Here is a 144,179-nt window from a genome sequence, read left to right as displayed (position 1 = left end):
CCAACAATGTGCACAAGCAGGGGCGGACTGGCAGTCCAGTGCCATCAGTCTGTCTCGTTCATTACCTAACAGGGCTACAACAGGGACACGGCTCATTTCAGAGCAGTCACGGAGCGAGAAGATCCATGCTGAAGTTAGCGATAAATGTGAACCCAGAATGGAACATGTAAGCTACAGCTAGTTGGAATTTATCTCAATATATATATATATATATATATATATATATATATATATATATATATATATATATATATATATATATATATATATTATTTTATATATATATATATATATATATATATGTGTGTATGTATATATATATATATACATATATATGTAGAAATGTCCTATCCTGTGGCCAATAATTAGGTTTGGGGTGAAATTACAAAGAACATTATGAGAATAATCATATATGAGATTGAAGTAACATTGTTACCCGAACAAAGTGGTAATATGAGAGTAAAGTCATACTATTGGTAACACAGTCTATGCACAATTGGAAGTCCTGATACTAATTCTAATTTGACTGATGTACAAAAAAGTTTTAGTATTTCCTTATTTGTGAGGTAAAGTTATACCAAAGTATAAATTTACAAGATGCTCAACATTCCTCATTTTAACACAGGGTAAAACGGCACATTTTTGTTGGAGTTCTCATTAAATTACTGCTTTATCCTCAAAATTGTATGACTTTATTCTTGTAATTTCCAAAAACCACCCTCACCCCTCCCAGACAAAAGGGCGTCACTAGTCTCTGGTACTGTTATTTAAGGCGTCGCAGGCTGAAAAGTTGTGGGAGCAGCTTGACCACAAGAAGAGCCCATCAAGCCAATTTAGCTTGTGGGAGGGGCTTCAGGAAGCACCGGGGGACATTTCCTCGGGTTACCTCAACAAAATGACTGCTAGAACGCCATTGGTCTGTGTGGCTGTAACTGCTGCAAGTGGAGGATTCTTTGATGAAAGCAAAGTTCGATGGACAAAATTATTATATCAATTACAAATCATTATTTCTAGCCATAAATACCTTATTAGATGTTCTATTCATTTCATATCTAATTTGATTAGTAAAATGTGAGTTTTATTGGAAAAACATGACATGTATTAGGTGACCCCAAACCTTTGGGCAGTGGTGCTTTCCTATCGTAGCTAAACATATTAAAAGGTCCTTCAGAGGACCAAATTGATGCAGCAGGTCCAATTTTACAGAATAATGTTTTGCTCTATAACATGGGAGAATATGAAGCATCTGCTGGGGCCAGTAAGACATTGTAGTGAGTTTAAAAGTAAGCCACTCTCTTCTCTTCCATGTTGTCTTTGCAGATTCTGAACATACAGCTCTGGGTTGCTAAGATGCAATATTGAAAATAAATAAATCTCAGAAATTAATCACACAGGTACTATTTATTAGTTTCCTGTTTTTTTTTCTGAACAATACATGTAAAATGTATTATTATAAACTAAACTAATTAAACAAGTATACAGTTTTGCTCAAATTAAAACATACATACCATTTTCTATATCCAATTCATAAAACTGCAATATTAACACTGACAACAGGACAAAAGATGAGACTCCAACAAAAATACAGGATTAGGCTCTATATTATATTTTAGACCAGACAAGCTAATATAGTTTTCTCTACAGAAGAAGCTTAATAGTAAAGACTGAACTATTGGCTCAGTGGAGAACAGCAGACTGTTGTAAAATGTTTTATTTATTATTTTTGGCCACACAAATGCAAATAGTTTCTTCAAAATTTGAACGAAGGGCTGAAAAGATGCAGGAAAAACAGAACAGGTTCATAAAAGAAGGAGGATGTATAGAGAATCAGTTTTGATCAAATGCCCAGAAAGCATGATTCTAAGTAATAAGAGTGTTTTTAGAATCGTGCCATTTAACTTAGATTTAAGAAAGTCAACTTTATAGCAGTTTCTGCCTTTAAAGACGAAGTGAACATAAGAAATTGCAACCAAGCAGCCCGGGGAGTGGAATGCTTCGATAGCAGAGTAATGTTTAAAAAGATTATTTATGTGTCCCATAGTCACGATAGTTACTCTGAGTTTCGGAAAAACTTTTGTCATACAGAATAAGCAGGAATTCAGATTAAGGTTGTTCTAAACTTCACAGAAGCGTTCGTTATCTCCTTCAGCAAACTGTTTTTTTCATCAGTCCTAAACTCTCTTTCCATCCTTCTCGTCAACTAATAATAAAACATTTAATCCAAGTGAAGTTATTCAAAACACAGCCAAGGTAGAGAACTGTTGCAACATGCCTTAAAGTAGTTTGAATTATTTAATTACTAATAAACTGGGCAACTCTCTTATAAATTTTTTTTTTGTTTTGGGCCTGAGCTGAAGCCCAGAAATGTTTCAAGACCCTAAAAACAGCCCTGGTCCCACCTTTTGCAGCCTTTAGCAGGTTTTCTTCCAGGATTGGGATGCATTTGGCACCATTCATCTTGCCATTAACTTTGACTGGCTTCCCTGTTGCTGCTGAAGAAAGCATTCCCGCAGTACGATGGAGCCACCAACATGGTTCACAGTCTGGATTCTCTTCTTAAGGTAAATGAGTCGTGTTTCTTTTCTGCAACGTAACGCATTTTCTTAGCCATTTAATTTAACACGTTGGCCAAAATGTCTTATCAGAGCACTTGGAAAGGCATTCACATATCTGCTGCGTGGCTTGTGGCAAACTCTAAACAACACTATTTGATTCTTTTTTTATTTCCAACAATGGCTTTCTTTTTTGCCACTCTTCCATAAAGGCCAGATTTGTGGGGTTGTCATGCCAACAGACCTTTAGCAGGGACCTATTGGCTGCTGCCAGGAATAATGCTTTCTTTGAAAGCCATGTATCCTTTTCATTCCACATCCCCAATTTTTTTCACTACTTTGTGTTGGTATTATACATGAAATCCCCTGAACTTTGAGGTTGTAATGCAACGAAATGCGGAACATTGCCGAGCACTGGTTAGCGCAGAATGACGGCAAGAAGAGCGTTTGGTTAAAGGAGGCAGTTACTGGCAGCCTATCTGGACTTTGCAGCATGTCTCTTTCCTTTGTTGTTGTTGATATTGGGATTTGTCAGTCGAGGCCTCAAGGTGATCCTATGAGGTCCTTAAGTGATCCGTCAGCGTGTAACTGGGGGGAAAAAGAGGACTATTGCCACTGCATAATTTTATTCTGCCCTCCTTTTCTCTGTTTGTTTCTTTGCATTTCTGTGCTCAGGCTCACTTGCCTAACTGTACGGTAATTTCCGCAGCACTGAAGGAACATATCAGCCCCTTGGCATAACTCTGCTGCTTTACCCCGCACGTCAGCGTTCATCTGCTGGAAATAGAATAAAGCTTAGAAGACGTTCAGAAATGACTTGTTCTCTTTGTAGCTAGGAGAAACTCGTCTCTTCTCCCCCAATAAAACACAGCAACGAGCCAATGCATGCGTGTATTTATTATTTTATTACATATACGCGTTGCATTAAGCAAGCCCATTAGTATTTGTTTTGTGACGATACAGTAGCCCCGGCCGGGATCATTTAACTTTTTTTGCTTCGCTGATTTATTGCTTTATGGGACTCAATATGGAAACGCATTATTTACACAGCACACTGTCATAACGTCAACCGCAAACGGAAGCTTTCTCCTGTGATTTATTGGGGAGGAAACAAAAATAATGTATTTCAGAGATCCGGGGACAAAACAGCCAGAGGAAACCGATGGGAGTCATTTTAACAAAGTCAATAAAGGACCATTATTCCATCTCATCTCAAGCACACATAGACAAACAGCAAGCGAGATATTAGCGCCAAGGCTCGGTGAGGCCGCCAGAGCAAAGCACTTACAGGGTTAATCACTGCATTTGTATGCAAATATGTATTTAAGTGTGTCTGCCCTTATGGGAGGGTTGTGTGAAGGAATGGGCCCAGGCAGTTGGTGACATTCAGCGGCAGTGTAACCTCTGTGGATAGGTTCTCTGACGCTATTTATGAATGTTAATTGCTTTTCGGCTGCTGCCACCTCCCCAGCCTCCACCTGTCCCCCGAATGCTGAGCAGCATGGGACTCTCTGTGGCCTTTAAGCCAAAGCTGTTGTTTAAAAGAGAGGAAACCCTTCGTAGGAAACATATTTGGTGTGGTTGAAGGTAAAGTTGTCACAGACGATAGCGTGCGTTCTTGTCTGGCAGACAGGAGCGATGTCTTCTCCTCTTTTCTTTTCCACCTGAGTGAGGGTAATACAGTGCAGGAGGTGCTGATCCAGCGTAGCAGAGCTAATCTGTATAAAATATGATGAACTATAATGCAATCCTGCCTTTAAAAGAAGAGACCTCCCCCATCGCATGCCGCTTTTCCGAAGTATTCATACCCCTGGAGCTTTTTTCCTATTTTGTCACGATATCACCAAAGCTCAGTGTGTTTCATCAGAATTCCAGATGATCGACCAACACAAAATACAGCCTAATTGTTAAGTTAGAGGAAAATTGCAGCTTTTTAAAGTCTTACAAATACAAATCTGAAAAGCAGTTTCAGTTTGCCTCCACATATGGTGTCTAAAAAGGCAAAAAAAAAGTTCACTGTGGGATTCATTTGACCAGTGGGGAGCTTTTAGCAAACAGCAAATGGCTTCCTTGCTGCTTCAGCTCTTTCACAAAGAACAGATTTTTCCAAATACACAACTAGCAACTGTATCACACTCGTTCCATCTTTAGAGGAAGGTCTGAACAGCGCTTGATAAGATGTTGAAAGGCTGGGATGATGTGTTTCTTGGTCTTCATTTTGTTCGCTTGTTTTCAGCATAGCTGGATATGGATATAATAATATTCAATTATACACAGGTGGACCCTAATAATATGTGTGTGTCTTTAAAAATAATTGTTTGCACTGCAGTTTATTTAGCAGCATTAAACTGAAAGGGCTAAGTACAAATGCACGCAGCAGTTTTGCTCATTTATTTAGAGACTGAACCACCTATGTGGAATTTTCCTTCCACTTCAAAGTGATGGCCGACTGCCGAATCCCAAGTCGATTGTTACCTGACACATTGTGAAACTGTTCAGGGGTTATAATCAGTGTGTAATAAGTCCTTTTCACAGCTTTGTGTTTATACTACAAACAGAAAAAAGGAGAGCAGAGAAATTGAGTCAATATAGAGATTTATACTTTAATCTCTGACTGGAAGCTTTGAAACAAGGTAACCATAATGAATATGGAAAATAAAAATAAAAAAATCATCTCAATAAAATGCAAAAAAAAGAGCTTTTTATTCAGTTACATGAAGAAGTTTGCCCAAATCAAAAAAATCACCAGCTTTGGTTTGTTATTCTCAGTCTCTTCACCCCACCCTGTTTCTTGTTCATATTTATTTTCATAAATGTATTATGATACTGGGGGGACAAGAGAAAGGATTCAAAGGGAGAGTATGTAACTTTGGACTAAATAATGCTACTATCAGGCAGAATCCATTATACCTTTTTAAATGCAAGAGCTAAGTTTGTTATACCAATATTAAAATGATCAATCCAGATTTAACATCTTGCTTTATTCTTGTGGGTATTTCTGTTACAATGACAGAAACAATGTGCTGATCTTGGCTTCTGATTGCTTTAAAGTGACACTAAACATTTATGAATGTCATGAATCTTTGTTAAAACACTAACCATTTAGTCCTGAGTGGTGTTTAATGGACTTTGTTAAGTGGGTGACATTGCTTTTTTTTTATTTAGCCTGTGTTGCCTTCAGGCTTTCTTTTAGCCAGTTATATTCCAGCAAAAGCCATATAAATGCTAACAACCATCCATTGATTTTTTTTCCCCCACTCTTTGTGTGCAGCTGTGTGTGTGGTCGCATCTGATACATCAATCTTGTTAACACGGGAGGCTTAGAGTGGAGGTCTCAGCTTGGAAAAATGTAAGATGTAAATTCCAGCTGTCTCCTCTGCGATATAATGCGGCGTACAGAGCAGCATTCTCCACAGTCTGCAGTTATTTGACTGCATTAAAGCGGCAAACAGTTGTAAACAGAGAACAGAGGGAACTGCAACGTTGAAGATGGAAGTCAATTCATTTCAAGAAACACATAAAAGCTAACGACGCGGAAAAGCTTAGAAGTGTCTGTTAAAAAAAAAAAAAAAAAAGCGGAATGCTTTAAGTTGTGACCGTAGCGGAATGGCATTAGTGAAGAAGAGGACACAGTCAGAGGAATAAGTGTATGTATGTGTAGTTTCATGACAACAAAGCATACACACAATATTCAGCCAATAGAGAGTGGGGTTTCTAGCTGATTGTCAGGCAAAAAAAAAAAAGGTTAGATGAAGAATCATGCTGTTGTTCATTCTAATAGTTGCAAATGTAAATCAGTAAATATAAATTATCAAAGATAAATTCACTTTTTCATAATTAACTGTTTAGCCACTAGGGGCACTAGACCTGTGACTTCCTGGTTTAGTACCCCTGAAGACCACTGGCAACACAGCACTGTTGCAACATTAAACAGTCTCCCTCCATGTTTTGGAATTTTGAGAAAGGCAGCCCGCACAGAGCATCACCACGCGCCAAGTGCTGTATATTTACCTGAATGATAATTTATTAAATCTCAAATTAAGATAATACTTGGGTCAAAACTTACATGGCGCTGCTTTAATTAAATTCAATTCAATTTTATTTATATAGCACCAAATCATGAAACATGTCATCTCAAGGCACTTTACAAAGTCAAGTTCAATCATATTATACAGATTGGGTCAGATTATACAGATTGGTCAAAAATGTCCTATATATGGAAACCAGTTGATTGCATCAAAGTCCCGACAAGCAGACAAGCAAATCTGCAAAGTCCCGACAAGCAAATCTTATACCTTTAATGAAAGGTATAAGATTTGCTGTCTGTGCAGATCTCCCTCATGGCCAGAAGAACTTGGATTAGCCGCCTGCTTTCCAAGTTTATAAAATCTGTAAATTGAATTGATTCTCCAAGGAGACGATACTACCTTCTTTTTTCAGTCAACAGAAGTGCGGTTACCCTTTTGTTTTCCCTCCCACAGTGAAGAAGAAAACCGTAACTCTGGATTGCACACACAGATGAGTCTCCCTAAAAGACAAGTCATCTCTATGTGTGTCCCTGTCGGTCCAACGTGTCAAAATGACATTGCTGCATTGATGTTCCTCATCTTGCCTCATATTATAATCTGATCCTGCTCTGTGAATATTCCTCATTGTCCAGTTTTATTAATTTCCCATTGGTTGGTTTAGCTTTCAAATTACTTTTAGTTAATTATCTTAGCCTTAATCCTGTAGTGAGTAGTTTAAGTATAGATTGATAATTTATTGGCTCATTCATGTTAACTGTAAAGTTGAATTGTAGTTAGTAAACTCACACATATAAAGAACAGTTTGGGCTTATTTTGTATAAAGTGTTTGCTGTCTGAAGGTCTCTGGTCATATCACGCCTTTTGGTTGACAGTCTTATAATAAAGTTACAAGTATTGTGATTTTTAGTCAAAAATTATTAATTAATTACAAGCCTGCAAGAAGCTCACCTATAGGTGGCGCTGTTGTGGAAATGTCATGTTTTAGTTTATACCTCCCAAACTATAACTCACTTACAAAAGTTTAATGTGCAACTATTCCTTGGAAGATTCTGCAACAGATTAGCTGGGTATGAACGATTTCTAGGTGGGATTATTTTTGCAAGAGTGTGACATAGTTGTCTGAAAGTGAGACCAATCTGCCAGTCAAAGTTCAAATGCGATTGGTCAATACATTTACACATCTGCAGTGGGGGAAAAAAACAAACATAAAATATTCTAACATATCCTTGATAACCCAAACTACAAATGTGATTGTGAGGATGCATACTGTGTTCATTATTACACAAAAACAGCTAATCATATATTCACCAAACCTTCTATATACCTTCAGGGCATAACTCTTAGATAATATATTGAATATGATAATGATTGACATAGGTGTTTTTTTTTCCCACAACATTAAAAAACATCACCAAAAATCAACCTTTGTCTCAACCTTTGTCTTTGAGCTCAGATTTTCAGGATAAATTCCTTGGATAAGTTTAAACATTTGGAAGGCGTTTAGCTCTATTTTATACACAGTCTGTTACACTACTTTTTTTCTGATAGCTATATTATTTAAAAAAAAAAATCTGTATATTTGCCACAGTCCTTTGAAAATCCTGACCAAATTGGACTCTGTGCTTCAACACATCATCCATTGTAATGTTCTTCTATTTAGTATAAATATGTGTTTTGTAATCACATCACTTGACATTACATTTTCCAACAACGTGAAAATAAAATGTCAAAGCTTATTTTTTATTAAACCTTTATGTAAGCAGGCAAAAGACCCATTAAGATCAACACCTCTATTACCAGGGGGACTTGGCACCCTATATTCAGGAATTCTTTGATAAAGCAGCATGAAATAAATCCCGCATATAAAAGATTCATAATTTGTCATTTAGAGTTATTTTGAAGATTTTAGCTTAAATCAGTGACTTTTTGATTAATGTTTTAACAAAGCATCTCAATGAAGGAATACATTGCAATGACTAGAGATTGTTTAATTAGACGTCTGTGAGCATGGAGCAAGTGTGCGTTGGTAGGTAATGGTTAAAAACTCGAACGTGATCGTTTTAAATCACTCAAGATGGCCCTAAGCATGCCAGCCAAATGTCATGAAGTTAGAAAAATGCAAAAATGCATTTTGTAACTTTTTTGCTTTTTTTGTCATTGGTTACTCAGTCTTGGGTTTTCGTATGTATTTTTATTTAGTTACACTCTGTCTGATTTTCTTGTTGCTCTCTCTCGCCCCCTGTTGCCACTGGCTCTCTCCTCAGTTTCTCTCCCAGCTCCTTCTCCACACCTGTGATTAATCAACCAATCTACCCCTGCCTTTGTTCCAGCTCATCTCCTCATAGTATTTAAGCTCCTCTCATTTCTCCACTCCCGTCTGATTACTCCTGCCTCCACTTGACTGCTTTCTTCTGTGGCAACTCGACTGCTTTCTTCTGCATCTACTGCCGCTTCAACTACAACTTCCCCCTGCTGCTGCATGTCACCTTGCCTCATCGCTTCCTCATGTCACACCCCAGGTTTACATTTTGTTTTTCTCCTGAGTTCTCCAGTGATTTGTAATTTTTGGGATTTTTTTTCATTAAACTCACCCATAACAGCTTCCTGCCTTGGTCTCTCTGCGTTTGGGTCCTACCACGACCTAACCCTAACCATGATAGAAGTAACCAGCCGGAAGATTGACCCAGCAGAGATCATCCCGGGTTTGCAGGTGGAAACCATTTTCAAGAAACTAAGAACACCTTTTGGACGTCGTCGCTATAGTGCGACAGTCGCTGGCCCTCCGGTCTTCGCTCCAGAGTCCTCCGAGGGGGAGGTCCAGCTGGATCTGCCTCCAGTCAGCGCTCCTGGGTTCTTCAAAGAGGGGATCCAAGTGAGGCCCTGACGGTGCCACCGAGGGTCCTGCTCCGCCTAGAAAGTCATCTAATTCACCTGCCAGAGACGCCGCCACACCGAGGTCTGCCACGGGGGCGCCCGCCAGAGCCCTCAGTTCAGTTGGGTTGTTTTTTTTTTTTTTTGTATTTGGACTTTCTTGACTCTAGGGGAAAGTAACACAATTTGCAGAAGTTCTCTGTTCATGGGTTACAGCAAATAAATGCAGAGTTGTTCTTTTTTTACACAGCTGACGTCTGCCTATGTGTAAAGATCAGAGCAAACAGTAATAGGATGTCTGGAAGAAAACAGACGGGTGTTAAACGTAATACACAGATGATTTTTTAAAATGCATTACAATGCCACCCATAGGCAAATAAATTGTAATGCCCAAACCTTTTAGAAATCAGCGCGTTCCTGCAAATACCCAACTCGGAAAACACGCAGAAGAGGAGGAGATGTGGGGAGGATGAGATGCAGGGAAGAGAGCGCCCTAACCACTGATTTACTGATTTAATGTAAGATGTTAGTGTTCATGAATTTGTGGAATGTTTGTGGGAGACTTGAAAACCTCCCAGTTTGTACTGTTCAAACACTGCTGTGTTCTGCAAAAGCCTCTCTGGTCAGGATCTTTAATGTTATCAACACAAGTTTGCACAGTTTTAGTTTACGCTTCTATTCAGGAATCAGATGCATCATGATGTGGTCAGATTGCACCAATGTAGTGGGCGTGGCAATGATGGATGTATAACAGTTATCCAGAACAGTCCTCTCTCTAGTCAGACATTTATTAAACAGTTTGTATTGGAGATGTATATGAAGAGATTACCTTTTAGGGTTTATTAAGTTCCCTTGGAACAATAACCAAGGCTTCCGGGTTTGACCTTTCCACACATAGTGTCTCACCAGCCGGCGCACGGTACGTCTTGTACGTTGCTTGTCTGTTTGTCACAAAGTGAATGCACTTTGGAGAAGAATATACCAGGAAGAGCCATGCGGAGATGCATCAATACACCTGAGCATTTCACTGCCCTGTGGGGCCTCAATTTGTTGCAAAACTCCTTGGTAAAAATAGCCAATAAAGCAGCAGTAGAGGCAAGAAATGAAGGAAATAAGTTGATGGGGGTAGTAGTCTTATACATCTTGAATAAAAGCCATCTTAACTGCAACGTAGAACTGAATAAAATAAAGACAAGGTTGTAGGGCACAGTGAAACACATATGCATCCATTTGTGGACCCATCATGAACTGGAAGTTCAGATGTGATACATACTGAACAATGCATACGTCTTGGGCGTGTCATAAATGGGTAATACAAAGATAAGCTCAAACTGTATAAGACCTACTTTTTATCCGGTCTCACTTACCAGCATCTTTCAGTATGACACCTACTGTTGCATTAACAATCGCACAAAAACTGACCATGCACTAAATTACGCATACAAGGATGTAAGCACAACACTGTTCTGGCAAAAACAAATGAAAAAGTCTCCATGTGAAAATAGACCGAACTAATAATTTTTAATTTCAAAGACTGTTCTCCTGAGATTGTCCATACGCAATGTTTATGACAAAGAAATTATGATAAAATGTTTTTTTAAATACTCTTTTAAGTTCATTATCTATTTTCTAGCTTAAAGTAAAAAAAAAAAAACTCATCCGACAAAATATACCCTTGTGATTTTCCCTCCAAAGACTCTGCTTCTTAAGGTGTAAACTAAAAGGTTTGAAAGAATCACAAATCTCTTTGTACCATTGGTACGACAATGTAGGCCGGATATGCAAGTACAGCATTCTGGGTATGATGAGAGAGACAGATGGACAATGAAAGATGAACCATCCAACACACAGAGCCAAGGATTTATACCCAATCAGACTAACCAAGCTTGGATAACCTGGTTAAAATGTATTGCATTGTTTTGGTTCAGGATGATAGGTTTTCAAATTTCTTACATTTCGTTCTGAATTCCTAGAAACGAAATGCCACCCATCCAACAGGGTTCCAACCAGCAGAGAACAGCTGTGTCCCAGGCTAATGAGCCAAGAGAGAAAAGGCCAAGAGAGAGCTGATCAAACCTGGACCATTAGTCCAAGCTAGACCCGAGAAAGTAAACACTACATGGAGGTGCTGCTTCCTGTCCTATCATAAGGCTATTTTCTGGTACCGTACCTACAGGCCTTCTTCTGTTAGGGCCCATTTCAGGAATTCCTCCACAATCCAGAAATGTAGTATGTAGAAATCAAAACTCTGTGAGTAAACTGTATTTTAACCATCGGAGAGAGATAAACCCTTAAGTTAAATACTTTCACCCAAGTAAAATCTGTAAGTTTTTTTCTTTCTTATTTCCTGAAGATTACCTTTTAAATAGTTATGATTAATCGGTCCTTTTAATTTGATTATTTTATCATTTTTGTAACTTAATCTATTTCCAATCGAAGTATTAATCTTGTGGTTCTGAAAATGAATGCATTTTGAAAATATATTTCATCAAATTCATGAAGTGTGGAGTTAAGACTCCCTGACAAATAGAATTTACTCTTTACACAGACACTTATAAATTTTACTTAAGGAGACTATTATGATTTTGTTTTAAATATAGTGATGTCACCCACGCACTGTGGGATTTAGTGAGACATTATTCACTATTCATTTTCTACCCTATATAGACAATTAGCATTGGACTATTACATAAACCATGGATAATCCCATCTGGGGCCCATTTCTCAGCTCTTTTCCTATCAATGCGGCCCCACATGTGAACATTGGCTGTGTGGAAAACACAAGGGACCAGTGTGACTTGGGCATTAAAACTGTTCTAAAACTCATCCAAGACATAAATCTACAAGGATAAAGAAATGAAAATCCAAACCCAACATTTACAACACACAGTGGTAAAAAAAGTAAAAACATATATTTATATTTGTGAGCGTGTATAATTTCCAAAGATGGGTAATAACTAGTTACATTTACTCAGTTAAATTTATTTTAGTAACTTTTTGAACAAAATGTACGTTTAGGAGTATTTTTACTGCACTGTACTTTTACTTTTACTTGAGTCATATTATTACTGAAGTACCATTACTCTTACTTGAGTAAAATGTATGGCTACTCCACCTACTGTGAGTAACTTCATGAATAAACAACATACAGTACTTGTTTTAACCAAAAATGGATCAGAGAGATAAAAACCTAGATCTAAGTTAAAGTGAGACTTCTTGTTTGTACACAGCCTTTATTATATTAATGCTATTTTCTATCTATTGAGCTCATTGAGCTATTTAGAGGTCAAATGAATGTACAGTAAACAGTAGATGTTGTCATTGGAGGTACTTTGCACTGTTCTAAGATACTGTATATACATTAACTGCTTTAAGTATTGCTTTCAAGTTTAATATTGAAACAATGATTTAGAAAAGTGTTTTTTGTCTTTAAAATACCAGAATTTGCACATAACCTTGTGTTTTTTGTTTGTCCAATTGTATATTTTTAAAACATTAAATCATCAGCTATTATGATCAGTTACTCAGTACTCCAGTAGCCTTCTTACTGAATACTTTTTTTACTCTTACTTGAGTAATTTCTTGGCTGATGACCTTTTACTTTTACTTGAAAAAATATGTTGAAGTAATCCTCTTCTTACTTGAGTACTATTTTTGACTACTCTACCCACCTCTAATCATTTTGGATGAAAGAGACTTTGTTCTGCATTACACGTGCATGTACTTGTGTGAGTTCCTCCTTACCTCAGGTGATAATAGGGGGTTTTCACTGACGTCACTGGCCAACTTCCGGTCCGCCATATTGGGTGGCACACTTCCTTATCTCTAGTTGTCTTACACGTATTATCGTATCGCGAATGGATAAGTACGCCAGCGGGCTAGAGCGACCAGATAAGGACGTATATCTGAGGAAATGTTCCGTGATCGACCATATGGACCGTATGCCCTCCACGGTGCCTTGTTTAGCCGTAATCCAGATGCATTACCTGGTGTTCGGTGAAAACCCTCTGCACACTCTTGAGGAAATGAGAGCTTACAAGGGTCTAGAGGCTCACAACCAGTTCACATCTGGTTATGTACATCAAGGAAATCGCCATCATACGTGGACGGGTGAGTTTTAATAAGATGGTAAAAATGTAAACAATCCGACGCAAATGTGTTGCATGCTTCTGCGGTGGCTGGCGGCCGGCGGCGGGCGGTGCGCGAAGGCGCTTGGCTGCAGGGCCGATCGATGCCGCTCGCGGCTTTAATTATTTAAGCAGAACAATGACCAGTGCAAAATTAAGTTGTATTTACCGTATTGGCGCCGGTAGGAGCTGCAGATCATAAAGCCAGCAAACAGTGGGAACACAGCAACTCGTTCAAAGGTAAGCTGCGCTCGGACGGGCTCTGGCACATGCTAGTTTAGTAGCTGCTAACCGTCAGTGCAAACAACCACTCGCGCATGTAATGTACTTTTAACTAGCTGCTATGTGTTTCAAACGTTTAGAACACACTCTCATTGACATCGGGATACTGTGGAAAGTTATGATCGGTCGACTTACAGCCGCTATCCAAGCGAGCCGACGATCTCTTTGTTATCTCTGTAACTCGTTCAAAGGTAAGCTGTGCTCAGACGGGTTAGCACATGCTAACCGTTAGCGCTAACAACCACTCGCGAATGTAATGTACTTTTAACTAGCTGCTATGTGTTTCAAACGTTTAGAACACACTCTCATTGACATCGGGATACTGTGGAAAGTTATGATCGGTCGACTTACAGCCGCTATCCAAGCGAGCCGACGATCTCTTTGTTATCTCTGTAACTCGTTCAAAGGTAAGCTGCGCTCAGACGGGTTAGCACATGCTAACCGTTAGCGCTAACAACCACTCGCGCATGTAATGTACTTTTAACTTGCTGCTATGTGTTTCAAACGTTTAGAACACACTCTCATTGACATCGGGATACTGTGGAAAGTTATGATCGGTCGACTTACAACCGCGATCCAAGCGAGCCGACGACTCTTTGTTATCACTAACAGTTGTTCTCCGTGGTTGCGCCTCCAGGCAGGAAAGCGGTGGAAAATTAACCCATTTTCTATGTTTTTCCCATGGCGATCATGTGTTGCGCTGTTACAGCCCACAATACAGCAACGGTTTACCATGGTTGAAATCAAGTTAAGGTGAAATTAATCAAATTAAAACACGGCTGAGAGAGGGAGTACAGTATGCGGTAGTAATAGGCAGTAGAGGCGGCGGAGGCAGTCAACATGACAGCCGCGGAAAGTAATAAGTCATAACGCCCAAGCCCTATTATTAATATATTCTTCTTACATGTTTTAAATACTTAACAGTTAATTACCTGTGACAAAGTGAGCACCGCAGACTCTGGCGTATTCCAGCTTAACACCGTCCAAATCGGACCTGGATATCCGTGTCAGCCATAGGTGACGGCGTTGTTCGGACAGCTGTTTTGTTTTTTCACACTGATTCACTATTACGGCTGGTAGGCGATAGAAAGAGCGTTGATCTCCACCTCCACGGGCCGTGCAACCAACCATTAGACACGTTTTCCCCATTGTTCACTTCCAATACTGCCTAAGGCGTCATACAATGCAGGTCAACGGTGCGAAACGACTGCCACCCAATATGGCGGATGCGCTGAGTAGTCACGTGAGCGTGACGTCAGCTGAAAACCCCCTATTGCATGTATTGCAATTATTAGTTGCGTTGCATTGCATTGTCATATTGTAAATTCTGTATACCAAATTCACCTACCTCTTCTACATAAGGTGCCTCACTTCCACCTCCTACCTATAATAACAATGAAAACAATATTTACTGTTGCATGCTTTGCACTCTGCGCGTTGCACAATTGCATTATTTTCTCAATTTGTCCACTTGTTTGTAATGTGTTCATATGTGTTTCTCTATCCTGCGGACTGTTTGATTTTTATTACTGCATTATTGTGTTATTATATTATTGTATAAGTAAGCACATTGTGAGCATTGCACAATTCTGTGTCAAACTTCTTGTATGTGCACACATACCTGGCAAAAATGCTGATTCTGATTCTAATATGAAAAAAATGAGGTAGGGATTATGATTCCTCCACATTTATTACTGTTCAAGGGCCAGTTCAGCATAAGAGCAGCTACCTGCTTAGAGGAGAATGTGAGCTCACACGTAAGATTTTAATTTTATAAAGCACAACAGCCTGATATCTTATGGCACTTAAAAAAAGATAAGTATATTTTAGAAAACATATTCTCTTTTGAAAGAACCATGCTTAGTGTTCACAATGTTTATAACATTTCCACGTTTGTATGAGGAATTAAAGGTAGAGTCAGCGATTTTTCAATACCTGCACATGTACAAGACTGTTTTACCTTTCTCTTCCGCTCCTCAGGGGAATCACGTGAAAAAAAATCTCCCAAATCTGGTCTTATTTCTTTCTACTAACACATTCCTCTTCTTCTCATAAACTTATACGCGGTTCGCTTTTTGCCACGTTCTGCCATGTTCAAAGTTTAAGATAAGAGCAGCGGAGCTACAATGAATGGCTAACACCGAAGCTAACCGCTAAGCTAACGGGATAGATAAACACTAGAAGTGTGCATGCTTAGCCAGCAAGCGGCAGGTAACAAAGAACAAGCACGCACACTGGCATTACACGATTGACAGAATGATTAGCATGTAGGACAATCAATAGATGATAACCCCGGAACTTGAACAGAGGAGGGTGAGAGCAGGACCAAAACTCAGAGAAATCGTTTCGGTTTTTGTCTTAAAGCAAAGCTGGACATTCTGTCTGCTTTTTATTGGTCAGCCAGGCTAAGAAGAATTATGCCTACACTGTGTTAGAAAAGTACACATTGTTCTGTTTGCCAAGTTGGGACTCAGTGACAATCTTCAACCTCCGTCATTCTTTTGGGAGTAGTTTTTCACATTCTCAAAATTCACTTCTTGAACATGTTTGCAGGAGACAAAATAAATCAAGATGTGACTAATACTTTAGTTAACTAGGTACTAGAGCTGTTTAGGCTTGGAACAACCATTCTTGCAAGATTCACATGACGTGTCATAGATCCAATTCACAAAGTAGTATTAAAGTACTGGTCAGCTCCCACGAGTCTGAGAGAAGTCATATTTGGCTTTGCTGTTTTCCTGTCAGAAGACTTTGCCTGATTCACAGGAGCTGAGCTGACCCTCTTACAAGAGAGTCAAGAAGAACAAAATGTTGTAGGGAAAATTAAAGGTGAACTCGGCTTACACTTCCAGGGAATAACCAGAGAAAAGGCGCAACTCTTCACGTTTTGATTAAAAACCCTACTTTAAATGAACAATTCATCAATAGGATCTTGTAGTTTATTAGTCCCAAAAGCATTTATAAAATGGTGCACCATAAAGACTGTGGCATGTAACATCCTAAAGCTGGAGGCATTACTTGTAATGTATTCCCATAATTTGTAGATTAATTTACAATTAAATGAAGTAACCATATTCGAGAGCAACGTTTTTAGGTTAGAACTGAGCGCACTCAGCATCTAGAACACAATTTCTCACATGAGAGAACTAAAGAGAAAGATTATTTCACACATCCTTGTGGAAGTGACCTTAACTGGTCGAATCACACCTCAGGCTGTTATTTCAGACGAGTTGTTTGTTCATAACATTTTGCATTTATATGATAAATATGCAGTATGCATTCAGAGAGATTGTGCCTATTCTACATCCATAGTTACATCATATATCTTCAGGGTAATTATTACAAACAAACAAGTTATACTGGATGCTTTTTTCACCAGACAAAATACAAAATCAGCAAGGTGACGGGTTATGTTTCTCTCCATGTGAATAAAATCTGAAGATGACAGTTGGATTTATCATGAGTCCCTGCTGGTCTTTCCTTCCCCCCTTGTTCCCAGTGAATATTGGAGGACAAACGCTTCACGGCGCCCATAAGCCTTTTTAATCAGCGTGAGAGATTGGCCCCCATATCTGTTACCTCTGTTACTAATGGCTATTCTTCCTCATTAGGGAATGTTATCGCCCCCTCCAACATGTGCAGGCATGATCAATTCTTCTATCATTTAGGGCCAGATCAATCTCACATCACCGCTTCCTTTATAAACTTCAGTTATCTCCCTCTTCTATCAGATGCATTACAGCAGCTAATTAGTTGTACCGTTGTCACATAGGCAGTGGAAGAGGAGCTTGGGGACAAGTCGGAGCTGTCAAGGTATGCTCCTATGGTACAGATAAGTCTTCATTAATTAATTAAATCCCACATACCCACACAGTAGGCTGACAGAGGGAACTCCTCTGTAGAAAGCTTCAAGTTTTCTAAAATTCAGACAAAGGTTTTTGGGTTTTTATAAAAGATTTTCAAGTTTATAGCTAATTTTGCTTGTGTGTTTAAGTCTCGTTTTTGCTGATTATGTGCTGGATCAATTTTTAATGCAGGTATTGTGATCAATTGCCATTGGCATTGTTATGCGGGGCAGGGGTGGCAATCTGTCTGCACAAAGGCTCAAAAACAACTGATTCATTCATGTTTATGGCTGCTGCAATCCAAGGGGTTAACGCGGGTCTACACCCATCAAATTCAATCAGTATAATTAAGAAAAAGGAATGCTGTTTCATTTTATCCGGAAAAATAAAACGTATAGGAGAGAAGTATAACAAAGGAGAACATCTCATCTCAGAGGACATTGCATTTGATCCTGGTTTCCTCATTCTGAGTCTGAATCTCAAAAATACTAAGTTTACCAAATGTGTACAGTTATCGATTGATATGTGTCTACTACATGTTAAAAGACTTATGTTTCTGGTTTCTTGATTGCATTGCATTCATGATGTAAAATAAAAACATTGATGGAAGTTATAAACAAAACCCAGTTTGTAAGTATTATCCTCTTTATAGTTTCCATATTGACTTCATTGCAGGTTTTATGCAGATGCTTCCCCTGAGAGTCTTAGCCTTTGGACAGAAGTGAATGGACGTATGGATGGGCAGGGTTTAAGAAGGGGCATTTGGGAGCCATTGTTTCTGCTCTGTTATAAGATCAGTACAACCATGAATGCTTTAGAGACACATAGCCTGTTTTTATAAACTGGGATCAAAGCTTTATACTCTGATGCCTTTCAGGGTAACAACAAAGCAAATTGTCAAAGCTCTGTGTGGTAAGAAAAGATGATCATCTATAGGGGTTGATTGATCCTTTGTGAACTCTGATCAGAATCCCATGTTAATTACTTCCTCAGTTACAGAAATAAGGAACTGTTCTTAAACCTTAAAGCTGGAGACTGTCAAGATTTAAGGTCTGCTGTGTAAAGGTTTGATCCACTCAACAAGATTTCTTAGAATTTTCTTTTCAAGAACCAGAAGACTCTTATTATTATCTTCTTGACAGAACAGGTAAGGTTTTCCCAAGGTTTTGCCTGTACCTGACAAAGTTGTAGTTTTACTACATTAGCAGTAAGCTTTAGCTATTTTGCAGACATTGGTTGCCAAAAGTGAAGTCTCTATTCTCTCTCTCTCTCTCTCTCTCTCTCTCTCTCTCACACACACACACTTGTGTTAGCAACTGTTCAGGGTGCAGCCCTGTCCTAATTGGAGTCAGGTGGCTGGTGAGGGAGTGTGAGGTGGGGGGGGGACAGGTCTTTGTGATGAAATTATGGTCATACTAGCAAGAAAGTAGCCCAAAGGGGCCTGAAAAGCAAAAAGAAGAAAAAAACTTCTGTTTGTCCTGTCTGCTCTCTGGGTAGGGTACAGTTTGCTTTTTATGACAAAACCATTGCAAGCCAATAGGCCACTGATTCAATTCAATTAAATTAAATTCAATTTTATTTATATAGCGCCAATTCATGAAACATGTCATCTCAAGGCACTTTTCAAAGTCAAGTTCAATCATATTATACAGATTGGGTCAGATTATACAGATTGGTTAAATAATGTCCTATATAAGGGAACCCAGTTGATTGCATCAAAGTCCCGACAAGCAGCATTCACTCCTGGGGAACCGTAGAGCCACAGGGAGGGTCATCTGCATTGTCCATGGCTTTGCAGCAATCCCTCATACTGAGCAAGCATGGAGTGACAGTGGAAAAAACCTTGCTCCATCACTTAATAAAAGTTATCTGTCCTGATAGTTAGGCAGCTCAGCTGTGCTGAAAATGTCCTTTTTAGGCTCTTTCTTATTTTCTTAATAAGAGGGGGTGACAGGCATAACCAATCCACTGACCAATCCCTGCCATTCGGACTGAACGACAGGATTGGTCAGATTTTTCACAGGCTTGCAGCCATCACAGAGATTTAATTTTTACCTTCTTTTTTCTGAGTACATAATGTACTGACTACTGTCAGGATGGAAGGACTATTTCTATGGAGAGAAAACAAATCCTGAAATACGTGTGCATGACTCACCTGTTACACACTGACAAAGCTGATATTACGCACAGATCACTTTACAAGTGCGTGAAGTGTATTGAGACACATTTAATGCTGCCGGCAGCTTCACAGATCCTGTGTATATGGCGCGTTTAATATTGATGGAGAGTTTGGTGCATCTGAATTTCTTTCAGAGTGTTATGGTATTTCCTTCTATACTTCCTTAGTGTCACAGAAGTGTTTTTTGGTGGTTAAAAGAAACAACCACTAGGTGGTGCAATGGTTCATCCGATCAATCTGATTGGATTTATCGGATTTTTTTGTTTTTATTTCTTTGTATTTGTGTGTGCATTTGAGCACAGTTACAAATACCCAAATTTACGCACAGAATGCTTAAAGCATTTTACCTTTTTTGAAGCAAGATCTGCTTTTGAAGTTTGCAAGTTTGCTGAGATATACTGGTCTGTTGTTAGCCTCAAAAACTCACATTAGCATATTTATGTTGATAAATACACAGTCTTATTTTCCAGTCTGCATCTGTAGCAACAGCCTAGCCTGATATTTAACGACAACAAACCCAATTCTGGCCAGTCAAACGATGGGAATACTTAAGGTAAATTAAAATACCTCAGTGGGACTTCTGACACTGGGAGGAAGATGCCAGGTTCTCACAGGAAGAGCAGTATGAACTGGTTGTAAGCTGTAGGCAGGTCATAAGGTGGTCATCAGTCATTGGGAATATGTACTTGGACTTAATGATTTTAATTTGAGAAATAACAGATTCCCACAAGTAGGTCGATCCCAAAAGTGCTGTCAAGTTTAAGGCACATCTTCTGAGATTGGGATACTTTTCTTCTGAGAGCAGGCTCCAGAAATCTCCTTTCATGCCAGGTGTTGCTCTTGGTTGGATTCCAATGTAATTTTGCAATGCAAGAATCTCAGTTTCAGCACCAGAGCTGTCCAGATGAAAAAGTGAGACTAATTTGACACAATGTCATCCACATCCACATGTGTACCAAAAGGGAAACACATGTATCTGGTAATAGGCTCAGTGGATAAAAAGTCTGTAAATCGCTTATCAAACGGCAAGATGCTCTGAACCTGCTGATGACATTGTTCAAGGTCAAGCTGTATGACATCTTAACCTTGACTTTGTAGTTCTGCCTGCATGGGAGGAAAGTTCCTCAGGTCCCTGCATAGCAGCCGGCTTGAAAGTAGTTTTAAACTGCTTTTGAACGTGTCCACTGAGCTGATCACATGTATGATATTTTTGTCTTTACCTTGAAGCTCCAGGTTAAGTTCACTAAGCAGGCCAGTGAGATCTGTGAGAAATGACAAATCCAAGAGCCACTCGGCATCCTCCAACTTTGGTTGTCCTCCATGGATCGACCGCTTCAGAAAGTCCCTGATTTCAGGGAACAACTCACAGAATCATTCCAAAAACTTCACCTTCCCTCTTCAATCCAAGGCTTCCACACTGAGACTGTGGCAGAGCATAGGTACCAGGATGAGCTGGACTGGTTCATATACTGCCAGAGTGCAGGGAGAAACGCTTCAAGAGATCTTTCATTCTAGCAGTGTCCTAGTGGCTTTGTTGGACTCCGCTGAAAGCACAATTCACAGACACAGCAGTAAAGTGTATAGGTTTGTTTGAATGCATTTGTAGAGGGAAATGTGGAGTTTAAAAGTGTGCTCTGGGTGGTAGACTCAGGAGGAGTCGCAGAATTTCAGACCAGGCAGGGAGACGAATTCAGAATCATTTTGGACTAGAGTGAAGTCCAGGTTCTTACTTTGAAAAATGTTGTGAAGCTCAGAGGAGATGGAGAGCATAACCACTAGGACTGAGATAGACTGCAGGCAGGGTGAGAGTGAGGGCGGACAGGCAGATCAGCAGCTGCAGGAGACGTTGAAAACAAAAATCCAGGAGCAGTTGGACCGGTAGCATTCAGTCAGCACACGAAGGTAGCTTCTGCGGAGGAGGGCAAAAAGGTCAATGCAAAAACCAGAAAGCTGTGGTTTAAACTGGACAGCAGCCAGATTACCAATTTGTAGAGCTAGACCAATCTGACAACTGCCTGGTGCCTGTGGGTCCTCTTTATGCTGCAGCTGGTTAACACAACCAGCAGCACACGGCCCAGTGGATATGACAATCAGTAATAAGACTCAACAATAAAAACCTATAAATCTACAATACATTATGTTTAACCTTATCTACAGTATACCTCTTCTTTGTATGTTATTTACTGTTCATATTTGTGTCACTTATTTTATATATAGCACTTTAATTTTTAGCGCTTTAATTAAATTATCTTCCAAGAGGTGCAATATTTACTCTGCCTTGCTGCTGTGTCAGTTCAATTTGCACTTTGGGGGGGATGACTAAAATCATACCTCACCTCATCTTATCTTACCCGAAGTTAAGTGCCACCTTCTTCATTTAGTCATCTGCTGTGATAAATTGACCTGATCAAATCAGTCAAATCAGTTCAACCTGTGATCCAGTGACAGCTTAAAGCAAGCATTTGGGCACTAAATCGCACATCAGTTTACAGAATATTGATTAAAAAAAAGGAACAATGTTAAAACAAGGTATAATTACAGTTTCAGCAATTTTAGATGCAACAGCAGATATTCAGAAAAGTATTTGAGGTCAAGGTTATACACAGGTTATTTTCAGCAGGTTTGGGGATTGTGTTCCAGGATGAAACGAGGAAGAGAGGTAAGTGGCTAATCTTTGTTGCAGATTAGTCACCATTTTAATGGCGGGCGTGGTCAGGTTTTCTATCCGCTGAACTTTCTGACCTGCTGTTTTGCATTAATCCAAAGAAACCTTTGACCACCACTACTTTCATTTATACCATCTGTGGTCAGTTTGAGATGTTCTTCCAAAAGTTAAAATGATAGAACACCGATAAACCTCAGACTGGTGGATCTCCGCTTTGCAAAGACCCGCCCTACTCTCTTTCTGATTGGCTAATGTCCTGGCTCTGCCAGGTTTCATTGGTTGAGAGCAACTTCTGTTTAAAATCTTGAATAAAAAGTCTACAGGACATTTTGATCTCATTTTCCAAATGACGGAAATCCGTCGCAGCAACGGAGAACTTTAACCCCTGATAATATTCATTATTCAGATCATAGGGGGTAGGAATGTAGCCCCCCCCCCCCATGGATAAAACATGAATGACCAGAGGGGGGCATCACAAACAGAGGGGGGATCCCCCCCCCCCAGCAAATCGCACCCAGCTTATTGGTATCATGTCGCTCTGGCTTCACGTTAATCGTCATAATTGCACGTTTTGCGTCGCTAGCATTGCCTCTGAGTCGCTCCTGTGTCGCACCTGTGCAAAGGGATATCAGGTAACTATGTCGCTCGGCTTCACACATTCTCGTTCAATGTAAACGCATCTTTAGACTGCGAAACATCATGGCTCCAGGTTTTATCCACATGTCCATGCTGCCGTGAGTTAACTGTGCCTTTGTTTATGTATGCCACACCTGTAACATCCTCGGCATCCGTGAGTTATCTGTGATTTCCCAGCAACTGTTTCCAGCATCTGTAATCTAATAATATTTAACACACATGTACATTCCATTTTCAGTTTGAGGTAATGTCACTGAAACTGTTTAAATATGTTTCCCCTTTTCATGACAATTTACTTTCATATTGTAATTGATTGACTTGAAATGTTTCACATGCTCCATTTTTAATGTTTGTTACACAAGAAGATCACTGGAGACATCTTTTTCCCATAGAAATTGTTATCTGGCTCTGGGTAAATGACCGTCCCATTCATAAATGACAAAGTTTTAAACATTTATTAAAACGTTTTCCCATTTGGTGTTTTGGAGATTGGATTTTTCTTAGGAAAGTCGAAGTCACTTTGGTACCAGACCAGCCATTACCTCAAGCCTCTGGGTCCAATTAAGTTGGATTCATACAAAGTGAAAATGTCAAGAGAGGGATTTACGCCGGAAAAGATCTTAACTATTTACACTTTTTAGGTGGACCTCACTTAACAGCTTTTCCCTTGAAACCAAAGTGCCCTAAATACCAACAAAAAAGACGGGATCATGCACATAAATACATGTATTATATGAACTGTCTTGATGGATTTTACGAACAGAGAATATTTTTTTCCTTTGTCATTATGGATGTAATACCATTATACGAGAAAGCTTTGCAAGTTAGCCAAACCTGTTAGCTTTCTGCCATTCTCCTCTCCACAGCCATGTAGAGAGTGCAGTGAAGAAGAGGACAGAAGGGATGTATTATTTATTAATAGTCAGTCTCCCCAAAGCTCTGTAAAACATCCTGTTGAGCTCCCCAAGGTGAGCACTTAGCTTCAGAGCAATTAAAACCATGGCAATGAGAGTGGAATGAAAGTGGAGGAAAAAAGACTTGAGAGGGGAAGAGAAAGTAATGCGACCTGCCCGGCCATAGGATCACTGAGCCATGGCTGACTGTGCAGCCACATATCATACATTGAATACTTATGTCCTGGAGAGCTGCACCCCAGAGTAGAGTCACTTCCCTCGGTCAGGAAACCTCAGTCAGGGTTTAACACCCCTGTGTGCCCAGGGACAAGCAAAGACTCTTTTTGAGATTTTGGAACCAAAAAAATCAGTATGGCGATGTTTGTGTTCACCTTCTTCTGTCTTGCTGGGATTTGTGTTTAACACAATTACATTTGCTGGCATGTTTTGTTGGAATAAAATAGGAAAGTATTTAATTAGCATTTAGCCTAACATCAAACAGCTCTTGATTAATGGCAACTATTTATTGCCTCTGGCTCTTATTGGCAACTGCGGGATCACAATACGTTGTGGCCTAAGGTGGTTTCCAGTGAGCGAGCTGAACTCGGAGCCAAACGCGTGGGCACTGTTTAGGTTTTCTTCGCAGCCACACACATTAACTGGCTAGACCATCAGATACAGGGCGTCTGTAAATGAAAGTAATTGCCTGCGAAACCAAAAGAGATTAGACTGATTGAGTCAAAAAATAATTACCTTGGGTGATTACCTCGTAAAGTCCGAGTTTATCAGAAACGGTGGTTCACAACAGCCTGTAGGATGCAGTGCAATGCCATCCCTTCATCTTAATTTAGCTTACAGGCCGGTCCACAGGGAGGTGGACCGGACATACCTTCAGTTAAAGGTATACTACATTTGGCATCAAGATAAGGCTTAAGAGAAAAACATGACACACCTTGGCTTCGTCAGTACCTTTTCTTTAGAGACTATATGAGCACGTCTTGTAGATTAGGATACGAAAATGCCAAGAGGATATTTGAGGCCTCACATTAGGGAGAGCCCCCAAAAAAATGACAAACACTGAGGACCTGTCTAACAGAAACAAAAGCATGGAATCTCAAGAAGGTACACTAGCAAGCGTCTACAGCCGTAAATCTCACAAACCCACACAGGGCAGGGTTTAAGAATACATCCAACACCAAAGGCTCTTCAATGTCATAAACACAGCTTAAGTGGTCTTTAATAAAGGTAGGTTTTACATGCCTCGCGGGTATTTTCACATAAACCCTGAAAGGTTTTGAAGGATAATTCTCTCCTGCAGGCTTGTAAATCTTTAGCATCCTCCTTTGACCACACAGACAAGAGCAATACCCCCTAGTAGATTTCTTGCTAGACCCGTCTGCCTTCAGAGCTTTATTGACTTTGGGGTGGGGTGGGGGCTTGTATTATAGTTCCCCTCAGATGATACTTCATCCTAATACACCCTGTTGTCACTCCGTTTTGTCTTTCTTATTAGTCTGTCCATTCCTCTCTGTCGGCAACCAGCTATGATTACATTTATCATGATTTTGATTCGATGAGAGAGGGGACAAAATGCAAAGGGAGGTTCTGTGAAAAAAAAACGTCTGAGAGAGCTCTCTGCTCGAATCGGAGAAAATATGACGGCTGCATTATGTTCTGCTGTTGTTGCTGTGTTAATCCCACTGTCAAGGTGGGCTTTGCAACTAAACAAGCTGAGACAAAGCAACTATTCTGAGCAGAGCCTCTGTTTGCTCCAGTGAAGAGGGATGCTTCCCCTCAGTTTGAACATAATGAAAGCCCGGGGTAGCAAATCACCTTTGCATATTGGTTTAGAGAATTAGAGGGGAAGACTCTTTATATATCCTTCTGTCTATTTCCCATTTTATTATGCGCAGGTCTCAATGATAGCGGAAAGGCAGTCCAGGACTACAGGGGTACCCAGGTGAATCAAGAATTGCACTACCTCCGCTGTGCTCTGGGCCTGCCCAAGGGTATTCGCCTGAATTGAGAGCATCACATGGGAAAGCATTCCAGTCTGTCGATGATTTTCCCTGAGCCCCCTGAAACAACTCTTCCTCGTAACCATAAGCCCGTTCACCCCCCGCCTGTGATTGTTTTTACTGCTTTATCCCAGTGTCTCATTCTCTCTGCCACTCACCACCTGTAACCTACAGTAGAATGCAATCTCAAAACGCCATTTAAGCCCAAACAAACGGGCAATATCCATCATCTGTAGCTGTCCCTTTGACAATGCCTCTACTGCTGTCACTACCTCCCTGACCTCTGCCACGGAGGAGGACCTCGTTGCCTGCAGCATCGTGCGTTTTGCTTCCATTACGCCCTGTGTCTGGGAGCTCTATTTGGAATCTGGCAGAATTTTCCTCCCTCTGCCTGACTATACACTCACTTGGGGTCAGCAGTTCTTGTCCCCTGCTGAGAGCAGTGTAGGCAGGGCTCTGCCTCCAATTCCTGAATCATCTAATATTTTTGCTAAGAAAAAAAAAAAAAAACAATCCTGTCTCCATGGCATCACTCTGATATTCCTTTCACTTAGATTGTAGCTATAGGTGGAACCTTTAGTGCCTCAGCTGAAAATTAGGGCCCAAAAAACAGCTTGTTTAGCATATTTCTAAGGGTTTTAATCTCACATTGAGCTACAAGAGACAGACAACCCTATGATGTGCCCAAGAGTTTTGTATCAGAAAAAGGACTCTCCTTTCCTGGTATTATTGCCAACCCTCTAAGCCAACCTGCAATTTCACATTTTCTTGAATAACCCAAGTATCTTATGCATCTTCAGACAAAAATACATTTGGGAACTTTTTATTCATTGTGTTTGGTAGGGGAAGCAAGGATAGTTAATGCCAAAAAAACAAAACAATTCATCCCTTATAGTCATAAATCAAGTGTATAACCTTCCCCTACATAAGCAACGTTGAACAAATGACTGAAAGAAGGACAAAAAGCTCTAAAGGGTGTGAAAAAGTAAGGCTGCTGAAATCTATAAACTGAAAGTAGACCATTTGATGCATTCACTGCTAAAATATAACTCTCATTTCAGAGAAATGATAGCCCGCATTTAGAAAGAGGCCTTTACTGCAGCCATTTATGCATGCGTGCTTTTATACTCAAACGTATGGCCGCTTTTCTGAATCCCTCAAAGCAGGGGTGTTGCGCGCATCAAAGTGATGGTTTTAATCTGCAAATACCTCCAGGGACTGAAAGGAAAAAGGGGTTGTTAACTACAGCTGGGAATAAGCTTGTTGGGTTTCATTTCTTTTGAATGGAGGATTTCTCGCCAGCACTGGCGGCCTTGTCCGTGCAGGTTACACGCGCAGCAGATAACTCTCGGGGAGCGGCGAGATCCGCGGTGCCAGGGTCACCAGATACAATCTACAGACCCATCAGTCAAAGCGCGGCTGCTGCTGAGGCGTACTTCCCTCCCTGCTTTGCTCCCCACGCCTTGCTGCTTCAGGAATATTAAATATGGAGCGCCGTGGCCACTGCAGATGCAACGCCATTGATTTTGCGTCAATCCTCCGAGCTGCAGTAATTTGATTTGGTATCAGCGGTGGCTAAACGAGGCTTCTCGAGGCAAGAGCAGAGCGATTCTGAAGATGAGGTGTCTCGGTGGCAGGTTTCTAATTCTAAATAGCTTCATATACCCTATCATCTCACATAGAGTATGAGATTCCTCAATGTGAGAGCAGTTGAGGATACCGTTTGCCTTGGTTTTGCGCCTACAAACGTGTTGATTCCTAACTCGTGCTAAAGGGGTCATAGTCCGAAGATAAGATGCTTTCTTTTTTGTGGTGGCTTTAACTTGTGTCACTGAAAATGTCGACTTAAACAATTTCTCTTGTTTTAAGAAAAGGTTTTAAAGTTGCATGTTAGAACTAAAAAAAAAAACTCCAGGCCAAGCCTCATTGGGTTGTTTTGGTTTTTTTCTTTCTTTCCTTTTTTGGCAGAAGTTGCATTTTTCTTAAAGCAATATTCATCACAACTGATTGTGCCCTAATGAGGATCCCAACCCCCCCTGTGGCACTCAGTGCTTCACCAGAGTCAGCAATGAGCCTAATGCAATTAGGCCGCAGCTGTCTAACAGACCCTCTTGGACTCGGCGAGAGACGGCCAAGATGCTTCTTAAATGTCGGCACAATCAGACGAGCACGGCTCGAGTGCTGCAGGCACCTCCGGAAAAGACGTTCGGGCTTGTTTTGCTTTCCGTCGAACTTGTCTGCCCCGTTCCACTGCAAACACTGGCAGCAAACTTGTGGGTTTAATACAAATACAGCCAATTTCTTTACTCACACTCACTTTCCTAGAACCGCTGTGCATGTACACATAAATATGCATACTCAAAATATTCACAAATCTATTGATTGAAATGGCATCAGGGAGTGAGATGAAACCGCTAGAATAAAGCCAAGTTTCAGCATATATCAAGTGCACATGCAGAGCTGGATTTTAATAAGGAAGGATATATAAGAGACAAACGTTGTGCTCTTATCTGCATTATGATGCTGCATTGTGATTCAAGGTACCCCCTTGACAGTGGCTCTGTTTTTTTTTTTGTTTTTTGCCACATCAGTTGAAGTATTCCCACCTCCCTGCAAGCAGTCTGTCCTCAGCCCGCTCTCACCAATGAGCAGCTCAATTCTGCCACCAAGTGGTAGACGACAGCCACCCCCCCCCCCCCCCCCCCTCCTCACCAGCAGAAGGTTAACGACTCCAGATGCTTGCAGTCAGTGCGCAGCGCTGGGGACGGAGCTGCAGCTGCAGGTGCCATGCTGGGTTCAAAAAGACGAGCAGACGTCAAATCATCACAGAGCTCCTGGCGGCGCTCCCGCTTTTTGATGAGCGGACATCGAATCAATAATCTGTTCATTAGTCTTACATGAGCAAATCTAAGAGTGATCCTCTCCTCGGAAAATCGATACTGCGTGTAGTTACTCATTGTGCCGGATCCTTTCCTCCATCCATAACAGTCTTTTATGTGTATCTACTCCCGCTGCAAAAAAAAAAAAAAAAAAGGAACACCTCCCAATTACGCAGAACAAATCCCCTTGTGTATAACCTATCAGGGTTCAGTGTATTGAATCCCTTTCAAGTTGCACTGGAACATAGATTTCTGCAATTCCTTGCAGGAGCAAATGGCACCCTAGCCTGAATGCATTCGGTCCATCAGGCCCCAAATCTTTCTTTTCCGTGCAATCAAGGTCACAGTGAGAGACCACTAACAATGTTTGGGCCTATTTCCCTCCTGCCTTCATTACAATACAATTAGCTGTGGTGCTATTCAATTTCCCTCATTTCAGACTTTGCGGATCAATATCACTCAGGCTGCTGGCTAAATGGTTTTGCTGCTTGGAGGGCTTTTCTATAGCTTTAGGGGAGGTATCAATCACGGAGCTAAGAGAGACATTCAGTCCTGAAGTGAGAAATGAGCAGGCGGCCTTTGAGGAGCAATCGTACCAGACTTGAGAGAGCCAGAGTGGCGAAACGGGGGTAGTGTGAAATATTTAAAGGTGGATATTACGACACAGTTCTGAAAGAATCGGGGTCGTTATGTAAAATGAATTTCCTAACAAATAATTCACCTCTTGACCATTACTCTTTTTTTTTTCATCAGATTCAGTCCAACACGGCTGTAGAGTCATTGCGATTTCTTTCCATATAGTAATCCAGGCTAAAATAGATCATTGTCAACTTTGAAGTTCTTATTTACAACCTATGAAGATGTCATTTTTCAGCCAATGCAAAAAAAGGGAGAAAGTCACATGAAAATGTCCTCAAAATATTGCACTTATTGATATTAAAATTGGTTTACCCCAAGATTCAGCACTGGGCCCTCTGCTTTTTTGTTTAGTTTTAGGCACATAAGGCCAAACGAAATTGCTCAGTCCTGTTTGATTTAAATCTGACCAGTGTGACGCAAACAGGAAGCACTACACTACAATGAATTGAAACCGTTATATAAGCAAGGTTTATGTATCAGGTACAAAAATATTGAACCAAACACAATAAATACACTATATATATATATATATTTATATATATATATATATATATATATATATATATATATATATATAATTATATTTGTTTATTTTTTTGTCTGTATAAGTTTCCATAGTGGACCCTGTTTCGCTGAATAGTTTAAATATTCAAAATCAAACGTTTCCTTATGAGCCGTAACAAAAGGAGACTGTGTGGTCTGCCACAGAAAATGTTCCTTAGGCTGATCAGCGCTCTCTTATAGGGCAGCTTGTAGAATACTGTACCCCCAGAACTAAGGAGCATCACACCCCACGAGTTTTCTAGTACATGTAGATTAGCTATTGCATTTTTATTCTCCTCTCATTTAATGTGCATGATTATTTATTATTTTGTAATTCAAATAAATATTTGGAAATGTACCCTGGAATAAAACATCCCAGACCTAACTCTAAATCTTTATCTCCTCCCAATCTTAACTTCTAATCACGCTGCATCGATCACACTCAACAGAAGGAAGTTGAGACTCTTCTTCAATTTTACTCTGCTGCTAACCACACAGTTCTCATTGAGCACATCGTTTAGGGACAAATTCAGGTAACCATCTTGTTCCTGGATCTAACAGAGATGCAAAGAAGTATTTCCTCCCTCTTACAGATTTCTTCTCTTACTGCTTATTGTCATACCTAAAGGTTTCAGACCATCAAACCAGCTTTAAAATCCCACAAAAACAACTTAAAGAAATACAAGGTGCAGTTTTCAAGTTATTATTTTGTTTGTCGGGTGGAAAAAGAAATCCAACCCAAACTGGCCCTATGTAAAAAAAAAAGTAATTAACCTCTAAACTTAATAATTGGTTGTGCCAAACAAGGCAGCAAACATTACAATGACTGGCAAAGTCATTGTAATGTTTTGACTGATCCATTAAAACTCCGTAGTTTTGTTTTTGTTTAGTCTTTTAGCCATGCAGCATTTAAATTTGCTAGCATACTTAGGATCATTGCTCTGCTGCGTTAGGTATGCTTCAGCCTAGGTTAACAAACTGAAAGCTCCTGAAAGCTTTTCTGGTAGACTCCATCCATTACAGTCAGTTGCCCAGGTCATGAAGCAGCAAAGCAGGCCCAGGTCGTCACACTACCACCACCGTGATTCACTGTTGCTATGGTATTGTTTTTCCTGATATGTATACGTTTCATAACAGCTCAAACACACTTTTGTCATGCAATAGGATAATGATTCAAAACATACCAGCAAGTCAGTCTAGTCTCTGCGTGGCTCCACTTCCCCCAAAATGTGGGTTTTTGAGTGGCCTAGTCAAAGTCAGGACTTAAAGCTAAGATGATATGACATGTCTTTAAACAGGTTGTTAATGCTCAAAAATCCTCCAATGTAGAATTGAAAACAATTCTGTAAAGAACTATAGACCAGATTCCTTCACATGTGTGTAAAAAAGTCAGTGCTAAGGGTGGCAATGGCAGTTATTCACTTCAGAGGGCAGATAGCTTTTTACATAGAGTCAGCTTAGTTTGGATGGCTTTTTTTTTTCACTTGATGAAAAAACTGATCACTTAAAAATTACATTTTGTATTTATTCCAGTTATAATTGTCTGAGATTTAAATTTGTTTGATGATCTGAATCATTTTGGTATTACAAAAAGAGCGACTGGAAACCAGTTAAAGGAAAACACATTTCTACAGCACACCAGCTCAGGAACATTTGAGCTGTAGTTGGGAATTTGATTTCTAGTTTCAAAGCTTAATCTTCAGTTCTTTAATCTTTAATATAGTAAAGATTAAAGAACTGAAAATATACCAGTGGTGTAGTCCAGGATTTTGGGAGCCACTGTATGATTGAGAATTTAGGATATGATTTTCGACTGCTGTAATAACCATAAGCTCGTTATATCAGCTTGGCATAGGAGAGCTCCGTATCTACTGTCTGTGTCTGAACTACTTAAGGCCAAGCTCTAAATTCAATTAATTTATTTTGCAGCTGTTTTGCCTGTAGTGCTCTAATTTCTACACGGGAGGGGCCTGCACAGACCCATTTGAGACAACTAATGCAGAGCCTCTGCCTGGTACTTTAACTTTTACCTTCTTTAAAGAGTCAGACCCTCAGCACTTTAATCAGTTGAGCTCTACTGTGCTCTGCACACCTATTACTGACAACCACAAACTTACATTTGATTCATAGGAATATCACGTGATAGAGTAACACAAAACAGTGAAATCGAAGGGGAAAAAAATAAACAGTTTTCATAATTTTTACAAATAAAAATTTGAATAGTGTGGCATGCTTTTGTATTCAACCTCCCTGAGTGAAAATGCTGTAGAACCACCTTTCACCTAAGTCCTTTGGGTATGTCTCTAGCAGCTTTGCACATCTACAGACAGACACTTTTCCCAATTCTTCTTTGCAAAATAGCTCAGGCTCAGTCTAACTGGGGGGAGACAACATTTTTTTTTTAGTTTTGCTACATAATTGGATTTCAGTCCAACCTCTGGCCCAGTCTCCAGTCTTTTGCAGCCCCTAATGGGTTTTTCTCATAATTTTCCTGTCAACTCTGACCCGCTTCCCCATCTATGTTGAAAAGAAACACCCCCAAAGCCTGATGCTGATAACACCATGTTTCACAGCGGGGATGATGCATTAAGGATCATGTGCAATGATAATTTTCATAATTCATAGCCTTATGCGTGTAAGCCAGATATAAGATTGGTCCATAAACTGTATCTGTGCAGTTTGTATGTTTGCAGTCACTTGTGTGATGTCTCACTCAAAACTGCTTGGGGTAAAAGCGGTTGAAATTTAGGAAGGAAATGCTAACAAGAGCAAGATCTCAAATGTGAAATGTGCCCATGGCTCTCTGTGAAAGGCAGTTTGTAATTTAAAACAGGAACTGTGAAGGTTTAGAAAGACACGTCTGAATCAAGAAACCATCCACTTCTTGCCTGCAAATGGACAGAAATTTGTGCAAACAGAAATTTAAGAAGAGTTGGAACAGCTGATCTGGCAGGTCTTAAAAACAACACAAACCGCCATGTTTTCCATTATCATTCTTATTAATCACAAACATTTTCACAACAACAGTTATCTGAAAGATGCCAGCCGCACTTAATACTGAGAAATCGTTCTGAAGCCGCGGGAAAACAGCATAAACAGCACAGTTCTGAAACACAACACGTCATTAGGTGAGGATCACAACTGAAGGACCAGCTTTTCTTCAGCTATTCATGCAACAAAAGCAAAAATGTACAAGGAGTGTCATCCAACGACAAGTCAGCCGTTAGCGGGACGCGGCTCCAGGTCTGAATTCATCTCTCCACAGGCACAGAGAGGCTGAAGCGTTTTGTCAGTAGCTGTGCCGTAACTTTAACGTGCCACGTTAGAAATGATGAAACCTCTACTCCGCAGAAATGTTTGGAGGCAGCATGCAGCATACAAAAAGGGCAAAATCCAAGTTGCATTAAAACAGATTCTCAGGAATATTTTTCTACAGGCTGCTGTCAAATAAAAAAAAGCCTCATTAGGCCACTTCGGTTTCAATTCCCTCCTTTTGATTCCTTAAAAACTGGCAGGCTGAAAACATCGGCGCTCGCTCAGACACCGACGGGGGGAATCAGTGGGACGTAAGCCGGTCTCCAGCTCTGTGCTGTCGACGGGTTTGCCGGGGAAGACGGATTCTTCATCTGACAGCAGGATTTCTCCATCTCAGCTAGCTTCACAGCACTGTGTACTGAAAACAGCACGGCGTTAACAACAGGACAGCCACGGATACCGAGGGTAACACGACAAAAATACAGCACCGTTCAGCGTCTCGTCTCACTCTAATTACAGGTGTCTGCACACTTATTTCTGCCGTTTCTTTTGTCTGCAGAGCAGATGCTTTTGTCACCACACTTCAGACGGCAACCACAAAGCAACGGCATATCATCTGACATCCAAATTGGTCCTTGTTTTGGCTCCACTCAAACACATACTTCAAAAACAACATAAAAGAAAAACAAAAACACAGCATCTCAGATAAAAAGGAGACAATAGCTTAGTCTGGGTGGCAGCTTTACATTCTTGGCAATAACAGCACCTCTTTAATGTTCTGAAGATGAGCAGAGGTCCACCTCGAAATGCAGAAACTAGACCGATTTTAAAAGTTCCACTGAGAAAATACAATTTAATGGATTACTTAAAAGAAAAAAAACAATACAATAGTTCTATACATTAATACTCTCTGCACACTGAATCAATACACACGTTCCACGCATGTTGAACACCACCATCTATTTAGATGGAGAGGAGTGCTGTTCCAGGATGAGTCCACCGTGTGGCAGCGTGTCGGTTTTCCTGGCTGGTGTTCGGTGCCGGTTCCCCTCAGTGCCGAGGGTTGTACAACTAACTGTGGTCCGCTCCCCCCGCCTGGCTCGGCTCTCTGATTTGGCTTCATGCACGACGCCTACAGCAGGGATGTGGGGATGGAGAGAGCTGAGGACTGTCACTGGCCTGTTTCGGAGAAGCCACCCTTCAGTTAAAGGCTCCTGCAGAGAGATGGGAAATCCATCAGCATAATCGACATTTGTGCACCAGATGGACCGTACAGGACACCTGGATATAAGATCTCCAGAGCTCTACGTTTCCTCTGTCAGCTGCTCTGGTGCGAGAATAACCCGCCATGGGAAGTACGCAGCATCTGACTTTATTAGGAGGTCAAATAGTTTTTTCATGATATTAAGCAGGATAAATGTGAAATGATGAGATAAAAAGAATATTCCTCCAACTTATCAAGCTGTGCAAAAGTATTCAAAAATTATATATCACATCACAATCTAACTAAAGGAGGTATATAATTGGGAAGTAGATTGAAAATAATACATGATTTTGATTCTTTTTTATAAATCTAAGTGTGAAAAGCGTGCCGTGCCTTTTCATCCAGCCGCCTCAGCCAGCGCTTCACCAAAGCCCCCCATTTCACTGCTGTTACAGCTGCAGGTCTTCTGGGATACGTCTCTGCCAGCTTTTCACATCTAACCATTAAAACTTCTGCATTCTTGTTTGCCAAATACAGCTCACGCTCAAATCTGAAGGAGCGCATCTGTGAGCGGCATTTTTCCCAATCTTGCCGGGGATTCTAAGTTGGATTCGGGCCTGGTGTTTGATTGATTCCATTCTAGGACATGGCTATGCTTTAATGCAAAACATTCAATATTTCTGAATGCTTGCCCTCCAGGATAGCCCTGTATTTACCAGCTTCCCTGACCATGTTAACGATAGGCTCTTCCTCAGCATGCTGATGCCGGCGTGTTCTTTAATCTGGGGATGGTGTGTTCAGTGTGATGTGAATCATTAGCTTTCTAAAGCACCTTCTTCCACATGCTTGCTGCGTCCATGCTTAAGGGGCTTATGACCAACTTACAAGATCAATTATACCTTTCTTTTATCAATGGTTTTCTTAAAATCAAATTTAAATGCCGGTAAAAGTAATTAATTTATCCCAACAGGAAAACAGACAAGATTAGAGCAGATGTTTTCCCAAAAACAGTCATTATAGATGGTCATGATCTGGCTGTGGGCAGGGATTCTCTCCTGTAGCGCTCCATGCTGCAGCAGATCTGAAGAAGCCACTGACTGAAGCCACTGCTGCGAGGTTATTGTGCTGCAAAGAGGCTACGCAGGTTTGTCCACAATGATTTTCTTTTGTGAAACACCCCTTTCTATCAACGAGCTGTGGACTACATGTTCAGTAGCTGTTCTGCCAACAGATTCTCCCACAGGAGCAGCTGATCTCTGCTGCTCCTCCAGAGCTAAAACAGGCCTCCTGGCTCTAACAAAAACCTTTAGAGAGCAGCTGGGTTTAAACTGGAAATAAATCCGACACAGGTGGGCTCAATCCATTAAGGTGGTGACTTCTGAAGGCACGTTATAAGTGGTGTCAGAGTAACTGTAAAACCCACTTCAGAATTAGCCACTCTTCTCTGTTCCTCAGTCACACAAAAGCCCAAATAAAATACATCTAAGTCTGTGATTTTAACGTTGCAAAACGTTTGAAGTTTCAGTGGGAGTTAATACTATTGTATGGCACCGTATTTAGTATCACTTTATTATGACGTCTTACGGCAGCTATTAGGATCATACTACGCCTGAAAACCTCTATTATTGCACTATACTCAAAACATGTGGATACATTTTTACCCCACAGCCCCTTTGTTAGTTAATATGACCATGTCATTTTGCATTCTTGTTGTTTAATTAGCCTATTTAAGAAAACACTGGGCCCCAACCTAGTAGTGAGATAATTCTCAGAGGGTGTAAGATGGTACAAAAGCAGAAGAGTCATTCCTCCAAAGGGAAATTATTCAAAGAAAAAAAAAGGAGAAATGCCTGTCCGTTATCTCCAGTTGGCTTTTTTCTTTTAATACACTGATTAGTTTCACTTGTGAGGGCTTTTAAGAATTATTCAAATCAAACAGCCTGGGAAAAGAAAGACGCTCTTCGACTGAACTGCTCACAACTCATATTTATTTATATTCAAGCTGTGATTTGACGCTGTGAGGAGTCATTGATGTATTTCAAAGGACCAAAAGCCACAAAGGCTTTTGGAACACCTAAAGGTTTTTCTGGAACGGTTACACTTATTAAAGCTCACTTATGGATTTCCTTATTTCCATAATACAAACCTAGAGGGAACAATGAGGTAAAGAAATGTGTTTAACAACACCTGTACTACAGGCACTGGATAACATGTTCTGGAATATGTCTTAACCAGCATATTACTTACTGGTTGCGTTACGTCGGATGAAATGGTCTGACACAAACCCCTAGAAATGAGGGTCAGTCCCTCACCTTGCATAACAGTGTAAATGTGTTGTCCATTCAAAATGGCTCAGCATGGAGCCATTAATGTCTAAACTGCTTGCAATAATAAAAGAGTACATCCCAAAATGAAATGCCCACATGTTTCCCAGTTAGTCATTTTTCACATCCTGGGACTGAGCTGCAGCACGGTGACCAAGACCTGACAGCGGTTTAACAGACAGGGTTCCTCTCAGAACAGGCCTCGCCATGGTCGCAAGGAGGCTGAGTGCACATGCTCAGCATCATATAGAGAGGTTGTCTTTTGAAAATAGACACACGAGTGCTGCCAGTATTACTGCAGAGGTTGAATGGGTTGGGCTGTAAGCCACATGCTGTATCGGATTGGTCTCCATGGCTGTCATCCCAGAAGGGAGCCTCATCTAAAGATGATGCACAAGAAACCCAACAAACAGTTTTCTGAAGACAAGCAGAATGAAGACATTAGTTAAAGGAAACATTTCCTGTGATCTGATGTAACAAAAAGTACACTTAATAGCGTACCGCGAGCGAGCTATTTTTAGAAACGTGACGTCACAATGACGTCACATCCCGTGGTACGCAGTAGGACAAGCTTGAATAGTCCGCCGCTGTTTCGCTGTAAAAGAGACGTGCGTTACCCTTGGTTTTACTCGGTAAACGACTGCTTTTTCCCAATCTAAGACCATGGTTTTTAAACATTGTTGCTATGGAACGTGCAACAGCGACTCGAGGTACGCTGATCGGCCGCATATGAAGGATGTTTTCTTCAAGACTGCCAAGGAGAAATGTGTGCGCTGGGTACACCGGTGCGGTCGGCCTACATATGTAGCAAGCATTTTGTTGGAGGAAAGGGCACAACCGAAGAACATCCTGACCCAATTCCAGCGACATCAAGTAGTGAACAGGTAAGAGTATTTTGGTGGCCGACATGTTAATATTGAAGCGCCTGCTACCATGATAGCATATAGGCTATCATGGTAGCAGGCGCTAACATGATACCCTGCTACCAGGATAGCTTACTCAAAAACATTTCAAATAAGACAAACATTAAATATATACCGATCCCTGGACGGTGATTACAAACAAAAAAAACGGCCGACGACGCCATGACCGCCGCACATAAAAAAAAAAAACAAAGCTTACCGTGCGATCAACTTGGCCCGTTTTCCTGTCTTTTTAAGCCCTCGACACTCAAGCCATCGTTTGAGCTGAACGTTGGTGTGTTCTTCGACAGTTCGATCAGTAAACCGTGTGCCTGGGACATCGTCTTGCGAAAATTTAACGGCTGTAAAGTCGGTCATATCGCTGTTTCTGCTGGTTGCTACGGGCGTTCTCTACCTGTATGCCCTACCAAAGCGGCAAAAGGGGCGTTGCCCTTGAGACGGTGACGTCACGTGTGCGGTACGCTATTGGTTCAGATGTTTTCAAGTGTGTGTGCCGGAGACAATTGTGTCTCGCCTACAGTCTACCATGGTGGTGGGAAGGTCATGGTATGGGGTTGTCAGCTGTGGGGAGCTACAGTTCATTGAGGGAACCCTAAATTCCAACATGTATTGTGACATAACGAAGCAGTGCAGTATGTTTGGAAACTGGCCCTCGCTAAAGAAACTGATGGTAAAGGAGCTGGACTTGCTCAGCATGTCTCCAGACTGAGACGCTACTCTGCATCTGCAGGGTATCCTCAAAAGAAAGGTGGAGGAGCTCAAGCACTCTAATATTCAGCAGCTCTGTGATGTAGTCGTGGAGGAGGATTCCAGTGGCAAGATGTCGAGCTCTAGTGAACTCCATACCTAAGAGAGTTGAGCCAGTGCTGGAAAATAATGGTGGCCACACAAAAATATTTGGACATTGACACTTAAAAAGTTATTTGTTTCAGTGACTCAATTGTTGTGCCAGAATATTAAAGCCATGATGAGAGGAAGAATTAAGTCAGATTAAATTCTGAACATGTACCATGGGGGAGGGACCAGAGGGAATGTCACAACCCTGCTGCAAAGACAGTCTCTCAGCAGAGGTGCCTCTGCTGTTGAGCCAGACCCTTCCCCACAGAGGATTCCTTCAGACTGAACCTCTCAGCTCCCTTCACTCTCTTTTTCACTTTTTTCCTGGAGCCCCCGAGGAGAGGGGGCTGCCACCCAGTCTTCACCTTCTTTCTGCCTGAGACAAAAGAGGGGGGAGGCTGGCCTGAACCATGAGGCCTCACGAGGCCAGAAAAGATCCACAAGCCAACACAGGGGAGAAATCCCTCTTCGCCTGGAGGATATAACTGGGCAAATCAGAGTTAAGTCTGCTGTCTGAACTTCAGCGTAAAACGCCAGAGGAAAGGATCCCTCCATGCCAAAAACAGCTTTGTTTATTTCTTCTCAGCCTTTACTGGAAAGCAGACTCCAGACAGATCTGAAAAGCCAGCTAAGGACCCACTTTCCCATGCTGAGGAAAAATCTGCTGAAATCGTGGCTGCAACCGGGTCAGAGGACGCCCAGGCCTCCGATCCCAACCACGTGTCAGCTCATGGCCACATGTCCACAGCTGCTAAGCCACTAGCCACTGCTGAAGAAATGACGTTTTCCCTTTTCAGTGCTCCCTTCCTTGGAAGACCAAAATGGACCGAAATCAAACGACGTGCCGACAGGTTGGGCAGGATTGAGGCAGGGAAAGGTAACACGGTCATTGGAAAATGTTTTGTAATGCTTTCACATGGTATTTTTCACATGGAGCTAACGGAATTAGCTCATGCTAGCATTCTGTACCCTATTATTGCCGAGGTGATTCGAATGCATTTTAATGGTTATAACAAACGTTATCTCCACAAGGGTTTCATACATTGATGGGATATTAATGTTTATGTTATCCGTCCCACTCATTATGACTAAAATAAAAGCTGACGCTTCTAAAGTTAGCGCTGAAAATCCGCTAGCCAAAATGCTATTTAGCTTCTGGTAACTTCCGATTTCCGGTTATTCTCCAAAACCACGTTCCAAGCTTAAGGCTTGTTTGTTTCGCTCCGCCATCGTTCGATAGTGCTATGAGCCTTATTCCCACATTAATACAGAATATTAATGTCGATTTAAAGGCGTTTTGGTTAACTTTAGGAGTAACCGATTTTTTTAGCGACCAATCGCTGCAGCGACCCCTACCTCCCGGACATATAATCACATTGATCAAATCGGGTGTCTCTAAAGTAAATGATTTTACTGAGCAAATCATTCTTTAAAATGTTATTTCCTCAAAAAATGTTTTGTGTAACTCGGGATTTGCATTGTGTATGGATTGAAACACATGCCAAATGTTGTTCTAAATTAGTTATGCTAATTTAACTAAGTCAGATCTGCAGTGAACCAGGATTCACTGGATTATTCTGATTATGATCAACCACTTTAGTTTTGTCTTTGTTTGTTTGTTTTGTAAATAGTTCCTTAGCTTCTTTTTATCTTTTTTTGCTTAGTAGTTTAGTTAAGTTTCACTAGCCTAGTATAGAGGATTTATTGATTGAAATACGGCGTTCAATTCAGATAAACAGCATTATATAGTGATGTTCTCTGGATGTTCATTTTATTTCTGTTATTAAATTATTGATCTTGAAGACAAGTTGTCACTCATTTATTCTATGTGTATGCAGAGTTTGCTGTTAAAAGTGCTCGTATCATCCCTTTCAGCTATTGTCCTGATATCAGCTTTAGTGCTGATATCCTCCAGACAATACTTGACAGAAAGTTATTTATTAAACATTGTAATGGCACAACACAATTAACAAGGGTAGATGCATTACATAGAATAATTACTCAAAAACTGGTGTTTTAAAGCGCTTATACCTGTTAGTAATAATTACTTTTTTGGCTTATATATAATAAAAGCACAACATTTAAAATTAGAATATTAATTCAAACTGATAAAAAAAATCTATACAGAAATCTAGGCTTAAGGTTTAATATTTGCTTAAAGCTTAATATAAAGAAAAACTGCTTTCTCACCCATCCCTTATACTCCTGAGCAGAGAGGGTGGCTCTCCATTTCTCAACCTCGGCTCCTCTACCAGAGGCCTGGGAGCTTGAGGATTCTTCTTAGGATCTTAGCTGTTCCTAAGATTGTGCCCTTCTGGACTGAGATGTCTGATGTTTCTGCAGGTATCTGTTGGAGCCACTTCTCCAGAGTGGGGGTTACTGCCCCGAGTGCTCCGATGACCAGGGGCACTACTGTTGTCTCCACCTTTCTAGTTTTCTAGTTCTTTCTAGTTCTTCCCCGAGCTTTTGGTATTTCAACAGTTTCTTGTGTTATTTTTTCCTGATGTTTCCATCACACGGGATGGCTTCATCGATCACAATGACTGTCCTCTGCTGCTTATCAATGATCACAATGTCCAGTTGGATGGCCATTACCATTTTGTCTGTATCTGGAAGTCCCACAGGATCATTCTCCACTACCTTAGGAAGTGACTCCCATTTTGACCTGGGGGCCTCCACCTGGTATAGTGTACAGATGTTTCTGTACACTATACCAGCCACTTGGTCATGGCGTTCCATGTATTCCTCCCCTGAAAGTGTCTTACACCCTGCTGTGCGATGCTGGATGCTGCACCTGGGATCTTGCCTAATATGGTAGATCTGGGCCTCTATAGCCCCATTTACACTACCCTTGTTAAACAGATCCATGCCGAGCTCGGTTCTGACGACCGTTTACACATCACGCTATCTCGGTTCCTTGGTTCCTCACTTCCTAGTGACGATATGCGGTAGTACTGCTCTCTAGGACTAAAGGAGGGAATCAAGCAAATAAAAATGGTGGTGCCCGTAACATTCAGGAAGTTATGCTTGATTATTATTGTGATATTTCGTTGTTTGCGGAACGATATTTGTGATATTTCGTTGTTTGCGGACAGTCCGAAGACGGCAACCTTTGGTAAATTTACTTGACAGAGTCGGCTTTTGGGACGTGGATAAGACAAAGGAAAGTCTAATAAGGATTTACAGACGCAGGAAAAAATGACAGACGCTGAGGTTCATCACACTGCTAAGCAGAATCATCACTGGAAATCGTGTGTCACGGTAAGGAAGCTAGTATTTTTATGAATGTCTGAAATGTCAGCTGGCTGAAAGGAGATAACGCGGTCTGCTCATGCGCTCTTTGTTATCAGAGAACCGGGCCAGGGAAAAACCGGGCCGAGCCCACCTCTGGTACTGGGCTGCATTTAGCGCGGTCCGGTTGTGTCTGGCTCGGTTCAGTTCAGTTTGCGATCCATTTACACTCGATAGTTATCTCAGTTACTGAGCTCGGACTGGTCTCGGCACGGTTAAAAAAGGGGTAGTGGAAACGGGGTATTTGGCTCTGGTGCTCAAAGCTAGCTCCTGTGCTGCCATGATCAGGGCTTCAGTGCTGTCTTTCAGTCCAGCCCTCTCTGGTCATTGGTAGGATTTGGTCTTATCAGCCACTTCAGCTATCTGTCGGTGGTACATTCCATACAGGGTATTTTCCTCCCACAGTAGTTCCTTTTCTTTAATCAATAGTCTTATTAACTTTTAATTTCCATCACATCTCTTGTTTTTACCTGAGTGCATGACCTAAATTGATCATTCCCCTGTTTTACAATCTGCAGCAATGGCCTCAGAAGCACCATTCTGTGATGCATACAGCCAGATGCTTTGCTTCACATCTTAAGAAAGCCCTCCTCAGCTAGGAACTTGGAGTTCTTTGTTGAATAACAATAACAATAAAAGGCGACATTCTGTATGTCTTGAAACATGTCTGCTTGTAGCTGAAGAGAGAACAGATGTTGTCCCTGACGCTTAAATACGTGCACGCTGCTCCCATCTGCTGGACTCGGCGGGCAGGATTGCGCTCACATGTGTTTACAGAAATCTGCTTCATGAATCCAGAGGAACAGTTGAAGCAAAATAGCTGCAACATGGAGGAGATTGCAGTGTGTCATGAATTTGCCCCTGAGTGTTTTATAAGTGAAGGAGCAGTAGTGAGCTTAGTAGCTCTACCACAAGTTTCTGTCAGACCAATTTTAGGCATGTGCGACAGATCTTTGAGTGACTCCAGGAATTCTCCAGGGCCGAGCAGGTAGTTATTCACAAGAGTGAAAATCAAGGACGAGTATGTGAGATCTTAAAAAACATGGAAACATTAAACAACAAGAGTACCTGGAATGCAGTTAAAGTGTTTGCCTCACCTAGTTATAGATGGACATCAAAAACTCCCTCCTCCACCGTCTCTAGGTCCTCTTCAGCTATGACTGATGGAAACAGAGGGGGAAAAAATCAACTCCATGCAAAAAGGAAGCAGGGAGACTGGTCAATTAATTAAGAATGCAGAAGACTTCCTGAAGATCCAGCAAACAGTGGCCGGATCTTTCCAGCGTTCTGGTTCATTTATCTGGCAATTCTGTGTAGCCCAGTGAGCAAAACAGCTTATAGTTATGTAAAATACAATCAGGCAGAGAGTAAAGGCTTCCCTGTGGTGAGCTAATTATATTTCCATTGCAAATGACACTCTAAAGATGTATCCCAAATAGAAATGGGCTGGCAGAGATTCTCCACGCATGAAATAATTGAAATACCACAGTTTCACAGTATTTGCACAAAATATAATACAAATTATTTTAATACGTGGATTGATGTAAAGGCAAACACATTGCTATATTTAGTAGCATTTATAATATATCAACATGAAGTTCTAGGAAAAGGCTTTGTATGGATCCTTTGCCTTTAATGTTTCAGATCATCAAAGAAACTTGGGTCGCATGCTCTACCCCTGTGCCGCCACCTCACATTTAAGCAATAAACCTTATTTCAATACTAAAATTTAGCTATTTTAACCAGAAGTTTGACATTCATGATATCAGTTTGGAGTGCTGTTCTTTTCTCCCTGTTTTCTGGTTCATTTAATAGAACTGATACACCATTTAGAAGCCTAGGTTGTCTAAAGGTGTGGAATCACATAGAAATGCACAATAACACTTCATTCCAGCATCAGTTTACCTTTAGTTAGTTAGTTGTTTTAATATTATTTTAAAGAAAGAGCATGTACAGACATGTCTCTTATTGTCTTCAAAATGTATATGGTGATCTACACAGAAATGAGCTGAACATTGTTGGTGGCTGTATGGTTGTACGGGGAAACAGGCGTGTCTAGGAGAAAGCCATTTTCTGTCTTGGAAGACAGTCCAGGATGAACAGCCAGCATAGCGCCATGCCACAGCTTCCTCGTCGGATTTAAGTACGGATTCACCCGGCCCGCATCCCGCCTTCATGTCACTGATTTAGGTCAATTCAGAGCTCAGGGTAGTAGAGTGATGCTCTACTGATGCTTCACTGCATCACAATCCGGATGACTAGCTATAAGAGACGGAACCATAAATGTAAGTTTTGGGGCAGTCTGGGTATCTTTTTCTCATTAACCTCTTAAGACTTGATTGTAGTCTAGTTTTTCTTCAAATATGTATTTTTCTTTCTCCTGTCAGAATGTGAAACGAGGCTGACAATTGATCAAACATATATGTCTAAGAGAAGCTCATCTCTTTTTTTTAGCCTTTTTTCAAGTGCCTAAAAGCCTTAATAGGTTTGAACTAAAGTTCTCGGGTCTTAAGTTAAATGAAGTAGTTATTTTGATACTGATTTTTGTGTTTATTCAGGTTATGTTTCATATTAAACTTAGTTTGATGGTCTCAAACATTCAATGGTGAAAAATAATAACACAAGCAATCTGTAAGGAAAGTGTTTTACAGCACTGTGCATCAAGGCTTTGGTGTTTGCTGAACTCTATTTCTTTAGATTTCACGAGTCACATTTGAAAGGCACAAAAAAACCTTTTGATCTTCTTGGTTTTTTTTTTTTTTTTTTTTTTATCCATCAGCAACTATAGGCTTCTCACCTGTGTTCTGCAGGCTGGGAGGAGTATTGGCAGGTGGTGGGAAGCTGTAGGATCTGGCCTGGAGGGCTGGTGGAGTCTCGTGGCTGATGCTCTTCGTCCTCTTCCTGCACTCGACGGCCAGGCGGCTTCGGCAGGCCTTATGACAGTTCACCCCGCAGGCTGCGGCCGCAGAATGGCCATCACGGACGAAAGACGCCGGCAGGGAGAGGTGTCGGGAGAGGAGCGGAGGACGGAGAGTCGGATAGAGGGGAAGAGAGGATCGGCGGGACGGGAAGAGAGAAGGGAAGAGCCGTGAGTGAAGGGTGGCGGGGGAGCGGGGAGGACAGAGAGGGTCAGACAGAGGGACGGGTCCAAACCCAAACATCGGGGTGAATGGGAGAGCAAACGGCGACAGAAAGGTGCTTTGGCACGACATGCAGACGCACGAACACTGGCACACACACACAGAAAGGTCAACCGTGCTCGACAACAACTCTCTCAACTGGTGAGAGTCTGAAAGGAGAGCAGTGATACTTTGGGTCAAGTACAGCGCTTTGCAAAATGATTCACCAGCCTGGAACCTTTTTTACAGGTCGTCAGGTTACTCTAAACGTTTAACGGATTTTTAAGGGAAATTGTGCAACTTTTTCACAGCTATTTTCCAGACAATCTGGCTGAACTTAAGTTATTTTGCAAAGAATTAACCAAAAGAACAGTCTCTGAACACGCACACTGCAAAAACGGAACTAAAAATAAGTAAAATGTTCTTAAAATGTGTGTATCTGTCCTTGATTTGAGCAGGTAAATAAGATCATCTGCCAATGGAATGAGTATTTTGACTTCTAAATTAAGATAATTAGACATTTAGCTCTTGATATAAGATGATGGAGATGAATTGTTCCTATTTTAAGTGCAAAAATTTGTATTCTGTTGGCAGATATTCTTATTTACCTGCTCAAATCAAGGACAGATACACACATTTTAAGAACATTTTACTTATATTTAGTTCCGTTTTTGCAGTGCAAAGCGGATACTCCAAATATGTGCCTGCAGCAGTAGGTGGTTCTGCAAAACACTGATTGGGGAAACGGAGCTGAAGATAAATGCCCACCACACTTTTCAGATTTGTAAACTATTCTGAAAGTCACGCAGGTCATTGTCACAAGTGCACAATGACCTGCGTTTGACGCTGAGCATAAAATACTAAGAAAATAAAATGAGTAAAAGTTTGTGGCTGTGACAAAATGTGAAAAACTTTTAGATGAGGAGGTAGTTTTGTAAAAGCCCTGCAACATTTCAGGGACAGGAGTGTCAGATTAATTATTTCACAGTAAAAAAAAAAGGCAAGCTGCACCTGCAGAAATGTCAACCTGACTGAAAAAAGTCTAGAACCCAAATCGAGGCTATTTTTCTGGTTGTGTGTCGATGTAAAAGTTAGGATAAACTGTGACAGCTCTGCAACCTTTCACACACCAAGAGGCTTCCTATACTTAAGTCTGAAATACCTGACATCTGCTGCTCCGACAGACACATCCAGCGGCCCACACACAGTCGGAGTCCTCCCACTCCTGCACTGCGCCACAGTGGGTGATTCATTTCAATTACACCCCTGGCGCTCTGTCTCCCTCCCTGAGTACAGCCTAACAATGGTAATGGGGATGAATGGCTGTGGGGCTCTCTCATTGACTTCCTCAGGTCTCATTAATGGAACAAGCCAGAACACACTGAAACTCCCAGTCAGAGTATAGGCCTTTGAGTGGAGAGGATATTGGAAAGTGTGGTTGTGTGTGTGTGTGTGTGTGTGTGTGTGTGTGTGTGTGTGGGGGGGGGGGGGGTCCTGGTGAATGGGTGGGTAATACATGGGTGTGTGCACATGTATAGCTATCATTATGAGGACCAATGCTGTGTGGCACAATTGGCATTGTGAGGACATTTTGCAATTCCAATATGTGCATGTGTGTGTGTTTGACTTGCAATTAGCTTTCTTTGTAATAACTAAAGAAAAATGTGGGCCGGCTGTCTTATAATAAGAGACTGTTCTCCCGTTTTCTGGGTTAAAACCCTAAACTTATGCTGCTTTTATTTATCCATAACCCTGGAACATTTCCACATTTTGTCACATAACCAAAAACGGGCAGACCAGCATCAACACTGCAAAATGGTAATGTGGTATTTATTTATATTCAGCCCCCCTGAGTCAATACTTTATAGACCTTCTGATGGACCTAAAGCTGGAGGTTTTGTGGGTACTGCTGTAGTCAAGACAACCTAACCCTTACACATAGAGTGACATATTTATAGACTTCATTACAAGTGTTGTTGTTGTCTTTTTGCTTATGGCTCACAGATAATGAAAACCCCCCAAAATGCAGTATGTCAGAAAATTAGAAGACTGTGTAAGGTCAATAGAAAGGGATTTTTTTAAACAAAAATGTCAAACTTCTGAAAGGTATTTTAATTTCTACGAACCCAATTATTTTTGTGGCTACTGGTGCATGAATTACTGCATCTATGTGGTGTGGCATGGAGGCAATCAGCCTATAGTACTGGTGAGGTGCACCAGAAGCCCAAATTTCCTGGTGGATGTCTTTGTTGACTGTAGACTTCAAAATAATCAGTGGACCAACAGCAGCAGATGACGTGGCACCCCTAACCATCACTGACTGTGGAAACTTCACCCTGGACTTCCACCTGCGTGGCTTCTGTTCCTCTCCGCTCTCCCTCCACACTCTGGGACTTTGATTTATAGGTGATCTCTAATGCAAAGTTGACTGTCTTCTGAAAAAAGAACTTTGCACCTCTGAGCAACAGTCAAGTCTCGGGTTCAGGAGTGTATTGACACGAGGAATGTGACGGCAGTAGCAAAGGTTTAGGATTTGTCTGTGTGTAACTGCTAATGATGAGCCTCAGTCCACTTCCTGTGAAAGTTTCCCAAATTCTTCAATGGATTTTGCTTGATAATCCTCTCAGGGATGCAGTTCTCCCTGTTGCTAGTGCACCTTTTCCTACCAAGGTTTTTCTCCAACTCAACTTTCTATGAATATGCTTAGAAGCAACATGCTGTGAACAACCAGCTTCTTCAGCTGTGACCTTATGTGGCATCTGTCCAGTCAGCAGTCTTCTCCATGCTGGTCTAGCCTAGTGACCCAGACTGAGAGACCGTTTAAAGGCTCAGGAGTTTCTGGTGTTTTGAGTTGATTAGCAGACTAGAGTGTGATACCATGAGTTTCCAATAATGAGCTTCTTTTTTTTTTACACTGTTTTTGTTTTTTTTTTTATTCTCTGTAAGCCATAATCATCAAAATAACTAGAAATAAAAGCTTGAAATATTTCACTCTATGGATAATTAATATAATATATAATATATGAGTTTCACTTTTGGCAATGTGTGAAAAAAATGTTGACCTTTTACACAATTTTTATGAGATCTAACTGTACTTTTGAGGTGTGTTTTTTTTTTTACCTCCTTTGCACATCTAGAGACTGTAGTTTGCCCTTCTTGGCAAAACATTTTAAACTCATTCAAAGTAAACGCAGAGCTTCAGTGGAACCAACAAATCTTGCAACATATTCTTTATGGCTTTTAACTGTAGAACATCCACTGGGCCATTGTAACACATGAATACACTTTGACCTAAACTTTTGCATTATGTGCAGATCTCAAAGGGGTCTGACTACTAATCCATGCTTTTCAGTCTTTCATTTCTAGAAACTTTTGAAACCAGAATTTTCCTGACGCTTAACAATCTGGCACTGCTTTCTTTGAGTTTGTAAAGGGGGAAAAAAAAACGTGCTTCGAAGGTTTCAAATGCTTTTGGGATTGACTTGTGCTAATGAACAAATTAGTCTTTGTGCAAACAGGTCTCTTTTTCTTGTCTCCTCCGTTCAAAGTGCAGAGTGTGGTGAAAGCCGCACGTAATGGCCCCAGTGAACACTAATTACTCTGGCTGCTATGCTATGGAAATATTTGATGACGGCTTTCCAGCGATTTAATGAGCAATGGCTAGAAAACCTGAAGGCCCCGAATGAATGCGGAGCCTGCTAATAATGACACTACGGGTGGACAGGATAGAACGGGAAGTGAAATGCTTATTTTTTCAGGAAACAAAGAGCAGAAGCCTATACACATCACATAATCTTGAGAGTTTTCTTTGTATAATAGCTGAAAGAAAGGTGAACAGGTTTGTAAGTGCAAGTGCAAATGAGCTAAAAGGCACATATTAGCGCTTTCTAGGTATAAAAAACCAGAGCAGTCGTCCGTCTTTAATCGCCCCCCCCCAAAGCTGCAGCAGACAAAAACGTCTCTGATTTGCATTCGAGATCTGCCATCACTTCCTAAGTTTTTGCTGCCGCTCCATATGCAGCGTGAAGCTATATTCAGCGTCTACCATCTGCAGTTTATCACCACCTTGGCACAAACCACTGACAGCATCTCCCCAGAGGAAAGAGGCAGGCTAAGTCCGTGTGTCTGAAGGCAGCGTGGAAGGGCGAGGAGGTAGCTGGCCTGTGTTTGCATTGGGGAAAAGAGCATGCCATCTCAAACCCGAGTCTATCCGGAGGCCTTAAAGGGCAAATAACTCTCTCTAGTATTTACTGAGGCCTCTGCTGACGGAGCAAATCCAACTGCGGGGCGACAAGGCTTTTACGTGTGGACATCAAGTACAACAGTGGGATCCTATATACCGGTGATGGCATCATGGCTCTGTGTGCTGATGACATTTACTCTCTATATAGGTGTTTGAGTGAGATGGGAAATCAATGGGATCAAGAGATTCTCCGGAGGCTGCAGCCTTCCCGAGTGGAACACGAACATCTGCTTAGCAGGTTGCTGTCTTACCTTTACACTTGTAGCCTTGTTTGTAAAAGCCCCATATCTGCAGAAAAAGACAAAGAAAGCAGAGGGTTGGTGAACCGGTAGTCAGGATACATTTTTATGGATGAAGACGCGCTCATGTGCAGTAATTAGTTAAACCATGTTCACAAACCTTAGACTTTATGTGGCGGTTTGCACATTTTTTCACAAGCAAAAACCAAGAAAGTTGGCTGTGCATTTGCAGCTCAGTCATATTGAATGGAGAGCATTTGCCAACATCAACTTTCAGGGCTGCACAGTGATGCAGGGGGTAGTGCTGTTGCCTTGCAGCAAGAAGGATTAGAAAATGGATGGATGAAACTTTCAAGTCTTGCCAGATTCTTGATCAGATTTACATCATGGTTGCTCTGGCTGTCCTGCTGGAAGTTGAACCTTCGCCCCAGATGAGCCAGGCTTTTGCAGTGTCTAACTGTTTCTTCCAGGAGTAACCAGCTTCCCCCAGGTTCCTGCATCTAGCTCCATGCACCTCGCCACTAACTGACCAGCTTCCCTGACCAGAGCACTTGTTGCTTTGCATGGCATATGTCTTAGCTGTTATCCACCTGAGCTGTGGATCTTTACAGCTCCTGCAAAGTTGAAGCCCTTGTCGTTTCCCTTCTAGATGTACTATTTTGTGTTGGTGTTCCACATTAAATCCCCCCAAAATATCTAAATGTGGTGGTTGCGACGTCATTTCTAAAGGTATCAATATTTCTGCAAGGCATTGTTTCAGCTGCTGACCCGAACCGGACGGTTTTCAGCTTGAATCTTCTCCTTTCAGCCAGTGACCGCAATATTGCTAAGCAACCAGGGGCAGGAAGACCTACAGCAGGCGAGAGGATGGCAGCACGGTGATTAATCCTGTTTAACTTTCACCTCTAGTTTCATGGAGTTTAGTTTGCACCTGGCTGGAAAACTTTGAGCCAGGGTTGAATATTTTCATTATTTAGCAAATGAGAAATCACAGCAACCACAACATTTCCCCTAATAACGTTAAGCTGGGGACAGCTTAAGTTTTTTTTTTTTTTTAGAGTTTTTAACAAAGAAAACCACATTCAATATAATATGGATTTCTCTCCCACCCCCCACCCCCCTAAAAAAAACTGTCCAGTTACCTGGAGGACATTATTTTTTCCAACTTCCAATGAGACTAAAAAGGGACATTCTACAGGTTTATGCTGCTCTGGTGAAAATAGTGATGTTTAGAATCAACATTTACTCTGCTAAAACTACAGGAATAGGCAAGGCAAGTTAATTTATAAAGTACATATCAGTAACAAGACGAATCAAAGTGCTGCACATGTACAAAAAGCAGAAGAAAGAAAAGCTTTACAGAGACAGAGGGAAACATTACTGATGAAAACACATTGCTTTGGAACAGCAGCAGCAGGTCAGATACAGTAGAAGACAAGCTGGACTACAAACTTCAACATTAACATTTAAAGGCAATTCTACATAAACAGGTTTTTAACCTTGATTTAAAAGAACTCAGGCTTTCAGCACTTTTACAGTTTTCTGGAAGTTTGTTCCAGATAAGTGGAGCATAGGAACTAAATGCTGCTTCTCTGTGTTTGGTTCTGGTTCTAGGTATGCAGAGCAGGCTGGAGCCAGAAGACCTTAGTGGTCTGGATGGCTGATACACTGATAACAAGTCTGTGATGTATTTAGGTGCTAAGCCATTCAGTGATGTATAGACTAACAGAAGTATTTTAAAGTCTATTCTCTGAGATACAGGGAGCCAGTGTAAGGACTTTAGAACTGGGGTGATGTGCTCTACTTTCTTAGTCTTAGTGAGGACGCGGGCAGCAGCGTTCTGGATCAGCTGCAGTGGTCGACATTTTTAGGCAAACCTGTGAAAACACCGTTGCAGTAATCAGTTCAACTAAAGAGAAAGACATTAGTCCTTTAATCCTGGAAATGTTTTTCAGGTGATAGAAGGCCGAACTTTTGATCGCTCCTCTATCGGTCCAAAAATTATTACTTCAGTTTTGTTTTTAGCTAATTGAAGAAAATGTTGGCATTTCTTCTAAGCAATGCATATCAGATGCTGATAATAACAATTCTTAGAGAGAAACAGGCAACAAGTGCCAGCAGCATCTTTACAACATTCTGCAGAGTTTGCTGATGATGCTCAGCATGATCCTCCAGTTGCAACACGGCAGACGGCCGGGCCCTGCAGAGGACAGTGAGGGGAGCTGAAGCGGTTCATGTCCAGGATCCGTTTCAAAAAGGGGGGGGGGGGGGGGGGTGCAAGCGAGACTTCTCACCCCCATCCTATAAGCTGTGATTTTATTTATTTGTATTGTCTGTGTATGTGATGATTTTTCACAATGATCTGTCACAGATCCCAGACAAACTCTCAGTTTGTTGTATGCTGTTATGTATTTAATGTCAAACTGTTTAGATTTAAAATCCTAATTAACTCAAATTATGCAGAGATTTACAAAAAAAACCCTCGACACTTCCATTATCCTAAACAAATCTGTAAAAATAGGTCATTTCCAAGGTCTGCAAAAAAGCAGAGGATGTTTTTCCACCAAAACCATTGACAGTTGTGCCAAACTACCTGGGAATGTAGAATAATAATTGTTAAGAACATTGCAAAGGCTCCAGCAAAAGAGATGCCCATTCAGTGGTAACTATAACAAGCGTAAAGCGACAGTAGGAAAACAGCAATAAAACATCTCATACACTTGTCACTGCAGGATCATTTGGTTGAAATTGTTCAGAGAACATGTGTCAACGCCGTTAAGAATCATACAAATCAGGCGTTAAAAGCAAAGGCAACACTTCAGCTCCAGGAAATGGAACGCTAGATAAAAGAGAGACGGGAGCAAAAAAATCAAGAACAAAGGCGTTTTGATGGTGACGGGGATCTGAGAAAGGACTCAGGAGTGTACATGCTGGCAGGAGAGATTCGGGTGAGTAAAGAGTAACAAGGAGGACGTAATGATGCGGTGATGCCGAGTACACAAGAGGGTAGCTGGGGACATCTAGTGACAGGTTCAGGTATCAGGAGACAGGAAAAATATGGCTCTTAGAGAACAGACAACTAAAAATAATACAAAACTGGCTTTATAATAACCACTTAAATGTTGGGCAGATAGAAGGTGCCAGCAGTCGCAGTGAATGATTACAATTAAAATTGAATAGAGGTATAAAATCAGGGCCTTTTTTACCTTGGTAATACAGTGCCTTGCAGATGCATTTATACCACTGCACTCTTCTACTCTTCTCTTCATGTGTTTTATTTGGAATGTATGTGACAGACCAACATAGCAGTACAATATTAATTTTGAGGAAGAAAAAACAAGATGCGTGCACATTTTCTACAGATGAAACTCTCAGACTGAATGGTGCATATGTCTTAAACCCACTTCTAACAGTCACCTCAGTGATTTCTGAAGGCAATTACTCTCACTGGATTTCATTTTACTCAGGGATATTAGACCCATCAGGTTTCATTTGATAAAAAAAATATATATATTTTAAGCCGTGTGATCAGTACGGCAGCGTCATGCTGAGGAGGGTCTTCATTAGGAACAGAGAAGCTGGTGAGGCATGATGGGAACATGGATGCAGGGCGTTCCTGGAGGAAAACCTGTTAGGGCCTAAAAAAAATACTGTGGCCGAGGGGTGCAAACGCACTGCAAACACATAAATGTGCTGCACACACACACAAAGTACTCCAAACACAAAAAATAGGCTAACAATCACCCAAGGCACATGCAAAGGGAAAATGCAGCAAAAGAGAAATGCTGCAATCACAGAAATTACACACACTAGGTGCAAACATGCCGCAAACACAAATGATGCTAACACACAAAACACATGCAAAAGCAAAATGATGCAAGCAGCCAAAACTACTGCAAGTTAAGAAAAGCTGCAAACTAGCTCTGCATAACTCAAGTGCTCCAGTCAACCACCAACCATGTCATCTGGGACCAGACTTGGGCTCATCGGCCTACAAGTGGTGGTGTTTGCAGCACGTTTGCACTTTGTTGGTCTAATTACCGTGATTGCAGCACTTCTCTTTTGCTCCATTTTCCTATTGCATGTGTTTTTTGTGCGTGTGTGTTGTGTGTTTTTTTTGCTTTTTTTAGCCTATTTTATGTGTTTGAAGTACTTTTTGTGTTAGCTGCGCATTTTTGTATTTGCAGTTTATTTGCACCTCTAAAATCTCTAAAATCTAAAATCACCTCTAAAATCTACCCCAAGCCTTTTTTGCTTGGGGGTAGATTTTTTTTTTTTTTTTTATCGCAAACATACATTTCAAGGTACTGTAAGGCTGCACTTTTTCCCTACTGTTATCTTATGAACTGTTCTTTGTCACTAGCAGTCATATCTAAACATTACTGTTTGCTTGTTTTTAACCAAAACTTGAAATCAGTTTATTTGTCCTTGACTTGAGTAGGGAAGTTTAAATGATCTGCCAATGGAATAAACTTTTTGCACTTAAAGTAGGAACAACACATCTCCACCATCTTAGTGCAAGTGCAGTATATCTAATTATCTTATTTTAGGGGTCAAAATACTCATTCCATTAACAAGAAATCTTTTTCACTTGTTCAAATCAAGGACAAATACACTCATTTCAAAAGTTACTTACTTCTAGTTCCATTTTTGCTGTGTTGGTAGGCTATTGACTTCACATTACATCACAGAAAAAATGGAAACTTCCCGAATGAGTTCACAGTGACCACTGTTTTTAATCTTTTAGATTTCCAGTGTCTGTGGAGCTGTGAATTGACATGAGAGAAAACCAAAAGCACCTTGAACGCTACAGGCAGCTATTCTAAAGACGTGCTCAATGGGGAGATGGGTTTATGGGATAAACCAGGAACTTCCAACAATTAATCAAACACACATTTTCAGACACCCATTCCCTTCACATGTGGATTCCCGTAACAGACGCTGAATTCACTGGAACAGACAGAGAGGTGATCCGAGATAGGGAGCAGAAAAGAGGAGGGGGGGTGGCTGGTGGGAAGGACGGGTGGAGGGGGATCAAGATCAAGCGGGATGCAGGGAGCGCACCGGCGGCGGGGGGAACAATGACTTGAAAGAGCCGAGCTGGAGATCATACAACGCACTGGCACATCTGAGGAGGCACAAAATATCCTGACCTCTCCCCACACACACACACACGCAACTACAGAGAAGCCATAAGAACAAATAGCCGCCAGCTACACACACACACACACACACACACACACACACACACACACACACAGACAGACAGACCGACAGGGGCAGGGCAACAAAAAGAAGCGAGTTGTGAGGCAAACATCCAGACACCAGCATCATCACAGCTCTGCCTACACACACTGACCTTTGCTGCTGCCGGAGACGGGAACGCACAATCAAGCACAAGCAGGAGTCGGAATCACATTCACTTGTTAGCTTCCTGTGACGGCTAAATGGAAGCTGCGAGATGCTGACGGCACACTGCTCAGTGAGAAACATTAGTGTATGGCTTCACTTCCCTTTCAGCTCTTTGCTAGCTTTCAAAAAAGTAGAATGAGCATCTTAATTGCATTTTGCATGAAAGCTATAGTTGGTAATCCTGTTCAGAAACACTTTTTGTTATATTGGGTGAAACGGTCCTTCCTGACAGGAGTCAATACATTATGTATTCAGAAAAAGGAGGTTAAAAATGTTGATCTGTGTGAGAGCTGCGGGCCTTTAAAAACTCTCACCAATCCCTGCTGTTCCGTCCGGATGGCAGGGATTGGTCAGAGTTTTGGTGCTGCTCTCACCCCCTCTGTCCCTCCAGTTCCAGGGGAATCTCCTTATCTAACCTTGCAGTTACACCTGATTTACTAATCAAGTGTCAGATTTTGTATTTATAAAAACATCAGGAAACATTGTATCCTTTTCCTGTCAATTCCCACCGCTATGTGCCAGACTGCCACCTAAAATCCTAATAAAATACATTCAAGTTTATGGCTGTAGTGTGACAAATGAAAAAAAAATGTTGCATGAATACTTCTGCAAGGCACTGTAATTAGAGAAAACAAGAGATGTAGGAATCAGGAAACTTAAGAATAAGAATGAACTGATCTGTTCAAATCGTATCCAGAGGAGGGATCGTATACAAGATGAAAGGAAATGAAGCGTTAAAAACAGGATAGAAAAGTGCTGTAGAACTGTAATGTTATATTTTTTGCAATTTCAAAAAAATCTCACGAAAATTGTGTAAAATTGTTAAATGTGAGTTTAATGTCCCTGTTAGGACGTCTGCAGACACGCACTGTCAACCCGCAGCATACAAATTTGCTGCTTTCATGCTCAAATCATTGCCCCCAGAACACCTAAACAGCGACAGCAGGTCTGACCTGTTTCGACCCGGTAACATCTCTGAGTTACTTTCAGCACTGCATGAGCGGAGCCCGGCAGCAGTCACATTAAGGCAGCCATGCCCGGCAGCAGTGGGTTGTTTTGGCTTTTTCTTTGCTACGTTTCAGAACAGATCGTCTTATTAAAGGCAAAAAACATAAAAGATGCCGTGTCAATACTTCCCTCCTCCACGCATTAACCTGCAATAATTATCTGCAGTATCTCACGTTTGCCAGAGCAACTGAGACAAATGAATGAGAGAAACTGGTTTAAAACAGACATATTACATTGAATATAACAAAGAATTGTATGGAATATACAAGTCTTTACCTTCTTTAAGGTAAATAAGAAGGTTGTTTTTTTAAGCCAAATTGATCCAGCTACTGTAAATGTTCTTAAACTAGCACCATCGCATGTTCTCAGTAACAACACTCACATGTCACTCTGAATCTTGAAAATTGGTGCTATTTCCCAGAGAACGGGTAGAGCATGTCATGACCTGAAATCACTTGAACTGTTCTAACAGAATACCTTTTTCTCCATTATAAGTATGCGGGGGGGGGGTGGAAGAAGGATGGATGAGAAAGATGTCGACCTCAGAACAGTAGAGTCCATAATAAAAAGGGACAGTCACATCTTGCAACAATCGTGCAGTCATTTAAAGGGCCATTTCAGCATCTTTAGTCACTAATGCCTCAGTTATCCTTTAAGAAACACTGAACTTCAAGAAATGTTAAAATAAGAGAGTCAAGGAGGCGTCTGAACTCATGGTGAATTTTCTCTTAACTACAGACACGGAACCAGAATTATACATACTAGCTTAAATATTCAAAACCAAATACATTTTGTTGGCATCGACAGGCTTCTGGCTTAACTCTGGCCAAAAAACAGTTTTAATGTGTGTGTGTGTGTGTGTGTGTGTGTGTGTGTGTGTGTGTGTGTGTGTGTGTGTGTGTGTGTGTGTGTGTGTATGTGTGTGTGTGTGTGTGTGTGTGTGTGTGTGTGTGTGTGTGTGTGTGTGTGTGTGTGTGTGTGTGTGTGTGTGTGTGTTTGGTGGTGAGGGCGTGACCTATTCAGTTTAAGAAGGCTAGAATCTGGTGGAATGCAGTGGACTGGCCATTGACAGCAAATCAGGCCCTGGGCATGATATCGCCACCACCATGCATCACAGTCAGTACAATGTCCCAGGTTGAGTCGTCGGAACATACTTCTGGTGTCTCCAAGTGAGATACTACAAATCTTTGTAGAAATTAAAGGTGTCAACTGTGGGGCGGTGGCTTCTATCTATTCTATCACACTATTTCAGTCCCTGATGATGGCAGGCCTGCTGGGATAGAGCTTTGTTGCCTCTTTGCTCCCGATGATTATTCTAACCCCCTCCTTTGATCTTTTTTTGGAACGGGGGTTGAACTGAGAAATGTCTGCAGCCGTCTATATCCAGTCAGGATCATTCCCCACCTTAGGCAGACAGCTTGTCGTAAACCAGTGACTAAAATAAGTTTCCTTCAGAGAACATTTGAAAACCCACTCCAATGGATAAGAGCCGACTGGTAGGCTTTGTCCCACAAAGTGAATACCAGTTTTTGATGACTAAATAAGACGTTCTGTATCCACGCACTGAGTCTACCCAGCTCATTTAGATTTCATGCAACTAAATTGCGAGGGGCTCAAAGAGACTTGGAGATGCAGCCTGCTTTATAGACACACTCTGAGCCTTCAGCTAAACTCACCGCATCCTCTCGAGATGCAAACACACGCATTCTGCTGCCAGTCTGCTTGCTCTGTGTGTTTAGTAAAACTCATCTGCGAGCCGTTAATTAGGACTGAAGGAGACTGCGGGCGGAGGAGCAGGAGATTCCTGCGATCCGTGTATGTGTGTGCGTGTGTTTGTGTGTGTGCGTGAAACTCTGCGGTGTTTACAGGAGGCCTGGCTCCACTCGAGCAGCGTATTCGAAACAAGTACTGGAACAAAGAGAAAACGAAAAAAGGGCTGCGGGGGAAAATATTGTTTTTGCACAGGAGCTAAGAGGAAGACACAAAGCGGGCAGACGAGGAAGCGGCTGGTGTATCTACCTCCGCCACACACACACACACACACACACACACACACACACACGGATGTGTTCAAAGGAAAGAGCACGTTGGCAGAGCCCTTATCTCTCTCTCCCTGCTCTCTTTTCTGAATTTCCCCTCAGGACGACTCGCAAATGTCAGTTTCCCTGGAGAATAAATGTGTGCACACGTGGCGCTGGAGTTTTAATGAAAGTCCGTTCGTGTAATCTTCGCCATACGTCTCGTTTGAGAACTCAAATGCAACACAAAGAAACAGATGAGAAGTCCCATTCCTGCTCCTACTCCAGCTGAGTGCTGACTCACTGCCCCCTTCGACATAACACACAACTTCTTGGCGGGGGGGGACGTCAAGGGCAGGGGGATGCACACACCCGCGCACATTCAGAGGTGACACTATCACAGACGAGGGTTATCATCTCACCCAATTACCTTCCTTCCATGTTTCCCAGAATGCGACTTCAGCTCAAAGTAATTGGCATTGGCCTGACCTGACACGGAGAAAACCTTGGAGAGGTGCTCTATCACGACCGGGGAGACAAATAACGATGTGCAAATGGTCCGCCCCGCTACACGGACGCGGAATGGCGTGGCGAGCGTGTCTGACCTTTGACCTTTGAAAAGAAACGGCATCTGGTAGTGACAGACAAGATGGAAGCAATCAACACTAAAATAGGAAACCAGAGATCAATGCTTCCTGCAAAACTGAGTATTTTAAAGATATATTCATAGGAATTACAATTTGTGGGGGGGGGGAAAGAAATATATATATATATATATATATATATATATATATATAATAGAATATAAGTATAGATATATAATATATATAAGATATAGAATATAAAGAAAGAAAGAAAGAAAGAAAATTGTTTGGCATTAAAAGCAGAAACAAGAGAGGTGGGACAGTTTTGGAAATTGGAAGGAAACACAAAGAGGGAATGTAGTAAGAGCACGGGGAAGAAAGAAAGGAAAAACATATCAAAAGATGAATGAAGGACATCGCTTTAAGTAATAAATAAAATGCAGAAGTTTTTAATATTTTTCTATATTCTTATTTTCTTTAACCATGATAATCCAGATTCAGAAAGTACTGAAACCAAATTCAAGACCTGTCCAGACTGCCCAGAAACTGTTCACAGCGACAGGGAGACCGCTTGGACTCCTGCAGCTCCCACAGAGAGCCGCTGAAACCCACTCCATAAAAATGACCATCTTTAAAGCGAAGTGAAAAGTTCATAAAACACGGGAGAATTTTCACAATTTACCCAGAACAACGTTGAATTATTATCCTATTTCTCATACAGAAAACCAGAGTAAAACTTCAAACACTCCAGCAAACTGGTCTGGAGGAAAACATCTTTAGCAGGAAAAAAATTAGTGTTTACCGATAACTGTAGTTGTATGTATGCACTCGTGTGTGTATATATATATATATATATATATATATATATATATTGAGAGGCAAATGATTAAAAAAAAAGCTTGTTTTATTGCCGGATCACCAGTTCATATTGTTATGTGTCACTGTGCAAGAGTGGAACCTGTATATGCCGTTGACTTTATTTGACAAGTACCTACTGATCTTAGATGAAAAACCAAGTCCCAATCAGACCATTACAAGTTACATTTCGTATATTTCTGTGTGTTGTTTCCAAGAAAGTTCCAATAAAAGTTTCATGTATTATTATTAGTAATAGCAGTAGCAGTAGTAGTAATAGTATCAATAATAATTATCTATTATTTGTATCGTAGTGTCATATTTAAATTTCATTCATGTCTGTTTGATTTTGTCCTGTTGTGTTTGTTTGGATATAATTTATGTTAATATAACTGAATTCCCCAAAACATACAAAGCTGGCCTTAGTCATACATTTTTGGGGGGATTTTCTTTCTTCTGTTTGTCTCTCAGCCTGTGAACCATGATTCCTCACAATTCCTCAGTTTCAGAATCGAAAGCGTAGGCCGTCTACATTCACTGTTAAATTTAAAGCCCATAATAAGTGTGCATTATGTCTCTTATAGTTCCCCTCTAAAGCAGGAGTATGCAGTGGAACATCTGGGCCGTCCCACCGCAGAAGAAAGCCAGGACCTGACTGGTCATCATTTGCTCAAAGAAAGAAAAAAAACAATAACTAAATTCCTTACAAAGCCAGCGCAGTGCTCGCAGAATGTGGGCTTCACATAGGTGGCCTCTGTGAAGGTGTGGATGAAGCCCATCTTGCAGTTTAGCAGAGAACTGGCTTTCATGAAGTAGTCGATCATCTCATCCCTGCTGATCTTCCCGTCTCTGCAAAGAAAGACCCGGGTTGCAAACACACGCGGATGTTGCCAATTTCATAATGTGTGTTGAAGCACGGACGGACGCTCACTGGTTCTTGTCCAGCTCTCCAAACTTGCTCAGGTAAGGGAAATTGTTCCTGATTGCTTCAAACTCATCCCTGGAGATGTGGCCGTCGCCATCCGTGTCAAAATTCTTGAAGACGCTCTGCAGGCAAAACAGATATATCTTGCATCAAATTCCCGAAAGAGATTAAAATGTTTTCCAACAAGTAGTTTGGCAACTAAAAATTTAAGGAAAAGATGCAAGAAAATGATTAAAAAAAAAAATGGAATAGGGGTCATCATCATCACTGAACATTCATTTATTTATAAAGCCGCTTCATAAACCAAAAGGCAACCAAACTGATGTACAGATGAATAAGGAATTAATTAGAAAATAAAAATAAAAATAATTGAAAGCAATGACCAACGACATTCAAGGTTGACAATATAACCAGCAACAACAGCAGTAAACACAAAGAAGAAACAAGGACTGGCCTCATGGCTGTGCTGTCTGGAATTAAATGGCAGTTTAAAAAGATGACTTTTTAAAAGAGATTTTAAAATCTCTTTTTCTGACCTTACAGACAAAGGGAGACTGGTCCAGAGCCAAAGAGATGCAGCTAAAAAGGCCAGAGGTCAACGGTGGATGATTGGATGGAAAAGCTCTTTAAGGTAAAGAGGCGCCAGACCATTGAGGCAATTGACAACTAAAAGTGTCATTTTTGAAACAATTCTAAAAGAAACGGGCGGCCAGTGGAGGGAATACACAATCAGAGCGATACGTTTGTATCGTCCTGTAACTTCTATTTTTCTTTCTTCAAAATAAGAGTCTCAAACAGCTCGCCGAAGTTAAATCCCGTACATTCACATAATAAAATGACTTTTCTTTAGTCATGTAACTAGAACACTATTCTGAGAAATTCTTTTTGTAGAGCAAAACCGCCCTGGCACATGTAGGCAGCCAGTTTATGGCCTGCCTGAAATGATGCAACAGGAAACGAGAAAAAATTAAAATAAAAGATAAGATAAAAAGCCCTTTCCACCTTTATTAATGTGACGATTGAACTGAAAAGAGAACTCATTTTTGAAAGGCACATTTAGAAAAAAATTAAAAAAGGTTTTTAATATCTTTGCTGCGTAAGTCGCTGCATCCTTAACACAAATATTTTGTTGAACCACTTTTGGAAAATTCAGCGTTGAAATGACCAGAACCCGACAAAGTCCATGCAGGCATCAACTGGACAGCACGTCAGCAGAAAACTTCAACGTGATGGGAAATATTGTTGCATTTTTATTGATATTTCATGCAACAAGATCTTGCTACACCCTAAAAATGTGATGTAAGTAGGGGATATTAATGGAGATGTATAGCCCTAAAAGGCAACGTTATATTAGTCCAGCTAACTGGGGCCGGGTGCTTTGCAGTTTATCTTTTCAATTTTGAATTTTATCTCCCTTGGTTTGCTGTTTTAATCCCTCGGTTGCATCTTAAAGGGGTTCTGACTGCAGTGTTTTTCACATCAAGTCAAAGAAAACCCCTGGCAACGACAACCGGGGCCACAATTCTAGGGGAAAACACTGTAATAACTGCACGCAGACACGAGCAGTCGAGGCAGGAAGCTGGCACTGGCACGCCAGTAAGCCAGCAGCACCTATTTATAGCTCGACAACACAAGAAACCAAAACACCTTCCGCAGCAAACCGCAGCTCATGTGCATAGAGCTTAAAGATTACAGTTGGGGACGAATTTAAAGAAACACGGGGCTCAATTAGCACAGTGATGCAGCCTAACATGGCATTTGTGCGTGCATTTTTTTTTTCTGGGTCTAAATAAATGACAATGCACCAGTTTTATGGGCCCCGCCAGTTCATTCCAGCCATGGTCGATGCGGCCTAATGGGACAGTAAAAAGTCAGCATGAGGTTGCAGGCAGAGGCAATATTCCACCAGAAAAAACGCTGTTTGTGTTATTCTGGAGTATTTGCACATAAACAGGGCTTGAACATGGGTAGTTAATACAGTTGCATCGCAAATCCTTCCTTGTCCGTTAGCAAATTAGGTATATTGTCAAAACCCACACTGTTTGCAATAAATGGGTCAAACAAGAGCGAGTTAAATAACGCTGAACGTGGTTTCTCAGAATAAACACGTCACTTTCAGCGTCCACTGCTGTCTCGATATTATTCAGCCCTTCGTGGCAAGCGGATTTAGTACTTGGTGCTTCTCCATTTTGCTCTTCTGACCATGTTTCACAGTTAGACAGCAGCTTCCTAAGGAATCGTAGCTCATACTGCATGCAGAATAGCCTTCCGTTATTTCATCTCCAGTTGGTATTGGTTGAGAGGCAGAAAACACCCTGGATACGTTGTCAGTCCATCGCAGGGCGACACAGACACATGCACGCACCAAAGGGCCAGCTGGAGAGACCAGTGAACCCAACAGTCCTGTTCTGGGACTGTGGGAGGAAGCCGAAGTACCCGGAGAGAACCCGTGCGTGCACAAGGGAGGACATGCAAACTCCATGCAGAGAGACCCCAGGCCAGGGTTTGAACCCAGGACCCTCTTGCTGCAAGGAAACAGTGCTACCAACAGTGTGACTCTGCAGCCCCTTTCTTTTCTTTTTTTTTTAAATAAATGCTAGTGCTGCTAGCATTTATTTTCAGCCCTCCTGAGTCAAAAATTTTAGAACCATCAACTCTCTGGAATTATCATAAAGCTAAAGATTATTTCCAGGTATGTCCCTGCCAGCTTTGTACATCAGACGAATGTTTTTGCCAGTCCTCCTTTGTGAAATAGCTCAAGCCCAGTCAGGATGGGCAGCATCTGCAAACACTGTGATCATATTTAGCCAATCCTATTACGGACCTTGACTGGGCCATTCTCATAAGAGTATGCTCTGGATTTTTCGGATCATTGTCCGGCTGTAAGGTGAGCCTCCGACCCAGTCTCAAGTCTCTTGCAGCTTTTAACAGCTGTTCTACCAGGATTATGCTGCATTTAGGTCGATCCATTTTCCTATCGGACCTGACCGGCTTCCCTGCCTCTGCTGAAGCATTCTCCGCCACCAACACGTCTCTCTGTGGCTTGATGCTGGGTTCACAGTCAAAAGGATTTTGCGTGTAAGGTAAAAGTTACATTTTCGTCTCACCCGACCATACTCAGAGCTTTGTCGCCTCGTGGCAAACTGCTGATAGCATTTACAGTATATTGGCTTTCTTTGAACAATGTTTTAGTTTGCTCTGTTAGCGACTAGATTTATGATCCACAAGTAATATTTGTCCTAACACTGTGTGTTATCATTTATTCACAAATAGATATTCACTGGAATACATCAGCTGTTTATAATGAAAAAAATCCAATATTATTTTTAAAGGATTTAAGCTTTACAAGCCTCACATCTCTATCATAACATAACATTAATCCACACTTTCACCACTCTGGCCAAGATGAAACAGCCCTTCTGTGGAGGACAAGAGCAGATAATAACTCATCCCCGTTGTTCTGGCCCCTCACAGGTCCCGAGGGTCAGACCGGACCCTGAGAGACCACTGGAAAGGCTCAGAGGAAACTCACCTCCACCATCTTCTCTATGTGGTTCTTAATGATCGTCGGGTCAGCGTTGGGCTTCACGGACACGGCCCACTCATCAATCATAGAGGGCTTAGGTTCAGGCGCAGGGGCAGGGCTGGAGTTCTGCTGCATAATGAAGAAACAAAGTATCATGACTTCAAGGGTAAACCAAGGAAGCTGATGGACAAAGAAAACAGTCTAGGCAGAATGAAAAAATCTCTTTTAGGCACTAACATTCTATTATATAATATGAACATAGAACAACTCCAGATCTATTCCAAAACAAGTAATTATGTCTTTTTAGATGCACCATCCTTTTATATTTAAGGATCTTGATTAATGTAAAGTAGGGATAGAACGATTCATGAAGGAAAATTAATGCCGATTTGCAGAAGAAATGCAGCCAGGTCAGTCAGAGAACGAGGAAGGAATAAAAGCCAGAGTCAAATGAGACGCTAGGGGCATCATTTTGGATTTTTTTGCTTCCTATAGTAATGACGATAAGAAATCGTTACACATGCAAAACTAAATATGAGCAATATTCACTAACAAAATGACCATTTCCCATATCTAAATTGGTTGTGCTCTATCCCTTTTTACTGATTACATTCCACAAAAACTCTTTCAAGATACAGGCAGTTATGAGGAGCTTAAAAATGTCCGATACTTCACATTACGGTAGGCCTACATTAGAAAAACATAAATAAGTTCAAAATTGTCATTGAAACACTGAAATCGTTTGCAGTTAACCCATATTTTCCTCCCTTGTTTTTGGTTTTCCTGTCAAGTTTAGCAACTCGGTGTCAATCAAATGCATCAGGTTTGGGCCCACACATTTAAAACTGCAGCATACTCAATTTGATCACCAGCTAAAGCCAGAAGCCCCAGATATATTTGGACATGTCAAAACATTCCTTGTCATGTATAGTGCACATCTGTGTCACAGCTACAGAATCAGTGCAAGTGCAAAATATAGCGGCGTTAAGCCAATATTAACACAACTTAATGTCACCCCATGCCTAGGCACATGGTTCACCCAGATCGGCATGCTGGACGCATGAAAATGTTAGTGAATCTGACGGCAGGACCAACTTTCTGATTGATTTTGGCATATAATCATGGACCATGGTGGGAATTTTGATTTCAAGGGTGTTGGTGTGTGGATTATAACAAAGAAAATAAATAAATAAAACAAGATGGCAGAAGAAGCATACCCAGTCATGATGCAGCACAACACTGTAAACCAAGGATCTTGAACACCAATTCTCAAGGGCCAGTGTCCAGTAACTTTTACATGTGTCTCTTCTTCAACAGACCTGAGTCAAATAATTTGGGGTCTTATTTATAAAACATTGCATGAAATCCATACTAAAAGTGTACGTACGACCCCTCCCCCCTCCCTGAAAAAAACAGCATACACAAAAAATAATTCTCATTTGTGAAACCATGCGGACGCACACCAGCACGCATATTTCCTTTATAGATCACTGATCCTGTTCAGGCTGTGCGTTCAGATCAACATTCAGAGGAGGGAGGGAGACCAGGAGGAATTAGTGGTTTCCCCCACAATGATACCACCCCCACCCAAAAAAGTACCACTGCAAGGTGAATTTTAGGAAGAGGATGGACACCGTGCTGCATGGGTGTGAGCGGTAGGTAAATCTTTTCCACACTCTGGAGGTTGGAGAGCTGCCTTTCAGCACCTGGGTGGGACGTATAACCACTTTCCCCAGTAGGTAATAGCAGAATGCAATGCTCAGAGTCTGAGCGGCATAGTGGCCAGTCATCATCGTTGGACAGGAAATATTTGATGACAGCAGGACCAGCATTACGCACGAGTGTTATTGACCGTTTACAGCAATTAAAGTAACTGTTACACACCTTGCCACAATAATCTGTTAATCTGTGTAACACACCACTCTGGTGCGCATCAGGGAGAGGAATTATGGGCCTTTTTTGTTTATTTAAAAGGTTTTGTGTAGTCATATGTCACCAGTGTAAACATGAATAACACTGTACTTTTGAATATTTATGATAAAGTCAATCCGTGATTAAAGTCTGATATGGAGTGAAAGTGAACGTCCGAGAGGAATCACCATGCAGTCTGGCTGCAATTCTCTACTTTACAATCTATGTTGCCAATTTCCCCCGTCTCTAAATGAGTGTACGCATGGGTCAGAGTTGTGGTGAGGACCGCACATTTTCCCGTCAAGTTTTTTTTTTTTTTTTTTTTATAAATCACATCTTTAGAGTGACGTACGCAAGTTTCCATTTTGTGTACATACCAAGCTTTATAAATGAGACCCCAGGTGAGAACTTGACTGCATACTGAGGAGGTAGTTCAGCCATATGACGCAGGTGTGACGGACCAGGGGCACGTCTCAAAGTTACAGGACTGAGAGGACTGCAACTGAAGATGTTTGCAGTAAACTCTACAGCTTTGATCCCACTAAATATCCACTTCTCAGAATTAGAATTTATCAGAGCCATCTCTCATTCATTCTATTATGATTTAACTAAGTTCATTTAGTATGTCATCTATCTTACCTGGCAACACAGGAAATGGTGGTAGCAGCTTTACCGGCTTTTTCACCATGTGGTGACAAATGAAAACATGTTTCATTGTTCCTCCTTGCTTGTTGAGAACACTTTGGTTTTAGCATGTAAAGCATGAATGCATGGCTCTTAAAATATAAGCCTACCTGTTGTGTTCATTTAGCTTGTTGTGGTTTTATTGCTGCAAACGCTAACAGAGCAGTGATGGTTGCAATTTCATATATTGTGCTATATATCACATCGTGACAAACATGGTATGTATGGCACATTATTAAAGCTGCGTATTATAGCGCATAAACTCACTGGCCGCTTACCTGGTTTAACCTGTTTAACTGCACATGGCAAATTACACAATCGCATCGCAGCAACTCAATGCATTTAGGAATCTGAAGGCGGCGAAGACAACTTGCTTAAGGTCAAACCAAGCATGAGATTGGGGAATGAAAGGAGATCTAAAGGAGCCGGTGGCTATTCTGAGGATTTCAGAAATTCTAGGATTCTAGGATTTACAAGCACAACGGTTTCTCTAAGGCTTGCAGAGAACAGCATGAAAAGGAAAAGATATCCACTGAGTGAACAAAAATACCTTGATGATGTCAGAGGAGAAGAGGCAGACTGGTTTGAACTGATAGCTAGAAAGCCAACCATAGCTTAAATAACCACTTGTTACTGCCATGGTATGTGCAACACCTTGGACCCTAAAGTAGACAGGGCCACACCGGGTTGCAATAAGAACAGAAAACTGAGGCAATGAATCAAACGTGCTAACCCAAAATAGGAAAATAACATCTGATGGGTGTCAGGTTCAACTGTGGTATTCAGATGCAAAGGTGCGAATTTACTCTCAACACCATAATAAAGTAGAGATCCATCCTGTGTTGGGTCAACAGTTCAGGCTGGCGGAGGTGGTGTAATGGTGTGGGGAATATGTTTTGGCACACTTTGCCCCCCTCAGTACTAACTCAGGATCGTACAAATGGCACAGCCAACCTGATTGTTGTTGCTGACCATCTGCATCCCTTTGTCTGTGCCACGTAGAATTAAGACATGTCTGAAGGCGAGGTAGTAGCAGAGAGAATCTAAGCAAGTGGCCGGTATTTTTGCTGCCTTACAGCTGGTTTGCGTGGTTCTCTCTGTAGAGACATCTGGTAGATCTCCTCCTCAGTGTGGTACTGGTCCAGCGATACCTGCAGAGAAAGCATGTATGAGCAAGGTCTGAAAACTAATAATATATATATATACTTATACAATCTCTGCTTCCTAAAAACTGCTCTGAAATATATAATATATTGATTTTTTTGCAGTTTAAAAATGTCAGTCTTTTAAAACTACTTCAGCCTGAAACACTGATGTCAAATGTTAATTGAATGTTTGGACCCTTGAATTCTTTAGAGCGAAGTGTGTTTAATTAAAAAACAAAATTGCAATAGATTGCACTCACATGCATTTTTTTTTTTTTTACCCAGAAATGTTATTTACCATTAGTAGTTACACCTATTTCGGCTATACTGCACTTTTCCGGAAAGTGTGTGAAATATTGCTGCATGTTTTGAATTGGAGCAAAAGGAAAAGAGTGGACAAAAAAAATTCAATTTATAATTTTTCAACTACTTATCCAAAATCTACTCAAAACATGAGTAGATTCTTGGGCGAAACTGAAGTAGAAAATGTTTGCATTTTCATTGGTTTCAATTGAACAATATTTGTTAAAAGAAATAAAAGTGTCGGTCTTTGAGTAGCTTGTCATTTTAGGCTAAATTAAAGAACTGAGTTGACTAATCATTTGCAGATTTTTCAGAAATAAATATTCATTTTGATTTACATTCAGTCAATGCTGCCAAAATGGCTGCAAGATACAAAATAAAAACATACATTACAGGAATTGTTCCTACAATTAAATATTGCACCCAGATTTCATCAGGAAACTTCCTAGCGCATTCTAATGTTTTCTGGGGTATAAAATAGACACCAAAGATCTTTTGTGCTCTGCACTTCAAAAGAACTTGGAGGCTCAGGTTTGTATGTCTCTTATTTCCTAAGTTAATGTTTTATGGTTGCTTCACTTCCATTTATACGGATGATCTAATCTTCATCCTTGCACGGAAGCAACGGTTGCAATCTGTCATTCATCACTTGAGGTCGACTGTCGGGTCACATGATGTCACCTGAACCAACCTCATTAGCAGACAAATGTCAGTGGAGATGGCAGCTCAGGAAGTTACTTTTACCCAAGGTCTCTGAAAGCTGCAAACAGATATTAAGAACAGGCTTTTCCAACTCTGACCCAGGCTAATGCGAATATCTTCAGAATTGATTTTAGTTGGTTCCTGTGTTTGTGTTCGCTGGCCCTTCCTTCGCTGGGCTCTATGAAGCCGATTTGGACCTGGGCAGTGTTGAACATTGCTCCGCCCTAAATGAAAAATATCCATTCAACCCGTGGGTGTTTCCACACAAAGGCAGTTCACCTGTTCACAGCAGGCAACGTTAAGCAGGGCCGCGTTTAACATCAGCGCCCCTCTGCTCTCCCGCTCTACGCCTATATGGCAACAGCTGCATGTCTGTTTGTGCTCGGATACAAATTAAAAGCCGTAGTTACACATCCGTATCCACCACTGGCCTCCAGTTGTTTTGCTCAGAGCTATTTGCTCATTGTCATGGCGTTTCCTGTGTTCTATTGAGTCAGAGTGATTCACCACGGAGGAACGTAGGGTTTTTTTTTTCTCTAGTTCAGCTCTCTGATTTACAGAGCTTTATATCACCATGGAGCAAAGGTTAAGGGGGAATTATTATTGACACTGCATATCACAAAATCCAAGGTATTTCATCTGGGTTATGTGTAGACAAAAGTCTGGGTGTTAGCCAGGATTTTAAGTCACAGGTCAACACAAAGCAGGGTAGAACTGTGAAATGGAAAGAAAACAATGCAATTTTCAACATTTTACATTGATAAGAAGAAGAATCTGAAGTTCAGCCCGCCTGGTCTATAGAACTTTGCAGAAGTACCTTTTGCCGCACTTACATTTGTTCTGTACAGTTTGTCTCCACCAGCGTTGTGCCTATAGAGACTGAAATATCTTTCCACTGCATTGCCATTGCAAAATAGCTCAAGTTCAGTAATGCAGAGCATCTGTGAACCTCAAGTTTTGTGGTCTTGTGGTCAATTAGATTTAAAACTAACTAGACCATTCTGACATTTGAATATGCTTTGAGCTAAAGAATTCCATTGCACCTCTGGCATAATGCATTTATGGGTGAACCTCTGCCCCAGCTCAGCTCTTTGCATATTGGGATAAACTCTGACCAGGTCCCCTGTCCCCAATGAAGGAGGATCAGACAGAGAGAAGTCTGAAGAGAGCCAATGAGCTGAACACATTCTTCAGCAGGTTCATGTCAGCAACGAACTCAACATCCTTCTCTGCCATCAGCGTCTACAACAACTCTTTAAACAAACCTGCATAATAAGCGTCACGACATTTGCTTTACCTGTGGGATTAGAAAAGAATTGAATTTGAATTAGATTGAACTTGAAGAAAAGTATCTCCAGAGCATGATGCTGTCACCCGTTTTCAGAGATCAGGATGACTCTGTTACATCCCATACTCCCCACGCGAGGTAGTCACAGCCTCTCAGCTAACGTGTATAATGTCAAGCTTTTAAATTTGAAATATTTGTTACAGGGTCACTAGACTGAGTCTGTCCACCATTATTGTTTTCATGGCTTTAAACTGATTGAAAACTTTAAACTGAAACTGAATGCCTCACCCCACATCCCGTCATCATACCCCGCCAGCTTGATTTCTGAGAGCTCTCAGCTTTGCAGGATATCGCTGTCTCCTTTTCATGAATGGTCAGACACTGCTCAGAGACGACTTATCTTTGCACGTTTGTAACTGAAATGTTTTGTGAAAGACGCTCCTGTTTTAATGTGGGGATGGTGAGTTCGGGATGATGTGCAGTGTTATTTTTCCGCCGGGGTTTGTAATGTAGGCCAAATATAGTTGTGGGTGATCTGAAGATATTAGACCACAACGGATTAGATTGTGTTGACAGTCTGCCACATTCTATGGATTACAGTTGCTCAGACATATCAGTTTTGTTTTCCCCCTCTTCAGCGTCATAAAGTAGATTTCACCTAGCAGCGTTAAAATGCTTACTGATCTCAATGGTAGCATGATGGCATTTTAGTATTAGCATGGTTACAATTATTGATTGTGAATTCATCCATCCATCCATTTTCTGACCCGCTTAATCCCTCATGGGGTCGCGGGGGTTGCTGGTGCCTATCTCCAGCGTTCACTAGGTGAGAGAGGCAGGGTACACCATGGACAGGTCGCCAGTCTGTCGCAGGATTGTGAATTCAATTACTGTTAAAGCTACATTTAGTGACCATGCTTTTTAAAGATCCGACCTTTTTACCCTTCTGTTAAAGGGACTGTGTCAGACATGCTGCAGCTATCGCGAGTAACAGGAGCAGTAAAAGTAGGGCAGGGTTAGTTCAGCCAAAAAAAGGATTACCAGGTTTTTAATGCAGATCTACTTCCTTATAAATGAATGTGCAAGGAAGGCTTTTTAAAGATGTTTTATCCTCACTACTTGCAAAGGGGAATTAGTCCTCTTCTCTGGATGTATGATGCCATTTGCATTTCTTCACTTCTGTTCTGGCTTGTGGTCAAATTGAATATGATTGGTTGGTGCGTGAGACGGGACAGAGGAGTGGTGCCATCTGTTGGCCGTGCAGACTTGACTGAGAGACCTCCTGTCGTTTGGCATCAGTCTGCCTCATGCTGTACCCGCGGTAAGTTTGGCTCTCACATGCTCTGTTAACATTTGATTGCATGCTTTAGTTTTATTTTTGGTATTGTAGAACGAAACGCAGAGCTTAACTGAACTGTGAGCGTAATTTTTTTATGTTCAGGTCTGTGAGCTGCTCCAAACAGCTGTCCAGCCAAAAGAAGAAAAGGTTCGAACATCTTTGTTAAGCACAACGCAGAAGGCAGAAGAAACCCGCTCCAGCGATGGGGAGTAGGTTAGCTGGGTGTTTGCACTCCTCAGGAGAATCTACATGGCTATTTGACTGGCTAGCAGCACTTCAGATTTATCGGACCACCAGCATTATATCCGAGGGTCTGACGACACTTGAAAGGGCAACCAAAACAAAAATATGCCGGGTTATGCCTCTATTTAAAATGTCATTGTCTTGTCAATACCCTCACATTAAAAGCCTTATCCCGTTATAGAGCACCACCAACATCCAGTAGCATAAAGCTAATTAGCACAGCTTATTCTAGTCGTAAAACCTCTGAACGCTGGGTTTATGGGGTTTTCCTGCCAAGTAAACACAAATAAAACATAGATCATAACCTGATCTCGAGTACAAAAAGCTCTCTTCTCTCGCATTCAAAACCAAAAACAAAAGTTTTTTGCCAAAAGTCGATTGAAATCACATTAGTCATTCTCCACCCTCAACAGCAGGGGTGCCACTGAGACAACTTAAACATGCTAGGAGAATAAATACGAGCAGATGGGCCTGAAGACAACCAGCGGTATCCCAGTATCTCCTTGCTAACATGATGAGATACCCACAGGGGAATTTAAAAATCTTTCTGGGGGAAATTAAATGCTAGCTATAGCCACTTTACCACTGGCTCTATTTGCCCGGCTCTACTCGCTCCAGGTACTTCGAGAACATTTCAGCAACCGTTTTGTAACCAGCTTTTTTCATCTCTGCCCAGGAGTAGGGTCCAGCCAGAGCGGAGTAGCGCCAAAATGTGACGTGAACAGACACTAGTCGCTAATTGGTCGAGGGCGAGGAGCAGCAAGAAGGTTTTTGCTGAGGGAGTCCAGGAACAAGTTAAACTGAATACCAACAATATTAATATTAAGCACCTCCATGAACACAGTGGGTCTAACTGAAATTAAAATTTTACTATTTATAACACAAGAAAAGTCTTGTATGTAAATATTCTTGAGGCATTCACCACCTTCTGGCAACACCAGGTCTGCTGAAAATCTACACGAGAAGAGTAGAGTGGAGTAGAGAGGACGGAGGAGTAGGGTAGGGCAAGGCTGGTGAATGCTGAATATTGTTTTTTGTTATTCATACTGTTACAAAGCTATTACGTAGCAACAGTGAACTTGTGCAGTTTTTCCAGTACCTTTCTGTTTGAGAAACAGTGTACTTTAAGTTTTAAGAATTTGCACAAGTATTAAAGGCCAATTGTGCTTCACACGGTCGGCAAACTTGTGCAAGATGATTAGAATGTTTAGAAAGGCCCTTTGTCTTTCTTTAAGTAGCACTTTTATGGATGTAATAATGGCTTTGTAGTAAAAAAAGTTGCAATGTTTTTGTTATATTCCCAACCTGTTTAATATTGGTCTGGTCTGATAAAAGTATCTTTGCTGTATCCCTAGCATGGCTTGATTTCTTCTTGCACATCTGACAGCTGTCCTCTCAGCAGATCCTCCCTGAGCGGTGGATCTCCTCAGCTCTTCTAAAGCTAACCTGAGCCTCTTGACTGCTTCTCTTATTAATGCCCTCCTTACCCTTCAGTTAAGATGGAGGGATAAGCCTTTGTAGCCTGAACGTTTTGCTATACTCTTCACATTATCAGATTGACCGGTGCTGTGAGAGATCCCTGACCTGCCTGCTGTGTCCCTTGGTCTTCATGATGCTGTCTGCTTATTAATATTCTTGAGCAAAGCTCTGAGGTCTTCACAGAGCAGCTGCATTATTACAACGATGTTTCATTATACACTGCGGCCTCTAGTTACTAATTAGGTGATTACTGAAGGCAACTGGTTTCACTGAAATGTATGGGTCTCAGATGAAAGGGGGCAGGATATAAATACATGTCAAACCTTTCATATTTTCATTTGTCAAAACAAAATCCTTTCACGTCAGTTGAAAACTGTGCTCTGTTGGTCGATTCTAAAAAGCAAATACACAAAAAGTTCATATATTAAAGCAGTTAAACCTGTGCAGTTTCCAATGCTTTGATACAGACAGAGATTGGTGAATTTTGAGTTGTCTATCGACTTTCTCTCCATCTTATCATCGCAGGCCGAGCAGGACTCCACACTGATCCAATCCACCAAGCACTGACATAAAATAATTGAGTATTGACCCGGTCCAGCAAACGTTCCTGGCGCCCCTCAGATCTAAACCCCATGAAAAGAACAGCGAGGGGACTCCTGTCGTCAGCGGGAGGTTGTATAAATAAACCAAATTCCAGCAGCTATCTCGCATCAACATTGGCAGCCGGGCTGAGTAATTGATCTCTTGGGATTGTTTAAGCTCTCCTTCCCACATTCAGGAAACATCTGCCAAAAATAATGAAACAGAAGCAGCAAAGCGGCGGGGCCAAAACAGAAACCCTTTGCTTTCATGCTGCTCTGCAGGCAGGACCCAGCCAAAAAAAAAAAAAAATTGTACATCTCACATTTAAAATAAAAAAAATGCAGCACTTAGGAAACCTGTTCAAACTCTTTTCCACATTTAGTCACATTAGAACAACAACCTTTAAGGCATGTTGTGGGGGTATTATGTGAAAGACCAGCACAGAGCAGCATATAACTGTAGGAAGAAGAGTTCTAGTTTTGAAAAAAATTAATAAAAGTCTGAAAAGTTTGGAGTACACTTGTAACTAATCCCCCCCCCCCCCTACTCTGAACTTTGAATAGTAACAGGGGACAGAGAAGCTGGTCAGGAGGGATGTGAAGATGGGTGGAGCTACATTCAGGGCCGTGGACGACTGTCTGTTGGACGCTCTAGCAGAAAAGGGACTGGGATGGAGGTTTCCCATCCAGCAAGACAACAACTTGAACAGTAGCCAAAGTTACAGTGGAATAGTTTGGTTCAAAGCATATTCATGTGTTAGAATGGCCTAGTCAAAGCCCAAATGGAAATCCAGTTGAGAAACTTGGGCAATAGTTGTTAACTTTTCTGAACAGACGGCCTCTGTCCAACCAGGAGGAAGGGGCAGAAGTGGCCTTGTGGTCAGACCAGGGTGCTTGTATCGTAAGAAGGCTGTAAGCTCCCTGGTTTGAATCCCACAGATTGCAGATCTGGGTCCATGAGATGGACCCTTAGCCCCTAATGCGCCACGGGCGCAACCCACTGCACCCTGAAGGATGGGTTAAATGCAGAGGGCATGTTTTGTTGGAATGTAGAAAGCTGCAATGATAAATAGAGATGATCCATCCATCTATTCATCCATTTTTTTATAACCGATTGTCTTTGTGAGGTCACGGGTGTACTGGTGCCTATCGCTAGCAGCCATTGGACAAGAGGCAGGCCAGTCCATCACAGGACATTAAATATTTTTACTTGACAGAGAGGAGATTACAACCAGTGCTGCCAACTTTATTTGCACTATTTAATGGTTTTGCTGAAACATACGTGGTTTTACATGACCATACATTGTTAGCTGAGAGTCTTTTTTCCACTTTTGTCTTCTAATCCACAACGTCCCACAATATTGTTTATTTTAATTAGTTTAATTAGACCCTCAATTGGTTGCTCATGCTTGAAAATTAGAAGAAATCTTTCAGGGGCCAACATTTATCACAGCACTGTGGATTTGTTATTTAGTCTAGGAGACGTCTGCTGTGAACGTGTTGATTGGTTTCTTGTGCATCTTTTTTGCTTTTTTAATTTTAACAAGTTATCAGACATTAAACCTATTAACCCAGGCTTTAATTGTTTTTGTTTTTTTTCTTTTCAGAGCTTGTTTTTTACACTTCTCAGTCACTTCTGTTCCCGTCTCCGCTCTTTGGCTCCAGGGTTCCTCCGTGTTAGACAAACTGCAAGCTTTGCAGCCTTCGCCCCGCCGTGTCATCGGCCTTCATCTACCTTTGCATCGTGTTCCCTGGTTGTTCTGACCCTACCATTGACATGACTTATTGCTTAAAGTTTGTGTTCTGGCTGTTTCCACTGACTCTCTCGCCTGAGTTGCTGCGCAGCTTGGTGCCAGCTGGCGATAACAGTGCGCCTGACCATCACCAGTCAGCACCCAGCATGGAGGAAAGCCTGTGTCCCAGTTTTCCATGCTGTCTCGTCTGACTGCTCAGCTAACGCTTCAGAACCCACAAACAACAACATCATTGGGGACTTTTTTTCTCCTCTTGGTCAACCGTTCCCATCCGATCCCCCCGCACTCACTGTGAGCAGGTTGAGCAGGTCGGTGTTGGAGTCGACGCTCGGCGGCGTTGTCTGGATCAGGGCCAGCTCCTGGAGGATGGCGTAGAGCTGCTGGGTTTTGGCCAGGTTCACCCGCGTCTTCTCCTTGTCGACCCAGTCGGGCAGCGCCACGTGCACGGCTATTAGGTCCTTCAGGTGCACGCCCAGGATGGGGAATCGGAAGCCCGAGCACTCGGAGAAGCGCTTGCGGTACTGGCTGTAATTTCCGCATGACGTCACCAGTTCGATGAGGCTGTTAAAGACCTGCGGGTGAGTAGAGGAAAGGGAATGAGAGAGTTGACAGGAGCGGTTATACACTATAAATAACTCTCTGCTGCGGAGACCGGTTCACAAGAATCCAAAATGTTCAGTGAAACTTTGCTCCAGATGGACTTACGTAACAGTGGAGACGCTGTACATCCACCCAACTGTTATCATCAACTCTCTAGTCATGTGGCTCAAATTCCTAGTTCTAAAAAGACTCTGTGTGTAGGAGGAATGGGCAAAGACAAGCAGCTCTGCAACTCTGCAACTCTCACGCAGGAGAGGTGGGCTGCTGAATCAACTTTCAATATTTCACTTTTGCTAAGTGCACCGGCACGCTGCAAACAGCGGGTCTGTGTGCCGGCATCTGAGTAAAATACAGCCCAGAAATGGAATCGTGACGGTGTAGAGGCCAGGAGGGAGCAGCTACAGCACCTTGTTGGTCTCTGCGCTGATGTGACTCTGGGTGTCTTTGAGACGGGAAATGGAGCTGTTGCTGAGGCCGCCCACCACCGCCATCAGGGTGTTGAAGTTCTGCAGCTGAAGCAGCTTCTGTCAGGGAGAAGAGAAATGCGGCTCAAATTCAAATTTTCACTCACATTTTATTTAAAAAGACAAACAACCTTTTCATAACCCTTTACATCTTCCTAAATAGTATGCCGTTTAAACTTGACGACTTGAGTCAAATCTTTTTACTGTCTTCCCAAAAAGCTTCACACAAAAGTATGCTGGAATTTTAGCCCATTGTTAGACAGAACTTGTGTAACTGGGTCAGGTCTGAAGGCTTGGGTACCACTTTACAATAAGGCTCTCCTTATAGATGGCTAGTAAATAGCTTATTAACATGTTATTAATTAATCTGTAAACACTTTATAACCTATTCATAAGTTTTAATTATGTATTAATTAAGGACGAGCAAGAGACAAAACTGGTCTGTGCTTACAAGGTAGTGACTTAGTCTGAAGTGTTTAATATAAGCAACTCCAGATGAAATATATAGTTGAACAGATTTGGTTCACTATTTGGCAAGAAACCAGTCAGTTTTGTCTCTTCCTTGCAATAAATTAATGCAATATAAACACTTACAAGTGAATTATAAAGTGTTTACAGACTAATTAATTACCATTTATATATATATATATATATATATATATATATATATATATATATATATTAACTATATACCAGCCATCTATAAGGGGACCCATATTGTAGAGTGGTACCAAGACTTGCAGTTGCGATTGAAGCGAAACGTGACTTCCTTTAGGATGGATATGCAGCAACAGATGAACAGCCACGACTTTTTGTGTTAAAAAAAAGTCTTACTCTGTCACGTCACAATTACGCTCTGCCAGCTGTTAGTCTATCATTAAACTATCAATAAATCCCAGTAAACTGCACAAACGTTTTTGCTTCTGACAGGGTTCTAAAATCTGAGCAAAGTTCACTTGGGATGTATAATTTTGTAAGTTCCTGTCGCCGATACAGCTCATCAATAGGCGAATCGCCACATGAAGCAAGCTGGCCAGCAACGTTCTCTCAGCGAGAAGAAAAAAAAAAGGAAGGCGGTGCGGTTTGAGATAGATTTATTAGGCGACCGAGAGATTTCCACCTCTGGCCCAGACGCACAACAGAACATCAATCCGTCTGAATACGCCGCGGCTTTAATGAATGTCTCTCCTCTCTGTTTTAAAGTTGGGCCAACTCTTAATGAACAGCTCTCTGCGGGGCTTCACGCTGCCCTTCATCCTGCTGGCATCTCACTGAAAATCAATGGGGTCGCAGCTGCGTGGGAGGCCTGCCACGGGGGACCATTTGATCCAGCTCAAACCCCCTTAGGGATCGATCCGCCGAGCGGCGCGGAGGGCAGCCCATCATCTGCAGAGCGCGGGCTTTATCTGGATCATACGGGCGCGCCGACGTCAATGAGGCTTCGTTGTGAGGTCCCTGCGGTGGGCGTGGAAGCAAAAAAACGCAGCAAAGTCTAACGAGGCAGGGAGCTGGGTGACGTGTAATCTTCATAATCCCAGGCAGAAAAGGCAAATTCCCACAGCGCACGGAGGGAAATAAATTGGACCGGAGCTTAGCAATGTGGGAGAAAGCGGCGCTTGGACTAATAATGCTGTTTTGCAGTGAAGAAAGTGAGTGTGAGGTGTTGGTGATGTGCACCCCACAGGAAGCTGTAATAGGACAGAACCAGCGCATGCTGAGGGAAGCTGCAGAAATGTCAAGTGCTTTAAGACTACCTGCCATGCTGTCTCTGAATACATTTAAAAGCAGCTGGAACTTCATCTTTATCACCGCGTGTCCAAGAGCAAGCCTCATTTTCTCAATAACACAGCTGAGGCCTCTAAACAGGGGGGGAAAAATTGCATGGGATAATCTTATGCATGCATCTATGGAAATTCTCACATAGGCTTTAAATGTTTCTGTTGTTGTTTTTTCATCCAGAAAAGCCTATATACAGGTTACCTCAGTTGTTAGGGCTCAGCCATTGAATCCATGTAATTTTAGTGTCCAGATAACCCACAGCTACAAGTGTGACCACGATAGGTGAGCTTCGGTAATAGCTGAACACATTCGCTGCTCTAACCCTCTTTAAGAGCTTGTATATATAATATGGGATGGAAATGGGGATGGATGGAAGGGGAAAGGAAGTCATATTGTTTTATAGTCTTAACTTCATAAACTGGAACAGACAAACAGATCCCAGAAATATAAGGACCCTCCCATGTCATGATCTGTACGAGACTGTTTGAAAGTTTAACTTTGAAACGCCGCTTTAATGTAAAGAAGAAAAACAGCAATCTATTTAACTATTTATCTATTTAGGGTGGTTGTTCCCACTGTGAAGCATTTAATCACCTCTATCGTCTCCATCCCTTTGCCTTAAGTCAGTCATACTGTAATATTCAAAATGTTAAAATTTTATTATGCTTGTTTTTTTTTGTTTGTTTGTTTCTTTCTTTCTTTTTGTAGGATCCAGCTGAAGAAACGAGATTGTCTTATGTCTCTGTGAGACAGGTGGAAATGTGTCTGCTGACTTGTCTGAGGATCGGTGTACACAAACAAGATTAAAAGACCGAGCTCATGAGTGGCATTGATTTTCTTTTTTTTTTTTTGAAGGACTTCAGATTTAACGATGCTGTTTCATACTCAATGAACTTGAACCAGCGTTGTTTAACTGGGCTCTATCTGTGAGCGAATGAAAGCTACAAATGCTGGCGGTAATCCTGATTTATAGATTTTGCTGAATTGTTTCCGCACGCCGGTCCTGTTGCTGCTGTAAGTCTGAACGCAGGAGAGGGACGCAGGGGGGATGGGGGGGTGACGCTGCAGCTATGGCTTCTGTCTCTTCTGATCTAATAACTCAATTATACTAAAACATGTTATAAATGAAAGTTTTGTAAGTCTGGGCTGTGGATTTACATCTAAATGGTGAAGTGATGAGCTATTGATGTAAAGTAGTTCCGTTTTAACTTGTATGAAGTAAAACTGGAACTATTTCTTTTTAAATTGGACAAGACTGAAGGGCTGAAGGGTCCAGAGGTTAGAGTTGCTCAACAAACAAACATATTCCTGAGACATTGCTCAGAAGCTTGATGAAAAAGCAGTTAAAAAGAAGAGAAAAAAAATTGCTGAAAGACAATCAGAACTTTTTTTTCTTAATGCCGTTTTAAACAGCTGCTGCACTTGAATCTATATCCAAATTCAGACCAGCCACAAACGCACAAGTGAAATCCTGACTAAGTATGCTGAGGGACATAGATGGCTGAGAAAACACTGGTCCAACACTAACAAACTCCAAGAAGGTTTGATTAGAAATAAATGTTGTTCTATTAAAAATGGAGATGAGTGGAAATCAGAATGTTGTTACCAATATTCCCAGGCTCTCACACAATTTATGCAGGCTCGCCTACAACTGAAATGTACATTTAGGTAATATTAGCAACAGCAAAAGAAAGTCCAAATTACTTGTGGCGATTTCAAAGAACGAAAACTTCCTACTCCCAATAAATAAATACATTTAATAAAGGGGGACGATCCTAACTGTGGTACTTCACAGGTCTCGTTGGGTAAATGCTAAAACGCGTTCAACATGCTACGACCCTTCAGCATGTGACAATGTAAGGCACATCCCACCATGCTGGCATTGAGAGTTTCCCACTAGAGAGCAAAGCCCAGATCAAGCGGCCATGCTGTTTTAATCACGACCCCTCATCAAAAGTTTGTCCGGCTCACCCTGGACTCCGATTGTTAAAAAGTTTACAGCGGGCAGAATATATGGACTGAGCAGTCAAACTCCTTTACTGTCGGAAAGGTCAAAGAAAACGGATCCGTTGATCTCATCCAACAGTTCCAGTCAATACCCGCGCCTGTCCTCTCCCCTGCAGAGACCCAGCTTCATAATAAAAACACTGGCACAAGACGGCGCAATCATAATCAATGTGACTGAAACACTAAGGAGAGCTCTGCTGGGCTCCCCCTGACAAGAGCCCTAGGCGCTGGCGCAGCCATGTATTCTGACAGAGAGACGTAGGAAACCCCGCTGAGAGCCAGCAGAACAAATCACAGCTGACTGCTGTCTGTTCTGTAGATACAGAGGAGATAAAGAAAAAAACACAGAGTGGAGGGAGACTTTCTGCGACGATGAAAACAATCCAAAAGCCGACTGTCGGCAGGTAATGAGGATGCCTTTCTCCGAGCGCTGCAGCCTATTAAGATGGAAATGCGTCTGCACTTCCTCCGCCTGACTGAAGTCTCATCCTCACCGAGGAGATGAGAGGATTGTCACATGGAGGGGGAAAAAACTCACAGCCCATCTGGCCCACTACAGCAAATGATAACATCCAGCTGAAATGAAAGCAATTACAGTGAAGCCCCCGGATGCCACTTAGAGGGATATTTCTTCAGCGAGAGGACGACAGTCTCTGCACATATGGCCAGAGAATTGGATTAGGGCGGCTAGATGTGAGGCTTTCAATGGCGTTTGTGTGAAGGATGAGGTTATTTTGAGATCAGGAATGGAGGCGCCTTTTACCTTACCTCAACAATTAGCGACTCAATAGGTGTCGATGGACGATGCTGTTGTGACATCAGCAAAGTTGGGAATTTGCTATCATGTTGGTTTTGGAGCAGAAAGTAATCACATCGACCTTACAGCCAAATTAGACAAAGACATGTTCTTAAAATATTTTTTTTAACTTTTTTTTAATCTTTTTTTTATTTGAGAAGAATCGCCAGCGAACAGGTGAACAGTGCTGAATCTACATAATGGCAGGTAGGGGTAAAGAAAGTACTGCTTAGAGTTGGCACGTCTTGGATGTCTCCTGGAGTAAGAGGGTTCTGGTGCCGTGGAGACCCAAAAAGACAAAGACAAGTAAAATAAAAAACAGAAGGCTTTTTTGTTTTTTACATTTAAAAAGATTTTCTTACATTTCCTTACTTTATTCTATGGTTACGGTTTTTAAAGGCACAGAAATCCAAACGTCTAGTTAAATGTTGCAATATGTGAAAAACTTTTAAGCATATATATATATATACGTTTTGCTGGGTGCGGAACATGCAGCGATTATACATCACAACCTGTTCTGGGCAGAAGGCCTGCTCCAGTGTTATTACAACGTTACTACGACTTGGATTCTGCCTAACCTTAATATGCAAATGCCTTTTGGCTCCTACAGAGGACAGCATGTTGTGGAACTCCCTGGTGTTGGGTCGCTCCGCAGGGGCGGCTTTACGGTAAGTGCAAGACTGAATTAGTAAGAGGGACGCTGCAGTGAATGGAAATCTTAAGAGCACTTCTAAATCTCAATATGCAAAAAAAAAAAAAAAAAAAAAAAAAACACTGAAAGGAAAAAGTTGTTCAGTCAGTACTAACAATGATCAAAACTCATCTAATTATGTTTAGTCAACACTGTGTTGTTAGAAAAGCATTTTCTCCTGCTTTAGATTAAATGTACGTCCAGATGTGAGCCACAGGGGAGGGATGGCTCTAACTGCTGATGCTACGAGCACTTGTTGTTTTCTTTGATCAGACCTTTGGGAACAAAAACATTTTATTTTTTTACAATTGCCATTTTATTTATTGGAGGCAAATTTAAACCCGGTTAGGTAATTATGGATCATCACACGAGCCAACTATTCCTTCATTTATGAGGATCTTCCCGCCGATGTAGCCACATCATAACGAGCTCTCAGAGGGCATCTTTAAATGCTGATGCTTACAAAGATTTATCAAATTTATCTGCTTCCTTTGTTCATCACTGCTGCTACCCGATGGGACATCATCAGCTCATTAGTGTGTGTCTGCGTGCAAACCCGCCTCAGCTCGGCAGTGAATACTCTAATTTGGTTTTTTTATACAGTTTTTCTGTATTTTATTATTTCCAGGCTCCTGGCTATGACCCTCCATCAGCCTGCTTCTTCATGCACCTGGAAGCGGAGAACCTCCTCAAAGATGACGTCCGCGGCCCGGGGCGACTCACCTGCGCCACTCTGATGAAATGGGATACGACGGCGGCTCTCTGCGGGGCGGTGGGCTTGCTGAGCACCATAAGCTGGATCCACTGGGAGACGCTGTTAAAGAGCGTGATGAAGCGCTCCAGGATGGGGTTGTCCACCGTGCAGCCGTGCATCACGAAGCTGTGGTAGTCCTGGAACTAAAGGAAGAGGCGGGGTGTCAACGGAAATAAAAAAAAAAAAAACACGCTCCTCTAAAAGTCAAAACGCAAACAGTAGTTTGTTATTTCATACCCACAGCTATCAGGTTTTTAAATTTGGGAGTTTTTTTAAATCTAGATGTTATCATTTCTTTCATGGATCTGTGTTTTTGGTGTATGTTTTTGTTGTTGTGTTGTATGCCTGAACGCATCTAAATGTCATCCATTGGTGCTACAGTAAAGGATGTACCAGATGCTGTTAACCACATCTGGAGAGAATTTCATGTCAACTGTATCATTAAAAATATATTTACTTAGAAAATTGGTAAGATGTTCAACACTTACTTATTTTACCCTCTGTAAGTGCTAAGATCTAACCAGCATTTGTAAAAGCAGGTTTTCTGGACTTTATTGCTTTGGCTTAAACTGAAGCCAGTATCTAGGATTGAGGCTGAATGATGGTCCAGTTGGTAGCATCTCTTGCAGTGATAACATGGCTTCATCCTGGACTTCATGCAACGTGAAGTCTGGGCATCTCCACTCTTCCTATCACATATTTACCTATCACACTTTTCCTACCACTAAATCATCTATATATATATATGCTTGAATACAGTACCTTTGCAGGTGTTTTGGGCAAATTAGCTGATTTATGTTCCAACACCATGATTTTCCTATATTTAACTTTTTCAAAATATTCTATTTCTCTGAGAGACTCCATTTTTGGGTTTCATTTTCTATGTTGAATCTAAATAATATATGTTTTTTTTCTTTTAGAAATGAGTCACTCTTGGGAGCAGAGCAAAGTCAAATCCCTTGTTTGTTAGCACAAACTTGTTGAATAAAGCTGATTCGGAATCCAATTCTGAAAAAGTATTAAACGTTTTTATGATGTTCTAGTCTTTTTGAGCTATAAATGTACCTGTGTCTGTTCCTGAGCAAGGGTGGCAATTCAATTTCACTTTGGGCTGGTTTGGTTGGTTTAGTCAGTTTGAAAAAGACACTGTGTATTTACACGATATCATTTGGTTATTCAAATTTGTTCATGATCTAAAGGGGTGACAAAAACTAACCTTCCCTGCAAGCTGAATCCTCACAGTATTTGTGCGTTCACAAACACATAAGAATCCACCACTCCCACTTAAATCGTTTGTGACTGAACAAAAAACGGTTCGAGCCAATCATGTGGCAGTATTGTGGTTTAAGGCGGGACATACTGGTGCGACAAAAACAAGAGCGGCTGAGCCCACAGCCAAACCAACATCTGTTTTTGTCAGAATCCACAATCTCTTCTTTGATAGAACAGGAAGAAGTGCCTTGACTGGCTTAGTTTTTTGGAGTTTCCCACGATGGCAGCTGCCATCGTGGGAAACTTGATACTGTGATTGGATAAAACCACGTTTTGGTTGGTGGGCACTAGGTGTCGCTTCACCCAATCAGCTTGGAGAGTTTTGTTCTTTTCCCCAAATGGATTCGATGTTAGAAGTCCCAGATTGATAATGTGCAGAACTAAAGTGCTACACATTATCAATCTGATTGACCAGATTAGACAAAAACACCAACACAGAACCAATCAGTTCAGGGGGCAGCCACTTACTCACTGCACTATTTATGGCTGGATGGTGTTGAAATAAATTAGATTTATTAGAGCTGAATTTGTAGCAAATGAGATTCTATACAACCAAATATGTGTTGGACTTATTTGCCTTAAAAACGACATTTCTTATGAAATCTATAACTAATATTAAGCTCCTCCTCCTCTTACCTCCCTGACACCAAAATAGATCAGCTCTAAAAGGGTTTTCTAACATCGAATCTGTCTCTATCTTCCAGAGACACGGCTCAAAAAGCAACAAGTATCTACAAAAAAATATATATACTGGCCTGTGAAAGCCGACTTTAGTCTTTATCGCTTAGCAACCACAGTTGACCTGTGGCATTAATCTAAGGGGCTGTAAGCAGCTTCCCTCTGGAAAGCGCGGCTCCGTCGTGGGCTGTGCTCACACTAACCAGGATCTTGCAGAAGGATTTGTACTCCAGGAAGGTCAGGTGCTCTGCCAGTTCGGATGAATCAAGGTGGTCGAACAGCAGGGACATTTTCCTCTTTTTAGACACAGATGGGACACGCTGAGTCACCTGCCGTTTCCATTTATACGAGGGCCTGTAAGGAGGGACGGAACAGTTATTGTTTGGTTTCTTTCTTTCTAGATGTTTTTTAACAGCATAATAAAAGTCATGATGACCCAGGTTTATAGCCGTTGCAAAACAAGACGTCACCAGTCCTTTGAACCATCAAAAGCCACACAGATCCAGCTCTTATTGCTAGATTATATTTCAGAAAAATTATTTATAACCCAAAAACAGCCATTTTGTTTCTAAAATGTAAAAGGAGGTTAAACTAGATTTTTTTTTTCATTTTTTTGTTTTTATTTAAAATGATTTTACTGCACAGCTCAGCAATGTCAATCACCAGGCCATAAAACAGAAGGCTGACCCACGCGGAGCGGAGACAGGCGATCAGTCACACTGTCAACAGCGCGCAGCACTTAGCAGCTGCCTCACTCACACACTGTCCAGGTCGATGAGCTGACTCTGCCTCTCGTTGCCTTCAGTGGTCAGCAGGTCTTTAAAGTCTTTCATCTGCTCCTCCAGCTCGGGGTTCAGATTGAACTCAGCGGGGAACTCAGAAATCCAGTACCTGGAAGAAAGGCCGCAGGACGAACGGCAGACAGATGAGGCAGTGCTGTACGCTGCAAATAGTCTGTTTAGTCACAGTTTGCGCAGCTTGAAATGTTTTAGAAATCCATCTTCATGGATCGTGACTCTCCCCACCAGACGGAAATGGAAAATGTCACCCGTTTTGGCACTTTCTGTTCACACGCAGCGTGCTGTGAAAGGGTTCACATTAAAACCACAAGGTTTGCCTTAATACAGTGGGATTTTATGTGATAAACAAACACAATGTTGGACATAATTCTCAAGAGTGGTGAAAAATCATGACAGGTATTTCCAAATCAAAATCTGAAAAGTGTGGAATCCTGTTTCGTTTAGCCACCTTTACTTGGGTACTCCTAAATGAAATCCACTGTACCTCACTGCACTGCAAAAAGGGAACTAAAAGTAAGTGAAATTTTCTTGAAATCAGTGTATTTTGCCTTGATTTGAGGAGCTAAATGAGACTATTTGCCAATGGAATAAGATTTTTGCACTTAAAATAGGAACAATTCATCTCCATAATCTTGTTTCAAGTGCAGTACATCTTATTATCTTATTTTAGGGGTAAAAATACCCATTCCATTGGCAAATAGTCTTATTTAGTTCCTCAAATCAATACACTATCATGTTGGTTTTGATAAAGTAAGTAAAAATTTCAAGAAATTTTTACTTACTGGAGCCGTTCTGTGAGGGCCTCGTTGGTTTATTACAAATTTGGGTTGGTCTTGAAATAAATCCGTCTAAAAAACATTCACGTTTGGGCTTGTAACGTGACAAAATGTGCAAAAGGTTGAGAGTGTGAATACCACCAGGCGAACTGAAACAAAAGGGCTAATTACAGAACCACGGAGAGAGAGACGAAAGAGCAAAAGACGACTGTTTGAAAAGTCAGAGAGTAAAAAAAGGAAAACAGGAACATGAGATTATTATCAGAATGAGAAGAGAGGTCATTACTTGACAAGGTGGCATATTCTTGTCCGACGTTCCTCAGTACAGCTCTCCTCCTGAGATCTTGTTCGTACGTTAAGGTGGAAATATCTTTAAGGCTACAAGATCTGTTTCAGGCTAAAAACTCCGTTTGAAGAAGAGAGAAGAGATTCAACATTTTTTTCCAATGCAAAATGTCCTAAAATGTGATGTTCAAGCGGCAGCTCTGTGTGCTTTGTGTTCACAGGCACACACCAGATGGAAAAACATCAAGTGTATGCAGATGTCAAAGGATACTTCAGCACGAGCTTCTTAGCCATGTCAGTGGAAGGGATGTACCAGGGATGCATCATCAGGAACATGCGGACCAAGGAGGAATCCTTCAAAGTGCCGTTCTCATCTTTCAAAACAAACCAGGTTTAGTCAGAGTGGGTCTGTAGTCACTGCACAACTTACGTTGCCAGCAAGGTTAATATTCCACACCACTAAATGCAAAACACACAAGCACATAATGCCTTTATTTTCTATTTTTTGTTATTTTTTTTGATGATGTGAATGACGAACCAAAGGCCTGGATGCACGCCTCCACCAGCTCGTCCACCGTGGCCGACTGCTCGGATAAAACGGGCTCCATGCTTCCCTGCGTCTCTGTGTTGACTTCACTTCCTCCAGTGTGTTTGGGATCGTGTGGCGCTCACTGAGCACAACAACAGACGAGACGAGACGATCAAACAGTACATCAGCTGCTGGGGCTGGAACAGTTCAAGAGTTGAGGAGTTTACATATGATCAGCATGGACATTGTAATTTGAATACATCAAAAATATTCTGTTGCCTTCGCTGAGGTTCTGGATAGACATCCGTTATAAAAGCAATGCTGAATACCCAGTTACTCATTTAAGGCAAGGGTGTCCAAAGTGTGGCCTGGGGCCATTTGTGGCCCTCTGAATGATTTTGGGTGGCCCTCAATCACAGTTCAAGAATGGCCTAAATTTGGTTTTGCCAGCTCAGATGGTTGAGGTGATACACCACACAAAAAATTGGGCAATTTTCACTGCCACGATGCCTTTCGGGGAAAAAAATTACTCATTATAATCTTCTTAAAAGGGAAAATGTGAGATGCAACAACATTTGTTTTATATATTTTAGCCATAGTTTTGCTTTTAATTTAGGTTAATAGCAAATAAGACCACAAACCTTTTACCAAAAGGCAGACTTGGGTGCACCCATTATTTAACTCAGCAAAATAAAGCAAGAATGAGCCCAATCCTGCTCTTGTTGCTGAAAACATAACACACAACAAAATAGCAACAGATGATCAACCCAAAAATGTAGGAAATCGTTTGCTGGGCAAACCTCTTTTTTATGCTTCAAACAATTTACAAATTCCTTTTCTACAGAAATCAGACTAATTTGCTTGTTTCATTAAAGTATTTTGTGTGTTTCGTTTATTGTTGAGCAGGTAACGTTTTTACCATTTGATTGAAAAAAAATGGTTATAATTTTGTGGCCCCTGAGTACTTTGTAAATGACATTATTGGCCCACATGGCAAAAAGTTTGGACACCCCTAATTTAAGGTGAAGTTGAGAAATTCGGAGGTAGTCAATCTTCATTGTTCAATCCCCAACATGCAATGCACTGGTAGCACTGAAGGCAAAAGAGACCCACAGCATGATGGTTCCACTGCTAAGCTTGGCAGATCCTACTGTTCCAGCTCAAGGTGGGCTTGTGGATCATCGTTTGCTCCTCAACATATCGGCTAATTTTCCTTCATCGGAAGGGAGAGCCTAGGTCTTCCTCCGGGCCTTAGCAAAGTGGTGACACATCAAAAGAGTTTGTACCGAGGTACAATATTTTATCTGCAGTCGTTCAGAAATGGCTCCTTCTTAGATCATCACTTTGTTTCATGGACTTTCTTATTGTTGAGTGGTGATCAATCAACTGCTGGCAAATAAAGCAATTTTATGCTGCAAAGAACAACTATGAGTTGTAGTCAATTTGAAATGTTAATGGCTTCTAGTTTGCTCAAAGTAAAAACACATTCTAGAGCCTTCTGCACCCCTTATTAAATGATTTTGGTTAATATATGTTTATATTTAAATCTGGATAGCTTGTGAAACTTTACACATTGATTTGTGGATTTTCAGGAATATCCTGCCATTTATTGCCATTTGGATATTTCACAAAATGATGCATACTAGAGATGAACAATATATAGTATCGATTAGCAACATCTCTGTGTCCAACATTGCGACTACAAAGGATAGATTAGATGCAATATTTGGGGTGCTGTTATATTTCAAGAGCAACTAAGACCCTGCAAGCTTAATTTTATGTTTGGCCAGTTGGGTGGACATTAACTACCCTTGATGCCCAAACCTGAACTACATCTTATATCTAAAGATCTGAGATGCTAAAGCTTCTGGAGGGTGATAATAGTGATGGAGAAGAATCAGAATAGAGAGGAAGATGTGGGTTAATTCTCAAAATATGCAAACGCTCACTGCAATATTTGTGATGCAAAGTACGAGGCCAGCAATGTGAATACTTCTAATCTGAGGAAGCACTTGCTCACTGCTGCCAATTTAGCAAATTTGTCGCTATATTTAGCGACTTTTCAGACCCATCCAGCAACCTTTTTTTCAAACAGGCGACGAGCGAAATACCTAGCAACTTTCTTCTGTGTTATTGGTGACTCCCCGTCAAAGTACCAACCGTTCTGGAGTTATTGTCTTGAGAGAGCAGCGAGTGCTGCTGTGAGCCTCTTCCTATAAATGCTCTCTAACTCGACAGTAGTAAGAGCGAAGAGAGCAGAGAGGAGAGCCTCTCTGTGTTCACTCGTTGCAAATATATCCCGTCCTGAATTACAGTTTCTTCTTCTCAGAAACTGTTGCACTAAAACAATTCCCTGAATTTTATTCACACACAGCTTCAATCCCTAATTCACCTCGTTCTCTATGTGCCTCTGATAACTGTTGTTTTGGTTAAAAAGTACAGTTTTGTGTGCCGTGAATTCAGGCAATGTATTAAAATTAGTAAAATATTTAAGTTTAATTTGTAGATCCAAACAATTTTATATATTGAGAAATGAATATGTTAAATTGAAAATGTTAGCCATTTTATTAATAAACTCACATATATTACTACATAAACACACAAAAGTACAGAAAATAGGTACCGTTAAGTACCAGTATCGATTCATAGGTACCAGGTATCAGTACCACATCAGTTCAAATGGAGCTAATATTTTAGCAGTGGGAGGAACAATTATTATCTTTATTAGTTTTAAATAAAAGCTATCAGAGTATTTTCAACATTTTGTCCTAATTTTTTGTGTTAATGCAAGAGTGGCAGTATTTTTAGAAAATCATGACAGTAGAACATTATCGTTATAGTATTGCAATGATTGGTCTTACTCCCTGATGCCTTTTTCATCATCAGGATGTCCCCACCCTTCTCCCCGGGCTTTAACAGCCAGGTCACCAAGCTGTAGCTCAGGTGTGGTCTGTGAAAGTTTATGCAAGTTGGGAAGCTGAGTATGAATGCTTGGTGCCTAAACTGTTACAGCACTCCCAACTATTGCAACCAACCAGTCCTTTGTGATTGTAATATTGCATCAACTGATGAAGCAATAATGATTGCACTAAAAGTGTTGTGCAATTCTGATACACAACGAATCTCATATCTGCTCATGCTTTCATTTAACCACGGTGTGCACACATAAGGTCAATTCTGAATCAGAAAACAACGGTACAGTTGCCAAGCTTGCACAGAGTCATAGCTCCGTTGATCCATCCATTCCCTTAGCTCTTAGCAGTAATGACCTTATGGGATTCTTCATAAATAAAATTAATTCCATTAAAAATAAAATAATTGGCATCCTCCCAGACATGATTGCCTCGTCCTCAGTAAGTGAGGCAGCGTTGGAGGAATCTTTAGAACCTGCGCTGTGCCTGAACTGTTTAGAAGCAGTAGAGCTTTCTGAGCAACTAAAATATTAGCGTCATCTGAACCTTCTACATGCATGTTAGACCCAATCCAAACAAAATTGTTTAAGGAGGTATTCTTTTTGATCAGTGGTCCTATTTTAGACATGATTAATCTATCCTTAGTAAATGGATATGTACCACAGGCTTTTAAAGTAGCTGTTATTAAACCTTTACTTGAAACAGCTCTGGTGAAGGTCACTAATGATATTCTCATGGCCTCAGATAATGGACTTGTGTCTGTACTTGTCCTGTTAGATCTCAGTGCTGCGTTTGATACAGTTGATTACAATATTCTCCTACAAAGACTTGAGCATACTGTAGGGATTAAGGGGAAAGCATTAGGCTGGTTTAAATCTTATTTGTCTGACAGATTCCAGTTTGTTCATGTTAATAATAAATCTTCCTCAAACTCTAGGGTCATCTGTGGAGTACCACAGGGTTCAGTCCTTGGACCAATTCTATTTACTATATATATGTTTCCGATTGGCAAAATTATCAGACAGCATGGAATTAATTTCCACTGTTATGCTGATGACACTCAGCGATATTTATCCATAAATCCTGATGAATCCAATCAGTTACTTCGACTGCAGTCATGTCTTGATGACATCAAAAACTGGATGACTTTAATTTTCCTGCACTTAAATTCTGACAAGACAGAAGTTGTAATCTTTGGACCACAGTCCTCAAAAAATAAACTTCTTAACCAATCACTTAATCTGGGTGGCATTAACCTGGCCTCTGGTAATAAAGTAAAAAATCTTCGTGTTATTTTCGACCAAGACATGTCATTTAAATCCCATATTAAACAGGTTTCCAGAGTTTCCTTTTTTCACCTGCGGAATATTGCCAAAATTAGAAACATTCTGTCCAGGAGTGATGCTGAAAAACTAGTCCATGCATTTGTTACTTCAAGGCTGGACTATTGTAATTCTTTACTATCAGGAAGTCCACAAAATGCAGTTCAAAGTCTTGAGCTGATCCAAAATGCTGCAGCAAGAGTTCTGATGAAAATCAACAAGAGGGATCATATTTCTCCAATTTTAGCTTCCCTTCATTGGCTTCCTGTTAAATCAAGAATAGAATTTAAAATTCTTCTTCTAATGTATAAAGCCCTTAATAATCAAGCTCCATCATATATCAGAGCTCTGATTACCCCGTATGTTCCTAACAGAGCACTTCGCTCTCAGACTGCAGGTCTGCTGGTGGTTCCTAGAGTCTCTAAAAGTAGAATGGGAGGCAGATCCTTTAGCTATCAGACTCCTCTCCTGTGGAACCAACTCCCAGTTTTGGTCAGTGAGGCAGACACCCTGTCTACTTTTAAGACTAATCTTAAAACTTTCCTTTTTGACAAAGCTTATAGTTAGAGTGGCTCATGTTACCCTGAGCTACCTCTATAGTTATGCTGCTATAGGCTTAGGCAGCTGGAGGACATCAGGGTCTAATTTTCTTACTCTACTGATTTCTACTGTTCTCCAGTCTACTGTTATCCAGATTTGCATTGCATTACATTGAAATGACTGTTGTCATTTCAGCTTTTAACTTTTTGTTCTCCCTTTTTTCTTCTTAGTAGGTACACCTGGTCTGACGTTCTGTTAACTGTGACATCATCCAGAGAAGACAGATCACCCGCTACTACCATCTAATGTAGAACAGATTACTGGATCAATGTGTGCTTCTGTGCTTTTTTGTCTGTCTTGTTGTGTCTCTGCTCTGTCTTCTGTAACCTCCAGTCGGTCGAGGCAGATGACCGTTCATACTGAGCCTGGTTCTGCTGGAGGTTTTTCCTTCCTGTTAATGGGGAGTTTTTCTTCCCACTGTCGCTTCATGCTTGCTCAGTATGAGGGATTGCAGCAAAGCCATGGACAATGCAGACGACTCTCCCTGTAGCTCTACGCTTCTCCAGGAGTGAATGCTGCTTGTCGGGACTTTGAAGCAATCAACTGGTTTCCTTATATAGGAAATTTTTGACCAATCTGTATAATATGATTGATTTGACTTTGTAAAGTGCCTTGAGATGACATGTTTCATGAATTGGCGCTATATAAATAAAATTGAATTGAATATAAGATGCGATAAGAAACCGGATATTTTGATGTCAGGAAATAGTTTCAACCACTATGCAGCTGTGCAGCACCGAGATCAAGATATGATGTCATCACCCCTTTAAAATACCAGCTTACGTCATATTTTCAAGCTCTCTAAATATAAAGATAAAACACATTACAATACAATGTTTATATCATATAATAATCATTTCACAAGAGAAGGGTTATGAGATATTGTCAGTCTGCGATGAAACGTAAGAGGAGTAATCCATGAACATGGCTTACTTCTGAAATGTACTTCTTTCTTCCTACTACTGTGGTGGACCATGAGGAGGGGTAAACATGTAAATGCTGGGGGACTCACACAGAGGGAAGTTGGCTGTGACCGCCCTCCAGTAACGCTGACTCAGTCTTCCCAGCTCTAATCACTCAACCAAACACATGCCAAGCAAACATCTCTTCTATCAAAAGGAGTTTTCAACTCTTTCTGCATTAAAGCATGACTGACGAACTAAACCACGCACTGGACAATCATGTGTATCTCCTCACTCCTCATCTTTGCAAATCTAGACTGGCGGTAGGGCTGGGCGATATGGCTTAAAAATAAAATGGCACATTCCATTATACCAAATCCAATTAATAGATTTTTTTCCCCACAAAAGTAAGTTAAAGAAATTAGTTTAAAAACGTGCTTTTATGTCAAACATTTCATCTGGGAGTTGACCTAAACTCAAAGCCCAACTGAATACAAGCTGTGAAACAGGCTTCTAAAACAAGATGGCGGCCCTGCCGTTGTAAACAATGAAAATATAACTAAATATTTGCTGTTAGCAGTATTACACAATGAGCTAGGAACAGGCTTCACTTCACTGGTATAACTTCCAACTAACTTAAAAATAAGTAATCAAAGTGCATCTTATTGTGGTAAAAAAGTTTCCTCTTTACAATATTTTTGACAATATATTTTCCTAAACATATATTCAGCAGTGGATGCTATTCTCTTGATAAAGACCAATGAGTTCATTGACACAATAAAATCCTGAATTTCCAAATATTTTACCCAAAACAAATTGTAAATTCAAATTAATCAAATAAATTCATTGGCCAGCCCTAACTGATGCCTATTTGCGTCAACGGTTATCTGGGTAACAGTTTGGCCACAAAATACAGTGCCTTGATCTTTCTCACATCCTGCCCCCTACAAGCTTTAATGTATGTTGGGACCTGAGGTGACAAAGTAGTAGGGCTGGACAATATGGCTTGAAAAATAAAAACTCAGATTTTATTATACCAAATCCAATTAATTTAATTTTTCCTCCTTTGTATTTCACATAAAATTATGTTAAAAACTTGTTTTTATTTCAAGCATTTAATTTGGGAGTTTACCCGAATTTAAACTAAATACAAATGTGCTTGTAAAACAAGATGCCGGCCCTGCCATTGTAAACAATGAAAACTTTAATGACTGATGCTGGAAAACCCGACAATCAGCCAAACAGAATATATATATTTTTTTAAACTTTATTGAGAAGATGTGGTTGACTAGGCATGCAGGCAAACCAGACTGGATGGATGAGTAGTGGCAGGTGAAGCAGGCCAGCAGAATCAGACTGACCAGGGGACGCGGGCAGTGACAAGACAAATCAGATGATGAAGGCAGCGGTTGACCAGAACAGGCGATGTGTACCGACGATCCACCAGAATGGGCAGAGCAAGCAGCTGGTACTCACAGAGAAACAGGCAGAATCTGTGCAGCATGCACACACAAGCAGCATTAAGCAGTGTAGACTAAACACAACAGGACAGAAGAAACCAACTGGCTGAGCACATAGAAACTGGCAGCACACAAGAAGCAAGACAAGACAATCTGGCAGAGGCAGGTATAAGTAGGCAGGTGAACAGGTGAGCAGAGGTGACTGTAATTAGTGGCAGCAGGTGAAGCTCATCAAGAGCAGAGTGGTGGCTGGAAGGAGACTGATCTGATTGGATGATAGCTGGTGGATGAGGAGTGGATAGAGCTGATTGGATGGTGGCTGACAGGTGACAGGGCTGATTCTAGAAAAGTCCTGAAAATCCCAAAACAAACAAAACCCTAAATCATGACAGAAAACATAACTAAATGTGTTTTTTTATGATAGTGGTATTACACCATGAGCTAAGAACAGGCTTCAATTATGAAAATTCCTACTAACTTTAAAAAAAAAATCAATAAAAAAAATTAAAGTGCCTCGTATTATGGTACAAGATTCCTCTTTATAATATTTTGGCAATATATTTTCCACAATATTTCCCACAATAATTAATCTTCATCCTTTGTGGCTGAGGTAGACCTATTTAGCTATATGGGTATGGGCACAGACCCCTAACTTACACTCCAAACATTAACATAAAAACATTTTAGATTTTTCTCCAGATGTACAAAATTGGTAGAGCAGTCGCTAAAAAGACTTGTAGCTTTAACTGCAGCTGATTTGCAAAACTGTTATTTTCAATTATGCTTTAAAAAGAATGAATATGAATTCAAACCATTTAAAAGCACAGCCTATATTGTAGTAAACTGTACCTGTTACCAATGGAGAACACGTTCTTCACAATGGTCCAGGCTTTACTAGCTAGGTAGGATTACATTACATTCCTTGAAAGAAAAAAAAGCCACTTTATGTTGTTACTCAGGCAAAATACAGTAACTCCTCACATACACCATTCTACTATAAGACTAGGTCTGTATAATTCGTGTTTTAACACATCTCTATCTGCCAATAAAGCCTAAGTTAAAACCTGGCATCCAGGCTCCAATCTAATCACTCCATGGCCATGATGATGAACATGTCATGAAGTGATGAGCACATCTCTACCCCCCCCCAAACATGTCTTCCACATGTCAGGAAGTGAGGAGAAGGTCTCTGACCTTTGACTCCAACGGGGCTGCTGGCGGGGTGGAGGGGCTGAAGTCAACCAAGCGCCGGCTGTCAGCAGCAGGCAGGCGGGTAGCAGCGCATGAGATGCAGAGTGCAGCAGAAGGCTTTGCAGCTTAAACAGACCACCTTAATTGTTGGGGTATGCTTGATAGTGATAGTATCTGTATTCTGCAGAGTGAGGGAAAGATAACGGGTGAAGCAGCGGCACAGCTCGAGTTGACTGCCCGAACTAACTCGCCTCGTTTGTAGTGGAAAAAAGTGACACGGTTCTTCTCAGTATAATTCAATTCCATGGCAGATTTGGGTTTAAAGTAATATTTCAATTTTAACAACGTGTTCCTTCTGACTGGGAAAAAAAAACATGAAGGCGTTTGGGGTGGCCCGGCCAGAGACGTGACTTGAATCTAATAGAAATTCTGTGGAGAGGGCAGAGGCGCCCAAGTCCAGTCCTGGAGAGCTTCCATTCTGCAACTTTTTCTTTTTTTTTTTTTTTTACTTTGAGTCAAAGCCATAGACCAAGCAGCACGTTCAACACTGGTGCTGTTCCCTCTATTGTTGTGTTTGTGTCTCATACAAACACATGGCGCTACCTTGCTATGATGACCCCACCCACATCCATGTGGCAAATAGTTAGAATGCAAATGCTAAACCGTGCAGAGTCCAGTAGACACCAATGGAAAAGGGCCGTGCTGTGATGAAGCAGGGAGGAAAGGAGTAACCTGACTCCGCCAGATGTATTTAGCTCCGCCTAGCTTCACTCACATACATCTGGGACCTCTCCCATAGAGAGTGATTTCTCCAACCAATTTTATGCTCTGGCCAATCAGGACGCAGGGCTGGAGTTTCATAGATGTGACGTAATGGAGAAGCGACCATGACGTGAGACTGTTTTGATAGCAATGGCGGCTCGTCGAGGAAGCAAGCGTTAACATTGATGCTGCTATTTCTTCCGTGTTGTCCAATCTACCTAATATTGTTTCATTAAAAGAACATCAGAGAACGCCTCTGAAGGCTTTTGTTGGTGGAAACCATGTTTTCGCCCTTCTCCCGACCGGATTTGGCAAATTTTGTTTTCCGGGGCGCGTCCACAGCGGACGCGGACGCGCCCGGAGCGGTTAGCGGTTAGCATGAACCATGTTAGGAGGCCGTTAGTCCTCAACGCTGTCGCCCCGGGATCGACTCCAACCCGCGGCGCTTTGCCGCCTGTCTCCCCCCCTCTTCCTGTCAGCTCACTGTCAATAAAACGTTTGCCACTAGAGCCGCAAACACATTTGCAAAAAATAAAATAAAACACTTTTGTTTTTTCCTGCGTCGCTCTTACAGCGTCACGGGTTAGCTTCGGTGTGAGTGGTTGAAATAGCACGTCGATAAAGATGACAGACAAGTGGCTTATCCAATCATATGCAAGGAGTTTTGATAAGGCCCAGCCTTCAAAAAAGGCAATTCCTATGGAGAGGTCCCAGATGGATGTGAGTGGAGCTAGGCGGAGCGACATACAGCTGGCGAGAATCAGGTTAGGAAAGGAGGCCTTCCGACCTCAAAGACTTGGAGCTAACTGGGAAAGTCACATTCTCAATACACCCATGGAAACATTGTGGTTTGGTTCCTGTAAGGCCAAAGAAATATTTGCCTTTGATTACTGAAAAGTATTTTTTAACAAGCCATTCTATAAGTATAAATGTGTTTTTATGTCCCCCAAAACTGATTCTCCCATATTGTTTTATTATCCTTTGAGAGATACTTGCCACCCTTTCTACAAGGAAACATCTTCATTTTTGGCTTATCTGTAGGGCAGCGGTGCAAAAGTCCAGTCATCAAGAGCTACTATCCTGCAGCTCTTAAATGCATCCTCGCTTCAACACACCTGAAATTCCTTCATCAGCATCCGGTCATTGAGCTCTGTAGAGGCCTGAGAACTACCCGTTCATTTGATTCAGCCGTGTTGGAGAAGGTGTGCACCTCAAATTGGCAGAACAGTGGCTGCTGAGGACCGGAGCTGATCACTGCCGCTTTTAGGCCGATGCAAGAAAGTGGCAGTGTGCGTCGTTACGAAATGCGCAACGCATCAAAACTTCCCAAAATAACATACTTTGTGTCTGCACAAGTAGGCTGACTTTTACGACTGAACTTTGGATTGAGACATGACCAGCTATGTGCGAGGCTGATAGAAAAACCACAGCACAATCAGCAGGAAACCAGCACTCAGTCTGCGGACATGGAACAAAACGTTCTCTGATATCACAATCTCACCAAGATGCCTAAAAAAAAAAAAAAAAAGAAGTCCGTGCAGCATTGCTTTTCTTTAATTCCCGTTTTATTGACTCCAAATGCAGCGGCTGGTCTGAGTAAAATCCACCTGCGGAAAAAAAACAGCCACTCGCCTCGTTTTCAAACCCAGATTACATCACCGCCGCTCGTTACTGTAAAGTTTAGCAACAGAGTCACCAACACCACGCCTCGCGGCCTCATCTCTGGGCTAACAGCTTTTCACTGCCGTGGCTCAGTGAGAGAGTGAGAAGGGCTGCGATAAGCATGTGTACACATCAATTGTGCCTGACACAATGAAGGCTCTCGCTGCGCCGTCTCTGCTGCAGCACGGTGGGTGGACACACTCAATTACAGGCTTCACGAGCTGCAGCAGCCGCACTCATCGGCGCGGCAACGCTCGGAGGACAAAACGCAGAGGAAAAGATCTGAAAGCTACAGCGTTGCTGCATTACGCTCATCAAACGGCATGGGAAGGCGGAAGTCGCTGCTATGAGAAAAGAGGAGAGCTAAAATAGTCAGCTGCAGATGTGAGATCGCGAGGGCCATTTAAAGATTGGGTGTGAAAAAAAAATGGTGAAAGACAAAGGTCTGGGGCTAAAGAATAACAGAAAGCGTGAGCTCCCTACAGGAAACATGTTTGAGCTATAGAGCTATGCTCTACTGAAGAATGAAACCTCAATGAAAACACCACTGCCTGTGCTAGTCAAGCATTACCTCAGCTCAGATAAAGCTCTAATAGCTCTAATCTTACACGTTCACAGTAGATACAGTGCTGGGAATAGGAAATACTTTCTTCTGTCTTTGATTTTTTTAGATTGTTTGTTTATTAAACACAATATAGCATCAAAAAGCACATCAGTTAATACAAAATATCTGTACACCTCCTTTTTAAAGGGGACATATCATGCAAAATCCCCGTTTTTAGCTGTAAATACATTTTGTTGTGTACTTGGAAGTCTCTAGGAGTGCAGAAAATTAGAATGTAGTCTGTCCAGGTACAGCGTTGATGTCTTCATATTCTGTTTAGTTTTGGGGTTTTTTAAGCCGTTCAGTTTTGTCTGTTCTCTGTTACATTTTTTGAACAATGACGTCACAGAATTTGCTCTGGAGCTGCTAAACAAGGACCAATTTAACCAATTTAATAAATTTGCTATTTGTATTTTTTGCTGCGATTTTGTAGTCCAAGCTGAAGTGTAAGTCAAAATAATCGGTTGCTGGGTGTATTAACCCACAAAACCCATCACACCGTCCCCCAGCATACTAGAAAAATGGCCCGAACAGGGTGGAGTAAAACGCTCTGTGACTTGGAGGGAGGTGGGGTCTGAAGTTCCTCCTTTAAATTTAAAGAGACAGTGCCAAAACAAGTTGCTCTCAGACAAACCTTAGAACATGGGTAAAAGAGGGACTGTGGGGCAACATAAACAAGAAATTCAGACCAAAGCATTGCAATTATACTTCATATGGACCACAACTGAATGATTTCAATGAAAAAAGGAAGAATTTTATAGCAGGATATGTTCTCTTTAACTTCTTAAGACCTGAGAATGTTGGTCCAAACCTTGGTTTTTAGACACTTAAATATGGATTTAAAAATTGTTTCTCTTCAAACAAATATTTGATCAGTTCATGGTAGATATAACAGGATGCACTGCTTCCATAAAATCACACTTTTGTCTCCTGGATCCACTAAATACTTTCTCAATCTATATCTTATTGTTGGAATAGGAACACTAAGCACAAAAAATTGGTATACCTAATGAAGAAACAGTGTTTTGGTTCTAATTATGGTCTTCTGGGGTCCATTAAAAATGCCTTTATAACCTTTTCCATACTGTTTAATGTCATTGAATGTCTTACATTTCCACATATTGTGACCTGATGTGTTTTGTTTTTGTTTAGTTTTTAGTTTTTTATAGTTTTTTTATTTTTTTTAATGTCACAGAGGTTCAATCTAAGTGATTTCTTGATTTGTAAGGCTTGGTAACAATCAAGCCTGGTTGTAGCTGCATGAAACTGAACTCTGCTTTAAAACAATTGGATTAATCATAAATAAATTCAGCTTGGTATATATTTTTTTATTTTATTTTATTTTCCTCAATAAATGAAATAATCATTTTAAAACTGTATCTTGTGTTTATTCAGGTTATCCTTGATAGTAACATGCATTGGATGATAGGAAATATTCAAGTGTGACAAACTGAGGAGATGAGTAAGGAGGCAGAAACGTTTTTGCAGCATTGTGTCACTGGTGGAATTGTCTGAACAGAGCAGGAAGGAAAGCAGCGCGTGGTTATCTATAATCATTATTAATGATGGGGGTCATTTGGATCTGAAACGATACTTTTGTGGCATAATAAGCCGACTTCGGAACAGCATGTTCTCGTGGATATGGAAGGATTTCAGGAATTGGATACTTCTCTTGGCAGCTGTGATAATGGACATGACACGCACAGGGACGCCAGGTTTGGAAAGACCAAGGTTGCTTTTATCCAAAGCAGCCTGACACTGCGGCACAGCCTGTGCCTATCCTGATGATGATACTATCTTACCATTCTATGTGAATGGACCATCCATCACTAAACTGACAGCAGCGCTTTAGCCCAACTTAGTGGGCAATTCTCTCTAAGCTTTTACTCCAATTTAGTTGATTTTGGTAGTTTTTCCCAGTTATATGGATTTTTTTTACGTTTTATTTGCTTTTGTTTCCATAGCTGTGCATCAGTGGAGTGAGTGAAGGTAGAAGAGACAATGAGAAGCTTTGGTGTCATCCTCAGTTGCCTGGTGACGCCGACCCAGGGCCATCGATCAGGCAGATTAAGGGGCGGAATGCAGCACAGCGGGGATAAAGGCAAGCTGATGGGCGCCTGGTCAATCCTGGCCTTGAGCAGAGCACAGTGCACTGCTGTCTCACCGGGCAATGAAAATGTCACTTCCTCTGGCTGGACCCAGACAGGTGCCTTCCAACTATAGCCTGAATCATTTTGTCTGTCACAGCCTCTGCAGAAAAGTCTTTCAATTCATCACGCCTACCTTCATCATGCAGACACCTGGGATTTGGACCATATGTTCACAGTACGTGAAATATCAGCAGTCATATATACTTTTTAAATAAATTAATTGATCAAAAATAGAAAATGACTGAACAATTGTTTGTTTGTTTGTTTGCTTGTTTGTTTTGGGGGGGAGGAGTTGGGGGGGGGTGTTTGTGAATAATTTTTGACATCTTTCACTAATAAATGTATTTGTATTCAGCAACGTATGGGGGTCTGGGGGGGGGGGAGGGTCCGCTGCTCCTGCATTCTACAACTATTTTGGCCTGTGAATCTACCAGCTTTACCCACTTAAAGAGGGAAATGTTTACTCATTTTTCTTTAGCAAAATCCCAACAGCTGGATTTGAGCCTGGGACTTTAACTAGGCCATTCTGACTCATGGAAAATGACTTTGCAGCAGTGATGTGATGAACATGTAGCAAGGTGTCCTTACACAATCCTCATGTACAGGTGCATCTCACAAAATGTGAATATTGCATAAAAGTGTAATAGTTTTTGCAAGTCAATTTCAGAAAGTAAAAATTATTTTATAGAGATTCATTACACATAGACTAAAAATAATTCAAGCTTTCATTTCTTGTACTGTTGATGATTATGGCTTACATGTAAAGTAAAAACTCTCCAGAAAATTGAAATATCACATTAGGGCAATCAAAAAAGGATGTTTTAAGCACAAATGTGAGGCTTCTGAAGAGTATGTCCATTTCTTTGTACTCAATACTTGGTTGGGCCTCCTCTTGCATGAATTACTGCATCAATGCAAGCCTGTTACAATTTCCAATCGATGCAATACTATCTGCCCATCTCACACTATTATTTACATTGATATCAACCCACAATATATATATATATATATGATTTGACCATTTATTTTCAAGCTCAGATATTAGGTATTTAAATCAAAAACAGCATTCTTCTCATTTAATAATAATAACAAATCAGTTGTTCACTGTAGTCTCATGCCTGAATTTCAAAATAAAGGTGCATCTTAAAAATTATATGGATCAATATTTTCATTTTGCATCGATGTAATTGGATTGTTAGTTCGATGTATCGATGTGGATCGATGTTTTGTTACACCCTACTGCTTAGGTGTGATTGAAGCACAGATTACTTTGACAGCAGCCTTCAGGTCATCGGCCTTGTTGGGTCACGTGTCTCTCATCTTCCTCTTGACAACAGCACATGGACTCTCTGTGGGGTTCAGCTCAGGTGAATTTGCTGACCAATCAAGAACAGGAACACCATTGTTATTGAAGCAGCTTTAGGTACCTTTGGCAGTGTGGTCAGGTGCCACGTCCAGCTGGAAATAAAATCAGCATCTCCATAATAAACTTTTTGTCACTTTCCTTCAGTATTGGCTTTGATTAGCACTCTCTTTAACAAAGGCCAGATTTGTAAAGTCACCGGGTCCATGGTTAACCTGTTGACTGACTCTCACAGTGCCACTTGATCTGTGGATCTCTGCAGTTCCCACCGGGTTACTCTGGACCATTCAGCTGCATCTCTGATTATTGCTCTCTTTGTACTTCAAATACACCCAGGTGGACTTTATTTATCACTTAAGTTTCTTCAGAAGTCACCAGATTTGATTTACATGTAAAATCTCAGTTAACATCCTTTGAAGTTTGTGGCTATAGTCTGACAAAATGTCAAAAGGTTGAAGAAGAAATACTTTTGGGAGCCGCTGTAATCTCCAAAATGCAGGCCGCAAAGACTTTTGATATCAAAGGGCATGAGAGTCTAAATCCTCATTGCGTTTCTGTGTGTAGAACAGAGCACCGGCTCTGACTAATGACATGACACGCACACAAACACACAAATCATTATATCCGTCTTGGTATTGGTTTTTCCATAATGAGCCTATTTCCACACTCATACATTCCCGGTGCAATGCACAGCCTCCGAACAGTCGTTAATGAATTCGTTTTTGATTTCTCTCCCTGACATCAGAGTGGAACAACACTGACTGATGCTTTTGTGAATTATGGGTTGGTGCCAAATAACACACATGTTTAAATATGATCTTAAATGAGTTATATTCCTAGGAGTCTTGCTCCACGTCCTGTTCTTTCAAATATGGGGGTGTAATGTGATTTATTAATATTCAGAAACAGGATGCAAATCCAGCAGGAGCAATAAAATATGCAGGGGCAATAATGCGCTGTGATGTCATAGCGTTGGCATTTGCAAAACACAAGCTAAAAACTATTACTTTCATCCATAAATGATGACATTTGTGTTCTGCTCTTTTTGGGAAACTTAACCAGACTTTTAGCTTGGTACTGAAACTAGTTAAGAGGACACTGGTGATGAAATTAGGATTTCCTGCAGGATTCCGCATATCTATAATATATATATATTAATCTGATCACGTATAGGACATGGTTGCCAAGAGACAGGGCCGATCGCCCTGTTCTACAAACCGTAAAACTAACCAATCTCACTTTACTATTGGCCCGGTAGATTCAGGATCCTGCCCTTTTTTCAGGTCCTTGGCTGCAGAATTATGGGAGGAATCCTGGACAAGCCCAGGGTGCCATAATTAGCTGTGCCTTAATGGGAGCTAGTGTTTTGATAATGTTCTTATTTAGGCTTCTGTGGTTAAAATTGTGACTACTCGGTAGATACTGTGTGCTAAACAAAAACATTATTGCGTGTTCACTCGCAAAACATGAAACGAACACCGAGCAGCGCTGAGCAGACAGTTTTACAAGCGTCTAAACTATTTACTACATCGTCGTTCTTCCTCTTTAGACTTTTGCTCGCTGGCGTCACGGATATTTTTTTTCTGAATCACTTTTCTGGTGAGTCTACAGCTTTCGACAGGTTTCACAACTAGAGCTATTAAAGCACCTGCTTTCACACGATGATGGTAAGATACAGAAGGAAAATCTGAGCCTGATGACAACGTTGCTACTGAGGAACTTCAACAAGGAGATAAACCACGACTGTGAACTATGCAACTAGAACTATGCAACTAGAACAATGCAACTAGAACTATGCAACTAGAACTATGCAACTAGAACTATGCAACTAGAACTATGCAACTGGGCCTGTGCAACTTGAGTTCACAGGCGGGGAAATGAAGTAATCCCGGGTTGGGACAGTTATCTCATCCTCTTTTACTAACCGAGTGAAAAAGCTATACAAACACCACTTTTATCAGAATATATACAAACACTGGACTTATCTGTGGCCTAACACCCTCCAGTTGGTCTCAGGAAGTTGTAGGGAGAAGCGCTGAGACGGGACAGATAGAGTCGTCAGGAAAGGCCACAGAGCAGCTGAAGGCAGGCTCTATTTACAGACGACAAGGTACTGAGAGCAGGAAGGGAAATATTTCCTTTTCCCTGGACACGCAGAATGCCACAGTGGTGGGGGATCGCCGGCTGCAAACAAAGATTAGCGGCCGCCATTCTTCCTTAGGGAGGGGAAAGGGGAGAAGAGGAGGAAGGAGGAAAACAGAGAGAGCTGCAGCTCATTCCAACGTGGGAGAATGTTGCGGGTGGACGAGGGAGGGAGATTTAATGCAACAGCTTAATGGACGGAAAGCTGCTGCAATGTGTTTGTCAAACAAACGCAAGCAGCTCAGCATATTTTCAATAAAATTGGAGTAACAGGTTGAAACGGAAGAGAAGAATATGCAAATGTAATGACACCCTGCTGGGACATGACAGCTGCACGCCCCAAAACAACGACCGCGATAAAACACAGAAAGCCGCGCCGCATGTTTCGCATCTGCCGCAGTTGGTTATTTCTCATCTCTGCTCTCTGGCTTTACATTGGGCCCGGGTGGGGTTGGGTTGGGGGGGTAGCAGGTGGCGTGGCTGCGGATCCCCCCGTGTTCGGGCGGGGAACCCAAAGGGTGTATCGTTGTGTGACGCTGCCACCGCTGCTTTGTTTCCAGGGGCTTCCTGCTCAGGCTCTCCGCCCGTTAAACAGATGTGGGAGCTCGCTTCATGACAAACACCGGAAGGGTGTGTGGGTCCATGAAATGTGGAAGCCGTACGTGCCTCGCTGCACTTTAGAAGGGGAGGGGGGGGAAAAAAAACGATGTTAAACTGAGTTCACACATTGTTCCGCCTTTGTGTCAGAACTCTCTGACTGCGAGATAAGGCCTCAAGGAATATTGGGCAATGTTCTGTACCGTCGTGCTTTCCAGTGAACACTCAGGCTAGTTGTTCCAATCTCAGAGCATGCCTCCGTCTTGCCTCTGCAGCAACTCAGAAAAGAGTCTTACATCCTGTTGTGACACAGGCTTTGGTCTCGTACTGACGGTTTTAAGGTTTAAAAATAAATAGTCAACGCTCAAAGGAGAATCCATCTGACATTTTGGCAAACCACAAAAAACAGTGTCGATGAGGTAGGCTATGGTGAAGTAGGATCTGCCCTCTCACAGATGGCAACCGGTAGATCGTTGTACACATTTTATTATAAGACAAAGATGACCTGACAAGACTCACAAATCAGTTTTTCGAATGATGATTTTTCTCTATTAAAGAATCCAAACCTACCTGACCATATATAAGAAAGTAACTGCCCCCTTAAACATGGCTGCAATGACTGGCCTGGCATCAAGCATTTTTTTTGGTAACTTGCAAACATTCATTTAAGGTCATTGTGGAGGAATGTCTATCAGCTCTTTTTTGCAGAACAGTTTTAGTTCAGTCACATTGGAGGGTTTCTAACCAACGGCCTCTTTAAAGTCATTCCACAGCATTGCAGCTAGATTTAAGACCGTCTTTGACTAGGCCACACAAAAACTCTGAGCAAGTTGAGATGGATTTGCTGGTGTGCATCCGGTCGCTGTCCTGCTGCGTAGCCCAAGTGATCTTGACCTTATAGGGGATCTATCGTGCAAAATCCACTTCTTTAGCCATAAAAGACATCTTGTTGTGTACCTGGAAGTCTCTAGGAGTGCAGAAAATGTCAACGGAGTCTGTCCAGGTGCTGTGTCCATATTTATATTTTGTCTGGGTCTATTCCTCAAGACATTTAGTTTTCTCTACTATCTATTACATTGCTTGCTACGGAGCCGGTAAACAGGGTCACGGGCTTACAGCTTTTTTTTTTTATTCGCTGAGATTTTGTAGTCCAAGCTCGAGGATGTTGAAGTCAAAAGTGGATAAGTGAGACTGCTCGCCAGCTGGAGGGGCAATTCCATACACCGTTCCCAGCGTACTAAGTAAAATAGCTGAATGAGGTGGAGTGGAATGCTCTGCACCATGAGGGGGGAGGGGGGGAGTGACTCATTTACCTTTGAAGAGAGTGCACTAAAACAAGTCATTCTCAGACAGAACTCAGAAAGGGTGCAAAAAACAGGCTGTATGGGGCAAAAGTAATGAGGTAGTTAGACCAAAGCATTGCAGTTCCACCTTATGTAGACCACAACTGAATTATTTTAAATGTGAAAAGTAAGGTATGAAAAAACATGATGTGTCCCCCTTTAAGGTCACAAACTGAAGGCTGGAAGGCAGAATTTGTGGTTCTATTGATTATAGTAACATGACCAGGTCCTGCAGCATCAAAAAAGCCCCACACCGTCCCACAACCACCATGTTTGACCCCAAGTATGATTCATCTTCTCTTTTCTTTTTTTTTTTAATGAAACAGTGTGTTTGTTTTTTCACCAGATGAAGAGGAGCACAAATCTTACAAGAAGTTCCACTTTTTTCTTTTCAGTCTACAGAATCATTTTTAGTGGTGCCCCTATACTGACACCATTATCGGCAACAAGCCCGATACCAGTGTCAAGTACTCAACTCGTGGTATCGGGATGTAAAAGCAACCCGATACCAATTTTGTGCTTGATTTTCCTCCTGGGCTGGGCTACACTGGTACTCAAAGGTTACACACCTCTCTATACCAGGTAGTGGTGCTATCCACCAAGAGGTTGTTTGCTGACCCTCCAAAAGAAAAGCGAGAGAAAAAATAACTGAAGCTCTAACCAAATTTATCGCCCTTGATGATCAATTGTTTTCTGTTGTCAATGATATTGTTAAGCTATGTGTGATCTATAAGTACCAATTTATTAAGTACTCAATATCTAAACTGAAGTACTCGTACTGGTCTCGGGACATCCCTAATAATTTCCTTAAACTCTCTTTTGTTATTGTTGAATCATACACACTAACCTTAACTGAGATATGCGAGGCCAATAAGTGCTGTTGACGCTGCTCTGGCTTCTTTTCTGACCTCCTGGATGAGTTTGTGATACACTCTTGGAGTAATTATGCTATTCCAGCCACACCAAGGCAGCTTAACCACTGCACAGTGTTTTCTGTAATTGTAGATAAAGGCTTTAACTTTGGTTCAGTGACGTCCCAAAGCCTTAACAATGGCTTTATAACCGCTCCTGGTGACCTATATCAATGATTGTGCTTCTACTGTGTTTTTGGATGTCTTTAGATGAGGGAATTAAGTGCTGTTTTTTTTTTAGATACTTAAGCAATATTTAAGTGATGCATTGATTATTCAGGCCTGGCAGTAGTCCACCCATGGGTTGGCTAGTAATAATGAACCAATGGAAATGAATAGTTTCACATAAGTCCAGGGTGTTTTGGATAACTTTTTCTCCTTAACTCATCATTTAGTATTTAGTCAGGTCATTTTCATCTGAGCCTAAAAGATGTTTGATGAGCTAAAAGGTTTACCAGTGGGGGGGAAAAAAGTAAAACAAGAAGAAATCTGTGAGGGTGGTAATATTTTTTGCACCACAGTGTAGATCTGTGCAAAGCATCCAGCCAGAGTCTGAGTTGGGTCCTTAAACGTCTTTTCTTAGAAATCCCAGTAGGTTGCTAGCCAATCACAGAAGCGATTGCATTTTGAGGCTAAGTTGGTGAAAGCAAGGTTTCAACGGTTTCATTTCCTGCTTCTCGCCGAAACTGGGTTCACCGAGCTGCACATAGGTTCTCTGCACAGTCATTCTGAACTCGTTTCACACGTGAACCCTGGAAGTTTCACACTGGCCCGGCCCGGGCTCTTCAGAACAACCGTGGCTGCTTCCTGTTTATGTATGCCTCCCTGAAAACGGCTCACAGCCCTGAGTGGGACCAAAAAAAAAAACTGTTTTTCCTAAACACGTGATACACTACTGATGTGGCAGATTTGAATCAAATGTGGGATAGATTGCAGGCAAGGCTGTGCTATCACACTGAGTTTTGGAGAGAAACAGAGAATTTTGTTGTGATTGCTGGCGGGAAGCCCGCGCTTTTGGTTCCCTTTGTGAGAGTAAATGCCAAACACCTGCAGCACAGATTAATGCCAGTCAGCCGAAGCCTTATCTAATCACCATCTAATAACCACCATCACAGTAATTCACTGCTTTTAGTAATTACTTGCTTGACTTAGTTAATTGTGTTTTACTCTGATTGATTTCATTTAGGCATCAGTTTGATTTAGAGCTCTTCAAGCCTGAAACTCACCCATCCCCGCCATCTCCCCCTCACACTGAGTCTGCCCCAGACAGGGGGGGAGACCAGGGTTACTGGAAGTAAATACAAATACAAATGTCTATTGGTATTTTACATGACACACTTATGCTGGGTCAGTCTGAATGAATAGGAATATGCGTTGATCTAAAGCACGGGTCACCAACCTTTTTGAAACTGAGAGCTACTTCATGGGTACTGTGTCACACGAAGCGCTACCAGTACTGACCTTTGAACTTTAAAGAGTTAGCGCTCACCAATAGACATATTTGCAGTGCTCTTTTTTTTTAGATATTGTCATTTTGAAATCTATATAAATGCAAGTGTGATTACAAAAGCAGGGCCACAGACTAAAATAACATTTTAGATACAGCTCATTGGAGGGTTGTGCGAGTTTTAGAACAGGCTTGAGCAATAATAATAATAATAATAATTTGTGCAATAATCTAATTAATACACAGGGCCACAACCCGTGCAATAATCCTGATGTAGTGACTTCTGCTGCTATCACCACCTGAACATATGTCAGTACACATGTATGTATGTATGTATGTACAAATGTATACACGAATGTATATGCACATATATACGTGTAGGTACGTATGTATATAGGCCTATAGGTGTGTATATATATATATATATATATATATATATATATATATATATATATATATATATATATATATATATATATATAGTATGTATATAAGTATGTATATATGTTTATATACATATAGATCACTATGTATGTAAATAAGACAGCATATGCCCATCACTATTTCTTTTGTATTTTTTTGTATCCTTTTTGATCCATTGTATATACAAGGATTCACTGTATATAACTGAATGCACCTTCCCTACTCTGCACCTTCTTGTATGAACCGATGTGGCAAGTGAATTTCTCCATTGTGAGATCAATAAAGCCTATCTTATCTTATCTTATCTTATCTTATCTTATCTTATCTTATCTTGAGGGCTTCCTGGTTCCATGTTGGTGACCCTTGATCTAAAGCATTCCTGGGCTCTGGCTGTATCTTTAGGGTGCTGGAACGTGAACCTCCACCACAAACCTAAGTCCTTTGCAGCGTCTAATGGGTTTTTTCACTGGATTGTCCAGTATATATCTGCTGCCATCCTCCCACCATCTCTGCCCAGCTTCCTTGACTATTTTGAAGTTTTGGAAAGGCGGAAAAGTGACGTAAATATAAGGCACGGTCTCTGGCATACACTCCCATTCCATGGTTGACGCCACAGAAAAAAATGAGGCCCAAACAGTAAGTTGCTTCGGTTAGACTGTGATTCGGTTTATTTAGGAAGACATCCGATAATTGCCCTTTGCTTGTTTGCTTTTAAGCATCACCATTGTTCTGCCAACAAAGTGGGAGCCGTACTAAATCTGACTGCAGCTCTGCCTACGCCGTGCGCCTGTAAATTCTTATTTTTGCTTCCCGAATCAGTTCAGGTCCACTCCGAACAAACAGCTCGTGGAGAGGTTCAAATTCAGGTGCATTGATTGCTGGAAATGAAGGGCAAAGTTCCAGGTTTGTGTGTGTGTGTGTGTGTGTGTGTGTGTGTGTGTGTTTGGGGGAACGATCGGATTAGCAATTAAAACCCAAACAGACGACTGCAGCTAACAGCCACGTTGTGCACTGGACCGTTCATCCCACCGACGACCGACATCCAGCCCACGTGTCTGCTCTTTGTCTGCTCTCTGGGATTATTTTACTCCTGTGCGGATCGATTTCTGTTTCCTCCTCCTGCTGGGGTCCTCCGCTTTGCTCTTTCCTCTTCACTTGCTCATCCCAAAATCTGTTTCTAGCGGTCCCTCGCTATACCGAGGCATGCATCGCCATTGGAACCAATTACGGCTGGCTTTCCTGATAAGTGCAACACTGCGGCAGGTTGATGAGGAAGGAGGAGGAGGAGGAGGAGGAGGCTGGAAGCCATGCTAAATATCGAGGGTGGCTGCTCCAGACGGCACGAGTAATTGCACTGCGGCAGCAGAGGCGAGACAGCAGGAATGGAGATGCAGAGGTTTGCGTTGTTGATCGCAACGAGTCGATTCCGCCAGCGTTCTGCAGGCCCTTTGAATCCCTGCAATCCCGCCTTTTTGAAGCGCCCGCGTCTTTCAAGTCAAGGACCACTTCAGATACGTAGGATCACAAAAGGCCACGGGTGACTTTGAGGTGACAGCCGATCAGACGAGCCGGCATGTGAGAAAACGGGTTGCTCCGCTGACCTGTTTGTCTGAGCGGCCAGTGCACACATGACGGCGCGCACAGCGGCGGCGGCGGCGGCTTCATTTGCATCCTCTGAATCAGTCGCTGACCTGGATGAACAAGTGCACAAAAGCGAGTCTGTTCCGAAATTCAAAATAGGCACAGCTAATCAGCAGCCGGAGCGGCAGGGCTGGAAATAACAAAGTGACTTTTCTGCCTCACAGAGGGAAGAGATGGACTGCATAAGTACAGCTGTAGTCATAGCGACGTTGTGACCCTGGCCCTATAGGTCTATAAGGCTATCCGGGCATTTTTTAAACAAAAACATTTAATCATCAGTAGTTAAGATTAGGGTGCATAATCAGATAATCCAATAATCATAACATAGTTTATAGCCAATTTAAAAATCTCTAAGTAGTTCTAAGTTGTTGTTGTTTTTTTTCTTTGTTTCCTTTTTAAACGGGAACAAATCACGCAAACTCCAATTTTTTAAGTCCTAAACATATTTTGTTGTGTACTTACAGTTTCTAGGAATGTAAAAAATATCAATTCAGTCAGTCCAGCTGCAGCGTAGATATCTTTTTATACATTTTGGGTGATATATATATATTTTTTTTACTTTTCTCCATTCTCTATTATGTTTTTTGAGCTCTTACATCACAGTATTTGCTGCAGAACGGTTAAACAAGGTAATGGACTTCCAGCTTACCAATTTTGCAAATCCGCCATTTTGAATTTATATATTTTTTTGTCGCAATTTTGCTGAAGCTACAAGTGGATAAGGGAAAATATCCTGATGCATCTTAATAAACCAAGTAGATAAAATACAAAAGAGAAATTGAGCAGGTCCTCTGGACGGGTTCTTCTTTGTTGAACCGTTACGCCTCTTCTCCAAGAGACTCTTCAGTCTGAAGAGCGGAAGGTCAACTCAGCCTTATAAGCAGAGCATTTGCATAGTGGCTCAACAAAAAGTCTAACTGTGACAGTCAAATCACCTGACGATCACTTGAAAGCCTGATGGTCCTCTTTTGCATATGAGCAACCAGTTTTGATTGACAAACTTAACCTTGATGATCAACTTTGCAAAGGGTCTGCTTATGAAGATGAGTTTACCTTAAATTCCTCAGACTGAAGAAGTCACTTGGAGACGAGATGAAACATTTCAACAAAGAAGAAGCCACCCAGAGGACCTACTCAACTTCTTTTTTGTATTGATAAGTTAAAATGTTTGGTTGCCGGGGGTATTAGCCCACACAATTCATTACACCGTCCCCCAGCATACTACAAAAATGACTGAAGGGGGTTAGATGGGACACTCTGCAAGCTGGAAAGGGCCGAGATGGGAAGTGCCCCCATTGCATTTAAAGAGACAGCACCAAAACGAGTTGCTCTCAGATGCACCTCAGATGAGGGGGACACGAGGGGCTGTGGGGCAACAATAATGAGGATTTCAGACCAAATTGTTGCAGTTCCACTTTAAACAGACCACAACTGAATGATTTCAATGTGAAAAGGAAGACATGAAAAAGCATCATATGTCCCCTTTAAAGAACTGTATTTGTGACTTTAGGGTGGCTTTGACCTTGAAAAAAAGACTCTGATGGATTTTTAAATACTTTTACTATCACTTTTATTATTAATGAAAAAAAAAATACCAGAAAATACTATGACAAACTTTCAAGCTCACATCACCGATCCCTTGCATAAACAATGGTAAAGGGTGTTAATACTTTGGCAAGGTACGACAGACTCAGGATGTTCACCAGCTTGCTGCTATGGAGTTTACAAAATGCCAGGGTGGAAAGAGATCAGCAATGATGTTTAACATGCCTACGAACACGAGCCTGTCTTTTAGCCGCCTTTGGTCATGCCATGAACTAACAGAAGTAGCACCAACCTGCAACAATGTGTGAAGCCAGTGGAGAGAATGCGGATGCTGCTTAGAGTGAAGCTACACACACACACACACACACACGGGCCAACCAAAACACACTGCGCATGAGGGGCGACAAAAAAAAAAATACGGCCCTATTCATTTCTATTAAACTGCCCATGCTAGGCTGACAGGCGGAGCAATCCTTTCAGAACCTGTTCTGTTCAGAAGCACTGAGGCTTCAGATAAAACCGTCCCCGGCTGAAGTCCGGTAATCTGTTCTGTCTTGGCAAACGTCAGCCCGATGCATTCAGTTTGTGTAAAAGGCAACAACTGGTGGGCCACGCCACAGTGCTCCCTGTGCATTTCTCTTAAAGCAAATACGAAATGAAGAGGGATTTTTTTTTCCGCCACAGGAATGTGACAGTTCATACAGAAAAGGTCTTATTTAAGTTCCAGCTACTAATGGAGATGCGCAACATTTGATCATGAGTTAGCTTTTTGGTTTTCCACACTCTGCTATTCGCATGTTGTACAATCCGTTAAATGAACAGTGAGAGCATAAAACACATGTTGTTCTACTGAGGCTGTACTTACCTAATTTTAGAGCCTGGGAATGATGGGTGTTTTTTCTCTTTACTACGCACTGACATGTAAAATCTGTCCACAGAGGCTTCCAGTTACAAGTCAAATCCCTGCAATCTAACAGCTGAACACTGCAGGATAACACTGGGGTGAAGTTGGCATTCAAACATGCCTCCTAATCCCCGCTGCTCCGAGGGCGGTTGGAGAAAATCAACCTTAAATCAGAGCGCATCTGCAGCCCGGGTAAGAGAACAGGAACCAAGAATCAGGAGTCTTTATTGTGATTATGTAACCATAGGCAAATTGTGTGCCAGGGGTGGGGGGGGGGTGAAGGAAGGAAGGAAGGAAGGTAAGGTGAGCAAGGTAAGTTTTAACACTTGTATTTTTAGAACTCAGCACCCGAAGCTCAAACACAGTAAAGTGTTGGTCTGCAGTCGAGTTAAATTCCCATCAATGCTGAGGAATTTATTGCAATTAACAAAGCTGCCAGGGCCGCATTTGAACTGATGCAAGCTCTTAAAGAAAGAGTTTAAGTAAAAAAAACAAAACAAAAAAACAAGATTGTGGATCCAACCTCAGTGAAGCATCACTGTTTGTGCCAGTATGGAGAACCCTCCCCTCCTTCTGTCTAATTTTAGGAACAGACCTTTCTCCATTCCACTACTTCACTGTGAGATGCACCCCCCCCCCCCAACCCTCCACCCCCACTTCCAAAATAACCATGCACAAGTCCATTAAGCCACTTACAGGTTCTGATCATCATAAACTAGGTTTATAGGTCTTATCAGTGCAACCACAGCACCTGAGCATTGAGAGTACGGCTGCTTGGAGCCTTTTTCCAAAGCCATAAAGTTAATGTGTGCATGCAGTCATTCCTGCACCCAACCATCAGGACCTTTTTTTTTGCTGATAGGGAGCTGTTGCATCCTCCACCATCACTGACTGTGCAACAAGTAGACAGATCTGTCAGGTGACCACATCAGCTGTAAGCACCTTTTCCCCGCCTCAACACATGCCAAGCTATCTTTAATAAATCTACATAAAATAGCTACCCGGGGATGACTTGCAGGGATGCAATCAGACAAACCCAACCACGGTTATCCTAAATTGTACATCTAAACACGCGACTTGATCGACAGGGAGGGGTTTAAGAAGATCCTCAAGTAGACGAATCACATTTAATAGAGTTAGATCCATATATTAAAAAAATCAACAGTACTAGAAATGAATCCGTTAATGTATGAAATATATAACCAGCAGCGTGAGTGGCGCACCAATATGCAAGTTATGAAACAGTTACCTTCAGAGTTGGCAGGGTCCCATGCCCGAAGAGGAGAGGCTGCGGTGGGATCAGTGGTGGGCTGAGCTGTGGGATGAGCAGCGCGGCTCGGCCAAGCGGGAGCTCCGCGCAGGGACTCTGCGTTCGGAGGCGGCGGCAACACACCGGAATGCACAAGAACTCGCGCACAAGACGATTTCCGCTCGAGTCGCTCCTCAGAGTTTGGTAGCCTACTTGTTGTACCCCGGTCGGGCCATGCGGCTGGTTCTTTCTAACAATTGTCTCCCCCCACCAAGATGCGTGCGTGTGTGTGAGTGTGTGTGTTTTAAGGCTATACAAAGTGCCGTGACGCTGACGCGCTCGGAGGCGACTCTCTGTGGGTGTGTGTTGGCGTGCAGCTGAGCCGCCCGGCCATGGGCGCGCAGCTGGAGCGCCTTCCAGCTGCGCGGGGCGACAGATCGCAGTGCGGAGCCACAGTCCCGCCTCCTGGCGGCACCGCGGCGGCACGGCGCGCTCGCTCGGGCCGCAGAGCATCAGAGCGCCGCTGCGGTTCCTCCAGGCAGTCGCGGACGGTACAGCTGCTTTAGGTGCACTTAACGCAGAAAATACCGTGTTTTTTTTTTTTTTTTCCTTTTATTTAATTTTCCGAAAGAAAACACGCAGCTTAACTGTCGGCTGTCCTGAAAAAAAAGAGTTCTGCTCTAGACGGGACTTTATTTTCTTTGTTTTATTGCTACTGTTGTGAGGACACGGATAAATCCAGCAACCTGTTGCTACACGGTCTGCCTCTTTATTCACGTGACGTGCTGCATTCACTGAACAAGAGGAGAAATTAGCTTCTTCTTTTTTTTTTATTCTCGGCACCATATTTGTGGTTCGAGTGATGTCGAAATTCAGAGCAATGAATGACGTCACATCCACGCTGCAGTTTTAGCATAACGCACTGGAGTCGGCTTTTCATTGCAGCACTCACTACTTGTTGCACTATTCCCTCTCAGGGGTCGCCACGGCGAGTCATCTGTCTCCAAATAACTCCATCTTCTGCATCTTTGTACCTTCGTGTCCTCTTACACTTCAGCCATAGATCTCCTCTCTGGTCTTCCTCTGGCACATCCAGCCTCCTCATCGTTCCACCGACGTCCTCACTATCCCTCCTCTGGACATGTCCAAAGCATCCCAGTTTTCTTGTTGCGCTACAAGCCGATAATAATACATTCCTTTCCATGTTATGCGTTAATCACCCAAGGGAATTTTTGACAGCACTGTGTGCATCTGCATCAGAGAGGTACAAGCTGTCAGGCATGCTGATGAATTAATGTCACAGGGAGCTTTCACAACATTCTGTGTGCTCAGTATTCGGTAAAAAATTCAGGGCAGCTCCACAGGAGGAAAACCAGTCTTTTCCCTGTCGGAATTCCAACTTCAGGTGGCCTCTTTGTTTTTAAGTTTTCAAGTTTGACAGCACCAGTGGCAGTCAGTGTTAACCTGGGCATCAAACGGCTTGTTGTACTGCTTTGTTTGTTGTGTCTCTGCTCTGTCTTCTCTAACCTCCAGTCGGTCGAGGCAGATGACCGTTCATACTGAGCCCGGTTCTGCTGGAGGTTTTTCCTTCCTGTGAAAGGGGAGTTTTCCTCTCCACTGTCGCTTCATGCTTGCTCAGTATGAGGGATTGCTGCAAAGCCATGGACAATGCAGACGACTCTCCCTGTAGCTCTACGCTTCTCCAGGAGGGAATGCTGCTTGTCAGGACTTGATGCAATCTACTGGGTTTCCTTAGCTAAGGTTTTTTTTTTGAGCAATCTGTATAATCTGACCCAATCTGTATAATATGATTGAACTTGACTTTGTAAAGTGCCTTGAGATGACATGTTTCATGATTTGGCGCTATATAAATAAAATTGAATTGAATTGAATTGAAAGTTTTGTGCTCTTCATCGGAGACATTCTACACAACACCATCCCGTGATGTCTGGCTACCGTCTCATCAACAAGTACTTTGCGGTCGCAGAGATCCTCCAGGTTACATCGTCTAAACAAGATGTAATCCACCTGTGTGCTCCTATCTTTGACTTTATAGGTCTCCGGTCTCTTCTGGAATGACGAGGAGATAACCACTAATACCAATGAACGTCACACCTTCAATTTCTTGCCTCAGACTCATGACCCAATCCGGCACTTTTTTTCACCTCCAGAACATTCCTGACAAACTCCTCCTTCATGATAACTTCTACACCATTTCTCCTCCTATCCTTGTAGAACAATTTGAACCCTGGTCCTTAGTTCCTCGCTGCCTTTCCAGCCGGTCTCCTGAACGCACATTATGTCCACCTTCCTGCTCTGCATCAGGTCCACCTTTTCCTGTCATAGTCCAAATTATCAAAGTCCTTACTCTCAGTCCTAGACTCTTGCCTCTTCTCTCTCTGCCCATGGACATGTCTTCCTCTTTCTGTTCCTCTTCATCTTTGCTGGCCGACAGTAGCCCAATTTCCATCAGTACCATGCTGGTCACCAGCACCAGTGGCAGTCATTGTTAATGTGGGAGTCAACTGGGTTAGGTTATTGATGTGCATGGTAAATTTAAAGAGATTTATGCAAGATACCCTTCTTGATTTATCGGGGCTTGGGACCTGCACGAGATACAGGACAGTGTGTCCTTTTAGAGGCTGCATTCTTATTCTGATATTTAGAGAAACATTATATTTAGAACACTGTATGGAAATTCAAATATTCATATCTTCTTATCCTAAAATTGTAAAAAAAAAAAAAAGAAAAAAAAAAAAAAAGAAAGAAAATTTGACTGTGACCGAAGAGGATAATTGGAAAACTTCATAAGAAATAAGATGAGCAATGATGTCATATGCAACAATAATGCAACCTAAAAGCTCAGTAACACTTGGGTCAAGATTAAAAAACAACTACAAAATAACAGAGAAATTAAGCAACATCTCGTAAACCTTTTTTTTTATCATTTGCAATCCAACTAGATAAAAGGCAATGGATGGATGGATGGATGGATGGATGGATGGATGGATGGATGGATGGATGGATGGATGGATGGATGGATGCATGGATGGATGCATGGATGGATGCATGGATGGATGCATGGATGGATGCATGGATGGATGGTATTTTGTGAAGATAAAGATAAAATGACTGCCAGACAAAAGCAGCCACATAGGCCAAGGTTTTTGCAAAGCTGGAATCCAAAAGAGAGAGAAATCAGTTGTGTCCTGCCTCAGTGACTCTGTCGCCCTGACCCCAACAAAAGTGAAATATTTCTTGCAGCTTGTAAAATCCCACATGACAGCTATAGCCTCTCTGCAACACCATATTTTTAGTTTCGCCATCACCTCAGCCATGCGCCTCATGAAGAAATGTACAAAAAACAAACCTGTGCCACAATCCTGGACATTGATATTAGCGTGGTATTTATCGCCATTCCCCACAGACTAATGGAGGACCTCATTTTGTCTCTGGACTCTCAACCAGCTGACTTAGAGACTAAATTCGGTGTGCATTGGGGGAAAAAAACATTCCCAACCCCACCACACTGACAACTGGCTCTCTTCAAAGTCACACTGTTTGCTCACACTGTGCATCTCATTAAATTTGTATATCATACCACAGTGTTGGGACATATTTTCAGGAAGAATGACTCAATGTTTAGGAGGAAATTCATAGTTGATAATATGTCAAGACATTGTTGTTAGAGAGGACAGAATGTTTATAGGGAATGTTACTTCCATCCCAGGTGACGAGTCAAAAGGATTTAAATTGATTTTACAGTAAATATCTTACTTATCGCTCCTTTAAATTTTCTTGAAAACAAAATGTTCTGCAGCAATGTGAAAACATCTGCACCTTGTGACAATAGTTAGCCCTGGACCAAGAAGGTCCTGGGTTTGAATCCCATCCTGGGTCTTTTTGCATGGAGTTTGCGTGTACTTCCAATGCATGGATGCTTGGTTCTCACCAGCATCTTCCCACTAACTCGCACTGGCTTCCATGTTCCTGCTGAAGAAAACCATGTTTTACCATGCAGACTGTGTGTTCAGCAGGATGTGAGCTGTTAGTTTTCCACTAAGCATTGCATGTTGCATGATCATTTTATGCCATTCTTTCAGCAAACACTTAATCCTCTTCTATAAAGCCCGGATTTGTAAATTACAGTAAATATGTTGTTGTTCCAGACTTCAGCTTTCAGGTGATGGATATAATAGTCCTCTTTGAGATGTTTAAAGGATATCATGCTGTTTTGTTACCTAACCCTTTCTCCACAACGTTCCTATTGACCTGTCTGCTATGTTCCTTGGTGCTCAATATGTTTGTTCGCTGATCTCCTCTAACAAACATCTAAGGCCTTCATAGAACAGCTGCATTTACACTGGGACTGAGTTACCGTACACAGTAACAGAATCTGTTATGCATTTATGTGACTCCTAACAGGAATATGTTGCGCTGGATTTTATTTTTAAACTGAGAACACGCTTCTTTTCCTCCTGATCCTGAGACAAAGTCTGCATCCTTCTGCAGCAGGTGCCTTCAGTCAGCGGTGCAAGATGAGCCTAAAGATCAGCTGGTGTGAGATAACCTTTATTTTTGATTGGGAAGTTTTTCAACGATCCATTTATGAAATGTTTTCTTTGCTTGGGGCAAATTATTCTCGATAGGTCCAAAGACAACAGCCTCTGCTTTACCTGAATTTAAAAAGAACAATGTAGGCTCTCTGGGTGTCATGTTTTCAAGCTACACCTGTAGTCTAACTGAGTTCATTAAGCTTTACAAATAAATATATCTGATTATCATCAGCGTAAAAGGGGAAATTTGTCCCATGCTGTCTGATAATTTTACCAACTGGAATCATTTAATGGAGAACTGGGCCAAGCACTGAACCCTGTGGTATTCCACGAGTAACCCAGGATTTTGAAGAGGATTTATCTTTTACATGAGCAAACTGGAATCTGTCAGACAAAGAGATAAGCTAGGTTAGAGTTGTTCCCTAAGACCCCAAACATGTTCAAGCCTTTCACTTTTATTTGCTTTATGAAGCCACTAAAGGAGCTACTACTGCCATTACCTTATTGCCTGTCTTTCAAATAGAGAAATGGGACATTTGTTCTTGCCCCCACAGCGAATGATGTCATTTTGGTCTTACAGCCCTGCCTTTGAGGGTTTCTTTGCTTGTTCTCAACACAACGCTTTGGCAGAATTAGTTTCTCACGGGTTTCCACCTGCTGTACTGTGATAGGACAGGATTTAGAGGGCTGTGTTTAGGTTGAAAAAGTGGACATATCTCTGGTTCTGCTGGAGGTTTTTTCCTATTAAAGTGGAATTCTCCTCTCCACCATCGCTACATGCATGCTCTGTGTGAGGGATTGCTGCAAAGTCAATGACACAGTGCAAGAGTCATTCTCTCTTCATAGTACACCTGGTCTGGTGTTCTGTTAACTGTGACACCATCCAGGAGGGCAGATTTTTTGCCATTACCCTCTAACAATAAAAGGATTCCTGCATCAATGTGTGCTTCTGTGCTTTTTGTGTCTCTTGGGTCGGGCAGATGAGCGTTTACACTGAGCCTGGTTCTGCTGGAGGCTTTCCTTCCTGTTGAAGAGGAATTTTCCACTCCACTGTCGCTTCATGCATGCTCAGTATGAGGGATTGCTGCAAAGCCATCAACAATGCAGAAGACTGTCCACTGTGGCTCTACACTTTATCATGAGGAGTGAATGCTGCTTGTCAAGACTTGATGCAATGTGCTGGGTTTCCTTAGAGGGGAAACTTTTTGACTAGTCTGTCTGGATGATTTGATTGACTTTGACTTTATAAAGGGCCTTGAGATGACATGTGTTGTGAATTGGCGCTAGATGAATAAAACTGAATAAAATTGAAGTGACTGTCTACTGTCACTACATGTTTCTAAAGGACGAGTGAATGCTGCATGTCAATGATTTGATGCAATCTGACGGGTTTCCTCAGACATAAGACCTTTCAAACAATTAGAATAAAAAGCAGAATCTTGCTACATTGTTTGATAACTAAGAGCAGTTTGACTTGGAATCTGTCTACATAATTGAATTTCATTGACTTTTTTGTGTAGTGAGACAACATCCGTTATAAATTGACAGTGTATATATTTTTTAAATTGAATTGAATTAAATCAAACCTTGGAAGCCTTCTTAGAGCTGCTGCAATTAGGCTATATGCACAGGTATTTTATACATGCACCAGTGGGGTTTTTTTTATCAGAAAGACGACTCACTAAGCTTTTGCACAACTTCTACAGAATTGTGCCTCTTCTAATTCAGTGAAAATTACCTCTGTGTCCTCTGTGTTTAAGCCCATTCTTACACGAACAGTTCCACATGACGCAAATCTGGATCAGATGGAGGGTGGCTTAAGGTCAAAAAGGAGGAGCTTTTTGAAAATCAGAATATAAAGCCTCTGGATTTCTGATGTGGAGTAGAATCATCCTGCAGTTCTGCAGTTCTGTATGTGTTTTTCTTGATCAAATGGTGGCAAACTGTAAATTACTAATCAGTATTACATTTTTTTTTTCCCAAAACAAACTGCATGTTAAGAAAAGAAATCCATTATTGTCCTATAATGGGGAAATGTGGGCGTGACAGTGGCAAAGAAACAGACAGAGTTACACACAGTTTATAGTAGTGAAAAAACAAGCTAACCTAAAGTTAGTTCCAGAGCGACACAGGATGAGCTTGTCAGAAATGCCAAAAATAAAAGTAAAAAATAAATAAATGAGTAAATACTGTCCCAATTATTGATAATATGGTATATTCAGGTAAAAAAGATTAAATATTCAAGTTAAACTGAACTGTGGGGGGGATAAACAACCACCAGCCTATTTACAGAACAAATTATACGTATATCATATATATATGATAGTACATCAACATTTTGAAGTAACTAAGGTGTGTGCAACTGTTCTTTAGTATCTAGGAGCCAGAGTAAAAGGTTCATCATCAGAACCCATGCAACCATTACCATGATGTAAACAGTTATTGTGTCTGTTGTGAGCAGCAGGGGTAATAAAGTCTAACAGCAGCTGGGAGAAACAACCTGTAGAAGCGCTCCTTAGGATGCAGCAGTCTGTCACCAAAAGAGCTCCCCAGCTCTGCAACAGTAGAATATTGTCCATCAGTGATGTGATTTTTCTTACAGTCCTTCTGTCTCCCACCACCTGCACTGAGTCCAGGGGGCATCCCAGGACAGAGCTGGTCCTCCTAATGATCTTAACTAGCTGCTCCTCCAACAGATCACGCCATAGAAGATGGCTGATGCCACCACAGAGTCAAAGAAGGTCTTCAGGAGCAGCCATTGCACTCCTAAAGACCTCAGCCTCCTCAGCAGGTAGAGTCTGCTCTGAGCCTTCCTGTAAAGAGCACCAGTATTATGAGTCCAGTCCAGTTATTGTTCAGGTGAACACCCAGGTACGTAATTAAAGGCTACTGGGAAATCATCCTCTAGACATCAGCGATATGAGAGTGTGGCAAGAATCTAATGGAAGGTAAACACTCTAAATATATGTAAGAAGTTCCAACATGTGTGGAAGCAAAATGTGGAAAGGGCAATAAAATCCCTAACAACTCTCTGCCTTGGTTATCCTTTACCTGGCTAGAATAGGAGTTTATTGTTGTGTCCCTGTGCTCGGGTCCTTGCAGACTCACCTGGGATTCCAGCACAGGAGCAACAGCTCTCTTCATGAACGGAAGCGTCCGTCCAGGAGGCAGAGTTCTCTTGGGCCAGGGTCCTAACACTTCTCTGGGCAGGTGTGAACTTTTCTGTTGGGGATATTGCCCATGTGAACCCGGGGGACTATGCCCTGTCAGACCCTGCTGTCAAAGAGCAGGTCAGTGGAAACCGGGAGCAAAGAGGAAATGTGATTAATCGGGACAAAGCAGAGCTTAGACTACATTGACAAGTGTGGCTCACAAATGCTCTGCCCAGGAAATTTAGAAGAATGGTTGTAAAGTCTAACAACTGCTGGGAGGAAGAATCTGCAATAATGCCAGCAGTGATGGTAATTTTTGCCAGTGTACTGCTGTCTCCCACCACCTGCACATGGTCTAGGGGGTATCCTAGGACAGAGCTGGCCTCTCTGACGAGCTCATCAACCCCTTCCTGTCAGCTGTAGATAAGCTGCTGCTCCACAACCCACCATAGAAGATGGTAATGCCACCACAGAGCCAGAATTGGTCTTCAGTAGTGCCCCAGTACTCCAATGGTTTACTAAAAATCCCACAACGCTCTGCTGGATCATCAATTAGGAGCCTCAAGCTAAACAGAAGTGTTCTATACAGGCCAGAGATGGCTGCTTTGTCTTGTGTGCAGATCCAACCCAGCTGAGTGCACCTAGTTTCTATCCAGAGAATCTGGTATCACAAAGGCTTTGTAACATGTTCTGGGTTGGAATACTGTCAGAAGGATTTAAGAGGAGATTGTCAGCGTGTACTGTTGATAATGTTTTATACTTAAACTGACAGTTACCATAAAGGAAAATATATATTCTGAATCCTACTCTGCAACAAATGGAAACCAACCAACAGATGTCGCTATCAAGCTGATAACAATTTACAAACCACTCTTACTTGAACATTAACTTGATTTTCAAAGTGGTCATTCTGCAGCTCCAGAACTGACCCATATGCTGAAGAACGGCAGCGGTTTAACTTCAGTTAGTCAACCTGATTTTTCTGTTACAAACACAGCTTCCTTACATTTGACAGCATTTAGAAATGAAATAAATTTATGGGTAATCGCCCCCTTCAGAGTTGTACAAACCCAGACTTGAATTGCCCCTAAGGTATTCAATAAAGTCCTCATAAATCAACTTCAGCAACTCTTCTGTGATTATCTCGTCCTTCAGGAATGGGTGGAAACTTCTATCCGTTTTTTTGACCTTCTGACATTTCAGCTCTCCTTTATATTAACTGCTGTGAAGTTAGTTTGAGGTTGAATATGGAATATTTGTGCTCCGCAGCATCTGCCTCCTGTCTGGTGTATCAGCTGGGGTGGGGCTGTTTGCTTGATGGTGTGCTCCGATAGGAGAATATGAATTAAGAAGAAAGACAACCAACGTAGAATGATAACTCATTTTCTGATCTGAGCAAAGCAACAAAGCTGACTGCCCCTCAGCAGGTTGTTTAATAATAACTTTTGACATTCACACAGCCTCATCATTAAACAGTGGTTCATATTATACAGCAGAAAAATGAAACTTGTTGTCATGTTCCCTTTAAGATATGTATCTATTGAAAACTGATGTAGACCCTTCTACAACCTTGGAAGGATAAAAGGGTGTAGACAACAGATGGATGGATCTGTTAAGAAAGTACATCATGGACCTAAGATATCCTTAGAATTTCACGCTTACGTAAAAACAAGCAACCTTTTGAGATATAAAACTCTCAAGGTGCTTCACAAGAGACAAAGATGCATAAAAACCAAGGCCAATTATTGGAAAGCCAATTTTAAATAACATGATTTTAATCCACCAATTTCAAGTCCAGAGGAAGAGAGTTCCAGAGGCTAGGAGCCACTGAATAGAGCTGTCTCCTAAATCCGCTGAGATAACCTGTGTCCCCCCCTCTGAGTTTTCAGGTCATTTCAGTTTCCCTATTCCTAAATGTTTAACTAGTCACAAAATCTGCCTAGAGTTACGATTAGGTCTTTAATAGTCACCTTTATTCTCTAATAATGTAAAAAAAAAAACTTTGATTAAAAACTGGCTCCTGCATCCCAATAAGAGCAAAACTTCACAAAACTATCTATCTAAAACCTGTTGTCTCCATTTTTGCTTTTTATTGCTGTTCTTAGCCATATATTAAGACACTGTCAACCCGAGCAGTGTTTGTGTCATTCCATGCCACTGGTATAAACAAGGTAGCTATGAGATACGAAAAGCAAATTGTGTAAATTTAAAAACGTCTTAAATTACATTTGGATCTCAGACAGTCAGACGAAGCTTGAAACTGACGGAGAGTCCGCCGAGGGAAGATTACAAAGGATGTCAAAGAGATCTTCGAACCTTAGGGAGTTGGATCTCTTTACCAACAGTGCTTTCTCGAAACACCAGCAAAAGCATGCGTGGACATGGCCAAAAGCTCTGTTCGACTGTTATGAGGCCAATAAAGATACCGGTGCAGATCCGTCTTGACACGTAAATGTAAAGTGTTAAAATAAACTTGAAAGTGACTTTACATGATCTTTTTAGGTTTTGAGAGGTGCCTGTCTCCTTTTCCATCAGAAACAAACTTCTCCCTAGAATTGAAAAAAAAAAGCAGTGACATCGTCTTTGTTTGGTGTGTATGATATAAGATTTACAAGACTCACATCCATATCTACTGGTTCTGAATAGTTTAGAAATGTTTCCGTATTCAGAAAATGTCAAGTTAAAATCACGTGAATGCAGCTTGAAAGCGGTTTACCAGAAGAAGTCTAATTTCCTACAGTTTTGAACGCAGCCTTTATGTTCCTTCCCTACCGGGAAGTGAAGGGAAGAGCCCTGAAAGCTTTGGTACGTAACTTTAATTTTTTTTGAAAAACAGATCGTTAATGAGTTGTCCATTTAAAATATCACAGCACGTATTTTATTTTGAATAAACCTGAAGATAACCTAGTCAGTTACAGCAGCTCTTTAATGGGACTCTAGTCTTTCAGAATGGAAACTGGTTTTATTGTGCATAATCAAAGTAGAGCACATAAGTAATCTATCCATCCATCTATCCATTTTCCGTCACACTTGTCTTTTGTGGGGTCGCGAGGGGTGCTGGTGCCTATCCCCAGCATTATAAGTAATCTAAATAAATGAAAGATTTTCTGAAACGTTTTAATAAGTGATTTTACTATTTTACAACTATTTAATGATTAACGAGGATTGTATTTTCTCAGAGCCTTGATTCATTTAAATATGAGTATATATTTTTCTCCCATAGACGCTTTCCTCCCTATCTCAATCTATTTTTCTGTTCTCTGTAAACCGATTAAACTGTGATTGTGCAATCTTTTCCTTAGGTAGCTGCTTGCTTCACCATCTTTGGTTTCTAATGCAGAAGCTGCACTGAGGACAGAAGACAGGAAACAGAAGGAAGCGGCCGCTGCGTGTTTGCCAGGATGGAAGCGGGGGGATTACTGGAGGATTGCCTCAGAGCAGCAGAAACTCCTTTATGTGCACAGGTCTCTGAAGCTGTGAGGCTGGACTACTGTCGTTGTAAAGGTCAGACACACGATGGCGCTGTTTGGTTTGTTTTCCATCTGGGTTTGCTATTTGGTTCTGGCTGGAGTTCAGAATTAGGTTTGGATAACCAACAAAACAAGACCTGTCCTTATGCAACATTATTTAATAAACATAATCTGTGCCAAAAATGAGGAAACAATAATCAAAAAACAAATAATCATGTTTGGGTTTTTTTTTTTTTTTTTTTTTTTACAACCTTTTTTGCTATCCAGACTTCACCAGCCGCTTCGCTCCACTGGACTTTGTAGTGTTGCGTATGTAAACAGCCCTTTTATGGCTTTATCACGTATCATATCAATCAGGTTATGATCTGGACTTTGGGCCATGTAGCCTTGCTACATTTCTATTTTAGAAATTCAGTTTTAGGTATTTTCCCGGTAAAGGAATGGTGACCTGTCTGTGGGATGTTCATTGATGCAGGAACCCAGGCCCCCCATCAACACCCCTTCCACACCCTGCAAGAATATGTGATAGATACCTTGATGTTGTGGGATATTTTCAACTGCCTCAATAAGAAAACTAATGTTTTAAGGTCTTTGCAACAGCATTTGACACATAAATGTGCAACCTGATCTCATTTATTTTATTTAGAACAACAAACAAGCATTTTTACTGCTGGTAAATAGACATAAAGAAATTTAATGTAGTTTTGTAACATTTTTATTTCAAACGGCGGACCAATAGTGTACAGCAGGAAGTTGGGGGTAGCACTACTTTACTCTAAGTGCTATAAGATCAGGAAAAGAAATGCCCCCCTGCCACTTTTTCTTACATCTCATTAAAAATTATTCAACTATACGCACATACACACACAGATGTACATATACATTCAATATATGAGAATGTAATTGAAAAGTTCATTTATTTCCATAACTCAGTTCACGCTTTAAAACCTTTATTTATTAATTATCAATCTCTTTCCACTCCCTGGTGATAAAAACACAGCATTTAAAATTAGAATATTGTATTAGACCAATAAAAAAGCAACAATTTGAATGTAGAAATGGGGGCTTAGCTCCTGCAGCTGTGATACTTGTACAGAATGCAGCTGCTTTTCCACAAACATCAAACATGGAACAATTGCATAACTTTAAACCATCCACTTGCACACTTCCTCAATAGCACGGGGCTGTTGTATGTTGTGCTTTTTTTGTTTACTGTCAATCTTCCATTCACAGAGTGATGTTTTAATACTGTTTTTTCCCCTATATTTATATTACCTTCTTGGCTTATTGCATATTCTATCGTGCTTGTTCTACACTTAGCTATTTTATTCTATTTTATACTTTCTTATTGATTCTGTTATTGGGCCTGAGTGACAAATTCCATTCTACTTCATGTCTTAACATGTGTTAAAATGACAATAAACCTGAACATGACCTTTATGATCATAAAATGTATTTTTCTCTTCTGAGTTGCTAAAACTAAGTCTTTATGTCGAAACTGCAACTTCCCTCCATGCTGGCGCTCAATGTGCAACCTCTTGTGCAACTTTAAACCTGGGTGCTTCCTGCTCTAAACATGATTTAAATGCTCTTTGCTGGAAATAAGAAATGCGTCTTTTCTGTCCTGTAGAATCGCTGTGTGAAGAACTGGCCTCTCTGCTGCGGGAGGCTGTGGAGATGAAGTGGCCCTTTGTGCCAGAGAAGTGGCAGTATAAGCTGTCCATCAGTCCCAAAGACAAGACCAACCTCAGTGACCTCATCAGCAAACATGTGCACTCGCTCTTGGTAATTATGTTTGTTACATTGTGCTGTAAAAAGTCATTTCCCCCTTACAGGTTTCTTCTGTTTTTGATGTTTTTGTCAGGCTTAAATGATTCTGATCCTCACACAACTTTTAATATTGCACAAAGAAACCCAGAGTAAATCCAATAAGCAGTTTTTTAATTGTGATTTCATTTATTATCAGACAAAAAAAACCTATTCAAAGCGGTTTTCGACCAGTGGATTTTTATGCGAGTTCAATTTCACTAGTCAAACTCAGGTCTGGCTACTATCAGTTCTATAAAGTCAGGAAACAACTTTAAAAAAAAAAAAATCAAGCGACATGAAGAAGGTTAAAAGATCTCAAAAAGATCAATATTATAGCCCGATTAAAAGAAAACCAAGAACAGATAAACTACATCCATCAATCTGGAAGGGGTTACAAAGACATCTCAAAGGCTTCAGGATGAACCTCAGTTATGGCCGTTATTCACATATGAAGAAAACTGAAAACGCTGCGCTCCTTCCCAAAGTTACCTCAAGAGGGCCTCAACCACTCATCCAGGACGTCACGACAGAACCGAGAACATTACGGGGCAGCTACTTCTTTGCAGAGCGCTGAGTTGTTTAGTTTGCTTTTCCATTTAATAAATGAAATGATCATTTGAAACCTGCAACTCAGGTTGTCCTTAAAATCATTTGAAGGGGACACATATCGTGGGAAAATCCCCCTTTTTTGTCCATTAAATGCATTTTTGCTGTGTACTTGGAGTCTTTGCAGGGCAGAAAATGTGAATGTAGTCTCTCCAAGTTCTGCGTAGATATCTTTATAATTCTGTTTGGGTCATGTCTTTTGAGCCTTTCAGTTTTCTATTATGCTTCTTGAACTTTTACATCCCAGTATTTGCTGTAGAACTGCTGAACAAGGTCATGGTATTCTGATACCAAATAGATACCTTAGATCCATTTGGTGCTCTCTTGCATACGTTGGTGTGTCTAATGTGCTTCCAGGACCTTCTGAGGACATCCATCAGGGCTCAGGAGCCACATACATCCCTGGCAGTGGTCTTCTTAGTGGACCGCTTCCTCTATTGGACCGATGAATCCAGCCGGCTTCTAAAGATCACCAAGCTGCTCCACAAGAGGCACCCAGACACCCCCGTGGCCCCTCAGCTGGTCATACGGCAGGCCAGGGTCTTCCTTAACTCTGGTATTTAATGACGGAGGAATGGGTCAGAACAAAAAGACTGACCATGATGCTCCATGGAAGTTCATATACTTAAGATATATGCGGCTAATTATATAAAGGTCGCATGCGACATATTTGCATTTTATAGCTGTAGAAACGTCTAAAGAAATGAGCTGTGAGTGCCTTTTGTAGGAATATGTCAGAAACGAAGGTTAAAAGTTTAATTGTGTCGTTTGTGTTTCTGTGGTATGCTCTTTATGTTTGATTGTAACTATGAGCATCATCTCACACAGGGAAGCTCCAAAAGGCAGAGTCCATCCTGAGCAGTTTGATTTATAGAAATGGAACCACAGGTATTTAGTTTTTACAGCGCTGCCCTCTCACAGCTTTAAAGGATGCAAGTCAGACGTTAAACACGGCTTTGTCTTTGACGTTCAGGTTGCTGGGTCTACCGCTCTGACAGCGACAAGACGCTGGTGCAAGCTGTCAGTGTTCAAGTGCGCGGAATGGTTTTGCAAAAGCTAGGTAAGCTTGAAATGAATCGGTGGCCACTGGAATACTGATGTGTCCCGTCTCTTTTTTTTTCTTCTTTTTTTATTACAATATTGTTGTGTTTCAGGCCTTTGGCTGCAGGCTGCAGAGCTAATCTGGGCTTCTCTTGTTGGCTATTACTCACTCCCTCAGCCTGATAAAAAGGTAACCTGGAAGATAAGACAGCTGAGGCTGTCATGTTATAAAGCTGTAACGACGCTCATTGTTATAAACCTTTGTTCTGTAGGGCATTGGAACCTCTCTGGGCTTACTGGCTAACATATTGGTGTCCATGAATGATGAAGACTTCCGTGCTTTCAAGAGTAATCCAGATATTGATTTTGTAAGTTCAAGCAATATAAAAGATTGTTTCCCTCTTTTTTCTAGGTGGGGGGGAGAGAATTGAAGCAGCTTGTGTCATTCGGTATTCTTTTTAATTGATGGTTGTCGTTTTTCAGCCGTCTCTACTTGGGGACAGCGGGAGTCATCGTCTTCTTTCGGCCGCCCAGGCAGCTAAGATGGCTGTGGTGTACAGTCAGTACACTTCACTTTATGTGCTGACCAATGTGGTATGTTCTACCTCTAACACTCTCTGGGATCACCCATGGTGCTTCCAGCTATCCTTAACATTGACTCTAACCCTCAGTAACCAGCAACATGTTAACATGTTAACCTGCCAACATAAAGAAATGTTCTCCTGACTCATTTCAACCATAGAAAAAATGGGAAACCCAGTCAGAACCTTATGACATAAGCTCTGTCCCAACCACAACCTGTCCAAAGTTTTTGGTCCTAAAAACCTTCGGCGACCTTGTGGACTGTAGCCTGGCAGCTGTGTTTTAAAATGCCCGGTGAACAGAAAAATCTAAAATACTGGTTTCATATGTAACCAAATGCAGGGCAGACAGATCTTAACTTGAAAAATGCCATTTCAAAACATAGTGGGTTGGAACTAAGCAGGCCAGCCAGATTGATAATGTGTAGTACTCTAGTTTTGCACCATTTTGAATCCGTTTGGGGAAACGAGACAATTTCAGCAGAACTCTCTGAGCTGATTGGACGAAGCGACACCTAGCCCGCCTACCAAAGGTTGGGTTTAGACACTCATGGCATCAAATTAAAACACAGGGTTAGGCCATAGAACGGCTTGAAAATGAATGGACGCAAATGGAAGTCAAGGCACGGTCCTCACTTTGTATTTTAAACATGGATGTGCGTGCATGCGTGCGTATTTTACTACCAAAGTGAGGAGGTTGATGTAAAGTAAGGACCTTTTTTGATCCCTCCCTTTTCTTATAGGCCAGGGGTTGGGATTAAGACTGAGGTGTCAATTAGGGTTTAGGTTAGGGCTGTGTATGTACTGGTAGGCATAGGGTCAGGGTAAGGCCATACAAAGCATTGAAAATGAATGGAAGTCAATGGATTCAAGGCAAGGTCCTAAAACAAGGATATGTGTGTGTGTGTGTGTGTGTGTGGGGGGGGGGGGGATAAAATTAGAGAAAGCAAGTAAAGAGGTCACTGACGCTGCATCATCTGATCAACCAGGAAGCCACAAAGTAAAGCAGACAAGCTGCTTGTGGTTCAGCGGCAGCCGTGCTAAATGTGTCGTCCTACTTCTGGATGTGCTGAGTGGTGTGAAGTAATAAGGCTTCTAACCGATCTAATAGAAGCTTACTGAGTAAATGTTTACTTTAAATGTAAATGTTAGAACCATTGTAATAACCAAACTGAAACTATTGAGAGCTTTAAATTTGATTATTGTTTGTAAGGACAAACCAGTTTATTAGCTGAACCCCACGAATGGCCCGGTTTGCAAATTAATATATATAATTTTTTTATGTCTTTAGACGGCTCAAGGAACCTGCTTGCTGTCCTACAGCTTCTCACCAGCATGCCCCGCCTCTGAAAGAGCCTCCTTCCTCCAGGAGGCTCGAGAGGCCTTTGCAATCGGCCTCCTCACTAAAGCGGAGGGCGAGGTGGTCACCAGCCAGCAGGAGCTGCACACCTTCCTCAAGGCAGCCTATTCCATCACCGTCACTGACAAGTGGCTGGACGCTCCCAAGGAGGCGGTGATGAAGGCTGGTCAAGCTTGTCAGCAGGCTTTAGGGCTTTTCTACAAATACTGTCATGCAGGCACTCCAGACAAAGATGGCCTGTGTGTCGAAATCATGCATGAAGTCACCCGAGTCAAGCATCTGCTGGGCGTGGAGCCGTTCCCTAATTCAGAGAAGGGCTCCTTTATCCCCGACAGCTACAGAAACGTCACAGATGCCTCCGTGAATTTCACCCAGGAGGGTTTCTCAAAGACGCTGGTGAGATTTCAGAAATATCACGCGTCGCTGTGCGAAGGCGCCAAAAGTTGCAAGGGTACCGACGGCAAGGCAGCAGCGCAGCTGTGTTTAACAGCGCTGGACACAACCGTGGGCCCGGTTACCACGGAAAGTTTTCCAGAAGCATCGAAGCAAAAACCGAGGAGCTCCCGTTCATCCAGCGTGTTCCCTTCTAAAAATGCCGACTTGTCTCCAACCCTGGAAAGCACGGACCCCCTGGGATCCTCTTGGCAAAAGCTCTCCATGACCGGTTCAGGCTCTCCTCGGCCGAGCAGCGGCGGGCGCAGACAAGGAGCGAGCGTGAGCGATCAGAGCAGCATTCCCACTGAGAGCGACGACGACGGCGGCTGTTCACAGTCTGCCGATGAAAGCGAGAAGCCGAAGCCGCAGGTTCGTAACTCCGGTATCAGCTCCAGTCCAGTTCCAAAGTCCACAACTCCTAATTCCCTGAGTCATTCTCCACGGTTTGAAGTCATTCAAGCTGGAGTCGAGACGGTAGACTACGACACGGACCACATGACTAACGTCGACGACGTGGAAACCGAAGGATCGCTGCATTCCCTGTCCCAGCTAGCTCTCAAAACATCTTCCAGTTCCCTCGGTGAGAGTTTCGGTTCCCGGTCGTCTTGGGAGAAAATCTCAACTGGCCAAAGCTCCCCCGCATGGGAAAGATCACAGCCGAGTTCTCTATCAAAATCCCGAAGTAAGTCTGCAGGCTCCGACGGGAGCTTCTTCATCATGGACACGCTCGATTCTGAAAGCAGCTGCTCACCGGGTGGCGTCACAGATCAGGGCAACGCAGAGGGGCCTTCGCCTCTGGAGAGCCATGATCCAGCCCAATCAAATCCCCTAAAACCTGGAAGCCACAGAGCCCCCATGGCCCAACGCAAGCCTTCACAGGGGGTCTCAGACTCAAGTGCGCCCACCGAGGGCTCTGAAGAGAGTTCCTTCGAGATGCTGGGGGTCAGTCAAAATGGCCACCGAGGCAAGGAAGCGACTGCTGCAGAAAAAGACCCTCAGACGTCTGCACTGTGCTACAGATGTCTGCACCAGAGCGCAGCAGCGCCGGCTCCTGATGGACAGTTCATGTTGTCCCAGCAGGATTACCAGGCTCTGCTGGCTGGGATCTGCCATGAATGTCTGCTGAGGAGGCTGCGCAGCAAGACCACACTGTTCAAACTACAAAATGTTCAGACGGCCTACAGTAAGTTGGTTTGTGTGATAGCAGGAACGTCCCTTCGTTACCTAAACAAGCATTTTGCAAAAGCAGCAGATGATCCCAGTGGATGAATAATTATAAATTCCCCAATAAAGTTGATTGTCATTCCCAAACTTTGATGCTCTATTTTCTAAATGAGCTCACTATTGTTTTATAGATACATTTAAAAAATAGCATATTGCGCAAAAGTGGCCTATTTGTTGCCAGTCATTTCACAAAGGGAAACTATTATTTTACTTAGACATACAACCCCTAGAATAAAATATCAATCAAATGATGTTTTAAGCACAAACGTCAGGCTTCAGAAAAGTCTGTCCATTTCTATGAACTCAATACTTGGCTGGCCTCCTCTTGCATGAACCACTGCATCAATGCAGCGTGACATGGAGGCGGTCAGCCTGAGGTTCTGCTGAGGTGTTCAGGAAGCACAGATTGATTTGGTAGCAGCCTTCAGGTAATCAGCCTTGTTGGGTCACGTGTCTCTCATCTTCCTCCTGACAACAGCACATGGACTCTCTGTGGGGTTCAGCTCAGGTGAATTTACTGACCAATCAAGAACAGGAACACCATTGTTATTGAAGCAGCTTTTGGTACCTTTGGCAGTGTGGTCAGGTGCCAGGTGGAAAATAAAATCAGTATCTCCATAAAGTTTGTCAGCAGAGGGAAGCATGAAGTGCTCTAGAGTTTCCTGCTAGATGGCTGCATTGACTGTAGACTTCAGGAAACCCAGTGGACCAGAACCAGCAGATGACATGGTGACCCAAACCATCACCCACTGTGGACATGTCTGACTGGACCTTAATGTGGATTCTGAGCTTCTCTCTTCCTCTGGACTCTGTGGCCTTGATTTCTAAATGAAATTCAGAATTGACTTACATCTGAAAACAGGACTTGGGATCATTGACCAACAGTCCAGTTCCTTATTTCCTTAGTCGAGGCAAGACACTTGTAGCCGATGTCTAGGATTAGTCTGTGGGAATTGACTCCTAATATGCTGACAGTCCTCAGTCCACTCCTTGTGAAGCTCTCTCATATTTATCAGTTTATTTTCCTTAACAATCCTCTCACAGCTGCAGGCTTCCCTAATGCTGGTTCACCTTTTCCAACCACACTTCTTTCTTCCACTCAATCTTCTGTAAATTATGCTTCCTCAGCAATGACTTTTTGTAGTCCTCCCTTCACAAGGGAAGACTAGCTTGTGGAGTTGAGGACCGTCTTCTGGACATCTGTCCAGTCAGCAGTCTTCCCTATGACTATGTCGCCTACAGACCCAGACTGAAAGACTGTTTAAAGAATCAGGAAACCTTTACAGATGTTTTGAGGGGATTAGCTGATTAGGATATGACACCATGAGTATCCATTCTAATAAACGAGTTTCACTGTCTGAGATAACTGTCAAAGAAAATATTGCCCTTTTACGCAATAGTCAAACTTTTTGAGATGTACCAGTATGTGATGAACGGAACGTAAAGGTTTGCATGTCTCCAAATTGTCCCTCACTAGATGCTCTTCATCTAAAGTTCTCCAAGGCCACAGGATTGTGGACAGCCAGAGAGACCTGTGTTTACATCGGGGATCTGATGGAGATGGAGGGCAAACAGAGAAGAGCAATATGGGTCCAGTTTTTGCACCAGGAGGAGCGGTTAAGCAGGTATGGGAGTCAGTCAGCTGCTGGAAAGAGGCAAAGTAATGATGTTTATTTTGCAAAAGTTAGCATGTCTGTCAAAATAATAAACAGTGAACTACAGACTATAGCTAGCACCCAGCTAACCCTGCTAAGTGATAGTCATTATAAGCTAATCAGGCTCCCTGGGTTTAAGTTATTACAGCAGGACGGTGGAAAAGACAAAATATATGGTCACCTTAGAGCCGCTCTATTTAGCTGGTTCTTGCTCTAACCGTTCCTTAAGCACATGTTTCAAAATGTATAATATTTATTAAAAACATTATTATTTGTTGGGATTATACGAATCACAACAGTAACAGTGGTTACTTTCCCTCATCCTGACCGCAGCCCGACCACCACTTAATCCCCATCTCTCATCGGCACACTCACCATGCTTCAGAGCAGCTTGTTTTAGCCACGCGATCAGCAACCCCTTTTCTCCAGACATGACTCCTGGAGGTCAAACCAAAAACTTTCACTTTTGTGTCATCTAATCATTTAATTTATCTTGGTCCAACAACATCTAAGGCGTGTTTCTGACCACTAGCCCCTCTATGATTAAGGCGTGAATGCCAGGGGAACACTGGAGCTCAATATTTGGGCCCATTGGGTTCTTAACTTGTACCCGTCTGTCGTTATTGGTCAGGTTGGTTGGGCAGTCAGATCTAGGGAGGGTCCTAGTGGCCCAACACCTCTTCATATTACAACTCAATGCTGCCCAAATGTCCTTCCCCACATTTGTTGCTCTGACTAGCTCCGGTCTGGGAGGCCTATGGACAATTTGTTTTTCTTAGTTACTTCCTTTCTGCTCGGATATGCTCTGAAACTGTGAGACATCATATAGGCAAGCATGTTACATTGCAGATCTTATCAAGCCAACAAAACTTACAAAAGATTGCACTGTGATATAGTACTTTGTGTAAAAATCAGAGGGAAATAATGACTTTAATCGATTTTGCAATAAGGTTGTCACAGAATAAAAGTGGAGAAAGCTGTTGATTCTTTCTGAATGTAGTGTAATATCGTGAGAAGTGTACGAATGCCCAGGCCTAGCACACTCATGAAAAGTAAAGACACATTTTCCCTGATGTTGTCTGTAGTTATGTAGGGAAGGATTACTTGAAGCCCAGAGAAATCCAGTTTCACCTAAACGACGTGGAGCGACAGATGACAGCTCAGTACTACGTGACTGAATTCAACAAGAGTCTCTATGATAAAGAGGTCTTGGCTCAGATCTTCTTCATCCCCTCTGACGCGTTGTTGGTGAGCACTCCATGCGAGCATGTGTGTGTGTGTGTGTGTGTGTGTGTGTGTCTATGTGTGAAATAATCAAGCCCAGGTCTAACGACGTCAAAAGGAATGGTTAGAGATCACTCTTTCTTTATGTTCTAACCTTGTAAAATTAGCCTAAGTGCTTTTTTTTGTATAAACAGCAGTTATGGAGCAATTATTGCACCAGCAAGCATGTGACCCAAATAAAAGTTTAGATTTTTTTTTTCTTCAAATCTTTGGCATGACAATATGTTAGTTCTATAAATACAGTATTTATTTTAAGGCTTTTTAGACATCGTCACAACATGAGGTGGCAACCAATGTGTCCACGTTGGTAAATGTGTATGTATTAGGGCTGGGCAATATAGAGAGATTTTAAAAATATTAAGATTTTATAAAAAAAGAGATATAAGATTAGGCTATATAATTTCTATCGAGATGGTCCATGCTGCCTTAGAATTATACTTTTATATATTCCAATAGATCGTTTTTTCTTTTAGCTGTTATCATATGAGCATTTATCTACAGCTGTTTGTTAAAGAAAATGTGCCTGTGAGACATTTGGGATAAAGCTTTGATTCAGAGATGACTTTTTATAGTTACTTCATGAAAACGAAAACATGTCGAGATAAATATTGTATATCGGCATTAAGCCCAAAAATAGCGAGATCTTATTTTTGGTCCCTATTGCCCAGCCCTAATATGAAGACACAGTAGAAGGTAGGGCAGGCTGATCTTACCTACAGCATTTTTTGACAGCTAACATGTTCATTGCCTTCCATTTGTCCCTCAAATGAACACTGAGAAATTAACCCTGGAGGTAGGCACCATAGGCGGAGTATTTTTATGCAATACTGTTTTAAAACCACATAAAAACATGGAGAGATTCTCTTGAATACCAAAATGCAAAGGAAGTTACTTACCACAAAGTTCTTCTTGGGCAATAGAAAAGGAGTCTGTCTGAAGAGATTCAGATGTTTCAGGAAGCCTTCTTTCTTTGCTCTGTCGCCGGTTAGATCCTAAACGGAGATGAGATCGTGGGCTGCATAACAGTGGAGCCATACATGCTGGGCGACTTCGTCAAACTCACCAACAACACTGGGAAGAAAAAAATGGACGTCGAGGCTACAAAATACGGCCTGGCCTTCGGGCACTTCACCTACCTGTTCTCTGGGGGCCAGGAGGTTGTTGTGGACCTGCAAGGTATCGGCACGCCATCAGAGCTCTGTCTGTGTTTGCAGCCTTTTGTTATATTTATGACACACAGATAAAAGAAAGTCGGTGCTGTAATGCACTTTTCCTTTTCCCCGCAGGATGGACGACTTCCAACGGAAAAGGTCTGACCTACCTCACCGACCCACAGATTCACTCCACCAGAACCCCTCGAGGGCCCTCGAACTTTGCTGAAAGGGGGCTTGAATATTTCCTGAAAGACCAACATGGACCGACCTGCAACGAGGTCTGCAACCTGCTCAAACTTCCTCCACTCACCGAGCAGCCACATGTTTAAAGAGCTGGAGCGTGCATGTACTGACTGATGCTTGTGATGCTTTTTTTTGTCAGAGATTTACAGAAAGTGGCTCTGGTTTTACTCTCTACGTGTCGGCAGCATATGTTTAAATGATGCAATGACCTGTTAAATTATTAAAAACTATGTCTGCATTTAAAAAAAAAAAACAAGTCTTGTTGGAACATTTTTCAAACAATTTGTGCTTCCCATCCCTTTAATCCCAGCCTTTAATCAGAGATGTCAGCTCCCAGAGAATGTAGCAAATGGATTTTTAGCTTAAAGCATATTCTTTATTAAAAATCCCACCATGGTTCATTGTGGAGATCTGTTCATTCATAGCATATTTTATTAATGCCATGCAAAGCATTTCTTCTGTACTAACAGTGAAAAATAAGGACACCTACTCATTTTAAATAGGACATTTAAAATGTGCCATTTTACCCACCTGTACTGAAGCAGGAGTTTTCCTGGTCTGAGGCATAAAGGTGTTTATTAAAACTATGCGAAGGTAGAAAGACATCTGCAATGACCTTAGAGAAGCAGTGGTTGCTGACTGGCAATGTAGTAAAAAAAAAAATCAAAGTCAATCAAAGGGAGGAAGATGAATCAAAAGTGGAAATCATTTTAGATAGTTTCCAGTCTCCCTAGGAGCAAATTGACTGGTATCTTTTTATCTGGCCACAGAGCAGACATTGGGCACTAACGCACTATGTTAGTGCATCCCAGCTGTCTAGTGTGGTGGCAGATGTGGTGCTGATTCAGTCTTTTCTTTTGGACCTTGCAGTAATTAAGTTGGCCAATAATTTCTCTTTATGGCAAGGTACTCACCTGTAGAGCTGTCTGCTCAAACACTAAACCATGGCTGAAAAGGCACAGAGGTACTGACAGCTTCATCCATTTTTTTCTTCATCTTTGTGTGACAAGTAATCTGCTTTTTATCTGCACGTTCTTTTTCTTTTTGTTCATTTAAGTTTAGTGAAATTTATGCTAGACTCTGTTTTTTGGTGTCTTGATAAAGCTAGATCTTTTGCAACAAAGACCGAAAAAAATTATATGAGATATTAGAAATGTAAGAAGTTTAAGGAGGAAGAAAAAAGGATTTTAATAAGTAACATTTATTTCATCAACGCTAAAGCACAAGATTTCGTTAGTCTGTGTTTACATTAAAATACAATAAGGTGTGGAATCTCCTCCCTGAAATCCATCCGTTCCCTGAAACGTGATCAACTATGGAGCGTATTTTAAACCAAACACATAAAATAGAGATTTAAGGTTCACTTTCATAAACACCAACCCTTGTTTCTACACAATTTTCAGGTAAAACACATTCCAGCAGAAGTGTTCTTCACCTGCAGGTGCTTTAGCCTTGTGATTCCAGTCCCACACCCCCTCTGTCACATGGCCGCGGTGTCATCCATCGAGCACTCGTAACAAAAGAGCCTCGTCAGCTCAAATCCAGTCCTGGCTTTGGGAGCATCCTTCTTTTGAGAGCACAAACAACACGTTTGACCCCTGACCCACTGCAGAAACCTGCTGAAAGCCAAACCAACCACTGGAGGAAAGGTCGCACGCTGACCAAAAAGAGACGTGCGTTTATAGTTTCAGCTTTTGTAATTCCAATATCAACAAAATGCAAAGCCACCAAAAGGAGAAGCGGCTTTAGTTGATCTGAGCGAAACGTTAGCCGGCCCTCTGTGAATGCACAGACAGGCTGTGGCGATGTTTTACCGCTGCACCGGTCTGAGAGCAGCAGTGCTTTTATTTATGGCCTCAACCTGCGTCCAGCTGTCAGGGCTGGAGCTAAAACCCGGAAACGCAGGTCTCTGCCTCTGAGATCTGTGTCGGAGTTTATAAGGAGGTGGGCCCTCGTAACAGTCCAGTGCTTGAGACGGCAAACGGAGCGGCGTGTCAAGAAACATGAGACTCCCGGTCCTGCTCACATGTTTGCTGGCGGCCTGTCTGGCAGAGAAGCCCCATCCGTGTGGTAAGGGCGCGTTTTACATTGATATGAGCTCCTTTCAGGGCTAGATTTATGTTTTAATAAAGAAAATGCATCTGTTTTTTTCCACACAGCAAGTCCTCCCCTGCTCAGCGGAGCCCTGACCGTGGTAAGCCTTTGATTAGTCCACACAATAGAGCCAAACCTGAGCAGAGCTAAGCAAAGGTACAACTCTCTGACTCTGCAGTCGACGCAGAATGAAAAGCTGTGGACCTACGCCAGGTACCTGTACGATGCGCTGGGACACAGAGTCCGCCTGCTGGAGCTGGGCACCTACCAGAACAAGTCGTTCACCTACGACGCTCTGCTGCTCTACAGAGAGGTGAATGTCTGTCTCTGGTTTCCGTGGGATGTGGGATGTTGAATCAGAGGTGAAAACGAGCCATGGACGTTTGGTCCGTTGCTCTCAAGATTTCCCTTCCTAGTGGGAACTGATGTTTAGATGTCAAGCCAGGGTGTTATATTCCAAAGATTTAAACGAGGATCAACTTTAGGAAATTGCAGTCTCATCAAGGGCAATGTGTTCTCCCAGGGAACAAGCCTATAAAGAGATGAGGCATAACGACAGCAGTTAAACATAACATGGGGCAACGGTAAATGATTACCTCTGGTCAATGCATGAAGAGAGACATATTCTGTTGTTGAAGAGCAGTGATCAGTTTTTACAGCTATACACGATATAAATATCAGCAGATCAACTTTAAAATGCACCAATTTTAAAGTGGTGGTGTCCAAACTTTGAGCTTTAAATACTAAGTTTAGCATCCTTTAGGAATGCTCCGGTTGGGATGTCCTTTGGTAAAGCTGCAAGGACCTGGGGCCTCTGGAATACGCACCAGAGGACATGGCTGCCAGCATTCAAGGGGTTAGGGATGGTTTGCCTTGAGATTCAAACACCTTCTCAATACAAGGGCTCATTCCAAAGCCCTTAAATATGACCACTGCCTTACTGTCCTTTTCCCTGCTGAAGACAAGCAGCCCCACACCATCACACTGCCACCACCATGTGTCACAGTGGGGATGGCGCTTTCAGGGTGATCCTCTGTGTTAGTATTTCACATCATCATCATCATCATTTATTTATTTCTAAAGGGCTTTAAAAACCAAAGGGCTGTACAGGTACGTAAGAACTAAAAGAAGGATAAAAAAATAAAGAAGCAATAGGCAATAAAATACAAGGTCGACAGTACAAGCAATAAAATCAGCAGTAAAAGGAAAAAATGAAACAAAGGCAATTATCATTTCATAGCCTTCGCTCACTTCTTTAACCGTTTAGGCGCTTCTGCAATTTACTTTATTGTCCCTGCTCCAGTTATGTGCACACACGTCTACATGTACCACTTGTATCCCAATCGGGCTTTCCTTCTGAGCCTTTGACGAGCATTTCTGTAAAAAAAAGAAGTATATTAATTTTGCCGCCGTCTCTCCCGACCTCTCTGATCAGGCTGCCATGTATGAGATTCACGCACATAACCGCACGTGTCAGAAGAAACCTCTGAAGGTGGAATTCCACCCCATGGCTGTTCCAAAAGACGCCTCCCTGCTGGGCCAGGCTGTGCTGGGAAGTTCATCCGGACCTGGACAAGGCCTGTTGGTGAACACCTGGACAGGAGACCTACCAGACAAGTCAGGTGAGAAGGTGTCGTCTGGGTCCGTAAGTTTCCTGGTTACCCGTCCGTTCAGCAGATGTTAGGAGTGCTCTTTTTTTTCTCTGGTCTTTCAGGAAAGTACATGACAACGGTGACTGAATTCGGCTGCATTCCCGTCAGCACTGCCTACCACACCAAAGAGTTCGGATGGGTGGCGACCAGGTTGGTGTCATGATAAAGCTAAAACTGACGTGCCTGACGAGCTCAGGGTTCTGATTCCGGCCTCTGTTTCTCTGACAGCTTCTTCAACAATGTCATCGGGGTCGAAGATCCTGATCTCCTCAACCCCCCAAGCTATTGCTCTGACGCAGAGATAAAGGAGGAGGAGCCGGCAGACTTCCTCAGTTTGTTCATGAACAAGAACTGAAGAACTCCTGTGATTGGTTCATACCATTTAACTCTGTTGTCATGTTTGAATCTCACTCGAGACCTTAGCGCACTCAGCAGATTTCTAGGCTGATCAGTCCCTTAGGTTGTGTCACACCCCACTTAACTTCAACTCATTTTCATTTAGCCTGGCAGTCCAGTGAAGAATGTCTTTCCACAGTAAGAATAATTAATAAAATAATTTTTCTTTCACAGTGTTTGTGATTCTTTCTCATTATTTGCTTGATTTTTTTTTTTTTTTACTCTAACAAACGCACCTTCTAAACATTTCAGGGACCTTCCACATGCAAGCTCCATGCAGTAAGACTGGGGTTTGAACCTAGGACAAGAGTGCTACCAGCTATCTTCAATTAATGTAATTATACAGCAGGTGAAATGCTGCAATTGAAAAGCACACAAAAACATGAGACAGATTTTAGGAAAGAGAATCCTAAGTGTTGAAAGGTATAGCAGGTAAATAACGCCCTGTCTCCACCGGCCCCGCCGGGCTTTAGTCAGCACGTGTTGTTTTCATCTGGCCCAGATATGCCTGGAAAAGGGAACCACCTCCTGGAGCTGTGACATTTGACCCGTCCCACGTCTTGATTGCGACACTAAAGAAATCTATGAGCAATGGTAAAGAATACAAAAGAAAGCAAAGCATTATAAATAGCAACAAGAGTAAAACAAAATATAGTTTTGAATGTGCAAGATTGTCTTGGATATTTTTCATATGGTAAATGACTATGGTAAATGTACTTGTATAGCAATTTATCAATCGCGATGACCCCAAAGCGCTTTACACTACAGTCAGTGATTCACGCGCTCACACCCTGACGGTGGTGAGCTATGTTAGTGGCCACAGCTGCCCTGGGGCAGACTGACAGAGGCGAGGCACTGGGCCCTATGACCACCGCCAGCAGGTTGATTATTTTTAATGATAAAATAATCCACCAGGATAAATATTTGGATCACACATCAGCTGAAACTATTAATAAAAGAAAATACAGCTTTTGTCTGGTTTTTAGAGAGAGAGAAGAGACAAAAGTCTCCATCTGTGAACCAGTTTTTGAACCAAACACTCTTTTCAGCACAAAACTTAACAGCTTTCAGTGTGAAATGAGCGAAAGCTTTGGTAAATCTGCAGATGTGATGCGGCGCGTCTGCGGATGGAAAGCTCAAGTGTCCATGAACCACACCTGATTTTCCTTCAGGTGTGGTTTATGGTTTGTAAATTGTAAAATTCATGGTGGTCCTTAACATTAATGTCGTCGCTCTTCAGGATTTTGAACCAATGTCGTCATCAAAGAGTGATCAAAGCTTAATGAACAAAAACCAGAGATAATTATCGAATTTGGGAATCCTAATTAGTCAGTGCAGCCCTGTTGCAAAAATCCCCTTCTCCAGTCACATGGACACGTCGTATTTCACACCGTTATAAACGGGATCTTTGATAATTAGACAGGCTAGAAACTGGAAACCCTCCAGGCTTGTATATAAGGACCGGGGCTCTCTGACTGAGCAGGATTCAGGCTCTGCTGTCAGACAACATGAGAGCTCTCGTCCTGCTTGTGTGCCTGTGGGTGGGCTGCCTGGCTCAGAGACCCCAACCCTGCTGTAAGTACACACACTTAAAGAGCTCAGTATTATTAACGTCCTTTGACAATTTGCTCCCTGTCTCAGCTGCGTTCCAGCGTCTTCTTACCAACTTTGCATATCTGTGCTGGTAATAATGTGTCAGATCTGTTATGTTCACTTTCTTCCTGTTGACAGCATCCCCACCTCTCATGTCTGGAGGCCTTTCTGTGGTACGTCCCCAATGTTACATGTTCATGTTCCCTTTTCTACTATTTTCAGTGAACCATTTTCTTTTAATCTCCTTCCTATAGTCCACGCAAACTGAGAAGCTTGTAACCTTTGCAAAGTACACTTACGATGGCCTGGGAAGGCGGGTCCGCCTCAGCAACATCGGGTTTCCTGACAATAAAACCTACTATCTGGACGTGCTTCTGCTTTACAAACAGGTGAGAGTAAGAGAGCGCTGGTGTGCGTACCAAACTCTCCTGTATGTGCTGCTTACTCATGCCATCCTGTCCTGCAGGGGGTCATGTACAAGATAAACAACAGGGAGCAAACATGCCTGAAGAGGCGTCTGAGTACAGACTTCATCCCGCTGGCCATCCCAGTGGACGCTTCCCTTGTGGGTCAGGTTGTGCTGGGAAGCTCCTCAGTTCCAGGAGAGGGAATCCTGGTCAACACCTGGTCTGGGCTGCTGCAGACCAAGAAGGGAATAGGTACAGTTGCTTGCTACCATTACCGTCACAAACCTCCATGTGATAGACTAACACAAAACAGAGAATACATGTGAAGTGGAGGAAAATGGATGCATATTTTTATGTTTGTTTTTTTTTACAAATAAAAATCTGCAAAGTGATGTAGGCTTTGTAGTAGATTCTCTTCCGATGCCCACGATAAAATTCAGTGTCTCTGTTTGACTTCAGAGGTCAACTGTTTAAATGGAGCTGCTGTGGGAAGGCCTCGGAGGTTTGTTTAGAGAACATCAGTGGGGGGAAAAACAGCATGAAGAAGACCAAGGAACACAGCAGACAGGTCAGATAGATAGATAGATAGATAGATAGATAGATAGATAGATAGATAGATAGATAGATAGATAGATAGATAGATAGATAGATAGATAGATAGATAGATAGATAGATAGATAGATAGATTTTATTACAGACTCAAGGTCCAAATTACAAAAACGAATAAAAGAATAATAAGTACAATAAAAAAGACTCCTTGCCATTCAAAAGGCAATCATACCAATGTCCCCAGAGTACAGATGAGTATTTTACTGCACTATATTTAACATTAGTCAACAGTTGGAAAATACTGTTATAGGACTCCTTTAAAGGATAAATAAATTTATACATAAGCTTTCTTAAAACAGTCGGTAAAGTGCTGACATGAGCAGATACATACAGTTCACTAGCACTGGTCCATCTGGGTTTGTTTAACAAAAGTCCTAATGCATCATTATAGGCCACCTTCAGTCTTTGAAGACTGGCTTTTTTAAAGTTGCCCCACAAATGTGCAGTATACAGAGAAGTACAATACTACCTAAACAAGTTCAGTTTCACTTCATCAGAACGGTCAGACGGTCTGTCAGCACACGGCCAAGATATTTTACTTAATTTTGGGACATTCAATAACGTCCCAGACAGTTTAAAGAGATAAAGTTGTGGAGATGTTTAATGCAGGGTTAGGTCTGAATACAATAACCCGAGCTTAGAACACCTCACAGAACTCGGTTCAATATACTATCTGAAAGTGGAAAGAGGGTAGTGCAACTGGAAACCTTCAGATATTTGTCATAATAAACTGACAGGTAGAGAACATTAATTAAAGGAGTGACTAAGTGACCCATGGTAACTGTGGAGGAGCTGCAGAGATTCACAACTTAGATAGTAGAATCTATTACCAGTGCAAACATTAGTTCAGGGTTTTTTTCAGTACTGGCCTATGTGGGAGAGTGGCATGAAAGGAGTTATTGTCGAAAGATTGCCACGAGAAGCTCTGTTTGTAGCTTGCCACAAGCC

General features: G+C 41.7%; 4 protein-coding genes across 6 annotated transcripts in view; 3 read left to right on the top strand and 1 right to left on the bottom strand.

Moving 5' to 3' along the window:
* Positions 1-33,066: 33,066 nt before the first annotated feature.
* LOC105925570 (RAS guanyl-releasing protein 2) lies at positions 33,067-114,365 on the bottom strand. Of its 2 annotated transcripts, none has more exons than XM_012861495.3 (17): positions 113,911-114,365; positions 86,790-86,922; positions 86,523-86,625; positions 86,253-86,309; positions 85,150-85,281; positions 84,594-84,744; positions 82,410-82,583; positions 76,357-76,473; positions 75,640-75,921; positions 67,592-67,666; positions 63,927-64,049; positions 60,401-60,516; positions 60,177-60,318; positions 49,605-49,641; positions 44,789-44,947; positions 43,089-43,151; positions 33,067-34,626 (listed from the first exon to the last, which is right to left on the bottom strand). In XM_012861495.3, exons 2-16 carry the CDS (start codon positions 86,857-86,859, stop codon positions 43,093-43,095), a joined length of 1,797 nt encoding a protein of 598 aa, XP_012716949.2. In that variant the 5' UTR covers positions 86,860-86,922; positions 113,911-114,365; the 3' UTR covers positions 33,067-34,626; positions 43,089-43,092. The 2 variants fall into 2 exon arrangements, with proteins under 2 accessions (XP_012716949.2, XP_021171557.2); XM_021315882.2 differs by lacking the exon at positions 113,911-114,365 and adding an exon at positions 112,623-112,836.
* Positions 114,366-124,372: 10,007 nt separating this feature from the next.
* Positions 124,373-136,720, top strand: alpk1 (alpha-kinase 1). Of its 2 annotated transcripts, none has more exons than XM_012861498.3 (14): positions 124,373-124,423; positions 124,959-125,122; positions 126,719-126,873; positions 127,861-128,059; positions 128,332-128,391; positions 128,477-128,563; positions 128,658-128,734; positions 128,817-128,912; positions 129,028-129,138; positions 130,417-132,103; positions 133,622-133,769; positions 134,885-135,047; positions 136,073-136,259; positions 136,370-136,720. In XM_012861498.3, exons 2-14 carry the CDS (start codon positions 125,020-125,022, stop codon positions 136,564-136,566), a joined length of 3,270 nt encoding a protein of 1,089 aa, XP_012716952.2. In that variant the 5' UTR covers positions 124,373-124,423; positions 124,959-125,019; the 3' UTR covers positions 136,567-136,720. The 2 variants fall into 2 exon arrangements, with proteins under 2 accessions (XP_012716952.2, XP_036002111.1); XM_036146218.1 differs by having other exon boundaries at positions 124,408-124,423; positions 124,921-125,122.
* Positions 136,721-138,406: 1,686 nt separating this feature from the next.
* On the top strand, positions 138,407-140,798 carry LOC105925574 (ependymin). The gene is made up of 6 exons (XM_012861502.3): positions 138,407-138,550; positions 138,640-138,674; positions 138,753-138,887; positions 140,010-140,196; positions 140,289-140,376; positions 140,455-140,798. Exons 1-6 carry the CDS (start codon positions 138,484-138,486, stop codon positions 140,579-140,581), a joined length of 639 nt encoding a protein of 212 aa, XP_012716956.2. The 5' UTR covers positions 138,407-138,483; the 3' UTR covers positions 140,582-140,798.
* A 1,288-nt stretch (positions 140,799-142,086) lies between these two features.
* LOC105925520 (ependymin) overlaps positions 142,087-144,179 on the top strand; it is a 3,728-nt gene continuing 1,635 nt past the window's right edge. Inside the window, exons 1-4 of the mRNA XM_012861405.3 lie at positions 142,087-142,197; positions 142,354-142,388; positions 142,470-142,604; positions 142,682-142,874. Coding sequence (XP_012716859.2) covers positions 142,131-142,197; positions 142,354-142,388; positions 142,470-142,604; positions 142,682-142,874 — 430 coding nt within the window. The 5' untranslated portion in view covers positions 142,087-142,130. The remainder of the gene's footprint in view (positions 142,198-142,353; positions 142,389-142,469; positions 142,605-142,681; positions 142,875-144,179) is intronic.

Source organism: Fundulus heteroclitus, chromosome 14 (assembly GCF_011125445.2).
Source record: "Fundulus heteroclitus isolate FHET01 chromosome 14, MU-UCD_Fhet_4.1, whole genome shotgun sequence".
In the NCBI taxonomy this organism is placed as follows: Eukaryota; Metazoa; Chordata; class Actinopteri; order Cyprinodontiformes; family Fundulidae; genus Fundulus; species Fundulus heteroclitus.
The sequence above is the reverse complement of the archived record's forward strand: the minus strand, read 5'-3'. Positions and strand labels throughout refer to the sequence as shown.

Excerpts from the sequence above, each read along its gene's own strand:
- LOC105925570 (XM_012861495.3), bottom strand. The coding sequence starts at position 86,859 with ATGGAGCCCGTTTTATCCGAGCAGTCGGCCACGGTGGACGAGCTGGTG. Across the intron at positions 86,626-86,789 it reads GGCGTGCATCCAGGCCTTTG|ATGAGAACGGCACTTTGAAG; the intron begins GTTCGTCATTCA and ends TTGTTTTGAAAG. Across the intron at positions 76,474-82,409 it reads ATTTCATCAGAGTGGCGCAG|AAGCTGCTTCAGCTGCAGAA; the intron begins GTGAGTCGCCCC and ends TCTCCCTGACAG.
- alpk1 (XM_012861498.3), top strand. The coding sequence starts at position 125,020 with ATGGAAGCGGGGGGATTACTGGAGGATTGCCTCAGAGCAGCAGAAACT. Across the intron at positions 128,913-129,027 it reads GTAATCCAGATATTGATTTT|CCGTCTCTACTTGGGGACAG; the intron begins GTAAGTTCAAGC and ends GTCGTTTTTCAG. Across the intron at positions 129,139-130,416 it reads TTTATGTGCTGACCAATGTG|ACGGCTCAAGGAACCTGCTT; the intron begins GTATGTTCTACC and ends TTATGTCTTTAG.
- LOC105925574 (XM_012861502.3), top strand. The coding sequence starts at position 138,484 with ATGAGACTCCCGGTCCTGCTCACATGTTTGCTGGCGGCCTGTCTGGCA. Across the intron at positions 138,551-138,639 it reads AGAGAAGCCCCATCCGTGTG|CAAGTCCTCCCCTGCTCAGC; the intron begins GTAAGGGCGCGT and ends TTTTCCACACAG. Across the intron at positions 140,197-140,288 it reads AGACCTACCAGACAAGTCAG|GAAAGTACATGACAACGGTG; the intron begins GTGAGAAGGTGT and ends CTGGTCTTTCAG.